At 42.3% G+C, this 118,367-nt stretch overlaps 3 protein-coding genes across 4 annotated transcripts in view; 1 reads left to right on the top strand and 2 right to left on the bottom strand.

The window, feature by feature from the left end:
* BTBD1 (BTB domain containing 1) overlaps window positions 1-2,922 on the bottom strand; it is a 16,812-nt gene extending 13,890 nt beyond the window's left edge. Inside the window, exon 1 of the mRNA XM_070762374.1 lies at window positions 2,325-2,922. Coding sequence (XP_070618475.1) covers window positions 2,325-2,728 — 404 coding nt within the window. The 5' untranslated portion in view covers window positions 2,729-2,922. The remainder of the gene's footprint in view (window positions 1-2,324) is intronic.
* Window positions 2,923-8,095: 5,173 nt separating this feature from the next.
* TM6SF1 (transmembrane 6 superfamily member 1) lies at window positions 8,096-53,207 on the top strand. Of its 2 annotated transcripts, none has more exons than XM_070761984.1 (10): window positions 8,096-8,505; window positions 20,045-20,148; window positions 23,498-23,595; window positions 29,777-29,880; window positions 31,866-31,948; window positions 34,639-34,760; window positions 39,177-39,281; window positions 40,136-40,228; window positions 42,075-42,194; window positions 48,028-48,307. In XM_070761984.1, the coding sequence occupies exons 1-10, from the start codon at window positions 8,414-8,416 to the stop codon at window positions 48,217-48,219; spliced, it is 1,113 nt and encodes a 370-aa protein (XP_070618085.1). In that variant the 5' UTR covers window positions 8,096-8,413; the 3' UTR covers window positions 48,220-48,307. The 2 variants fall into 2 exon arrangements, with proteins under 2 accessions (XP_070618085.1, XP_070618086.1); XM_070761985.1 differs by lacking the exon at window positions 48,028-48,307 and adding an exon at window positions 53,080-53,207 and having other exon boundaries at window positions 8,330-8,505.
* HDGFL3 (HDGF like 3) lies at window positions 51,522-99,712 on the bottom strand. Its single transcript, XM_070761986.1, has 6 exons — window positions 99,185-99,712; window positions 72,575-72,651; window positions 60,398-60,536; window positions 58,302-58,460; window positions 55,874-56,020; window positions 51,522-53,314 (listed from the first exon to the last, which is right to left on the bottom strand). The coding sequence occupies exons 1-6, from the start codon at window positions 99,266-99,268 to the stop codon at window positions 53,309-53,311; spliced, it is 612 nt and encodes a 203-aa protein (XP_070618087.1). The 5' UTR covers window positions 99,269-99,712; the 3' UTR covers window positions 51,522-53,308.
* Window positions 99,713-118,367: the final 18,655 nt, after the last annotated feature.

The raw sequence follows: 118,367 nt of genomic DNA on the forward strand, positions 1-118,367 counted from the left end.
CACAAAGCCAAAACCCTTGAAAATTTTACCCTTAGTCTATCCACTGTTGACTTCTCCCCATTCCTAAGAGGTCAGTTGTGCACCAGAGTGCCTACCGTCCCCTGTCCTAATGTTTCCCTCATATTAGTACCCATCTTAAGTATATAAACAGCATTATATCTATGTATACTACCAATACGTACTTGACAGAATAAAATTAATAATAAAATAAATAAATTAAATCTCATGTTAAGTCCACTCACTCAAATCTCTCCTTCCTGCCATTGCTTCCCCTGACCACCCCTCAAAAACAGAACTGGGGTGGGTTATCAGGTTGACTCAGCTTTCCATCCTTCCGAGGTGGAAAAAATGAGGACCCAGATTGTTGGGGGCAATATATGTTGATTCTGTAAACCGCTTAGAGAGGGCTGTAAAGCACTGTAAAGTGGTATATAAGACTAAGAGCTATTCCTTCCTTCCTTCTTTCCATGTAGTTAGAATGCAGCATTTCAGGCTAACTCTGCCCACTGCCAGTGGTTCAATTCTCACCAGCCTTCCATCCAACTGAGGAGGGTAAAATGAGGACCCAGATTGTTGGGGTCAATAAGCTGACTCTGTAAACTGCTAAGAGGGGGCTATAAAGCACTGTGAAGCGGTATATAAGTCTAAGTGTTATTCCTTCCTTCCCTCTCCCTCCCCCTTTTCCTTCTAGTTAGAACTGGGGTGGGTTATCAGGTTGACTCAGCTTTCCATCCTTCCAAGGTGGAAAAAATGAGGACCCAGATTGTCAGGGGCAATATATGTTGATTCTGTAAACCGCTTAGAGAGGGCTGTAAAGCACTGTATATAAGAATAAGGGCTATTCCTTCCTTCTTTCTTAAAATGCAGTTAAAATGCAGCAATGCAGGCTAACTTTGCCCGTTGCCAGTGGTTCAATTCTCACCAGGCTGAAGACTAACCCATCCTTCTGAGGAGGGTAAAATGAGGACCCAAATTGTTGGGGTCAATAAGCTGACACTGTAAACCGCTAAGAGAGGGCTATAAAGCACTGTGAAGCAGTATATAAGTCTAAATGCTCTTCCTTCCTTCCCTCCCTCTCTCTTCCCCACTCCCTTCCTTCTAGTTAGAATGCAGGCATTGCAGATAAATCTGCCCACTGCCAGCGGTTCAATTCTCACCAGGCTCAAGACTGACTCAGCCTTCCATCCTTCCGAGGTGGGTAAAACGAGGACCCAGATTGTTGGGGCCAAATATACTGCTCAAAATAAATAAAAATAAAGGGAACACTTAAAAAAACAGAATATAACTTCAAGTAAATCAAACCTCTGTGTAATCAAACTGTCCACTTACGAAGCAACACTGATTGACAGTCAATTTCACATGCTGTTGTGCAAATGGAATAGTTGTGTCAAATGAAATATTCAATGAGAATATTGCATTCATTCAGATCTAGGATGTGTTCTTTGAGTATTCCCTTTATTTTGGTGAATATACTGCCTGAGAAAAAGTGATAAAATAGTCCCTTTCTAGTTTTGTCGCCCCGAGTTTGCGGAGAGGGGCAGCATATAAATCCAATAAATCTAATCTAATCTAATCTTTTTGTACTGTTTTGTTGTTGTGAGCCGCTCCGAGTCTTCGGAGAGGGGCGGCCTACAAATCTAATAAATAATAATAATAATAATAATAATAATAATAATAATAATAATAATTTTTAAAAATAGGAGCGTTAATTTTTTCTGTACTGCTCAAAAAATAAAGGGAACAGTTAAACAACACAATATAACTCCAAGTAAATCAAACTTCTGTGAAATCCAATTGTCCACTTAGGAAGCAACACTGATTGACCATCAATTTCACATGTTGTCAGAACATTCAACTTTGTACAGAACAAAGTATTTTTTGGAGCAGTATACGTTGACTCTGTACTTAGAGAGGGCTGTAAAGCACTGTGAAGCGGCATATAAAATAAAGTAAAATAAAATAAAAAGGAATCTAAATATTGCTATTGCTATCCTCACCAGCCGCGCCAAAGTGGCTCCTGGACCACCACCACCACCCACCACCCAAAAAACCTTCAGGAATTGCTCCTCTATCCCAGTGTTTCCCAACCTTGGCAACTTGAAGATATTTGGATTTCAACTCTGGGAGTTGAAGTCCAAATATCTTCAAGTTGCCACGGTTGGGAAACACTGCTCTATCCCCTTCAACTGGTGCCTTAAGGACACCCCCTCTTCAGGTTAATAACACCCCTCCCTTCCCCAGTTTAAATCCCCCACCACCATCCCCGTCGTGTGGAAGGGCAGGCAAGGGCCCGTCCTCCCCTCACTCATCCCTCCGCCTCGGACCTGAGCAGAGCTAGGAAGGCGGCGGGCTCCACGTCGGGCAGCTCGATCTCGGCCGAGGTGGTGGCCATGCCGCCGTTGAACATGGCGTCGAAGACGGCGCTGCCGGCCGCCAGGACGAAGCGGTGAGCCGGGATGCGCTGCTGGCCCGGCCCGGCCCCCCCTCCGCCGGCCCGCGCGCCGCCTTTGCCCACCACGAAGCGCACGTCGCTCAGCAGCTCGTTGGCGAAGAGGAAGGCGAAGCGCTCCCGCAGCGACCGCTTCGTGGCCTGCCAGTTGTAGGCCGGCTCGCGCTGCACCATTACCGTCGGCGCGGGCGCCGGCACCCCCGCCAAGCTGGCCGGGACTTCGTTGCCCGCGGCGGCGGCTGCTGCCAAAGCCGCCTCAACGCCGCCCGCGGCCGCCATTTGCCAGCCCTCCTACTCCTCCGGCCCGCGCAGGCGCTCTCTCGCGCTCTCCTCACAATCCGGCCGGCGGCTCCTCCCCGGAGAAGGCGTCTGCGCAGGCGCGACGTCGCAGGGAACGCCTGCGTGCGCGGCCGGAGAGGGCTCGGTTCTCCCCAGTCCGCGCCGGCGGCGGCTTGCGCGCGCATCTTCCTCCCGCCAGAGAGATACTAATGAGAAGAGGAGACCGCCGCGGTCAAAATAGTCTTCTGAGCTCGCGTGGGTGTCATTGTCCAGATTTTAGATTTTAGTTTTTTGGATTTTAGATTTTAGATTGATTTTTAGACCGTCCTTCTCCAAGAAGACTCAGGGTGATGTACAACAATAAAAGTACAGTATGATTTGAAGGCGATGTAAGTGTCAGAGCTTTAACAAATGTTGATTTCCAACCCTGGGTCTTTAACTGAACTGCTTTACTCATCAATTTGAGGAGCAAGGTTTCCAGGTGGGGAATGTTTGTGAATTCCAAAGGGATGATACAATGATGCCAGACAGTGATACAATAACAATATAATATTTCCAAGTCTATTAAGTCTTTCATTAACAAATGAAACAAGGAAACATTAATGTTTATCTTCCTTCTTTGGACATACAGTTACTTCACTGCAGCAGTTAAAATATGGCAGGGTTTTTTTTAAATTCATTTGTCCAATACACAAATACATAGGAAGAAAAATAGACGTGGTAATATATATGAGGGTAAAAGTGAACTTAGAGGAGAGGATATATGAAAGGAAGAGAATATATATGATAAGTGAGAGAAAGGAAAGACAATTGGACAGGGGACGAAAGGCACACCAGTGCACTTATGTACGCCCCTTACTGACCTCTTAGGAACCTGGAGAGGTCAATCGTGGAGAGTCTAAGGGAGAAATGTTGTGGGTTAGGGGTTGACACAGTTGAGTCCGGCAATGAGTTCCATGCTTCGATAACTCGATTGTTGAAATCATATTTTTTACAGTCAAGTTTGGAGCGGTTCGTATTAAGTTTGAATCTGTTGCGTGCTCTTGTGTTGTTGCGGTTGAAGCTGAAGTAGTCATTGACCGGTAGGATGTTGCAGAATATGATCTTGTGGGCAATACTCAAATCGTGTTTTAGGCGCCGTAGTTCTAGACTTTCTAGGCCCAGGATTGTTAGTCTATGTTAAATGAAGGCAGAAGAGGCACTTGCAGGCCCTTTGCAGATGCATATAATCAAAAACATAAATGAAAATGTGTATTGCTAGTCCTAACTCCCATGAGTAAGCAGATAACACCTTTATTTCTTACTTCAGATGCATTTTCCTTCTTCAGGGTTTCATTATTCAATGTAATGAAAGAAAATGATGTTAATTCAGTTCTTCGTGTGTGTATTGTGTCATAGCCAAGGTATATGGATGAATGTCTACTCTTTCCTTACATAAATGTCCTTCAAAGGGTTTGCAGCTTTGTTTGCTTTCTGTACTTCAATTAAATCCCAAGGGAAGACTGGAGGTCTAGGGGGCGGGGAAGGTTGTCAGGGGTTTGTAATCAGAATAATCTTTGGGGAGGTAGTTTTAAAAAGTCAAAATGGCAGTCGTGGGTGCACAGGTCTACAAAAAATTTTTTTTGTAATCATCGCAGTTGATCTTGTACTTTTCTGAATCATTTTTTGTTCTGATTTCAAAAATGTATATAGTTTTTCTGTAGCAGGCATAGTTTCCAATGGAGCAGCATCATTATTATCAGGTATAGGAAATATATTGGCGACATTAAGAAAACAGTAACACAAGTGTACAAAAAACATTTTTTTTAATCATCGCAGTTGACCTTGTAATTTTCTGAATCATTTTTTTTGTTCTGATTTCAAAAATATATATAGTTTTTCTGTAGCAGGTGTATTCCAAGTACCATTGGGACCACTTTCACTGGCTTATGCCAGAGTCGTTGCAGCTCGATTTTTAGATCTTCGTATTTCACTAATTTCTCTAGCTGCTTCTCCTCAATTCTGCTGTCCCTTGGGATAGCGATGTCAATGATCCATACTTTCTTTTTCTCCACAATCAAGATGTCTGGTGTGTTATGCTTCAGAATTCGGTCAGTCTGAAGTCAGAAGTCGCACAGTAGTTTTACTTGCTCATTTTTGACCACTTTTTCGGGCTTATGATCCCACCAGTTCTTTGCCACTGGGAAATGGTAGTTCCGGCACAAGTTCCAGTGGATCATCTGTGCCACAGCATCATGTCTATGCTTGTAGTCAGTCTGTGCAATCTTTTTGCAGCAGCTGAGTATGTGATCGATTGTTTCATCTGTTTCTTTACAGAGTCTGCACATTATTATGATTATTATTATTATTATTATTATTATCATCATCATCATCATCATCAGTTCCTGGATTCTCGGTCTCGGCTCAGCTCTCCTTTTTCCCCTGCTGCTGCTGCTGCTGCGTCTGGGCTCCCTTGCTTTTTTCCTCCTTCCTCCTTCCTGGCCTTGGACAAACTTCTCTCTCTCTCCTGCCTGGCAACCCTTCAACCTCGCGCGGCCACCTCCCGCCTGACATGCAAGCAGAAGGCGTGAGTGGAAGCAGCACTGGCAGCATTTATGCTTCTGGCAGCACCCATTCGCCTAGCTACCCAGCCTGAGGTGGTGATGGGGCAACCCAGGAAGGAGAGCGTGGGAAATGCGAAGCAAATTGTCACCCCAGCGAGCGACACTGGGAAGGTTGTAAGTAGAGGACAGTTCATTTGAACGATGATGATCGTTCAATCCACTCCCACCAGGTCACACGGCCGGCAAGCCACTCCTACCCAATCACATGACCATTAAGCCACACCCACAAAATAAGCCACACCCATAGCGTGGCAGTAAAAATTTTGGCTGCCCAGTACTGCATATATTTATTTTTATTTATTTATTTATTAGATTTGTATGCCGCCCCTCTCCGTAGACTCGGGGCGGCTCACAACAATAACAAGAACAATGTAAAAAACGAATCTAATAATTTAAAAAACACATATGTGTCATAGCAGCAGGCGACTCTATGCAAGCACATTGGAGAATCTTTGTGTGTTGGATTTGCACATAGAAAACTATGCTGTAAAAACAGCTGGGCCTAGCTTGGTTTAGCTCTCTGATCCAAGCAATGATTTCATCTACGTAAAAATACTTCCCGCACACATTTTTAAACTAAGCTTGACCTCAGCCTGACCCAAACAATACAAATTCCATGCCTTACATATCATCTATTGCAAACAACCAAAGAAAGGGATTTTTAGCACCATGACAACACCACAGCATTGTGGCATGTCCGTGTTTACTGAGAAAGTAATCACAGGATGTTAAACCGAGGAGCGTCAAATCTTTGCCTGCTGTCTCTGGGGCAGAAGGCTGGAGGGGGCGGGGGGGGCGGGAAGCACCAGGTCTGGAATCCATGTGCTGGAATTAAGATTTCAGGCCCATCCACTCGGCAGATTGCCCATTGGTCTGAAGAAAGAAGTCCACACAAGTTGCATGGCAAAACCTACAGTGATGTTGGGCCATGTCATGATGAGTCTGTAGTTGGCACAACACTGTCGTATGGTCCATAAAATCATTTGCTACAACATCCTTCCTGTCAATGACTACTTCAGCTTCAACTACAACAACACACGAACATACAATAGATACAGCTCATCTGTCTGGAACCCACACCGCATTTCGGACATAAACACTTTAGAAAATGTCCAGAGATACTTTACTAGAAATACTTTACTAGAAGAGTCCTGCACTCCTCTACCCACAACAGTATAGCTGTCTTTGGAGAGGGGTGGCATACAAATCTAATAAATTATTATTATTAATTATTATTATACCTTATGCAACTAGACTTACAATCCTAGGTTTAGAAAGCTTAGAACTATGTTGCCTTAAATAGGGCTTAGCATAGCCCATAAAATCACCTGCTACAATGTCCTTCCTGTCAACGACTACTTCAGCTTCAACCACAACAACACATGAACAACACAGATACAAACGTAAACTGCTCTAAACTCGACTGCAGGAAATATAACTTTAGTAAGCGAGTAGTTGATGCATGGAACTCACTATCAGACTCTGTATTATCTTCACCTAACCCCCAAAACTATACCCTTAGGCTATCCACTCTTGACCTCTTCTGATTCCTAAGAGGTCAGTAAAGGGCGTGCATAAGTGCACCAGCGTGCCTTCCGTCCCCTGTCCTAATGTTTCTCTCTTACTAGTATCATGTATATAAATATTGTTGTATCTTTGTATACCACCAATACGGACTTGAATGAATGAATGAATAGAGTTTAATGCAATGGATGAGGGTTTTTCCAAGGTGAAATTACAATAAAACTGTAACAAACTTTTACATGAAGTGTAAGGTTCCGATCTTAATCTCGTAAAGTTGATGCCTAAATTGGTTTTTGAAAAAGAGAAGATTGGATGAACATGTAATCACCATAAATAATCTCTGTCCTGTCTCTGTTGCCACTGTTCTCAGCTACCGTCTCCCTACAAAATGAATAAAAACTCCATTTGTAGGCTAACCTTGGATGGCGTCAAAATATACTGCTCAAAAAAAATAAAGTGAACACTCAAATAACACATCCTAGATTTGAATGTATGAAATATTCTCACTGAATACTTTGTTCTGTACAAAATTGAATGTGCACTACAGCCTGTGAAATTGATTGTCAATCCGTGTTGCTTCCTAAGTGGACAGTTTGATTTCACAGCAAAACAATTTACTATCAAACTATTTACTAAGTCTGCACTACTATTACTCCAATTTTTTTCCTCATCATTCCTATCACCCTTTTCCTCCAACGTATGACTGCATGACTGTAACTTGTTGCTTGTATCCTTAAGATTTTTATTAATATTGACTGTTTCCTCAATGCTTATTTGACCGCTATGACAATCATTAAGTGTTGTATCCCATGATTTTTGACAAATCTATCTTTTCTTTTATGTACCCTGAGAGCATAAGCACCAAGACAAATTCCTTGTGTGTCCAATCACACTTGGCCAATAACATTCTTATTCTTGTGTGTCTAATCACACTTGGCCAATAAAATTATATTCCCTCCCCACCCTTATATTTTTGTCTCTGTGTTACCCCCCATCTCGCATCTAGGAGCTCTTGTCTGAATCCTGGACAGCCCTATGCAAAGCTGGGCGCGCAATGCCTGAGTCAGCACCCCAATGTCTTAGGTTGCCTCACCGGTTGCCTATAGGTGGGTATTCCTGCCCAGAGACGGGCTGGGGGTGGGGGGAAGAGGAGGAGGGACCCCAGCAAACCCGCCCGCTTTTTCCTGATCTGATCGGGCGGCGGCGTTTCTCTGACCATGGGAGCTTTTGGGCACCCGCTCCGTTCCAAGAGGAGCGCACCGGGAGCGCATAAGGGCGCATCAGCTTGGCGAGAGCTCTGGAGAACCAGGCGGGGAGCCCTTCCCCACGCGTCCGTCGGTCGGCCGGGCTCCGAGCCGCAACGCCCGGAAGCCTAAACCGAAACGCATGGAGCAATTGGCCAGGCAAGCTCTGAAGCCCAGCGCCGGAGCCGGGAGCCGAATGCCGGCGGTGTAGCTTCTCCGAGTCCGGACAAGGAGGAGGAGAGGAAGAAGAGGAAGGAGGAAGAGGAAGAAGAGGAGGAGGAAGAAGACGAAGAAGAAGCTGGCCAATTGCTGGGATGAGCGCTTCGGCCGCCACCGGGGTCTTCGTCTTATCCCTCTGCGCCATCCCCGTCACCTACCTCTTCAACGCTTCGGCTGCCACCGGCAGGTGAGCCAAGGGTGGGCAGGTGCGCGGACGATTCCTCAACGCGCGCGCTGCCAAGCAGGGCTGGCCTCAGGTGGGAAAAAGGGGGTTCCCACCGAAGAAGAGGAAAGGGGGGCGCAGAAGTGGGCAAGAGCCTTTGGAGAGGCGCGCGTAAAAAGCGGAGCTGCGTCCCAGGTTTGGGAAAGCATTCAGGGTAAACTGGAGGCAGCGCCCCGTTTCTTTAGCCACAGCCAGGATGTGCACCCCAAAGACCGGGGGGGGGGGAGGAGGCGTTTTGCAAGATTGGGGAGAATTCGGGAGAGGGGGGAGATTTGCAGGAAGGTGCATTTGCGCCCGCGGGGGCATTGCTTCAGAGTCAAACCCTGATCCAGCTATGTGGCTGAGAGAATAAAGCAGTGTTTCCCAACCTTGTCCACTTGAAGATATTTGGACTTCAACTCCCAGAATTCCACAGCCAGTGAATGCTGGCTGGGGAATTCTGGGAGTTGAAGTCCAAATATCTTCAAGTGGACAAGGTTGGGAAACACTGGAATAAAGTACCATGGATTCGACTACTTAAGAATAAAGTACCATGGATTCGACTACTTCTGCTAAGGGAGGAGTAGAGGTGTTTGGGGTGGTTTTTTTGGCTGAAGTATGTATTGGGTTTTGGGGAAGGGGAGGGTAAGGGGTTGGAATAAATTAAACAGCATCAAGGACCCTGGCTTTTCTTCCCTACCTTCAACCGTTTGCCTTGGACAACTTTCCCCAAATGCTACAAGGGAGAATATTAAATCCCACTGGGTCTTTAAAAAAAACATTGGTATATAAACTTTAAAAAAATACAAAAAAGAAAATATGAACAAAATAGACATTATACAAAACAAAATTAAAAATCCACAAACAAAACATCTCCCCCCTTCTCTCTATCTCTTTATATTTCTTTCTTTCTTTCTATCTATCTATCTATCTATCTATCTATCTATCTATCTATCTATCTATCTATCTATCTATCTACCTACCTACCTACCTACCTACCTTTCTATCTATCTATCTATCTATCTATCTATCTATCTATCTATCTATCTATCTTTCTATCTATCTTTCTATCTATCTATCTATCTATCTATCTATCTATCTATCTATCTATCTATCTATCTATCTTTCTTTCTTTCTTTCTATCTTTCTATCTATCTATCTATCTATCTATCTATCTATCTATCTATCTATCTATCTATCTATCTATCTAGTATATATACGTACATTAACACCTTTAAGGTTATTTTATAGTACTGTACATATATTGACTCTTATTTTACACTTATTTACTATTCTATATATTTCTACTATCATTATGATTTCTATACACCTATGACTAGTATACAGTGTGTGTGTGTGTTTGTGTGTGTGTGTGTGTAACATAGTTTTGCTGATAATGAAAAGGAAGGGAGACTACTCTAGATCTCTCATATTATTATTACCTATAAAGCCCTACATGGCTCAGGGCCAGACTATTTACAGGACCGCTTCTCGCCACATACCTCCCAGAGACCAAGAAGAGCACACAGAGTTGGCCTCCTCCGGGTCCGGTCGACTAAGCAATGCAGGTTGGAGGGACTGCAAGGGAGGGCCTTCTTTGTGGCTGCTCCCGCTCTATGGAATCAACTCCCACCTCCCAATGTCTTACTGCTCCCACCCTACTGGCCTTCTGTAAGGCCATGAAGACCTGGCTTTGCCAACAGGACTGTGGGGGCCATAAATTAACAAGGAGTCGGGGTGGCGCAGCAGGTAGAGGGCTGTACTGCAGGCCACTGAAGCTGTCTGTAGGTCTGTAGGTCAGCGGTTCAAATCTCATCACCGGCTCAAGGTTGACTCAGCCTTCCATCCTTCCGAGGTGGGTAAAATGAGGACCCAGATTGTGGGGGGCAATATGCTGGCTCTGTTTTTAAAAAGTGCTATTGCTAATATGTTGTAAGCCGCCCTGAGTCTAAGGAGAAGGGTGGCATAAAAATCAAATAAATCAAATAAATAAAAAATAAACTGACATGGCCAAACAATATGAATGCTATGTATGCATGTAACTATGACTGTTTTAATTAATGGGTTCTTTGTATTGCGGGTTTTATAGTTTTAGATATTATATTCGACTTCTTTTTATTGTTTCTGTATTGATTTGTATTTATATTATTATTGTAAGCCACCCTGAGTCTTTTGGGGTTGGGTGGCATAGAAATCAATCAATCAATCAATCAATCAAATAAATAAATAGAGAGAGAGAGAGAGAGAGAGAGATATTTCTAAGTACTGATATAATACTATGTTATGTTCATTTGTCCTTACAATCCTAATCCTAATATTAATCCTAATGATTAATATATTATTTTATTTTCTTCTGGGTCTTTCAAATTGCATTTAAGTTCTTTTTTATTTTTCATTCATCATATTCAATAAACCACACTGGGCCAGACCATTTGTGTTCCCATCATGCTGAATTCAAATCCAACCCCCCACTTTTTAGAACAAAGGATAGAAAACTGCAGCCTAATTTGGGAACGAGACCAATTTATGTGCTCTCACGCAGAAGCACTTGAGCATAAGCCCAAAATAGCCCAACTTCGCACATAACTGTCACACATAACCAGGTGTGTACAAAGCACAGTTGCAAGGTGTTGCTTGCATCTCATGCCCTGCCACACCCCATCAAATTGCCTGGGAAAGGGAGGTTTGCTCAGGGCTAACTAACCCTTCATTAAAAGAATCAGATCTCTGCATTTGCAAAACGAAAAAGCACCACTTAAGTCATGAATAGACAGCACTGACAAGATTGACAGGGCCATAGACCCAGCCGGAGGGGTCAGAGGAAGGCATGGGGGTCATTCTATAGCATTCCCTGCTAAATTGGGGAGCATTCAGCCAGCCCACCAGGACTAAAAGACAGGATATGTTGCTGGGATGTACATCTGATGGGATCGCAAAAAGGACCTTCTCAGTGGTAGCCCCTTTCTTTGTGGAGCATCCTCTCCTCAATGTATGATTAGCCCCCAGCTTGTTACTTTTCCAAAAGGCCCTAAAAGTGTACAGTGGTACCTCTGCTTACGAACTTAATTCGTTCCGTGACCAGGTTCTTAAGTAGAAAAGTTTGTAAGAAGAAGCAATTTTTCCCACAGGAATCAATGTAAAAGCAAATAATGCGTGCAATTGGGGAAACCACAGAGAGGGTGGAGGTCCTGTTTCCTCCCAGGAGATTCCTAGAGAGGCCCCATGGAGGCTTCTCCCTGCCTTTTCCAGTTGTAGTTTTGGAGGCTCGGGTTTGTAAGTGGAAAATGGTTCTTGAGAAGAGGCAAAAAAATCTTGAACACCCGGTTCTTATCTAGAGAAGTTTGTAAGCAGAGGCGTTTGTAGGGTAAAGTTTTTGGGGCTAGATGATGATACTACAGAGTCTGCTAGTGAGTGCCATGCATCAACTACTTGGTTACTAAAGTCGCATTTCCTGCAATCAAGTTTAGAGCGGTTTACTTTAAGTTTGTATCTGTTTGTGTGCTCGTGTGTTGTTGTGGTTAAAGTTGAAGTAATCATTGACAGGAAGGACATTGTAGCAGGTGATTTTATGGGCTATGCTTAGATCGTGTTGAAGATGACGTAATCCTAAACTTTCAAAACCTAGGATCCTCTTATCCTTCCCTGAGTACCTCTAATCCATTTCATAATTAACACACAAGCAATTCAAGACCCTAACTTCACACCAATATCAGTGCTATTCTTAAACTTATATCTTTTCCCTTATCTGTATGTGTGTGTGTGTGTGTGTGTATCTACTGTTATTCTAATGCTGCCTTTTTATCTTGTACTTTTGTTAACTTTAATTTTTAATTTTCTTCCAAATCAATCGCTATCTCTTATCTTCCAGGCATATTCCTTATCTCTTGTACCTCTTAATTTTAGGCCTTACTCCTCCCTTACCTCAATTTATATCTTTACTCATCTTTACTCATCATTTTATTGTGAACCAGGGGTTAATTTGATTGTGTTGCTTGCTGCCATTGGGTGGAGCAGATGTTGTTATCAGATCAATCTGATTTGATATCCTTGACCACAGCCAAGTGCTGTCCTGTAATTTGCAAAGCAGTATTAACTCTAACCCCTGTTAGATATTTTAGAATAGCAATAGCATTTAGACTTATCTACCGCTTCACAGGGTGTTACAGCCTTCTCTAAGCAGTTTGCAGAGTGGAAGGATGCAAGGCTGAATTGAACTCCAGACTGTGGACAGAATCAGCTTGCACATAACAGATTTAAACTTTTATTTTATTTATTTATTTATTATTTAGATTTGTATGCCACCCCTCTCCGCAGACTCGGGGCGGCTAAACTTAATATTAACCGCTGTAAACTTGACTGTAAAAAATACGACTTCAGTAACCGAGTTGTCAAAGCGTGGAACTCATTACCGGACTCCATAGTGTCATTCCCGAATCCCCAACACTTTACCCTTAGATTATCCATGGTTGACCTATCGAGATTCCTAAGAGGTCAGTAAGGGGCGAGTACAAGTGCACTAGAGTGCCTTCCGTCCCCTGTCCTATTGCTCTCCTATATCTCCTATACCTTTCTTCTATTCCTATATCTCTTCTTCCATTCTTTCACTGATATGTTTTATTCCTATATCTTCTATTCTTTCTTAGATATATTTTACTATGAGTATATCCTCTATAACCTTCATTATGTATTTAACTATGTGTATACCCACTAAAAACCTCATTGTGTATTGGACAAAATCAATCAATCAATAAAAAAATAAAATAAATAAATATTGCATTCTTAACTCCTGCACCACCACGGCTCATATATAAGGGTCGCCCAGAAAGTAATGCACCACATTGGTTTTCTCAGCCTACAGTAATGGTACGAATGCAAAACTTTAAATATACGTTATTTGAATTGTCAGGAGTGCGTGTGTGTGTCAATTTTGCGTTTCTTCAGACAGCGTAGCTGCAGCAGTGTTTCAAAATGGCGTTTGTAAGTGACGTACGTTACAAGCCGCGTGTCGTTCTTCAATTTCTCACTGCAGAGAAAAAAACTGTTGGGAACATTTACAAATGTTTGTGTACAGTTTATGGAGAATCTGCAGTCGACAGAAGTACGGTTAGTCACTGGGCACAGAGGGCAAGGCCATTAGAAGATCGTTCAGCAGAGCTCTAAGATTTGCAGCGTTTAGGGCAGCCAGCCACGGCTGTCACACCTGAAAAGACGCAGCTGATGTTTGGGCCATTAAAGGATGCCATTCACGGAAGATATTTTTGAGAATGACGAAGAGGTGATTCACACAGTGCAGAAATGGCTTTGTGACCAGAACAAGGAGTGTTACTGACAGGGCATACACGCCCTTGTGTGTTGCTGGAGGAAGGCCATACAACAGGTTTACATGGAAAAATAGGGAGTGTAGAGTTGTTGTTGTTATTATTATTATTATTATTATTATTTATTAGATTTGTATGTATTATTATTATTATTTATTAGATTTGTATTATTATTTATTAGATTTGTATGAGTGTAGAAGAAACATCATTCTTGTGTGTAAGTTTCATTGTGTTCAATAAATAATTGTTGAAGACAAAATTGTGTAGCTTTGCTTTCTGGGCAACCCTCGTATATATGTATATGTGTGTATGTGTAACTACATTTATTCTTTTTATCTCAATGAATTGTGATTCCTATTTTTTATTTGATAACCTATGACCAAATAAAAAATTGAGTGGAAGTCCAGATATCTTCAAGTTGCCAAGGTTGGAAAATACTGCATTAAAATGCTGATTTTAATTGTAAGTCCCTCTTTGCTGTTGGCACCACGGGGAGAGGTTTTTATATTGTAGGTTTTTAATGTTGTAAGCCTCTCCAAGTGGCTTAGAGCCGGGGTGGTGCAGCAGGTAGAGTGCTGTACTGCAAGCCACTGAAGTTGACTGTAGATCTGTACGTCAGCGGTTCAAATCTCATCACTGGGCTACCAAACTTTTTACTACCACACCGGTTTCGTTGAGGATCGCAGCGGAGTCTCTTGGCAGGGCTCTGCCTCGAGACCCCTCCAACCCTCCCAGAGGTCGCCCCAGCGCGATCGGATCGAGTCCGGATGGCTCGATCCTAGAAAAGGGGATTCCCCTCTGCCCGGGGAGCCATCGCCGAGGCTCCGGGACAGAGGGTTCATCCTGCAGCTCTGGTGCAGGGAGCACCGGTCCTCCTCCAAGAGGACACGGCCATTGCGATCCCACCTAACCAGTGGGAAGCAAGAAACATCAAGAGAGTAAAAAGCAGAGAAACTGAACAACTCTAATTGAAAAAGGAATATTGCCAAAGAAGCTACAATTAAGGTAAAAAAAATTTTCTATGTTCCATGCTAAACAAGAAGTTTGAAAAACAAGAAAATTGAATCGGAGTTTAAACGAAGGCGAAAGAGAAAGTTGTTAAAACAACATTGTATCCAGGCGCGAATTAACAGCCGGAACTTATTCTAAGTTGACTGTAGATCTGTACGTCAGCGGTTCAAATCTCATCACCGGCTCAAGGTTGACTCAGCCTTCCATCCTTCCGAGGTGAGTAAAATGAGGACCTGGATTGTTGGGGGCAATAGGCTGGCTCTGTTAAAAAAAGTGCTATTGCTAACATGTTGTAAGCCGCCCCGAGTCTAAGGAGAAGGGCAGCATAAAAATTGAATAAATAAATAAAATAAAAGTGACCTGTATCTGAGTTGGGTGACCATCAGTGAAGGGCTACCAAACTTTTTACTACCACACCGTGGGCGTGGCTTATGCAGGACACCCTGCATTTTCTTTCAACATCTTTCAGTGCAAATTGGGTGCTTTGGGCTGGAGCTCCATTTTTGCCCGTCCCCCCCCGGTCCGGGCAGTAGCCCACCCCTGGTGACCATCTACGTTTATTTCATAATAATAATAATAATAAAACTTGCACAGAAAACCCTCCCCCACCCCACCCTCTTACAGTCATGGCCTTCCCCAGTCTGGCAGTCAGAAAGGCACTAATTTGGGGGAGGTATCTCTGCCATTCTCCCAGCTTATTTTGTTCACTTGTTTGGCTGTCTTCCGTCTGGGTGTCCTTTGCCCCTGGAACAATACCTGGCATTTGCACAGATTGTGTTTCAAGTTATATAAAGGTGGAGAGGGGGGGGACATGTTGAACAGGGTGTTGTTGATGTACAGTGATCCCTCGAGTTTCGCGATCTCGATCTTCGCGAAACGCTATATCGCGATTTTTCCACCGATGACGTCACTCTCCTCCTTCCTTTCTCATCTTTCTTTCTCTCTCTCTTTCTCTCTCTTGCTTCTTCCTCTCTCACACTCTCTTCCTCCCTCTCTCATCTCTTTCTTTCCTTCTCTCTCTTTCTCTATCTCTCCCCCTCTTGCTGGCGGGCGGCAGGCGGCAGGTGGGCGAGCGGGGGCATCAGCGAGGAGCCGGGGTTTCCCCTTTGCGTGGGCGGCTGGGAAACCCCGATCTTCGTCTGCTCGCTGCTGCTGCGCCGAGCAGATCAGCTGCTGGGCGGCCGAAGGAACCTTCCCTGGGTCTTCCCCCTCTTGCTGGCGGGCGGGCTAGCGGCGGGCATCAGCGAGGAGCCGGGGTTTCCCCTTTGCGTGGGCGGCCGGGAAGACCCAGGGAAGGTTCCTTCGGCCGCCCTGCAGCTGATCTGCTCGGTAGCGCAGCAGCAGCGAGGAGCCGAATCGGGTTTCCCCTTTGCGTGGGCGGCGGGGAACGCAAACTCCACCATCTACGCATGCGCGGCCATAGAAAAAAAGGGCGCGCACGCGCAGATGGTGTTTTTACTTCCGCAACCCTACATCCCGAAAAATCGATTATCGCGAGGGGTCTTGGAACGGAATCCTCGCGATAATAGAGGGATCACTGTAATGGCTTAGAAGGTACCCTGGAGTACCAACTCAAAGGGAAGTTTGGAGGAAAATTACAGACTGTGCAGAAATGAATAGATTGACTTTGAAACGGAAAGATAAACAGGACTCTGATTATTATAAAATTTGGGGGAAATTTTATGAGTGGATGGAAAATTAAAAGCTAAATAAATATTAGTACTTAGTTCTTCTGGGGAAAGATGAGATATGATCTTTATTTTATGTTTGGCATGTATGTGTTGTATGGTTTTAATTGTTGGGGTTTTATATACTTTTCTTATATATCTAATATTAAATTTGTTTACTGTTATATTGTTTTCATTATTGTTGTGAGCCGCCCCGAGTCTTCGGAGAGGGGCGGCATACAAATCTAATAAATTGAATTGAATTGAATTGAATTAAATATTGTTAGCCAGATGGCAGGATAAGACTTGGTGGTAGCACTATATAATGATACGACACAAATTCATTTATTAATAAGAATTTAAACATATAGAATTATCTAATAGAGTTCCTAATATATATGATATAGAATAGAATAGAATAGAATTTTATTGGCCAAGTGTGATTGGACATACAAGGAATTTGTCTTGGTGCATATGCTCTCAGCGTATATAAAAGAAAAAGATACATTTGTCAAGAATCATTAATATATAATATATATTTCTAATATAAATATATGATAAGAAGTACTTTTGTTCTGTTTTAGATATACATAGAACCTCTAGTAATTATTGGATGAGTTGATATTGAATTAATTAATCTAATGTAGAAATGAAAGTTTGAATTAATATGGGTACAAGATAGTTTGATATTGTTTATACTGATGTACAGTGATCCCCCGGTTATTGCGTTCCCGACCATTGCGAACAGGCTAATTTGCGATTTTTGAACCCGGAAGTCAAAACACCATCTGCGCATGCGTGCCCTTTTTTTCTATGGGCACGCATGCGTAGATGGCGCCGGGCAGATCAGCTGCTGGGCGGCTTCCCTAGGTCTTCCCCCTCTTGGCGGGCATCAGCGAGGAGTTTCCCCACCGCCCACGCAAACTCCTCGCTGCTGCCGCTTCGCTTGGGCCGCTTCCCAGCTGAGTACTCAGCTGGGAAGCGGCCCGAGCGAACGGCTTGTCCGCAGCCTGCCCACGCCGTTCGCTCCCCCTCTTGCTGGCGGGAGGGCGAGAAGCCCTCCCCAGCACCCGCTCGCCCGCCCTTCGCTGCTCGCCCGCCCTTCGCCCGGCCACCCGCCGTTCGCTTGCTGCTCACCCGGGTTCGGGGGGGGTGCTGGCAAGCCGCCCATGCCGGCGGCGACATTTTAAAACAGCCGCGCGGCTTTCCAATGAGTCCCGAAGACAAACGCGGAAGTTTGACGTTTGTCTTCGGGACTCATTGGAAAGCCGCGCGTCGCCGCCGGCATGGGCGGCTTCCTAGCAGCCCCCCAAACCCGGGTTGGGGGTCCGGGGGGGTGCTGGCAAGCCGCCCATGCCGGCGGCGACGTTTTAAAACAGGAACCCCAATCTTCGGCTCCTCGCTAGCGCTGCGGGAGTAAAAACACCATCTGCGCATGTTTTTACTTCCGCAGCGCTACTTCGCGAAAACCCAATCATTGCTAGGGGTCCTGGAACGGAACCCTCGCAATGATCGGGGGATCACCGGGGGATCACTGTAATGTAATTTTTCAATGTAAGGTGGGAAAAAGATTGCTGTTTTTTGAGGTTTTCGTTAATTTGATAATATTACATATAGAATGTTTTATATAATTGAAGAAAATAAGCCTCCCCTGATGAAAGAAAAAGAAACATTTTATATATGTTTTACTTTAAGCATGGTTTTAAATGTTTGTACTTATGTATTGTTTTTTATTCTATGTTGGGGGGAAATAAAATTTCTATTTGAAAAATAAAAAAAGAAGAACAAGGTACCTTGGGGAGGGCCAAGCCGGGCCAGGAACAAGAACAGGAAGGCGTTTTGGTCAACTTGCATAAGCTGGGCTGGTATTTTTAGAAGGTGCCCTCGGCGGCCTGCGTTGACGTGTTTTGGAAAGGGGCACAACAATAGCCAGCAGCTGCTTTCTCCAGAAGGAATGCCAGGGGTTTGTTTGTTAAGAGAGAAGCGGCAGGCTTGGCCTGAGCGAAAATGCTTCCTCCCCGGAGCCCAGGTTGCCCCCCAGTTCAGCAAAGAGAGACTTGCCGTCAAAATCAGCATCCTTTGTCCATAGTTCCTTAGTGCAGTGTTTCCCAACCTTGGCAACTTGAAGATATCTGGACTTCAACTCCCAGAATTCCCCAGCCATCATGGGGAATTCTGGGAGTTGAAGTCCAAATATATTCAAGTTGCCAAGGTTGGGAAACACTGCCTTAGTGCACTTCTTTGCCTTGCTGTAAATGCAGTGATGGGCTCCTACGGGTACGGTCAGATACGCAGAACCGGTAGAGAAATTTTGATTTTTAGATGCAAAATAAAAATATTCAGTTGGATTATTTAGGTCCATTAAACACGTTATCCTTTTAATCATCTTTACGGCATTTTTTTCTATGTATGTCTGTATAATTGTTTAAGTGTTTATATGTTGTGTTTTTAAACTATATATTTCAATAAAAATTATTTTTTAAAAAAGAAAGAAAGAAAATTTTTGATTTTTTTTACTTTTTTTCCCTTCTGGGCACTGTGATGCTCTGATGCTTCCTCCCAGGAGATTCCTAGAGAGGCCCCACAGAGACTTCTCCCCACCTTTTCTGCCCTTGTTTCCTCCCAGGAGATTCCTAGAGAGGCCCCACAGAGACTTCTCCCCACCTTTTCTGGCCTTGTTTCCTCCCAGGAGATTCCTAGAGAGGCCCCACGGAGACTTCTCCCCACCTTTTCTGGCCTTGTTTCCTCCCAGGAGATTCCGAGAGAGGCCCCACGGAGACTTCTCCCCACCTTTTCTGGCCCTGTTTCCTCCCAGGAGATTCCTAGAGAGGCCCCACGGAGACTTCTCCCCAGCTTTTCTGGCCTTGTTTCCTCCCAGGAGATTCCTAGAGAGGCCCCACGGAGGCTTCTCCCTGCCTTTTCTGGTTACAGTTTCAGAGGCTCGGATTTGTAAATGGAAAATGATTCTTGAGAAGAGGCAAAAAAAATCTTGAACACCCGGTTCTTATCTAAAAAGGTTCGTAAGTGGAGGCGTTCGTAGGTAGAGGTACCACTGCATGACAAAAATCCAACAGTACCGTTTTTGTGGCTCGTGGTTTCGGAAGAAGGAAAAGGAAGTGATTTGCATGTTTCTCACCAAAGTTTCACAGTTTCTTTAACCACTGACTCCCAGAAGGCATTTGTCAAAGAAAAAGACAGTTGTCATTATTTGTTTTGGGTCTCATTAGAAACATCTGAGGCTGCTTACAGTCCAATTTCGCAAAGCCAAAGATATGCAAAAAAATGATCCCACAGGGAAAATTATTCACCAGTCCAGATTTTCCATCACGGAACTATCAATAATGATTCGCCGTGCGCTTTGGGATGCTCGGAGCTACATAATTTGGAAGGGAAGAAAAGCACTGAGTGAAAATAGCATTTCTAAAAAACATTTCCGTTTTTATTTGAGGAAGTGAAAGGAAAAAAATAGGTTAAAGGTGACTTTCCCCCCCTTTTTTGGTTTCTCACTTTTGTTTTTATTTCCTGCAGCTCTTGGGTCATTGTAATCGCTGGGTTGTTGATTCTGGTCTTGGTGGGCTTGGCAGCTCGGTTTCTAGTGAAAAGGAGACCACCAAGCGATCCACTTTTCTATGGTACGTATCGGGTGCGTTGTAAACTGGAGTGGCAATTTTATTTTATTATTTTATTTTATTTTATTTTATTTTATTTTATTTTATTTTATTTTATTTTATTTTATTTTATTTTATTTTATTTTATTTTATTTTATTTTATTTTATTTTATTTTATTTTATTTTATTTTATTTTATTTTATTTTATTTTATTTTATTTTATTTTATTTTATTTTATTTTATTTTATTTATTATTTTATTTTATTTTATATTTTTATTTTTATTTTTATTTTTATTTTTATTTTTTATTTATATTTTTATTTATTTATTTACTTACTTACTTACTTACTTACTTACTTACTTACTTACTTACTTACTTACTTACTTACTTACTTATTTATTCCAATACACAATGAGGGTTTTAGTGGGTATATATCTATATGCACATAGTAAAATACATGATGAAGGTTATAGAGGAGATACTCATAGTAAAATATATCTAAGAAAGAATAGAAAAGAAGATATAGTGATAGAACATATCAATGAAAGAATAGAAGAAGAGATATAGGAATAGAAGAAAGGTATAGGAGATATAGGAGAGCAATAGGACAGGGGACGGAAGGCACTCTAGTGCACTTGTACTCGCCCCTAGAATCTAGAATTCAAACCCCATGGTAGTAAACCCTAATTTAAATACAGCCGCAATTGGCCCAATGTGCATGAATGATGATTCTCTATGTGGGGCTACCTTGGAAGAGTGTTCGGAAACTTCAAATCGTCGAAAATGCAGCCCCACGACCGGTTATGGGCCTTCCAAGGCATACCCTTATTCAGTAATGGGCAGCCAAAATGTTTACTGCCACACTGGGGGTGTGGCTTATTTTGTGGGTGTGGCTCGAAGGTCATGTGACTGAGCAGGAGTGGCTTGCCAGCCATGTGATCTGGTGGGAGTGGCTTGAACGATCACCATCGTTCAAGTGAACTGTCATTGCCGCACGATGCCTTTTCATCTCAGCTGTGGGCCGAGTGAGGGTTTCGTGAGGGGAAAAAGACCGCAGCCCAGACTGCTTCGGCGCGGTGCGGCTCTCCTGGCCTTGGGAGGTGACCGCGTGAGGCTGGAGAGGAGCCGGGCAGGAGAGAGGGAAGCTCTTCCAAGGCCAGGAAGGAGGAAAGAGGAAAAAAGCAAGGAGCGCAGACACAGCAGCAGCAGCAGGGGAAAAAAGTAGAGCCGAGCTGAGACCGGTAATCCCGGAAGTTACTGCTGCCGGTCAGCTGGAGATGTGCATGCAGCTTCATTTCCACCTGTGGAACTGCACTCCACCCCGTCCTGTCTGCTGCCCACCCCTTCCCTTATTTCTCCATCACTCCACGGACTGCATTGGCTTCATGCGTGGGAAGCAAAATCTCATGAGCGGGACACACACGCACGTGACTTTGGTAATTTTTTTGCTTCTGCGCATGCACAGAGGCAAAAAAATTCATCAAAATCTCACACACACGCGCATGTCTTCGCACAGGATTTTGCTTCCTGCGCATGCACAGAAGCAAATTCTCGCTGGGACACACCCACGCACCCACAGCAGAAGCAAAGCTTTGTGTGCAGCCTACCAGTAGTGGCGGAATCGGGAATGCGACCCTGATCTGAACATGTAAAGTCTGTGAAAAATAAAAAAAGCAGCAATAGAAAGCGCTCAGGCAGTAATAGTTTTGGGTTGTTAAGATGCGACAAAATGGACAATGCAAAATTGGTATAGGTACATGGTGGACCATATTCAATTTGAAATTATGGATAAAAGGATGAATTCGGATAATGAAACTGAGTTGGGACAACTGATGGGACGGTGGGACAAGGTAAGACGATATATGACGAGCAGAATCCGAGACCAAGCTACAAGAAATAAATTGGAATCACTCTATAATATGTAAACAGATATATTGCTCTTGGGTCAAGTGGACTATACAAGAAACACCCCCGATTTGGTGGTGGGGAATGTGTGTGTGTCTGGGTGGTGGGCACATTTCACTATGCACTGTTTTATGTTGTGTGTAATATAAATTTGTTAAAAATTAATTAAAATAATAATAATAATAACATCTAAAGTCTGTGAACGTTTCCAGATGGTTGCAGAAAAACAACGAAGCGGCGGAAGTGATGTGCCGGTGCCTGGAGGCTGTTGGGGCCTGGATGGGTGTCAACAGACTCAAGCTCAACCCGGATAAGACGGAGTGGCTGTGGGTTTTGCCTCCCAAGGACAATTCCATCTGTCCGTCCATTACCCTGGGGGGGGAATTATTGACCCCCTCAGAGAGGGTCCGCAACTTGGGCGTCCTCCTCGATCCACAGCTCACATTAGAAAAACATCTCTCAGCTGTGGCGAGGGGGGCGTTTGCCCAGGTTCGCCTGGTGCACCAGTTGCGGCCCTATCTGGACCGGGACTCACTGCTCACAGTCACTCATGCCCTCATCACCTCGAGGTTCGACTACTGTAATGCTCTCTACATGGGGCTACCTTTGAAAAGTGTTCGGAAACTTCAGATCGTGCAGAATGCAGCTGCGAGAGCAGTCATGGGCTTACCTAGGTATGCCCATGTTTCTCCATCACTCCGCAGTCTGCATTGGCTGCCGATCAATTTCCGGTCACAATTCAAAGTGTTGGTTATGACCTTTAAAGCCCTTCATGGCACTGGACCAGAATATCTCCGAGACCGCCTACTGCCGCACGAATCCCAGCGACCGATTAGGTCCCACAGAGTGGGCCTTCTCCGGGTCCCGTCAACTAAACAATGTCGGTTGGCGGGCCCCAGGGGAAGAGCCTTCTCTGTGGCGGCACCGGCCCTATGGAACCAACTCCCCCTGGAGATTAGGATTGCCCCTACTCTTCCTGCCTTCCGTAAACTCCTTAAAACCCACCTTTGTCGTCAGGCATGGGGGAATTGAAACATCTCCCCCTGGGCATGTTTAATTTATATATGGTATGCGTGTGTATATGTCCGTTAGTATATGGGGTCTTTTAAATCTTTAAACATTTTAAAAACTGTTGGATTATTTATGATTTGTTGTTACATGTTGTGAGCCGCCCCGAGTCTTCGGAGAGGGGCGGCATACAAATCGAATAAATAATAATAATAATAATAATAATAACTTGTGCAGAGATAAATTTGAAAGTATTATTATTATTATTATTATTATTATTATTATTAGTAGTAGTAGTAATAATAATAATATTATTAATTAGATTTGTATGCTGCCCCTCTCCGAGGACTCGGAGTCTTGAAGTGTTAAAATGTTTTGAAAAGGCCTGTGGTTTCATTTGTAATTTTTTAAAAAATGCTTTCTCCTCCCACCCCTTGTCTTCCCCTGGTTTTGCTGTAGTTTACGCCGTGTTTGCTTTCACCAGCATCGTGAATCTAATCATTGGGATGGAACACGATGGGATAATTGACGGATTCATGACTTATTACTTGAAAGAGGTAAATAATTATGGATCATTAGCGGTGGAGAAAGTGAGTAGACAGCTGGGAGCCACGGTGGCGCAGCGGGTAGAATGCAGTATTGCATTGTATTGGATAAGAGGTCTTGAAAAAAGAGGATGGGTAAGAGCTAGAGAAATATTTTAATGTAATAATAATAATAATAGAACTATCCACTTAGGGAAGGATTTAGAGGTTGGATGGGAAGTAGAAAGGAAGGAGAGAAAGGTTAGAGATTGGACAAAGATTAGAGAGAAGGAGGAAGGAGAAGGGAAGGGTAGTAGTAGATGGAGGGAGAAGGAGTAAGAAAGTAGGTAGTAGAGACAGAATAGCCTCCTGAGATAGGAGGGAAGTAATAATAATAATAATAATAATAATAATAATAATAATAACAACAACAACAACAACAGAGTTGGAAGGGACCTTGGAGGTCTTCTAGTCCAACCCTAGAGGTTACGTAGTGAAGTTGTATGTGTGTTAATGAATAACAACAACAACAACAACAACAACAACAGAGTTGGAAGTGACCTTGGAGGTTTTCTAGTCCAACCACCTGCTTGGGCAGAAGACCCTTCAGACAGACGGTTATCTAACGTCTGAAAAACTTCCAGTGTTGGAGCATTCACAACTTCTGGAGGCAAGCTGTTCCACGGATGAATTGTTCTAACTGTCAAAGACATTTCTCCTTAGTTCTAAGTTGCTTCTCTCCTTGTTTAGTTTCCACCCATTGCTTCTTGTTCTACCCTCAGGTGCTTTGGAGAATAGCTTGATTCCCTCTTCTTTGTGGCAACCCCTGAGATATTGGAAGACTGCTATCATGTCTCCCCTAGCTTTCATTAAACTAGCCAAGTGGAGAGAAGAACGTTGGATACAGATGAAATAATATAAAGCTAACCTGGAATGTGATCTACTTTATTGTATTTGGATAGATAGATAGATAGATAGATAGATAGATAGATAGATAGATAGATAGATAGATAGATAGATGATAGATAGATAGATAGATAGATAGATGATAGATAGATAGATAGATAGATAGATGATAGATAGATAGATAGATAGATAGATGATAGATAGATAGATAGATAGATAGATAGATGATAGATAGATAGATGATAAATAGATAGATAGATAATAAGATGGATTGAAGGTATATAAAGTTGTATAGATGAGAGAGAGATAGATAGATAGATAGATAGATAGATAGATAGATAGATAGATAGATGATAGATAGATAGATAATAAGATGTATTGAAGGTATATAAAGTTGTATAGATGATAGATAGATAGATAGATGATAGATAGATAGATAGATAGATAGATAGATAGATAATAAGATGTATTGAAGGTATATAAAGTTGTATAGATGATAGATAGATAGATGATAGATAGATAGATAGATGATAGATAGACAGATGATAGATAGATAGATAGATAGATAATAAGATGTATTGAAGGTATATAAAGTTGTATAGATGATAGATAGATAGATAGATAGATAGATAGATAGATAGATAGATAGATAGATAGATAGATAGATAGATAGATAATAAGATGTATTGAAGGTATATAAGGTTGTATATGCAATGTGGGGAGAAAAATAATTTTAAAAATTGGGAGGGAAATAGAATGCAGTCTCGCAGGCTGACTCTGCCCACTGCCAGGTGTTCGATCTGGATGAAGCCCAGAGCTGATTCAGCCTTCCACCCTTCCGAGGTACTGGTCAAATGAGGTACCCAGATTGTTGGGGGCAAGATGCTGATTCTTCACCCGCTTAGAGAGGGATGTAAAGCACCGTGAAAGGGTATATCAGCCTAAGTGCCATTGTCTATTTTCTCCTGGAATACTCGAATGGAAAGTGTCGAGGTTTGCAAGAACTGTGCAAAAGATCATTCCTTTCTACATCCTCCAATGCTGGTGTGTTGGAGTCTTGCCAACGGACGCTGAGAATTTTACGATGGGGAAGCAAACCGCAATCACCACCAGCTGCAGATCCTCAGAAGTGCAGGCTTAGGATTTATTTATTTATTTTTTTATTTATTCTTTGTCCAATGTACAATACATTTTGAAGAGAATAGGCATTAAGTAATATATATAACGATAGAAAGTAAAAAGAAGAGAAGTAGATGGGAGGGAGAGAATATATATGATATAAGAGATAAGGAAAGAATACTGTATATATGATATATATATATATATATATATATATATTATATATATGTATATATAGAGAGATAAGGAGAGAATATATATGATAAATGAGATAAGGAAAGACAATTGCACAGGAGACGATAGGCACATCAGTGCACTTATATACGCCCCTTACTGGCCTCTTAGGAACCTGGAGAGGTCAATCGTGGAGAGTCTAAGGGAGAAGTGTTGGGGGTTGGGAGTTGACACTATTGAGTCCGGTAATGAGTTCCACGCTTCGACAACTCGATTGTTAAAGTCATATTTTTTACAGTCAAGTTTGGAGCGGTTAATATTAAGTTTGAATCTGTTGTGTGCTCTTGTGTTGTTGCGGTTGACGCTGAAGTAGTCGTTGACTGGAAGGACGTTGCAGCATATGATCTTGTGGGCAATACTTAAATCGTGTTCTAAGGATAGATAGTCTATTTTCGTAGGGTATTCTGATTCGAGTGGAGGAGTGAAGGGCTCTTCTGGTGAAATATCTTTGGACGTTTTCGATAGTGTTGATGTCTGAGATGTGGTGTGGGTTCCAGACAGATGAGCTGTATTCGAGAATGGGTCTGGCATAGGTTTTGTAGGCTTTAGTCAGTAGTGTGAGATTGCCAGAGCAGAAGCTACGTAGGATCAGGTTAACAACTCTTATTGGGGAAGATTGCAGGAAAGAACAATGGACTTCTATAACTTAATCTTACATTTGAAGGGACCAGAAAGTGCACAACTCATATTTTTTGGGTGGGTGGGGTGGGTTGTGATCCTAAATCCCTTAAACCGGCGATTGGATCACGTGCGGTTTGCATGTTCTGATTTTACGATCTCCTTCCTGCTTACAAGTTTGAGGCTTTCAAGCTGGCCGTACGTGATGCTAATGACTCACAAAAAAGGTCAAAACTACATCAAGAGCACAAATATTTCCTCCCTTTGCACAGACTTTGTCCAAAGGTGACAGTCCACGAATTGAACAACAGCGTTCTCCTGTTTCACTCAGAGCAATACACAGCTTCAAGATAGAAACATAGAAGACTGACGGCAGAAAAAGACCTCATGGTCCATCTAGTCTGCCCTTATACTATTCCCTGTATTTTATTTTACAATGGATATGTGTTTATCCCAGGCATGTTTAAATTCAGTTACTGTGGATTTACCAACCCCGCCTGCTGGAAGTTTGTTCCAAGGATCTACTACTCTTTCAGTGAGATAATATTTTCTCACGTTGCTTTTGATCTTTCCCCCGACTAACTTCAGATTGTGTCCCCTTGTTCTTCTGTTCACTTTCCTATTAAAAACACTTCCCTCCTGAACCTTATTTAACCCTTTAACATATTTAAATGTTTCGATCATGTCCCCCCTTTTCCTTCTGTCCTCCAGACTATACAGATTGAGTTCATGAAGTCTTTCCTGATACGTTTTATGCTTAAGACCTTCCACCATTCTTGTAGCCCGTCTTTGGACCCATTCAATTTTGTCAATATCTTTTTGTAGGTGAGGTCTTCAGAACTGAACACAGTACTCCAAATGTGGTCTCACCAGCGCTCTATATAAGGGGATCACAATCTCCCTCTTCCTGCTTGTTATACCTCTAGCTATGCAGCCAAGCATCCTATTTGTTTTTCCTACTGCCCAACCACACTGCTCACCCATTTTGAGTCAGAAATCACTACCCCTAAATCTTTCTCTTCTGAAGTTTTTGCTAACACAGAACTGCCAATGCAATACTCAGATTGAGGATTCCTTTTCCCCAAGTCAGTGTTCCCTCTAATTTTTTTTTTTGGGGGGGGGGGGGCGGAAAAGTATAGTGTCTGAGCGGCATTCCCTTCGGGACTGGGCGGCACAGAAATATTAAATAAATAAGTAAGTAAGTAAGTAAGTAAGTAAGTAAGTAAATAAAAAACAAACAAACAAACAAACAAACAAACAAATAAAAAACCCACCCTGTTTTGCCTCAGAGAATTTCAAAATAAAATACTGTACTGTGTGTCTATAACAGTGAGCTCATAATAGGGCAACTCTATCAATATCAAAATGCCACTTAAATAATTGAGCTAGTTTCAAACTAGATTTTGATTTTCTTTCTCTCTTCCGTACTCCCATTCTTTTTCTTTCTCTTTTCCTTCCTCTCTTTTTTCTATCTGTTTCTCTCTCTTCCTCTCTCTCTCCTTCCCTCTCACTCTTTCCCTCTCGGTTTCTGGGCAGGTTTGGAAAACTCTGAGTTGAAGATGATTTTTAAGTGAGCAATTGCTCACTGCTCAGCTTAGAGGGAACTATGCCCCAAGTGCATTATTTTACATTTGGAAACATTAAACTGCAGTTTCCATTGCTTTGACCATTTATCTAGATACAATTTCTCGAGGGCTAGCAACACCCCTCGTTTCATTTGCATTCGTTTCTATTCTTAACCTCTTTTCCACCAAGTTGCTCCGAACGACTCTTCCGTTTACAAAGCACAGAAGACTTTTTCTCCTTACCATCAGCAGGAAATTAGATTCAACAATGAGAAAGTAGCCGGATTCGTAGGATAAACAGTGAACTAGTTTATGCCTCGGAGCATTGTATGAGTCCAATGTTTACCATGGAGCCTGTTGGCAACCCTGATTTATTGGGTTGTTAATCACAGTTGAGCATGGTGGATAGCATATTTATTAGGCCCTGGTGGCTTTGAACAAGCTTTGCATGGAAATTTAAAATTGGAATTAGTTTTTTTTTTTAAATCTGTATCACACATGACACATTGAATGCAAAACTTGCCAAATGACTTTTCAGTCTACCAGATTAAACCAAGCTGGATTTGCCTAATGTGTTTCCCCCGCCAAAAATAAGACCTCCTCCAAAATAAGCCCCCCCCTGAAAATATTTAACCCCACGTGCAGCCACCCCCTCAACCCTTCTACCTTCTCCTCTGGTTAGGGTTAGGGAGACACAGCTGGAAATCAGGTAAGATAGAAACATAGAAGATTAACGACAGAATAAGACCTCATGGTCCATCTAGTCTGCCCTTATACTATTTCTTGCATTTTACCTTAGGATGGATCTATGTTTATCCCAGTGTTGGTTATGACCTATAAAGCCCTTCATGGCACCGGACCAGATTATCTCAGCGACCGCCTTCTGCCGCACGAATCCCAGCGACCAGTTAGGTCCCACAAAGTGGGTCTTCTCCGGGTCCCGTCAACTAAACAATGCCGCTTGGCGGGACCCAGGGGAACAGCCTTCTCTGTGGCGGCCCCGGCCCTCTGGAACCAACTCCCCCCAGAGATTAGAATTGCCCCCACCCTCCTTGCCTTTCGCAAGCTACTTAAAACCCACCTCTGCCACCAGGCATGGGGGAATTAAGATTCCTTCTCCCCCTAGGCCTTTACAATTGTATGTATGGTATGCTTGTATGTATGTATGGTATTTTATATTAAGGGGTTTTTTAATTTGCTTTTAGTATTGGATTATTACTGTATATTGTTTATGATTGCTGTTAGCCGCCCCGAGTTTTCGGAGAGGGGCGGCATATACATCCAATAAAACTAAACTAAACGAACCAGGCACGTTTAAATTCAGTGACTGTGTGGATTTACCAACCACGCCTGCTGGAAGTTTGTTCCAAGCATCTACTACTCTTTCAGTCAAATAATATTTTCTCTCGTTGCTTCTGATCTTTTCTCCAACTGCCAAGCTCCGAGAACACCAAGGACCCCCATGCTTCAACCCCGAGCTGCAAATATTCTCCTAAGATAAAATACAGAAAATTGTATAAGGGCAGACTAGATGGACCATGAGGTCTTTTTCTGCCATCAGTCTTCTATGTTTCTAGTTGAAGAAAGATCTGTCAACCTCTGTTGGGAGAATTAAATTCATTGTAAAGACAATCTCATTATGCCACATTCTATCTCCAGGGGGGTTAAATTCAGGCAGGGTGGGGTTTTTTTGGTCTGTTTGTTTCAGCGGAAACCGTAATGTAGCCTTATCTTGCTTGTCGTTCTATTACTCTTAACGCTTCTTTCCGTAGGGCGAGCCTTATCTGAACACGGCTTATGGGCACATGATTTGCTACTGGGATGGTTCCGTTCATTATCTGATGTATCTTCTGATGGTGGCAGCCATTGCCTGGGAGTACGTAAGCATGACCTTTGGGGAGCTAAGAGTGACATTTGCATGCGGGTGTAGGTGGGTGAGGAAGCTAAGCATGATATGAGCCCTGGTGGCGCAGTGGTTAGAATGCAGTACTGCAGGCTGTTCCTGCTGATTGCTGGCTGCCAGCAATTTGGCAGTTCGATTATCACCAACTCAAAGTTGATACCGCCTCCCATCCTTCCGAGGTTAGTAAAACGAGGAGCCAGATTGGGTTCTTAAAATATACAGCCTTTTTTTTTCCGTCCAATGTGATTTTCACAAAAACATCCCTATAAGAGCCGGGGTGGCGCAGCAGGTAGAGTGCTGTACTGCAGGCCACTGAAGCTGACTGTAGATCTGAAGGTCAGCGGTTCAAATCTCATCACCAACTCAAGGTTGACTCAGCCTTCAAACCTTCCAAAGTGGATAAAATGAGGACCCGGATTGTAGGGGCAATAGCCTAGCTCTGTTAAAAAGTGCTATTGCTAACATGTTGTAAGCCGCCCTAAGGAGAAGGGCGGCATAAAAATTGAATGAATAAACAAACAAACAAACAAACAAACAAACAAATAATGCAGTTGGGGCAGAGATATCTTTCAACAATGTGGCTGAAGATAAATCTAAACCAGTAACGGGTTCTAATCCCCTTTACTACCAGTTCACAGCACACTTGCGCACTTGGGTGATGCTTCTAAGCATGCGAAGAAGCATCCCAGGTGGGTGGGCATAGCCGCCGTCCACCGGTGCTACCAGTTGTTAGAATTGGGCTGAACTGGGAGCAAACCACCGCTGATTTCTGAACCCAAGTGTTCTTGGTCATGCTCCACCACTTTAACCCAACAAACTACAGTGGTACCTCTACTTACGAACTTAATTCGTTCCGTGACCAGGTTCTTAAGTAGAAAAGTTTGTAAGAAGAAGCAATTTTCCCCATAGGAATCAATGTAAAAGCAAATAATGTGTGTGATTGGGGAAACCACAGGGAGGGTGGAGGCCCTGTTTCCTTCCAGGAAATTCCTAGAGAGGCCCCATGGAGGCTTCTCCCTGCCTTTTCCGGCCCCGTTTCCTCCCAGGAGATTCCTAGAGAGGCCTCACAGAGGCTCCTCCCTGCCCTTTCCGGACCTGTTTCCTCCCAGGAGATTCCTAGAGAAGTCCCACGGAGGCTTCTCCCTGCCTTTTCTGGCCCTGTTTCCTCCCAGGAGATTCCTAGAGAGGCCTCACAGAGGCTCCTCCCTGCCCTTTCTGGACCTGTTTCCTCCCAGGAGATTCCTAGAGAAGTCCCATGGAGGCTTCTCCCTGTCTTTTCTGGCCCTGTTTCCTCCCAGGAGATTCCTAGAGAGACCTCACAGAGGCTTCTCCCTGCCCTTTCCGGCCCTGTTTCATCCGAGGAGATTCCTAGAGAAGTCCCACGGAAGCTTCTCCCTGCCTTTTCTGGCCCTGTTTCCTCCCAGGAGATTCCTAAAGAGGCCTCACAGAGGCTTCTCCCTGCCTTTTCCGGTCCTGTTTCCTCCCAGGAGATTCCTAAAGAGGCCCCACGGAGGCTTCTCCCTGACTTTTCCAGTTACAGTTTCGGAGGCTCGGGTTTGTAAGTTGAAAATGGTTCTTGAGAAGAGGCAAAAAAAATCGTGAACACCTGGTTCTTATCTAGAAAAGTTCATAAGAAGAGGTTTTTGTAGGAAGAAGTACCACTGTACATTGATATTGTTCGGATGTCAGCCACCATGATGCTATTCTCATTTAGATGGGACGTTTTCTTTTCTTCACTTTGCAAATGCTTCTTACTTTTTGCCCCCTCCAACCTATAGGACCGAATATTTTTAAAACAGTCCCATTTATGTTTTAAATGAGCGCAATGATTTAGTGCAAGTAATACATTTTGTGACTATAAGTATATAGGCACATATAGATCCACTGTACGTTCAGTAAGGGGACATACATCCCAAATTGGAATATCTGAAAGCAAAGTTTCCCATTTTCTCTGGCAGGGAAAATTATCGGATGATTGGCTTGTACTGGCTGGGATCCATCACAATGAGCATCATTGTCTTTATCCCCGGAAATATTGTGGGTAAGGAAATACATTTTGCTTTGGGGTTTTAATAATTGGCCTCTTTTCCAAAGTCTTGAATCATTGGATCAGTGGTTACCAATGAAATGCATTTTTTTCCAGCCCAAAGTCTTTGCATTCCTACTCCCTCTGAAAAAGTTTTTTTCCAGCCCTAAGTCTTTGCAGGCTTGTTTTCATTCCTACTCCCTCCGAAAAAGTTTTTTTTCCAGCCCTAAGTCTTTGCAGGCTTGTTTTCATTCCTACTCCCTCCAAAAAGGTTTTTTTTCCAGCCCTAAGTTTTTGCAGGTTTGTTTTCATTCCTACTCCCTCCGAAAAAGTTTTTTTCCAGCCCTAAGTCTTTGCAGGCTTGTTTTCATTCCTACTCCCTCCGAAAAGGTTTTTTTTCCAGCCCTAAGTCTTTGTAGGCTTGTTTTCATTCCTACTCCCTCCGAAAAAGTTTTTTTCCCAGCCCTAAGTCTTTGCAGGCTTGTTTTCATTCCTACTCCCTCCGAAAAGGTTTTTTTTCCAGCCCTAAGTCTTTGCAGGCTTGTTTTCATTCCTACTCCCTCCGAAAAAGTTTTTTTCCAGCCCTAAGTCTTTGCAGGCTTGTTTTCATTCCTACTCCCTCCGAAAAAGTTTTTTTTCCAGCCCTAAGTCTTTGCAGGCTTGTTTTCATTCCTACTCCCTCCGAAAAAGTTTTTTTTCCAGCCCTAAGTCTTTGCAGGCTTGTTTTCATTCCTACTCCCTCCGAAAAGGTTTTTTTTCCAGCCCTAAGTCTTTGCAGGCTTGTTTTCATTCCTACTCCCTCCGAAAAAGTTTTTTTCCAGCCCTAAGTCTTTGCAGGCTTGTTTTCATTCCTACTCCCTCCGAAAAGGGTTTTTTTCCAGCCGTAAGTCTTTGTAGGCTTGTTTTCATTCCTACTCCCTCCGAAAAAGTTTTTTTCCAGCCCTAAGTCTTTGCAGGCTTGTTTTCATTCCTACTCCCTCCGAAAAGGTTTTTTTTCCAGCCCTAAGTCTTTGCAGGCTTGTTTTCATTCCTACTCCCTCCGAAAAAGTTTTTTTCCAGTCCTAAGTCTTTGCAGGCTTGTTTTCATTCCTACTCCCTCCGAAAAGGTTTTTTTTCCAGCCCTAAGTCTTTGCAGGCTTGTTTTCATTCCTACTTCCTCCGAAAAGGTTTTTTTTCCAGCCCTAAGTCTTTGCAGGCTTGTTTTCATTCCTACTCCCTCCGAAAAGGTTTTTTCCCCAGCCCTAAGTCTTTGCAGGCTTGTTTTCATTCCTACTCCCTCCGAAAAGTTTTTTTTCCCAGCCCTAAGTCTTTGCAGGCTTGTTTTCATTCCTACTCCCTCCGAAAAGGTTTTTTTTCCAGCCCTAAGTCTTTGCAGGCTTGTTTTCATTCCTACTCCCTCCAAAAAGGTTTTTTTTCCATCCCTAAGTCTTTGCAGGCTTGTTTTCATTCCTACTCCCTCCGAAGAAGGTTTTCTTTCAGCCCTAAGTCTTTGCAGGCTTGTTTTCATTCCTACTCCCTCCGAAAAGGTTTTTTTTCCAGCCCTAAGTCTTTGCAGGCTTGTTTTCATTCCTACTTCCCAAAAAGTTTTTTTCCAGCCCTACGTCTTTGCAGGGTTGTTTTCATTCCTACTTCCCAAAAAGTTTTTTTCCAGCCCTAAGTCTTTGCAGGCTTGTTTTCATTCCTACTCCCTCCGAAGAAGGTTTTTTTCAGCCCTAAGTCTCTGCAGGCTTGTTTTCATTCCTACTCCCTCCGAAAAGGGTTTTTTTCAGCCCTAAGTCTCTGCAGGCTTGTTTTCATTCCTACTCCCTCCGAAGAAGGTTTTTTTCAGCCCTAAGTCTTTGCAGGCTTGTTTTCATTCCTACTCCCTCCGAAAAGGGTTTTTTTCAGCCCTAAGTCTTTGCAGGCTTGTTTTCATTCCTACTCCCTCCGAAGAAGGTTTTTTTCAGCCCTAAGTCTTTGCAGGCTTGTTTTCATTCCTACTCCCTCCGAAGAAGGTTTTTTTCAGCCCTAAGTCTCTGCAGGCTTGTTTTCATTCCTACTCCCTCCGAAAAGTTTTTTTCCAGCCCTAAGTCTTTGCAGGCTTGTTTTCATTCCTACTCCCTCCAAAAAATTTTTTTTTCCAGCCCTAAGTCTTTGCAGGCTTGTTTTCATTCCTACTCCCTTTGAAAATATTTTTTCCCAGCCCTAAGTTTTTGCAGGCTTGTTTTCATTCCTACTCCCTCCGAAGAAGGTTTGTTTCAGCCCTAACCAGTGGATAAAATAATGTGCTGAAGCTGACCAGAATAAGGACGCTAGCCAGATGAATACGTGGTAGTAGATTTTTCCCCTATTTTCCTCCACCAAAACTAAGGTGTATCTTATACTCTGAAAAATATGATAGTTCCCTCCAGATGTGCTTGAATATAACTGCAGTTCTCGGACAGGATATCTGGAGATTAGGCACATTTACATGATACTGGCTGTGTCTTCATAATAAGAGAATATTATTGTCTTGTATATATCTTGTTTTAATGCATTGTGTGAAACTTTGAAAGTCGGATAACTGAATAAACCAGGATTCAAATAACTCCAGCTAAACTTGTCGTGCAAACAAGAATAGTAAACTGCAGTGGGTTCCTTGTGATTTTCATCTGAATGCAAAAGATTAAGCTCTTCAACCTGTCGTTAACGGTTCTTAATTCATGTTTTCCCTGTTTGCCTAATAGGAAAATATGGAACAAGAGTGTGTCCTGTATCTTTGTTAAGTGTGCCGTATATTTGTCTCCCAATATGGGCTGGTTTCAAAATCTATAACCAACCACCAGCGGCTGCCAAGTTCCAAGCAAAGGTATTCTTCCTGTTACGATTGTCATTCTGAATAGGAGGAGGGAGAAGGCTTGCATTTGCATACAATAGAATAGATTATCCCATTTTCTGATATATATTTTTTCTGAACATGTCGTGCCTTGCCAGGATCCTCCTTAGTTTCCGGTCACAATTCAAAGTGTTGGTAATGACCTATAAAGCCCTACATGGCCTTGGACCAGAATACCTTCGGAACGGTCTTCTGCCGCACGAATCCCAGCGACCGATAAGGTCCCACAGAGTTGGCCTTCTCTGGGTCCCGTCGACTAAACAATGTCATCTGGAGGGCCCCAGGGGAAGAGCCTTCTCTGGGGTGGCCCCGGCCCTGTGGAATCAATTCCCCCTGGAGATCAGAACCACCCCCAACCTCCTTGCCTTCCGTAAGCTACTGAAGACCCACCTGTGTCATCAGGCATGAGGAAATTGAGATTTATTTATTTATTTATTGGATTTGCATGCCGCCCCTCTCCGTAGACTCGGGGCGGCTAACAACAATGATAAAAACAGCATGTAACAATCCAATTAATAAAACAACTAAAAAGCCTTATTATAAAACCAAACATACACACAAACATACCATGCATAACTTGTAATGGCCTAGGGGGAAGGAATATCTTAACTCCCCCATGCCTGGTGGCATAAGTGAGTCTTGAGTAGTTTACGAAAGACAGGGAGGGTGGGGGCAGTTCTAATCTCTGGGGGGAGTTGGTTCCAGAGCGCAGGGGCCACCACAGAGAAGGCTCTTCCCCTGGGGCCCGCCAAACGACATTGTTTAGTCGACGGGACCCGGAGAAGGCCAACTCTGTGGGACCTTATCAGTCGCTGGGATTCGTGCAGTAGCAGGCGGTTCCAGAGGTAATCTGGTCCAATGCCATGTAGGGCTTTAAATACCCTTGGACTTATATTGTTTATGTATGGTATGATTGTGTTGCATGGTTTTAATTATGGATTTTTATATGTCTTTTAAATATATTTGATTTGTCACATTGTTGTTATTGTTGTGAGCTGCTCCGAGTCTCCGGAGAGGGGCGGCATACAAATCTAATATATTATTATTATTATTATTATTATTATTATTATTATTATTATTATTAATAATAATAATAATAATAATCTGGGGCAGCCAGTTTGCAAGATGACGAATAAATCACAGTGCTACATGTCATTTTATCCTAGGTCAATGATGGTGAACCTTTTTTCCTATGGGTGCCAAAAGTATTCACATGTGCCCTATCGCACATGCGGGAGTGCCCACGCCCATAATTCAATGCCTGCAGAGGTGAAAATGGCCTCCCCCTCCCCCTGGAGGCCAGAAATGGCCTGTTTTCCAACTTCTGGTGGGCCCTGTAGGACCATTTTTCACCCTCCCCAGGTTCTAGAGCAATGATGGCACAACTATGGCATGGGTGCCGCAGGCGGCACGCGGAGCCATATCTGTTGGCACGTGAGCCATAGCCCTAGCTCAGCTCCAACGTGCATGTATCTGCTGGCCAGTTGATTTTTGGCTCACACAGAGGCTCTGGGAGGGAGTTTTTGATTTCGAGAGCCTCTTGTTTGGAAAGGAAGTGAAAGTGACAAATGTCATCTATGATTCAACATCATTGGGTTTCCAACTGAAGGAGGGATTCTTCAAACAACTTCGCGCATCTTTTCAACAGAAGAAGATCCCTGTTTCCACTTGTGGTTTTCTTTCTGCTTTGTTGTCGTGTCTTGTAATTGTTAAGAGCTGCAGTCAATGGCAATGCAATTACTTGAATTGGCTTGGCTCCAAACAGTTTGTATTCAGGACGCAGCCGGGAAATGGTTTTCTGTTTCTTGAGAAACATTTTCTTCTAGGATTTTAGAATTAGAATAAAAGAATAAGAATAAGGTAGGGTAGAGTAAGATAGGTTAGGATGGCACAAGACAGGACAGGGGAAATAAATGATAATTAGGTTGATATGAATTGCCGTAAGAGAACTTTAAGGGCTATATTGTATTAATGTTAATATGTTCTTTAATATTTGTGTATTGATGTTTTTCTTTTTTGATTTTTTTTTAACATGTCATTTTTTATTTTTATGTGCGTGTATTGTATATATTGTATGTATTTTTTTGAATTGTTTTTAATGTATATAACTTACTGTAATGTTCTCTACATGGGCCTACCTTTGAAAAGTGTTCGGAAACTTCAGATCGTGCAGAATGCAGCTGCGAGAGCAATCATGGGCGTCCCTAAATATGCCCATGTTACACCAACACTCCGCAGTCTGCATTGGTTGCCAATCAGTTTCCGGTCACAATTCAAAGTGTTGGTTATGACTTATAAAGCCCTTCATGACACCGGACCAGATTATCTAAGGGACCACCTTCTGCTGAATGAATCCCAGCGACCAGTTAGGTCCCACAGTGTGGGTCTTCTCCGGGTCCTGTCAACTAAACAATGTCGCTTGGTGGGACCCAGGGGAAGAGCCTTCTCTGTGGTGGCCCCGGCCCTCTGGAACCAACTGCCCCCAGAGATTAGAATTGCCCCCACCCACCTTGCCTTTCGCAAGCTTCTTAAAACCCACTTCTGCCGCCAGGCATGGGGGGACTGAGATACTCTTTCCCCCTAGGCCTTTACAATTTTATGCATGGGATGTCTGTATGTATGTTTGGTGTTATAATAAGGGTTTTTAACTGTTTTAATATTGGATTGTTATATGCTGTTTTTATTACTGTTGTTAGCAGCCCCGAGTCTACGGAGAGGGGCGGCATACAAATCCAATAAATAAATAAATAAATACAATAAATAAACTTAATAAAAAACTATTTAAAAAAAGGATAGGATAGGGAAGGGTAGGGTAGAGTAGAAGAGGAGAAAGAATAGAACAGCATGGAATATGATAGAACAAAATAGAATAGAATAGAATAGAAATAGAATAGGATAGGGTTAGGATAGGGGTAGGAAAGGATGGGATTGAATAGGTTAGAGATAGAGATAGAGATAATAATAGAATAGGATAGGATAGGATAGGATAGAAGAGTGGGAAGGGACCTTGGAGGTCTTCTAGTCTAACCCCCTGCTCAGGCAGAAGCCCTCCACCATTTCAGACAAATGGACGTCCAGTCTCTTCTTTAAAAACTTCTAGTGTTGGAGCAGTGTTTGTTTTGTCTTGTCTTGTTGGGAGGAGGAGAGAAAGACTTTCGGAGGTCATGCTCTCTAACGTGGTAAGCCGTGGCTTGTTTCACTTTGAATTATGGAATTAGGTATAATTGGATAAGTGCGCCCAATTGTTAAATTATAACAGTCACATTTGGCTGGGTTGGTAAGCTGTAAATCATGGATTGGAAAGCAAAGGGCCGAGGCCTCTTAGGACAAACTCAACTGACCACATGATTTTGGCAGGCGGCATGAATGGAGCCTGTGCATTGTTTCCCAAACTGTTTTGACACTTTGGGCCTGCTTGAAAAGTTCCTGCTGAATTGCAGAGGCCAGGCCCCTCCTAAGAAGACATCTGGCACAAGGCTAGCTGATGAGGCCAAAATAAGGCCGAAATAGATCTATCCTAGTCTCCCTTAATTTTCAATTCAGCAAAAAAACATGTGACATATATATATCCTACACGGGAAGAAACCGTTATAGAGGAGATACTCATAGTAAAATATATCTATGAAAGAATAGAAAAGAAGATATAGTAATAGAACATATCAATGAAAGAATAGAAGAAGAGATATAGGAATAGAAGAAAGGTATAGGAGATATAGGAGAGCAATAGGACAGGGGACGGAAGGCACTCTAGGGCACTTGTACTCGCCCCTTACTGACCTCTTAGGAATCTGGATAGGTGAACCGTAGATGATCTAAGGGTAAATTGTTGGGGGTTTGGGGATGACACTATGGAGTCCGGCAATGAGTTCCACGCTTCAACAACTCGCTTACTGAAGTCATATTTTTTACAGTCAAGTTTGGAGCGGTTAATATTAGGTTTAAATCTGTTGTGTGCTCTTGTGTTGTTGTGGTTGAAACAGAGGTAGTCGCCGACAGGCAGGACGTTGCAGCATATGATCTTGTGGGCAATACTTAGATCTTGTTTAAGGCGTCTTAGTTCTAAACTTTCTAGGCCCAGGATTGAAAGTCTAGTCTCGTAGGGTATTCTATTTCGAGTGGAGGAGTGAAGGGCTCTTCTGGTGAAGTATCTTTGAACATTTTCAAGGGTGTTAATGACTGAGATGCGATATGGGTTCCAAACAGATGAGCTGTATTCGAGGATGGGTCTGGCAAAAGTTTTGTAAGCTCTGGTAAGCAGTGTGAGATTGCCAGAGCAGAAGCTATGTAGGATTAGGTTTAAAACTCTTGAAGCCTTCTTGGCTATGTTTTTTGGCAGGTCTTTGCTGCTTTCGGCACAAACTTTTAACAGGGCTTCCATCCCTGTTGCAGGTCATTAAAGAAGTTCAGAAGCGAAATCTTCTGAGAAGACCCGCTGACTTTCTCTTGGCTTCGTATTTCGTTCTTGCAACAGGATTTTGCCTTTTCCGGGGCATGGTAAGTTGCCTTTTTGAAGAATAGAGACAGGAATCTTACGATGTGAGGTCTGCACCATTTGAATTTTAATACATTTACATTTGCTGCTTTGTTTATCATTCAGCATAGAGCAGGAAAGGGGAATAGACATCCATGGGGGTGGGGGCAGGTGTGATAAGGTTTATGTGGCATTGTCCAACCAGGTGGAGTGTATCATGTATGTCATAATGCATGTTTTGTAACTTGGCACACTGTGAAGGCTATGCCTGAGGGAGGGGTCAAATGCATCATAAGTTATGAATCCCTGCACATATACACACACCCAAAATATCTAAGTCCATCTATCCATCTATCCTTCCTTCCTTCCTTCCTCCTTCCTCCTTCCTCCCTCCCTCCTCCCTCCTTCCTTCCTCCTCCCTCCCTCCCTCCTTCCTTCCTCCTTCCTTACTTCCTTCCTCCTTCCTTCCTTCCATCCATCCATCCATCCACCCACTGTAGAAGATGACCCCAAACACATTATAAACTGCAAGTCCCTGAGCATCCACAAGAGATCTAAGCCCACCTTGAATGCCTTCCTTATCTCCCGCACATTTCCTTTAACTGTCAGTGGGCCAGATTCTTGTAGCAATAAATCTTTACACTCATTTGAAGTGCCTGAATCTCCCAATCTCCCCGGCGCTTGACATACCGCTTTGTCATCACATCAGCATGGTTAAGAACAGACACTCGCTGTTCCAATTGTTTTTCTCTTCCTCCCTTACGCACCTATGGAGATAGTAGTTGGGACAAGATCTACACCAGGGATTTCCTAACCTGTAGTTTACTTGCAGTGAAATTATGCTGCAAACGTTATGATCCATTTTTTCCACCTTTAGATTGTTTTGGACTGTCCAGGTGAACTGTGCCGACTTTACAGCCAACTTCATGAGCCATACCTCAAGGATCCTGCTGCCTACCCAAAGCTTCAGGTGAGACGCTTACATTGTGATTCACACACAACATTTGGTACAGTAGTGGGTTCTAAAACCCCTTGCTACTGGTTCGCGTACTCACACATGTGCAAAAGTATCCAGGTGGGCGGAGCATCCCAGGTGGGCGGAGCATCCCAGGTGGGCGGAGCATCCCCGGTGGGTGGGTGGAGCATCCCCAGTGGGTGGGTGGAGCATCCCCAGTGGGTGGGTGGAGCATCTCTGGTGGGTGGGCGGAGCATCCCAGGTGGGTGGGTGGAGCATCCTTGTTGGGTGGGCAGAGCATCCCTGGTGGGTGGGCGGAGCATCCCAGGTGGGTGGGCGGAGCATCCTTGTTGGGTGGGTGGAGCATCCCTGTTGGGTGGGCGGAGCATCCCTGTTGGGTGGGTGGAGTATCTCCGGTGTGTGGGCGGCGCATCCCCGGTGGGTGGGTGGAGCATCCCCGGTCTGTGGGCGGAGCATCCCAGATGGGTGGGCAGAGCATCCTGTCACCAGCATTACCAGTTTACAGAACCAGGCCAATCCGGGAGCAACCCCACCGTTGATTTGGTAGCTATGCTTACACATTTCAAGAAGGCCGAATGATCACTTTAATTCATGAGGCTAAGCCAAAATTCAATGGATATGGTTATGGTTTAGTTCCCCAACGTTTCTGGCTTTGTGGATCAGCGGGGTGGGTGAAGCCAAGCGCTACATAAGCTTCATTATATTTCCTCGTCTTAGCTTTCGGGAGATTTACATTTGTCTCATTATCTCCATCTCTCTCCTCCTTTCTTTTCATCCCTGTTAAATATTTTTCCGTGGGATCTCTTAAGGGTTTGTTATCTGCACTTCATATCTCCTGCTCTGTACTGTGGGCTATTGTTCGGTGCAAAAAACCCCTATTCCCCTGCAGCAAAAAAACTCACGTTCCCCGGGGTCATGCACCCCCGCCTGCATCGCTATGCAGTCCCCCAGGGTGGCCTGACCCACTATTTGAGAAACGCTGGTTTAGCCCTTAATGGCACCGGACCAGATTATCTCAGGGACCGCCTTCTGCTGCACGAATCCCAGCGACCAGTTAGGTCCCACAGAGTGGGTCTTCTCCAGGTCCCGTCAACTAAACAATGCCGCTTGGCGGGACCCAGGGGAAGAGCCTTCTCTGTGGCCGCCCCGGCCCTCTGGAACCAACTCCCCCCAGAGATTAGAATTGCCCCCACCCTCCTTGCCTTTTGTAAGCTTCTTAAAACCCACCTCTGCCCCCAGCCATGGAACTGAGATACCCTTTCCCCCTAGGCCTTTACAATTTTATGCATGGTATATCTGTATGTATGTTTGGTTTTACAATAAGGGTTTTTAACTGTTTTAATATTGGATTGTTATATGCTGTTTTTATTACTGTTGTTAGCCGCCCTGAGTCTACGGAGAGGGGCGGCATACAAATCCAATAAATGAATGAATGAATGAATGAATGAATGCATGCATGCATGAATGAATGAATGAATGATTGAATGAATGATTGAATGATTGAATGAATGAATGAATGAATGAATGAATGAATGAATGAATGAATGAATGAATGAATGAATGAATGAATGACTGGACAAATCATGCTAATTATCAACTGTTGTTGGCTTTGTACAATAACCAGGTCATAGTTTTTAAGCCTTAATAGAGTAGCAAGGTTCATATTTCGCATGGATTTTTTAAAAAATCAACTATGGCTTGACAAAACTATTCTGGTTCATAAACCATGTTCTATGGCTTAGATTAACATCATTTACAAAATTGTACAGGGTGACTTCACACATAAACGAAGCTGTTTTGAAGGCGCGAAGACTAATTCTCTTCCCTTCTAACATTGCAGATGTTGGTCTACATGTTTTACTCAGTGCCATACTACATCATTTCACTCTACGGTCTGCTTGTACCTGGGTGCACCTGGATGCCCGATTTAACTCTTATTCATGCTGGAGGACTAGCTCAGGTAAGACCAGGACCTTTGTAATGACCTCGTATGGAAAGCAGAGTCTTCCCCTGTCCCACTTCCGCATTCAAAAGGGGACAAGCAGCTATGAACCAGAACATGGATGGTCTACGGCAGTGATGGTGAAGCTTTTCCCCCCCAGGTGCTGAAAGAGCATGGGTGTGCACTATTGTGCATGCGTGAGTGCCCACACCCAGGCCTGGGGAGGGTGAAAACAGCTTCCCCCACTCTCTGGAGGCCCCTGGAGGCTGTAAATGGCCTGTTTCCCAACTTCTGGTGGGCCCAGTAGGCTTGTGTTTCGCCCTCCTCAGGCTCCAAAGTTTTCTCTGGGTAAAAACACCCCCCATCCCTCGGAGGCTCTCTGGAAGCCAAAAACGCCCTCCCAGAGCCTCTGCGTGAGCCAAAAATCAGCTGGCTGACATACACATGCATGTTGGAGCTGAGCTAGGGCAGCTAGGGCAACAATGAGCCAGAGTGGCGCAGCAGGTAGAGTGCCGTACTGCAGGCCACTGAAGCTGACTGTAGATCTGTAGGTCAGCGGTTCAAATCTCATCACCGGCTCAAGGTTGACTCAGCCTTCCATCCTTCCAAGGTGGGTAAAATGAGGACCCGGATTGTGGGGGCAATAGGCTGGCTCTGTTAAAAAGTGCTATTGCTAACATGTTGTAAGCTGCCCTGAGTTTAAGGAGAAGGGCAGTATAAAAATTGAATAAATAAATATGGCTTCGTGTGCCACCTGTGGCACCTGTGCCATAGGTTCACCATTATTGGTCTACAGACTACAGTATAACAGAGGTGGAAGGGACCTTGGAGGACGTCTAGTCCAACCTCCATGCACACACGCCCTTTTGGCACATGAACCAAAGAAAGAATCGCTATCATTGCCTTAGGCCGTTTCAGACGTGGCTGTCCAGTCTTTTTCTTTAAAAAACTTCCAGTTGGTCCTCACTATCAGGAAATTTCTCCTTAGTTCTAAGTTGCTTCTCTCCTTGATTAGTTTCCACCCATTGCTTCTTGTCCTACCTTCAGGTGCTTCATAACTGTTCATCCTGAGCTATACGAACCCAATGCTCCCCAAATGGTGGGAAAACAGCCCAAAAATGGCCCTGAAAACAGTCTGAAAATGTTCCCTAAACGGCAGGAAAACAACCCCGAAAACAGCCTGAAAATGCCCATCAAATGACAGGAAAACAGCCCCGAAAACAGCCTGAAAATGTTCCCTAAATCAGTGGTTTTCAACCTTTTTTGAGCCACGGCACATTTTTTACATTTACAAAACCATGGGGCACATTGAGGGGAGGGGGGGTGGCTAAAAAAAGTTTGGACAAAAAAATTCTCTCTTCCTTTCGCTCTATTTCTCTCTCCCTCTTTCTCTCCCTCTTTTTTTCTCTCTCCATCCCTTTCTTTCTCTCTCCCTTCTTTCCTCTTTTTTGCTTTCTCTCTCCCTCCCTCCCCCTCTATGTCTTTCTCTCTCCCACCTTCCCTCCCTCTCTCTCTTTCTCTCTCTCTCTTGCTTGCTTTCTCTCTTGTTTTCTTTCTCTCTCTCTTGCTCTTTCTTTCTTTCTCTTGTTTTCTTTCTCTCTCTCTTGCTCTTTCTTTCTTTCTCTTGTTTTCTTTCTCTCTCTCTTGCTCTTTCTTTCTTTCTCTTGTTTTCTTTCTCTCTCTCTTGCTCTTTCTTTCTTTCTCTTGTTTTCTTTCTCTCTCACTTGCTCTTTCTTTCTTTCTCTTGTTTTCTTTCTCTCTCTCTTGCTCTTTCTTTCTTTCTCTTGTTTTCTTTCTCTCTCTCTTGCTCTTTCTTTCTTTCTCTTGTTTTCTTTCTCTCTCTGAGCTTCGCGGCACACCTGACCATGTCTCGTGGCACACTAGTGTGCCACGGCACACTGGTTGAAAAACACTGCCCTAAATGACAGGAAAATAGCCCCGAAAACAGCCTGAAAATGCCCCCCATATGGCAGGAGAACAGCCCAGAAAATGGCCCTGAAAACAGCCCACAAAATGACCTGATAATGCCCCACAAATGGCCCCCAAAACAGCCTGAAAATGCCCCCCAGATGGCAGGAAAATAACCCAGAAAACAACCTGAACAACAGCCTGGTTTTTGGGCTGTTTTTTCTAGCTGTTTTCCAATGCTCCAGTGCCCATGAATATCAGCTGGTCAGCATGAACGTCCGCACTGGAAACCAGAAGAGCAACTGGGGATGGTGCGAGTGCCCACAAAGAGGGCTCAGATGCCATAGGTTCACCGTCATGGGTCCAGCGCATGACCTGATCAGCCCTTCCTCTGCAGACCCGAGTCAAGGAGGCCAAATTCAGGTCAATCGTCAACATTGCTAATACACAAATGAAACCCTGTTTGAAACAGAGGATAACAGATGAAAGACAAAGGACAAAACACAACCCTAAACTGTCCTAGCTGCTTCTAGCGTTACGTGTTTGTTTATGCTAAAAATATTCTTTGGCTTGGCATGACCTCGGCTCTTGCACATAACCTTAGATGTAAGTTTATGGTAGGTTCCCAAAATTCCAGTTGGTAGCCCCTTCTCCAAAGATGAAATGAATTGAAACTAAATGAAAAGTCTTGCACTTAGCAAAGGAAACGGCGAATTGCTCTGGTTTTTTTTTTAAATTAACTTTTTATCGAGTAGCAGATCAGGTCCCGAATGCTTGGGAAAGGCTACATGCCATTGTGTCAAAGTTCGAAGCAGGAAAACTAGTGGATGTCCCAGTTCTATGCCAAGAGAGAATTGGATCCTCTCCAGAACATTCTGGTTTCTCAAAGCAGAACAACAGGATACACAATCACTGTGCCAACTTTGATTGATGCTGTGCTTAAAATAACATGCAAGTTAATGGAAAGGGGATGCCTATTGAATTAGCCATAATAATGGGTTGCTTCCCTTTGGTTTAGGTCTGGTGGTTAAGGCCAATCAGCTTTACATAGAAACATAGAAGACTGACGGCAGAAAAAGACCTCATGGTCCATCTAGTCTGCCCTTATATTATTTCCTGTATTTTATCTTACAATGGATATATGTTTATCCCAGGCATGTTTAAATTCAGTTACTGTGGATTTACCAACCACATCTGCTGGAAGTTTGTTCCAAGGATCTACTACTCTTTCAGTAAAATAATATTTTCTCATGTTGCTTTTGATCTTTCCCCCAACTAACTTCAGATTGTGTCCCCTTGTTCTTGTGTTCACTTTCCTATTAAAAACACTTCCCTCCTGAACCTTATTTAACCCTTTAACATATTGAAATGTTTCGATCATGTCCCCCCTTTTCCTTCTGTCCTCCAGACTATACAGATTGAGTTCATTAAGTCTTTCCTGATACGTTTTATGCTTAAGACCTTCCACCATTCTTGTAGCCCGTCTTTGAACCCGTTCAATTTTGTCAATATCTTTTTGTAGGTGAGGTCTCCAGAACTGAACACAGTACTCCAAATGTGGTCTCACCAACGCTCTATATAAGGGGATCACAATCCCCTCTTCCTGCTTGTTATACCTCTAGCTATGCAGCCAAGCATCCTACTTGCTTTTCCTACCACCCGACCACACTGCTCACCCATTTTGAGACGGTCAGAAATCACTACCCCTAAATCCTTCTCTTCTGAAGTTTTGCTAACACTGAACTGCCAATGCAATACTCAGATTGAGGATTCCTTTTCCCCAAGTGCATTATTTTACATTTGGAAACATTAAACTGCAGTTTCCATTGCTTTGACCATTTATCTAGTAAAGCTAAATCATTTACCATATTACAGACCCCTCCAGGAATATCAACCCTATTGCACACTTTAGAGTCATCGGCAAATAGGCAAACCTTCCCTACCAAACCTTCCCCTATGTCACTCACAAACATATTAAAAAGAATAGGACCCAGAACAGACCCTTGTGGCACACCGCTTGTAACCTGTCTCTGCTCAGAATACTCGCCATTAACAATAACTCTCTGATGTCTATACTTCAGCCAGCTTTGGTTGAAACTAGCTGGTTGCCTTATGCCTGGAGTCTCCCACCTTGGCAATTTTAAGTTTCGGGGAGTTGACATCCACAAGTCTTAAAGTTGCCAAGGTTGGAGACTCCTGGACTAAGCCATTGCTGGTTATCTTCAGTCTTCCCACTCAATCAAATCATTGCTTTTCCAATGGAGATTTTACCGATTTCCAAGTGGTCACAAATGAAGCAACAAAAAATATATCTGTAATCTAAATACATGTTTATAGTTTATTTTTGATTATTATTATTTATTAGACTTGTATGCCACCCCTCTCCGAGGACCCGGAGTGGCTAATTTTTAATTTTATATTTCATGTTTTTTTTATCTCTTGCATTTTTTTTTCTATTGAAATGTGGTGTGAAGGTGCCACATGATCAATAAATGTCTTACCAGCTGGGTTTGCCCAAGATGCAAAGCTACAAGTCACTGAAGGGGACTGTATCTTGGGAAATGGCACACAATCATGATTTTGAGATAAGGGGGTGCATTTGAATTTGGGAGGGTTTGTTGGAAGGTTGCCACAGATCCCAGTTGCCCCCAAATTCAAGGGTCCAGTCCCAACTCTCAACATAATCAAGAGGAGATTGGACTGCCATCTGACTGGGGTGGTGCAGGGTTTCCTGCTTCAGAAGAGGATTGGACTTGATGACCTGCAGGATCCCTTTCAACTCAGATAGATAGACAGATAGATAGATAGATAGATAGATAGATAGATAGATAGATAGATAGATAGATAGATAGATAGGTAGGTAGGTAGATAATAGATAGATATAGATGATAGATAGATAGATAGATAGATAGATAGATAGATAGATATAGATAATAGATAGAGATAGATGATAGTTAGATAGATAGATAGATAGATATATAGAGAGAGAGATAGATAGATAGATAGAGATAGATAGATAGAGATAATAGATAGATGGATGGATAGATAGATAGATAGATAAGAGATAGATAGATAATAGATAGAGATAAATAGATAATAGATAGATAGATAGATAGATAGATAGATAGATAGATAGATGAGATAGATACATAGATACATACATGGAAGATAGATAGATGAGATAGATAGATAGAGATAGATAGATGAGATAGATGATAGATAGATAGATAGATAGATAGATAGATAGAGATAGATAATAGATAGATAGAGATAATAGATAGATAGAGATAGATGATAGATAGATAGATAGATAGATAGTTAGATAGAGATAGGTGATAGATAGATAGATAGATAGATAGATAGATAGAGATAGATAATAGATAGATAGAGATAATAGATAGATAGATAGAGATAGATGATAGATAGATAGATAGATAGAGATAGGTGATAGATAGATAGATAGATAGATAGATAGATAGATAGATAGATGAGATAGATACATAGATCCATACATGGATGATAGATAGATGAGATAGATAGAGATAGATAATAGATAGATAGAGATAATAGATAGATAGATAGATAGATAGATAGATAGATAGAGATAGATAATAGATAGATAGAGATAATAGATAGATAGATAGATAGAGATAGATAATAGATAGATAGAGATAATAGATAGATAGATAGATAGAGATAGATGATAGATAGATAGAGATAGATGATAGATAGATAGATAGATAGATAGATAGATAGATAGATAGATAGGTAGATAGATAGATAGAAGTGGTGGTGGAATCTCATTTTAAAAACTCGTGAAAAACCCATAGCGCATGGACTCTCATTAAAGGAAACATCTCAATGCACCCTTTGATTGTGGGGACTGATAACACCGATTCCTAAACAAACTGACAACTCGAAATCCATTCCTTCTGCTTCCTAGGCTCAGTTCTCACACATTGGGGCTTCCATCCATGCCAGAACGCCCTACATCTACCGGGTTCCCAACGAAGGGAAGATGTGGTTTTTCATTTTCAACGTGATCCATGGAATCCTCCCACAGCTGTTTGTGGTGCGTTGTATCCGCAACCCTGAGTTCTTCATGAAAGCCCAGCTGGAAGAGAAGGTGGACTAAAGAATGTGGCTTTAAAACTGTGGGCAGTTGCAAAGAAGAGGTCCCCAGTGGGAGCCAAATTACTGAAAATAAAAGACTTCTGACTGTCGTAGTATTTCTCGAGAGCTTGCTTCTAGATTCTGCAGGAATGTCTTTCCTCCAAATAGCATCGGTTTAGGGACTCACCCAAAGAGTTTTTCTGGGGTGGTGATAGGGGTGATATTTAAACCATTCAAGAAAGCAGATCTTTCACTTCCTCCAGCCAACTAAGATTTCTTGTGTTGTCCAATCTCTTGTTAATAAACTCCTTCATCCATTCTCTCTAATTATTATTACAGTGTTCCCTCGATTTTCGCGGGTTCAAACTTCGCGGAAAGTCTATACCACGGGTTTTCAAAAATATTAATTAAAAAATACTTCGCGGGTTTTTTCCCTATACCACGGTTTTTCCCATCCGATGACGTCATATGTCATCGCCAAACTTCCGTCTGCCTTTAATAAATATTTTTTAAAATAAACTTTAATAAATAAACATGGTGAGTAATAATCTGAATGGTTGCTAAGGGAATGGAAAATTGCATTTTAGGGGTTTAAAGTGTTAAGGGAAAGCTTGTGATACTGTTCATAGCCAAAAATAGTGTATTTACTTCCGCATCTCTACTTCGCGGAAATTCGACTTTCGTGGGCGGTCTTGGAACGCATCCCCGCGAAAAGCGAGGGAACACTGTATTATTATTTATTGGATTTGTATGCCGCCCCTCTCCGTAGACTCGGGGCGGCTAACAACAATGATAAAAAACAACATGTAACAATCCGATTTAATAAAACAACTAAAAACCCTTATTATAAAAACCAAACATACACACAAACATACCATGCATAACTTGTAATGGCCTAGGGGAAGGAATATCCTAACTCCCCCATGCCTGGCGACAAAGGTGGGTCTTGAGTAATTTGCGAAAGACAAGGAGGGTGGGGGCCGTTCTAATCTCTGGGGGGAGTTGATTCTCCCTCTGTACCAATTTCATTTTGAACCACACAGAATGTATTAAATTGTTTCAGGAACGAATGGCGAATGGGACATTTTTCCTTAAGTAGGTGTCAGTCTTGACTGAACCAATGGATTTTACATAGCAACATAGAAGATTGACGGCAGAAAAAGACCTCATGGTCCATCTAGTCTGCCCTTATACTATTTCCTATATTTTATCTTAGGATGGATCTATGCTTATCCCAGACAAGTTTAAATTCAGACTGTGGATTTGCCAACCACGTCTGCTGGAAGTTTGTTCCAAGCATCTACTACTCTTTCAGTAAAATAATATTTTCTGATCTTCTCCCCAACTAACCTCAGATTGTGCCCCCTTCTTCTTGTGTTCACTTTCCTATTAAAAAACACATTTGCTTTTTCCTTTAGGATTTTGTTTCTTATCTTATTTCCTAGACGTCTCTCCATCTAAATATTAACCATGCCCAACCCTGCTTAGCTAAAGTTGGCCAAGTACCACCTAGTGGGCAGTGGTTAAGGAGCCTTATGGATGCCAGTGTGATGTGATGGTTTAGCGTAGTAATAGCGCTTATATATTTCACGGTCCTATAAGTGGTTTACATATTGTCCCCGTTTAATTCCAAGATTTCATCAAGCCAACTTTCTTATTTTCCCTAGTAGGCTTTTGATCTTGTCACATTCCCACCATAAGTGGTAGTACATACCGTATTCTTTCTTGCATTTCCAACAATTAGAAGACTGTTTTTTTTTGTCTATCTTGGCTAATTTGGCAGGAGTCATGTGCCACCTATAAAACATTTTTATTCAATTCTCTTTGTAGGTTGTGGCTAGCGTAAATTTATAATTCCTGTCCAGGATTAATTGCCATTCCTCTGGTTCTATATCTTGTCTAAAATTCTGGTTCCATTTTTCTTTATTCACTTTTATTTTTGCCTTTTCTAATTTTGGGGCTGGTAAGTAACAATAAAATTTCTTAATTAATTTTTCATGTGTCCCTAATAATATTTTATCCAATATCTTTTCTTTTTCAATTCCCGGATCTTTCTCTTCTTTGACATATCTTGTTTTAATCTGGAGATATTCCCACCATTCTAATTTTATACCTTCATTTTCTAATTCTATTCTCATTTTAAAATTCCCATGTTCTTTTATCATATTTTTGTATCTTTATTATTTTACCCATTTCCCCTAAATTTGGGTGAACAAAGGCTTCTACTGGTGCAAACCAAATTGGAATCCCCCTGTAAGTCTGTTTTCTAATATAAGTTTTTTTTGCTGAATTTGAAAATTAAGGTATAGATCTATTCCGGCCTTATTTGGGCCTCATCAGCTAGCCATACCCACTGGGACTTGAACCTGCAACCTTTGCCTTGTAAAGCAGAGAATTATCCTCTAGGCTACAGTATCCAATCCCTTCAGCTCTGCAACTCTGCATATATATATAGGAAAACAGTTATCTATCTATCTATCTATCTATCTATCTATCTATCTATCTATCTATCTATCTATCTATTAATTAGATTTGTATGCCGCCCCTCTCCGAAGACTTGGGGTGACTAACAACAATAATAAGACAATATAAACAAATCTAATATTTAAGTTAATTTAAAAACCCTAATTTAAGAAACCAATCATACATACAGACATACCATGCATAAATTTTATAAGCCTAGGGGGAAGGGAAAGTCTCAATTCCCCCATGCCTGGCGACACAGGTGGGTTTTAAGGAGCTTACGAAAGGCAAGGAGGGTGGGGGCAACTCTGATATCTGGGGGGAGTTGATTCCAGAGGGTCGGGGCCGCCACAGAGAAGGCTCTTCCCCTGGGTCCTGCCAAACGACATTGTTTAGTCGACGGGACCCGGAGAAGACCAACTCTGTGAGACCTAACCGGTCGCTGGGATTCGTGCGGCAGAAGGCGGTCCCGGAGGTATTCTGGCCCGATGCCATGTAGGGCTTTATAGGTCATAACCAACACTTTGAATTGTGACCGGAAACCGATCGGCAACCAATACAGACTGCGGAGTGTTGGTGTAACATGGGCATATTTAGGAAAGCCCATGATAGCTCTCGCGGTTGCATTGTTAGCCAAACATTTAGGAGTGAGTTTCTAATCAAATGGTTTGTGAAATACTTGGGTCCTCGTTTTTACCGATCTCGGAAGGATGGAAGGTCGAGTCAACTTTCAGCCCTCTCAGGATTGGTCTGGTTCTTGAAAGGTCCGATTCAGCACAACAGCCACAAATCAAAGCCATGGGAGATACACGAGAAAGCTTTTCCCCTGCATTGGCGTTCTAGTATAACCCAACTCAAGCGTTTAACAGAATGCGTTTCTTTAATACTCGAGTTACATGAATACCTCACATTACACGTTATGAAGCCAAATATGACGCTAACTCAGCTGCTTACAACCTCAAAACCTTACTCCCGGTTACACATTCCAATAAATTTATTCTGTAAAAACAATAGGTTTTTTTGGTTTTTTTGATTTTTTTTCCTTTTTTTTCTTTTTTTTTTTGTACAGTGAACTTTTCAACTACAAACCTTGAGTACGCAGAAAGATGGTCCAAGGACAAGCATAACAAGGGTTGGTAAAACCGGACTAAACCCATATGTCTTCACAATAAAAGCTGGCCTTAAAAAATAAATAAAATTCTCTATTCTCACAATAGCAACAATAATGTACACAGAATAATGGATTCTGGAATGCTTACCTACTAGTCTAGATCTAGTTTTGAGAGTAGGAACCAAAAATAAAAACAAAACAAAAACAGAAAAATGACAGGGTTTATTCCCCCCCTCTTTTTTTAATTTTTTTTTTTTAAGCTTTTCAGTATAACTGTTATTTTCATATTTTATTTGGATGTTTTGGCTTTGCTTCCCATTGGCCTTTTAGTATCACAATTAAGCTTAAAAATGGAAGGTGTCCCCAAAACACAATAAGCTCCGATTTGTATTCGGCCCTCCGAAAAAGTTCCTTGTTATTCATCTAGAGAAACACAAAAGACTTTTTTTTTCTTACTAACTCGACATATAGGAACTAACTTAGAGAAACTTACGTTACAGTCATGATCTTGAAAAGGATTAAGAGCATAGCTAAGCTAGAGTGTTCTAATAAGGAAAGGTACGTTCTTACAATTATTGACTTTTTTAAAACAAAATGGTAATAAATCAAAGTACATTTCGTGAGGTTTTTAAAAACAGAGATGGCCAACTTCTGTACTCCCGGTGGGTGGGAAACGATTGAATTTCCAGACAGAAGTTAAAAAGTGGACCGCAGGAATATTTTCGCTGCGGTGGAATTCCATGATCTATAAATGTGATGGAATTCTTGATTCGGGGGTTCAAAATTTGGAGTTTCACGTTGCTTTACATACAAAATATGTACATTTACATAATGTGTACAAAACCCATGGAGAAATGGCAGATCTTTTTCTTACAAGCTGAAAATACGTGATTTTTTTTTCCTTTCCCTTTTCCCCAAAAATAAAAAATAAAAATGCGAGCAAATCTGCTAAAAACACAGCTGGATGTCAGTGAGAAGAAAATTACTCAAACACAACCAGCATTTCTAACTTGCGAGTTGGCCATGTTTGTTTTTAAACCCCCTTTTTTTTTAAAAAAAAATGCAGAACAACAAACGGACAAAGGGTTAATTTAAAACTGTGATCTGTTAAGCGGAATAGAGATCCTTGTGACTTCTTAGGACAGGGCGTTTATTTCTAAGCGTTTAATTTGTACTCTCTAAAAGGCGGTTTTTAAAATTTAGAGGCGTCGCCCTTCTTTTTTCTGTAAAAAAAAAGTTATCTAAAAATGGGCCTTCTCGGTGGTGGGTCTTGCTTGGAAAAAAAGCTTTTTTTTTTTTTTTTTGCAGTTAAATCAAAAGACATTTAGAAAAGGACCTGGAGGGGTGTCGATGGGGGAAAAGATGCTGGAGTTGCTGCGGAGAACAGAATGGGTAGGAATGTGACTAAATGTGCATACAAACATATATGCTGCTGATGGAGAGATGTGCTGACTTCAATCAAATTCCAAGAATATTAAACAACCAAATATGTCACTTTCTTGTGTCTTCCCTTAATGTGCAGCAGTCAATATGTTGGTTAAGTCTAGGGAGAGATAAGAAGACAAAAGAAGGGTCATCTTTTCAGACTGAAAATGATTCCGTCAACACTGGAAGGCATTTATACTAAAGAAAACTCAACTTGTTGAACGAGTTAGGAACAAGAGTTTGGAACAAGCAATTCCCAAAGTGCTTTCCCCCCCCCCCCCCGAAGAGGTAACTGGATTTTCTTGGGTTTTCCTTGAAGACATTTCGCTTGTCATCCAAAGAAGCTTAAGAACATAAGAAGAACTCTGTTGAATCAGTCCAAAGCCCATCGAGTCCAGCATTCTGTGTCACACAGTGGCCCACCCATTGTCCATGGGGATCTTGAGCAGAAGGAGAAGGCAAAACCTTCCCTTTCCCTTGATCCGGAATAAATGCTACCCAAGGGAACCCTGCCTGCTTCAACCAACATAGAGGCGGCACTTGGACATCCGTTTCAAAAACCACCGATACACTTGGCATCCATGAATCTGTCTAATCCTGCCTTGAAGCTATCCAGGCAGACAGTTGTCACGACCTCTTCTGGAAGTGAATTCCATAAACCAACGACCCTCTGGGTGAAGAAATATTCCCCTTGATTTGTCCTCACTTGCTTACCTATGAGCTTTAGGGAGGGCCCCCTCGTGCTAGTATTGTGTGACAGAGAAAATAATTTTTCTCTCTCCACCTTTTGTATCCCATGCATGATTTTATACCCTTTGATCAAGTCACCCCTTAAACGTCGTCTTTCAAGGCTGAAGAGACCAAGGCGTTGCAACCTGGTTTCATAAGGGAGGGGCTCCATTTCCTTGATCCTTCTTGTTGCCCTTTTTTCCACCTTTTTTTTTTGCCCTCTTTATGAGAATCCTTGAGGTCACGTAGAGGTTTAACTGTGACCCTCAAGGTCCTCTAAATAGTGCAAATGGGTGTGGAACCGTCTTGGAACTGCTGAAAGGACTGTGTTGTAAACAGAAGATGTCCTATATCCCTCCCCCTCTGTTGAGCGAGGGACGTTCAACTTTAACGTTAGAACTGAAGAAGCTTCTTTGGAGGAGAAATGAAATGTCTTCAAGGGAAAACAAAGTCCAGTTGTCTCTTGAAAAAGCCCCTTTGGGAGAACCATGATCTGGGTGACTTGAAGAATCTCTATAGACATTTTAGGAACAAGCCAGAACCCGTGCTGTGGACAGAAAACTAACTATGGCTAGTCTGATTCAAATGCAGGTTTTCCTTCTGAAAGCACCTAGCAGAGATGGGGAGAGTACAAAATAATTCAGTCTAAGACTCTTCAAATATAAAAAGCCATGGTTAATGCAAGCCATGATTTGTAAACAACAACAGCTAGCCAGGTTTAAGTGGATTAATTAAAGTGAACAACTAAGAAAATGCAGGATTAGACAGATTCATGGATGCCAAGTGTATCAGTGGTTATTGAAACGGATGTCCAAGTGCTGCCTCTATGTTGGTTGAGGCAGGCAGGGTTCCCTTGGGTACCATTTGTTGGGGGTCAAGGGAAAGGGAGATTTTTGCCTTCTCCTTCTGCTCAAGATCCTCATGGACAATTAGTGGGCCACTGTGTGGCACAGAATGCTGGACTCGATGGGCTTTGGCCTGATTCAGCAGGGCTCTTCTTATGTTCTTATGTAAAAACACCAAGCGCAACAGGGAAATATCAAGAATTCAATTTGTAAGAAGTAGAGAGAAGCTACTGAGAGAGGATTCTCCAGCTGTCCATGTGCAGAGTTTCAAGAACAGCCAACGCAGCTGTGTTCAATGGCATGTTCAGAAGCTACTCTAGATCCCTGAACATTCCTCTTAATGGGTTAAAAAACAGGACCTCTTGACCAGTTCACCCAAAGATCATGTCTGAGAGCCTGAAGGTGTTTTTCAGCCTGGGAGATGGCTTCTGGAAGACTATTTATGGCTTTTGGAAGACTATCCAATAAAGGGAAATTTCTGAAACGTAATCCATTTTAATAAATCTAGTTAAAGAAAGCTATGGGGAAAATCTTGCTTTTGGACATACCACTCTCAAACTAGATGCCACCCCGCTGGGCCCCTGAGACCAGAACCCTCCCTGCCTTCCTATCCTCCCTATCTCAGGCTTTTCTAAGATGTGTTGAGGTTGCCCTTTGAGATGGCCCAAGTGACATGTCCAACGGGACAAAACAGGCTGAAAAACAGCTTCCATCTCAGAGCAGTCACTATATTGAATTCTACTGCATAGTGCAATATTAATGCAATATTTCGCTGGAGTATTGTTTTTATTATTGTAGTGAGCCGCCCCGAGTCTTCGGAGAGGGGCGGCATACAAATCTAATAAATTGAATTGAATATCAGGGGTTTTCAATTCAATTGTATAGAATGTTTTATTTTTTTTAATCTATAGTGCACACTAAAGATGGCCTTTAATTTTGTTGCACGAGGTGCAATGACAATAAACTTAAACAGTCGGTGGTGAAATTTAGGGACCACAGCTTGGGGTCATTTGTACTGGGTTGAAAAAAAAGACAGGTGTATCCTGCCCCCGGTGTCTCTGTTTAAAAATCACACAGCTTCTGGAGGAATCCTAAGGCCTTACCCCTTCACTAGTTTTCTGCAAGTCTGAAGAAGTGTTTCGTGTGTCGTTGCCTGCTTCGCCGGCATCAGAGCTACTCTTATTTTCTTCCTCTTTGCAATCCTTATCATCTTCGTCTTCGGGGGATTTCCTTGATTGCTTGGAAGATTTCTAGGGGGCGTCCATCAAGAAAGCAAAAGCAAAACAGAAATAAAATGTGAAACCAAAACTATTTCCCCAAGCTTAGAGTTTATACATTCTTAAGTTCTGGTGAAAGGTATCAAGATGACTATTTGTGGGTTTAATTACCAATGCACGGGTTTGTTTCTTGCGGTAGGAAAGGAGTTTTATTCTTAATCGTTCCATCCTTTCCCTTCCCAAATAGCAATAGCACGTAGACTTATATATCAATTCACAGTGCTTTACAGCCCTCTTCTAAGCAGTTTACAGAGTCAGCCTCTTGCCTCCATTAATCTGGGTTCTCATTTTACCCACCTCGGAAGGATGAAAGGCTGAGTCAGCCTTGAGCCAGCTGAGAATTGAACCCATGGCTGTAGGCAGAGTTAGTCTGCAATATGGCATTCTAACCATTGCCCTACCATGGCTTCCTTCTTCTTGTTTCGCTTGCTTCCTTCTCGTCTTCCTTCCTTCCTTCCTTCCCTCCTTCCTTCTCATCTTCCTTCCTTCCCTCCCTCCTTCCTTCTCATCTTCCTTCCTTCCTTCGTTTCCTCCCTCCCTCCTTCCTTCCTTCTCATCTTCCTTCCTTCCTTCATTTCTTCCCTCCTTCCTTCCTTCCTTCCCATCTTCCCATCTTCCTTCCTTTCCTCCCTCCTTCCTTCTCATCTTCCTTCCTTCCTTCCTTTCCTCCCTCCCTTCTTCTCATCTTCCTTCCTTCCTTTCCTCCCTCCTTCCCTCCTTCCTTCCTTCTCATCTTCCTTCCTTCCTCCCTCCTTCCTTCCTTCCCATCTTCCTTCCTTCCTTCCTTTCCTCCCTCCTTCCTTCCTTCCCATCTTCCCATCTTCCTTCCTCCCTCGTTCCTTCTCATCTTCCTTCCTTCTCATCTTCCTTCCTTCCTTCGTTTCCTCCCTCCCTCCTTCCTTCCTTCCCATCTTCCTTCCTTCCTTCCCTCCCTCCCTCCTTCCTTCTCATCTTCCTTCCTTCTCATCTTCCTTCCTTCCTTCCTTTGTTTCCTCCCTCCCTCCGAATAGCATTTAGATTTATATATCGCTTCACAGGGCTTTATAGCCCCTCTTGCACCCAACAATCTGAGTCCTCATTTTACCAACCTCGGAAAGATGGAAGGCTGAGTCAACCTTGAGCCTGGTGAGCATTGAACTGTCAAACTGCAGTCAGCCGGCAGTCAGCCAAAGGTAGCCTGCAGTACTGCACTGTAACCATTATGCCACCATGCAAATGCCTTCCCTCCACTTCAATTTACAGAGCTGGGCGTGCCTTTTCAAATACCATGGCATGTTTAGATATCCTTGCCCGTACTCTTTCCTAAATTTAAGAAAATGCGAATCTGTGTGTTGCAGAGGGAGGAAGGTGAGGATTAGGATGAATTAGGATTGGGGAGTGGTCAACCTTCACTTCGATCGTGTTTTTCTTTCTTTATTTTTTTCTATAATCACGGAGAAAAATTACAAAGTTCGGCAAGTTAAATATGAACTGTTATGGAACTGTTAAATATTTGTTATTGTGTTGTGAGCCGCCCCGAGTCTACGGAGAGGGGCGGCATACAAATCTAATAAATAAATAAGTAAGTAAGTAAGTAAGTAAGTAAGTAAATAAATAAATAGTAAATAAATAGTAAATAAGTAGTAAATAAATAATAAACAAACAAACAAAAATAAATGGGTAGATAGGTAGATAGATAGATAGAAAGATAGATAGATAGATAGATAAATAAATAAAAATAAATTAATAAATAAATAAAAATAAAAAACAATAAATAAATAAATAAATAGTAAATAAATAGTAAATAAATAATAAACAAACAAACAAACAAAAATAAATAAATAGATAGAAGGATAAATAAATAAACAACAAATAAACAAACAAATAATAAATAAATAATAAATAATAAATAAATAGTAAATAAATAGTAAATAAATAATAAACAAACAAACAAACAAAAATAGATCGATCGATCGATCGATCGATAGATAGATAGATAGATAGATAGATAGATAGATAGATAGATAGATAGATAGATAGATAAATTCCGGAAAGCAGATTTTAAAAAACTCATCTCTGACTTAAAGGCAGTTGGGAAACATTCTATAGATCAGGAGTCTCCAATCTTTTAAGATTTATAGACTTCAAATCCCAGCGTGGCTGGCTGAGGAATTCTGGGAGTTGAAGTCTGCTAAGTCGTAAAGTTGCCGGGGGTCGAGATTCATGCTATAAATCAAAACACCTCCAGGTTGTGAGTGAGAGCTTGGTGAATTACCTTTGAAGTGTAAGATTTTTTCCGTTTTGAGCCCGCTTTTTCATTCTTCCTTTTGCCTTTTCCATCTTCTTCTACCCGATCCCCTTCTTCCTCGCTGCTGGCATCTGCCGTGTTGCCTCCTTCGCCTTCAGTTTCTGAGGAGCTCTGTTGCTGAATAGCCTTGGGAATAAAACCAACGATTAGACCTCGACTAGGCTGTAAGCTGGCCTGGCGGAGGCCATTTTGAGACTTCAGTGCTGACACATTGGAGCAGATGGATAGGGAGGGTGGGAATAGAGATAGTTAGAGCTTGTAGTCAAAACAAAATGCTTTCTCTTGAGAACCAAGGACATTCCTGCAGGTGCTCAGAAGGAGGGGACTGGAGTCACCTAGCAACTGCACAGTATCCTGATTGGCACATGGGACTGGTTGTTTTAAGAAAGTGAAAAATGTTTACTTTTAATTAGGTGAAAACCAACGGAACACAGAGACAGTTTTCACCACCCTGTAACTCTCCGACATATCCCATAAACTTATTCTTTGAGGAATTTACCTGCCTCGGAGTTTTGTTTGCTACGGGTATGTTGCTTGGAACCCTGATGGTTGATCACATGAGCCTGGGGCAATGCAACAGCCCTACGTCACGTGACCACGGGAAAGTTGCAATAGTCTTAAATGTGAACATAAGTCACTATTTTCACTAAGCAAATGGTTGTGAGTTCAGGACTGCCTATATACCAAGGATGCAACCTGAAGAAGGTGCAAACTTTCCCTTTGATCACAACTTAGTAAGGCAGTGGTTCTCAACCTTTCTAATGCTGTGACACCTTAATACAGTTCTTCATGTTGTGGTGACCCCCAACCATAAGTCTAGCGACCACTCTCCTAATAGAGCTTTAAGCTGATTGGCAGAAAGGTCAAAGGGACACCGCCCACTGTAAATGATTGGTCGGATTGTAAAAATATGTTCCAAGGCGCCAGAATAGAAGCTTTAGTTCATAACACCGTGGGAAATTTGTTTTCCCATAGCTTCAGGCGACCCCTGTGAAATGGCCGTTTGATCCCCGAAGGGGTCCTGACCCCCAGGTTGAGAACCAACAGAGGAAAGTTTCTTATACACTGGGTGGTGTTGTGTTTGGGCCTGGACCAGCCGTTGCTCCCAAAGATGGGAGAGATGCGGCACAAAGTGAGTGTGAAAGCCTGGCTGACAGCCAGGAAGACGTGGCAGACAGCCAGGAGGATGAGGCCACTGGTTTGCAGGATTCAGCAGACAGCCCAGGGGATTTGGCATGCAATCCCTCAGACAGTCTTTCATCCTTGGGTTCTTCTGCAGATCAATATATTGATCTGCGTAGCCAAAGAGCTATGCAAAGGAGGGATCGATTGAAAGAATATTACAAGTCATCAGAGTAGCACCTGGGCTGGGTGTGGTTCTTATACTGTGGGCTGGGTGTGGTCCTTATACTGAGGGCTGGGTGTGGTTCCCTTAATGAGGGCTAAAGGTATAAAAGGGAACAAAGGCACAAGGCAAACTGTGGCTGTTTATCTGTGTTATTTTGTGGTTCCTGCTCTGAAGTTTCTGTTCCGTGCCTTTGGAGTTTTCAACCCAGCTTTTTCAGACACGTGGGAGGTGAAACCTCTGGGACTTGCTGTTTGCTCCAAAGATTCAAAAGGACTCCTGAAACGTCTTTGCTCATTCCAGGTTGTCTTTGTTTGTTTTTTCCTGTGTTTTTGTATGCGGCTGAAGTAAGCCTTGCACTATCATTGTTTTTGGAAACTAAGAACTGTTTTGAGTAACCCTTTTTTGTTTATTTAATACAAGTTTGCTGATTAGCAGAGCACGTGTGTGTTTGATTTCTTTTCCTTGGACTGTTACGCATTGCCTGAACCCAGTCAGGCAGAACAGGTGGTAGACAGTATCATTCCTGATAAGTGCCTTTCTCCAGTTGTAAAAATCCTATTTTTTGCTTAGGCAAAAATGTCACAAGAGACGGGCTCAAAAACCAAAGGCTCTAGCTGCACAGGTTTTGCCTTCAGTCCTCGCCATCACATATTGGCAAAAAGGAAGGAGTGGGAGATTGGGTGGTAGAAGATAGAAAAGGGAGTTTTTTATTTACCTGGTATCCACTAAACTTGACCCCTGGGTTGTTTTCAATTTCCCACAGGCCTTCATTAAACCCTTTTCGTTTATTTGATTTTCCAAACTTGTCTTTATATTCTTTGTAAGGGAAGAGGTCTTTGGGCCCCAAAAATGCCCTGCAGTTGTAAGAAAGGGAAGGAACAAATGATAGATCACATTATAATATTGGTCAACATATTGTAGGATGCTTGGCTGCATAGCTAGAGGTATAACAAGCAGGAAGAGGGAGATTATGATCCCGCTATATAGAGCGCTGGTGAGACCACATATGGAATAATACTGTGTTCAGTTCTGGAGACCTCACCTACAAAAAGATATTGACAAAATTGAACGGGTCCAAAGACGGGCTACAAGAATGGTGGAAGGTCTTAAGCATAAAACGTATCAGGAAAGACTTCATGAACTCAATCTTTATAGTCTGGAGGACAGAAGGAAAAGGGGGGACATGACTGAAACATTTAAATATGTTAAAGGGTTAAATAAGGTTCTGGAGGGAAGTGTTTTTAATAGGAAAGTGAACACAAGAACAAGGGGACACAATCTGAAGTTAGTTGGGGGAAAGATCAAAAGCAACAGGAGAAAATATTATTTTACTGAAAGAGTAGTAGATCCTTGGAACAAACTTCCAGCAGAGGTGGTTGTTAAATCCACAGTAACTGAATTTAAACATGCCTGGGATAAACATATATCCACCCTAAGATAAAATACAGAAAATAGTATAAGGGCAGACTAGATGGACCATGAGGTCTTTTTCTGCCGTCAGACTTCTATGTTTCTATGTTTCTAACACACACAAAAAATCATCAATATGTCTGTTTTATGAAATTTGATGTGCGGATTCCAAAAGTATGCTTAGTTTTGCTTTATAACATAAAGTTTCTGATATAGAAGCATTTTTTGTTATTACATTATTTCTACATTTTCAATAACTGTTTTCTTAATGTCACCAGTATATTTCCTATACCTTATAATAATGATTCTGCTCCCTGGAAACTATACCTGCTACAGAAAAACTATATACATTTTTGAAATCAGAACAAAAAAAATGATTCAGAAAAGAACAAAATCAACCACGATGATTACAAAAAATATTTTTTGGTAGACCTGTGTAATCTGTATTCTTTACAAGCATGTTATTCAAAAACTAGAGGAAAATGACATACAAATTCCCATTTGTTGGATAAACCAATGGTGGCTCGGTCATATACCACATCAAACCTATGGTGTGTGAATGCCACCTCATCACTTAATCCGTGGTTAGACCTTTGAAAGATGAGCCACTTGGTGGCCTTCAGAGGAAAAACATAACATCCACACTGATTTTTTTTCTTTCAGAAATCATAGCTAACCAGCTTTTTCTTGTGAGCCGCCCCAAGTTTTCGGAGAAGAGCGGCATACAAATGTAAATGTAAATGTAAATGTAAATGATAATAATAATAATAATAATAATAATAATAATAATAATTCAGCGTTGATGGAGGTCAACAATAGGAAGCTTCTCAAGGTGAAGCAAACTAAGGACCAGTACTGTAACTCAATGTTGTATGGACAGTTGGCGGAACAAAGCATTGCATGGCCAGTTCTTGGAGAAGATTGAAGGCAAAGTGGATAAAGAAAAGACCTGGTCATGGCTTACAAGTGGAACACTCAAAAAGGAGACAGAAGGTCTAATACTGGCGGCACAAGAACAGGCCATTAGAACAAATGATGTCAAAGCCAGAATTGAAAAATCAACAGACGATCCAAAGTGCAGACTCTGTAAAGAAACAGATGAAACAATCGATCACATACTCAGCTGCTGCAAAAAGATCGCACAGACTGACTACAAGCATAGACATGATGCTGTGGCACAGATGATCCACTGGAACTTGTGCCGGAACTACCATTTACCAGTGGCAAAGAACTGGTGGGATCATAAGCCCGAAAAAGTGGTAGAAAGTGAGCAAGCAAAACTACTGTGGGACTTCCAACTTCAGACTGACTGAATTCTGAGGCATAACACACCAGACATTGTGATCGTGGAGAAAAAGAAAGTATGGATCATCGACATCGCAATCCCAGGAGACAGCAGAATTGAGGAGAAGCAACTACAGAAATTAGTGAAATACGAAGATCTAAAAATCGAGCTGCAACGACTCTGGCATAAGCCAGTGAAAGTGATCCCAGTGGTACTTGGCACGCTGGGCGCAGTGCCAAAGGATCTCAGCGGACATTTGAAAACCATTGGAATTGACAAAATCTCCATCTGTCAATTGCAAAAGGCCACTTTACTGGGATCGGCAAACATAATTCGCCGCTATATCACGCAGTCCTAGGTGCTTGGGAAGCGCCCGACTGGTGATGAAATATGAAATCCAGCATAGTGATCTCGTTTGCTGTGTTGTATTGACATAATAATAATAATAATAATAATAATAATAATAATAATAATAATAATAATAATAATATAGTAATAATAATATAGTAATAATAATAATAATAATAATAATAATAATAATAATAATAATAATATTTCCCCCCACTTCGTATACTCTAAACATATAGAGAACTAGCATTAAATAAACTTGTACTCATTTGAACAGCCTTCATTCCTGATTTCTTAAAGCTGAGAGTTGTGTTGCCAAGACATTTTCGGAAGGGCATTTGTTTATCCCCAAATTTCGTGCATCCTGTTTTGCGGGACACAAATTGATTCTACATCTTGGGTTATTGCACCATTTGGTATATTTGCTCCCTTGGCGTCATTCAGCTGCACTCTTCTCTGTGGTTAATTTATATCTCTGCTGCCGCCAGGCAAGGTAAGTGAACAGCTGACATCTTCGCTATTAGTCTGGAGTGCTCCAAAGGATGAACAAACACTGTATTTTTCTGAGTATAAGACACACCTTAGTTTTGGGGGAGGAAAATAGGGAAAAGAATCTGCTCACCAGGTATTCATCCGGCTAGCATCCTTAGTCTGGTTAGCTTCAGCACATTATTTTATCCCTGGTTAGGGCTTAAAAAACTTTATTTGGAGAGAGTAACAATGAAAGAGCTTGCAAGCCAGTAAGAGCAGGGAACATCAATAGCACCTGGAAAGAAACATTCGGAGCAAGTAGAGCAATGGAAAAAACCCTGCAAAGCCTTAGGGTTTGGAAATCCTTCTTAGCAGAGAGTAACAATGAAAGAGCTTGCAAGCCAGTAAGAGCAGGGAACATCAATAGCACCTGGAAAGAAACATTCGGAGCAAGTAGAGCAATGGAAAAAACCCTGCAAAGCCTTAGGGTTTGGAAATCCTTCTTAGCAGAGAGTAACAATGAAAGAGCTTGCAAGCCAGTAAGAGCTGGGAACGTCAATAGCACCTGGAAAGAAACATTTGGAGCAAGTAGAACAATGGGAAAAACCCTGCAAAGCCTTAGGGCTTGGAAAACCTTCTTAGCAGAGAGTAACAATGAAAGAGCTTGCAAGCTGGTAAGATCTGGGAACATTGTTAGCACCTGATTAGGGCTGGAAAGAAACATTTGGAGCAAGTTAGACCAATTAAAAAAAAAACCCTGCAAAGACTTAGGGCTTGGAAAACATTCTTCGTAGAGAGGAACAATGAAGGAGCCTGCAAGGTAAGAGCTGGGAAGATCGTTAGCAACTAGTTAGGGCTGGAAAAAAAACTACATTCAAAGTACAAGACTTTACCCAAATTATCAGCCTCTTGTAGGGAGGAAAAAGGTGCGTCATATACTCAAAAAAATACGGTACTGTACTCTTAATTGTCAAATTGTGTTCTCATCAAATTGTGCTTCTCTCTTAACATAGAGAAATGGGAAAGGAATTATGTGTTTCTTTTCCTGTAAACAACTGCAGAACCCTTATGGTTAAAGGTTTAGGAGGATCTGCCCTCCTGTGGTGAAAAGGCATAAAAAGCACTCGCCAACTGATTGCAACGCAATGGTCCATCACATGGCATTGCGTTCACGTCACCACTTTGGCTAGGAAAACACTGATGATTGCTTTGATCTCCCTGCCCTTCTCCTGCGGTTATTCACCAATGAAGAGAACACCAACTGTCTATATTCAGAAACCTCCTTCATTTTTTAGAAGACAGAAAAAGGGGAAGTGACCACCCTCTTCAATGAAGAATGATGGGCTTGGTTGCAAATATATAGAACTCAACAATAATAATAATAACAGCAACAACACCAATAACAGAGTTGGAAGGGACCTTGGAGGTCTTCTAGTCCAGCCCCCTGCTTAGGCAGGAAACCCTACACTACTTCGGACACATGGTTGTCCAACATCTGCTTAAAAACTTCCAGTGTTGGAGCATTCACAACCTCTGGAGGCAAGCTGTTCCACTGATCAACCGTTCTGACTGTCAAGAAATTTCTCCTTAATTCTAAGTTACTTCTCTCCTTGTTTAGTTTCCACCCATTGCTTCTTGTTCTACCCTCAGGTGCTTTGGAGAATAGCTTCACTCCTTCTTCTTGGTGGTAACCCCTGAGATAGTGGAAGACTGCTATCATGTCTCCCCTGGGCCTTCTTTTCATTAAACCAGCCGTGTTCAGTTCCTGCAACCATTCTTCATATGTTTTAGCCTCCAGTCCCCTAATCATCTTTGTTGCTCTTCTCTGCACTTTTTCCTAGAGTCTCAACATCCTTTTTGCATTGTGGCAACCAAAACTGAATGTGGTATTCCAAGTGTGGCCTTACCGAGGCCTTATAAAGTGGTATTAACACTTCACGCGATCTTGATTCTATCCCTCTGTTTCCAGCTTCTGGCATGCAATCCAGATGGTTTTCTCATCATCCAAAGGAAACTCGGATCTGACCTCTTGATTTACGATAGCTGTTTAGTTTCACACGAAGTTGAGGAGGGGCGGGAACTGCAGAGAAGAAACATCTGGACAGATCTCAGTTCTACACTCTTGTTTAACTGCTGTTGCTGCTTCCTCCTCCGACTTAGGATCCTTCGCTAAAATTTATGCTCGGCTTCCTACGAATTGTTTGAGATTTCTCTCTCTCTCTCTCTCTCTCTCTCTCTCTCTCTCTCTCTCTCTCTTGTATTCAATCATGTCCAATTCACAGGGGCGGCTTGGAGAAGTTCCTGACCTTTGACAAGGTTTTTCCACAACCGTGTTTGCTATTGCCTCTCCTCCTCCTTCACAGGGCTGAGAGAAACTGACCGGTCCAAGGTGACCCAGCTGGCTTCGTGCCTCAGGCAGGACTAGAACTCAGAGTCTCCCGGTTTATTTTTTTTATTTATTGCATTTATATGCCGCTCACTCCAAATGGACTTTGAGCGGCTAATGATAGGATTAAATACAACAAACATAAAAACAGTTAGGATCTAATAATAAAAGTCAGTAATAACATAAAAAACATGCATACTTGCAATCATAGAAACATAGAAGTCTGACGGCAGAAAAAGACCTCATGGTCCATCTAGTCTGCCCTTATACTATTTCCTGTATTTTATCTTAGGGTGGTTATACGTTTATCCCAGGCATGTTTAAATTCAGTTACTGTGGATTTACCAACCACGTCTGCTGGAAGTTTATTCCAAGGATCTACTACTCTTTCAGTAAAATAATATTTTCTGATCTTTCCCCCAAATAACTTCAGATTGTGTCCCCTTGTTCTTGTGTTCACTTTCCTATTAAAAACACTTCCCTCCTGGACCTTATTTAACCCTTTAACAAATTATCTAACATATTATTTAACAATCAGATTTATTTATTTATTTATTTACTGATTGATTGATTGATTGATTGATTGATTTGACTTGTATGTCGCACCCTCTCTGTGGACTCAAGGCAGCTCCCAACATATCAGTGACCAAAGCAGGGTACAATAACATAGCTAAATCCAATTAATATAAGCAGTTAATTAAAACAGTGTAAAAAAGCTAAACATTAAAAATAATTCATACAATTACAACCACAAGCATACTAAACACTCAATGGCCAAAGTCTCGGGTCTAATGCCCGTGTGCCTGATGGCATAAATACGTTTTCAGGTTCTTACAAAAGGCAAGGAGGGTTTTATTTTTATTTCCAGGCCTGCCGGAAAAACGGCTTTCCAGAAGACCAGTAGGGTGGAGATTTCTGGAGGTAGTTGGTTCCAAAGGGTCGGAGCCACCACAGAGAAGGCTCTTCCACAAGGTCCCGCCAACTGACATTGTTTGGTGGACGGGACCTGGAGAACGCCGACTCTGTGGGCCCTTACTGGCCGCAACGAGGTATATGAGGGAGGAGGCGGTCCAATAAATAGTCTGGCCCTGAGCCATTTAGGGCTTTAAAGGTGATAATCAACACCTTGAATTGTGTTCGGAGACCGACTAGCAATCAATGCAGCTTATGTAGAGATGGAGTAACTGGTTTCTAGCCTGATGCCTTCAGGCTTCTGGCAGGTTGTTTGAAACCATACATTCTGCTATGTCTCTTCAGCAGCAGATCAAAGATTGGAGTGATTGGAGTGTAATGTGTTTAAGCGATTCCTTAATTTATTTGGCTTCATGCTGTCCGCTGCCAACATTTTTAGACACAGTAAACATAGCGGTCTTTCCTCGTCTCCCACCATAGTCACGGTGAAGCCAAGCGCTACATACGCTTCGTCATTATTTCCTTGCCTTAGCTTTCGGGAGACTTACGTTTGTCTCATTATCTCCGTCTCTCTCCTCCTTTCTTTTCATCCCTGTTCAATATTTTTCCATGGTGTCTCTTAAAGGTTTGTTATCTGCACTTCATATCTCCTGCTCTGTGCTGTGTGCTATTTTTCGGTGTAAAAAACCCTACTCCCTGCGGCAAAAAAAGAATGTTTCCGAGGTCATGCGCCCCCGGAGAGGGGCAGCATACAAATCCAATAAATAAATAAATAAATAATAATAATAATAATAATAATAATAATAATAATAATAATAATAATAATAATAATATTTGAGAAACAGTGGGCTAAGGAAGCCTACGGGCGGCAGCTCGATTCAAATTACAATATTGAATCTGGACAGTATTGTGATTTGCGAGCAGTGTTTATCCGGTGACTCATGAGTCCACTCTCGCCAATCAAGTCCTCTATGACAGCGTCTCCTAAACCACTGCCAAGGAAACAGTCGTGACTCCAGAGGGAGAGAAACGCAGCAAAGCCATCGATGATGCTGCAGAAAGCAGAAAATATCAGAGCTGCATTTGCAGAACTTAGCCAGTTTGCCCAAGCAGCAAACCAGACCAGTCAGCCCACCAACCCAACCAGCCAGCCACAGACCAGTAGAAATGGAGTTGAAGTCTTAATGAAACACAGGAGCAGTAGGAAGTTGTGGAAAAAAAATATTTACTTCTTTATACTACTATTACTATCTATACTTTACATACAATAAACTATCTTACTAGTATCTTGCTACAACTATCTTAGTTCAATAACTCACAGGAACCAACTTATACAGCATTACAGCTTTTTTAGAGCACACTTCTCATAAACAGCACACAGCTAACAGCGAACAGACAGAGAGAAAGAGCAGGGAGCTCTTGCCTAGTTAAATACTTTTCACATAATAGCTAGATTGCTGCATGCTCAACTGCCTCTGAATGAGTCATCATTCTTAACTGAGACCTACTTTCTGCATTATGACATTACCTAGGGATTTTTAATTCCTGACCAAAAACTGTGGTGGATCCTCTGCTCGGGGACTATTCTGTCTCTGACCTTTTTCCTTTAGCTGGGAGGTGTTCTGTCGAGTTCTCTGGCAGAATCCTCCCAAAAATTCAGATACAAATTTCAGACACCCACACGTTTGAAAATTCAAAACAATGTTCTTTATAACGAAAATTCACTTAAACTAAGCCCTCTTTTTGTATAGCAAAGAGCACTCGTCTCCAAACAAACTGGTAATTGGTACAAGTCCCTTATCAGTTCTGAGATACTTAGCTTGCAGCTGTGAGGCAATTCACAGTCCTTCTTCAACAAAACATACAAAATGAAAAATACAAAAAAAATAACATGATTAAAAACAGGAGAGAAATACCCATTCTCTCTTAGCTATCTTGTTCTTACTTATATCTTTCTATATTTTGTGCAGTTTTTCATTATTGTTTAGCATTATTACATTCTTATTTTTGGCGTAGTATGGTTCTAACTCTTTAATAATAAGTTATTGCTATTAAATAATATATGCTACAATTAAATACATTAATGCCTTCCACCTTTATGTGCTAAATTTTATTGCTTATACCAGTGATGGCAAACCTATGGCACGGGTGCCACAGGTAGCACGTGGAGCCATATCTGCTGGCACACAAGCTGTTGCCCCAGCTCAGCTCCAGTGTGCATGTGTATGCTGGCCAGCTGATTTTTGGCTCACACAGAGGCTCTGGGAGGGCGTTTTTGGCTTCCAGAGAACCTCTAGGGGGATGGAGGAGGGCACTTTTACCCTCCCCTGGCTCCAGGGAAGCCTTTGCAGCTTGGGGAGGGCGAAACATGTATTTTATCTTAGGATGGATATACAGTATGTTTACCCCAGGCATGTATCAATTCAGTTACTGTGGATTTACCAACCACGTCTGCTGGAAGTTTGTTCCAAGCATCTACGACTCTTTCAGTCAAATAATATTTTCTCACGTTGCTTCTGATCTTTCCCCCAACTAACACTCCGTGGCTTGCATTGGCTGCCGATCAGTTTCCGGTCACAATTCAAAGTGTTGGTCATGACCTTTAAAGCCCTACATGGCTTTGGACCAGACTACCTCCGGAACCTCCTGCTACCGCACGAATCCCAGCGACCGATAAGGTCCCACAGAGTTGGCCTTCTCCGGGTCCCGTCGACTAAACAATGTCGTTTGGCGGGCCCCAGGGGAAGAGCCTTCTCTGTGGCGGCCCTGGCCCTCTGGAACCAACTCCCCCGGGAGATTAGAATTGCCCCCACCCTCCCTGTCTTTCGTAAACTACTCAAGACTCATTTATACCACCAGGCATGGGGGAGTTGAGATATTCCTCCCCTCTAGGCCATTACAAGTTATGCATGGTATGTCTATGTGTATGTTTGGTTTTATAATAAGGGTTTTTAGTTGTTGTATTATTGGATTGTCACATGCTGTTTTTATCATTGTTGTTAGCCGCCCCGAGTCTACGGAGAGGGACGGCATACAAACCCAATAAATAATAATAATAATAATAATAATAATAATAATAATAATAATAATAATAATAATTATTATTATTATTATTATTATTATTATTATTATTAACCTCAGATTGTGCCCCCTTGTTCTTGTGTTCACTTAAAAACACTTCCCTCCTGAACTGTATTTAACCCTTTAACATATTTAAATGTTTCGATCATGTTCCCCTTTTAAATTTTTTTTTTTTTGCTTTTCGTATGTTGTCATGAGAAATAGAACTGCAAACTAGAACATACTGTAGTTGCAGGAAACAGGTCGTTAAAAACGCTCCCCCTTTTGGGAAGAGAAGTGCCCCGATCACAATTAAGAAAAGGTTATTCAGGGGGGCAATTAGGCCGCTACTAATCAGAACTCTTCCTCCCATCCTTTAAAAAGCAGCAAAAAAAAAGCATGAAAATCTTGATGCAGCTGCGATTCAGACTGAAATCACAGCCAAAAAAAGAAAGGAAAGAAAACAAACTTCCGTTAAGCATGCAAATAATTTTTGAATGCAAAATATTTCAAGTGGATTTGCGTCCAAAGCAGCTCTGATGGTTTTTCAACAAGACTGGAAGATTTCTGAGTGGACCCTTGGATGGCTCCTGAGACCAGATGACCAGGGAACATTTCCAGTAATCCTCAAAGAGCTCCTTTCAGGCTGTGCAAAATGTACAAGGACTTTTTGGCTTATGACTGTCCATTATGGTCATAAATCATGACAATTGTAGCACGGGTTATCCATGTGACCTGATTCTATAATCATTTCTGCAGGGGTTGCTAAGCAAAGGCCATGATAGTTAAGCAAAACCAATTATCCAATTGCTTGCCAGGAGCTGGATTTGCTGAAAACCAGAAATAAATAGAAATAGCAGTTAAAACATATATACTGCTTTACAATGCTTTTTCAGCCCTCTCTTTACAAAGCCAGCCTATTGCCCCCAACAATGGGGATCCTCATTTTACCAACCTTGGAAGGATGGAAGGCTGAGTCAACCTTGTGCCTAGTGAGATTTGAACTGCCAAATTGCAGGCAGCCGGCAAAAGTAGCCTGCAGTACAGCACTCTAACCACTGAACAACTATGGCTCATAAATGCAAAACATCAATTAAGTAGGATGCAACAAATGGTCAGAATTACAACTCAACTTTGGAACTTAGTGGTAGGTATCACTAAGGGGGTTCTTCATAACTTTGAATGGTCTGTAAGCAGCCCGTTATAAACCGAGGACTAGTTGTATTCAAAATGTGTCCCACATACCTTTTATTCATATGACCTGTCCCAAAATTAAGAAACTATGGAATACTATTCACAATTGGCAAATGGAAATTACAAAAGAAGATACTGATTTCACTCCAGAAGGAATGCTATTAGGCATTTGGAAAAAGAAATACAGTAAACAGACACTTCATCTAATGACACACATCACATCAGCAGTCAAAATATCAATAGCTCAAATGTGGAAAAAAGACACAATCCCAACAGACTAATATCATAGAAAAAATCTACAGATGTGTAGAAATTGTTAGAAACATAGAAGACTGACGGCAGAAAAAGACCTCCTGGTCCATCCAGTCTGCCCTTATACTATTTCCTGTATTTTATCTTACAATGGATATATGTTTATCCCAGGCATGTTTAAATTCAGTTACTGTGGATTTACCAACCACGTCTGCTGGAAGTTTGTTCCAAGGATCTACTACTCTTTCAGTGAAATAATATTTTCTCACGTTGCCTTTGATCTTTCCCCCAACTAACTTCAGATTGTGTCCCCTTGTTCTTGTGTTCACTTTCCTATTAAAAACACTTCCCTCCTGAACCTTATTTAACCCTTTAACATATTGAAATGTTTCGATCATGTCCCCCCTTTTCCTTCTGTCCTCCAGACTATACAGATGGAGTTCATTAAGTCTTTCCTGATACGTTTTATGCTTAAGACCTTCCACCATTCTTGTAGCCCGTCTTTGGACCCGTTCAATTTTGTCAATATCTTTTTGTAGGTGAGGTCTCCAGAACTGAACACAGTATTCCAAATGTGGTCTCACCAGCGCTCTATATAAGGGGATCATTATCTCCCTCTTCCTGCTTGTTATACCTCTAGCTATGCAGCCAAGCATCCTACTTGCTTTTCCTACTGCCCGACCACACTGCTCACCCATTTTGAGACTGTCAGAAATCACTACCCCTAAATCCTTCTCTTCTGAAGTTTTTGCTAACACAGAACTGCCAATGCAATACTCAGATTGAGGATTCCTTTTCCCCAAGTGCATTATTTTACATTTGGAAACATTAAACTGCAGTTTCCATTTCTTTGACCATTTATCTAGTAAAGCTAAATCATTTACCATATTACAGACCCCTCCAGGAATATCAACCCTATTGCACACTTTAGAGTCATCGGCAAATAGGCAAACCTTCCCTACCAAACCTTCCCCTATGTCACTCACAAACATATGTCACTCACAAACATATGATGAGATGACAAGGGAGATTAAGGGAACAAAAAATGAAGAAATGGAAAAATCGTGGAATCGTGGTATGAATGGATCAAAAACAAATAGAAAAGATAAAAGATAAAATATGAGTGTATACAAAAATAATGAACACACAATATCAGTATGACAGTAAAAGAGGACGAAGGGAGCTATTATAAAAAAGGTGAACTCTTTACAGTAATATGATACTTAAACTTTCTCCTTTTTCTATCTCTTCGATATATAGTAATATGAATACATACGAACGAGAAGATATATTATCTTGAAAATACTGTAAAAAGATATATAAGTATAAAATGTAATGACACAGGTGATGATTTGTGGAAATGTACAAGATCCATGGGGGGGGGGGTTTGGTTTTCTTTTTTAATGTTTTTCTTTTCTGAAAATTAATAAATAAATTTTGGGGGGAAAGTTTTTGCCCATCCTATTATACTTTGAAATGAGGTGCGTGGCAAATAAATCTAATAAAGACATACGGAGATGCTTAAAACACCCAGAGCGTCTTAAAAAGTCTGCTGCAGATTTTTTTTCACTTACGTTTCATGAGTCCCGAAAAAGAAGATGGGATATTTATTTGCTGGAGGCTTCACAGCTCCCTCGGGGAGTTCATCAATCTGTCAGTCAAAGAGAAAGAATGATCTGTCAATAAGTGTCCAATAAAAGGAATCACATCACTGAAAGACTATAGAATAGAATGGAATAGAATTTTATTGGCCAAGTGTGATTGGACACACAAGGAATTTGTCATTGGTGCACATGCTATCAGTGTACATAAAAAAAAAAGATACATTTGTCAAGAATCATGAGATAGAATACTTGACGGTTGTCATAGGGGTCAAATAAGCAATGAAGAAACAATCAATATTAATAAAAATCTTAGGATACAAGCAACAAGTTACAGTCATACAGTCCTAAGTGGGAGGAAAAGGATAGAGAATAGAATAGAATAGAATTTTTATTGGCCAAGTGTGATTGGACACACAAGGAATTTGTCTTGGTGCATATGCTCTCAGCGTACATAAAATAAAATATACATTTGTCAAGAATCATGTGGTACAACACTTAATGATTGTCATAGGGGTCAAATAAGCAATGAAGAAGCAATATTAATAAAAATCTTAGGATATAAGCAACAAGTTACAGTCATACAGTCCTAAGTGGGAGGAAAAGGAGGATAGGAATGATGAGAAAAAACTAGTAGAAATAGAAGTGCAGACTTAGTAAAAAGTCTGACAGTTATTTGTTTAGCAGAGTGATGGCGTTCGGGGAAAAACTGTTCTTGTGTCTAGTTGTCTTGGTGTGCAGTGCTCTGTAGCGACATTTTGAGGGTAGGAGTTGAAACAGTTTGGGTCCAGGATGCGAGGGGTCACTAAATATTTTCCCCGCCCTCTTTTTGACTCCTGCAGTATACAGGTCCTCAATGGAAGGCAGGTTGGCAGCAATTGAGTGGTGCTCATCTCCATTTCTAAGCAGGAGGGACAGCACTGTCCGAAGATGTCTCTGTGGTCATGTGGCCAGCATGACTAAATGCCGACAGCGCATGGAGCGCTGTTACCTTCCCACCAAAGGTGGTTCCTATTTTTCTACTCTTAAAAAAACAACAACCCAGCACAGAGCAACTAAAATGCCTTTTGCAAAATTGGAATTTATATTCCATTTTTATAGTGGCAAGCTCCCCCCCCCCCCCCAATTTGGGAGATTCAGTTAAGAAGGTTCCACATCTCGGACATCAACACCCTTGAAAATGTCCAAAGATATTTCACCAGAAGAGCCCTTCACTCCTCCACTCGAAAAAGAATATCCTACGAAAATAGACTAACAATCCTGGGCCTAGATAGCCTAGAACTGCAGCGCCTAAAATACGACTTGAGTATTGCCCACAAGATCATATGCTGCAACGTCCTACCGGTCAATGACTACTTCAGCTTCAACTGCAACAACACAAGAGCACGCGACAGATTCAAACTTAATACGAACCGCTCCAAACTTGATTGTAAAAAATATGATTTTGACAATCGAGTTATCGAAGCATGGAACTCATTACCGGACTCAATCGTCTCAACCCCTAACCCCCAACATTTCTCCCTTAGACTCTCCACGATTGACCTCTCCAGGTTCCTAAGAGGCCAGTAAGGGGCGTACATAAGTGCACTGGTGTGCCTTTCGTCCCCTGTCCAATTGTCTTTCCTTTCTCTCACTTACCATATATATTTTCTTTCTTCCATATATCCTCTCCTCTAAGTTCACTTTCACCCTTATATATATTACTACATGTCTATTTTTCTTCCTATGTATTTATGTATTGGACAAATGAATGAATAAATAAAAATAAAATAAAAATAATGTTTTTAATAAGCAGATCCACCCTTACACAATTGGCTCATTGTTTGTTTAATTTAAAATATCTGTATGGGCCAGAGTGGCTCATAAGCACAAAACAATAAAGACCGTAAAAAGCATAAAAATCCCCCCAAAAATTCCCCAAGTGAACTAAAAAAGCAAATAAGTAAATAAACCCTGCCTGGTTCCCAAACACAACATATCTCCACATACCCAACCAATTGCACAGCATCAACAGCAATGAGTATTTGTAGCTCAGATTAGATTAGATTAGATTAGATTTATTGGATTTATATGCCGCCCCTCTCCGCAAACTCGGGGCGGCTCACAACAATAATAAAAAGCAGTACATAATAACAAATCCAATGCCCACCAATCTAATTACAATTTAAAATTAATAAATTCATAAAACAGTCCTAATACAGTGGAACCCCGACATAAGAGCTGCTCTACTTAAGAGCAACTCGAGATAAGAGCTGGGAGGGGAGAGATATTTTTGTTCTACTTACAAGCCCAAATTCGAGATACAAGCGCCAAGGAGCTGTCTCCTGAAGCCAAACGCTAACTTCCGCGTTCGGCTTCAGGAGACAGCTGCGAAGCGGCGCGCGTGTTTTAAAAGGTTGCAGCCGGCCTGGGGGGCTCGGGGGGGGGTTGCTTGCAGCTTTCTTTCTTGCTCTTTTTCTTTCTCTCTTTTACCTTCCCTTCCTCTATTTCTTCTTTTCTTTCTCCTTCCCACCTTCTTCCCTCCCTCCCTCCCTTCACTCATTCCTCTCTTACTCTCCCCTTTCATAAGTTTCCTTGCTTCCTTCCTCTGTTCCTGTCCCTTCCCCCTTTCTTTCTTTCTTTCTTGCTTTCTTTCTTGCTTTCTTTCTTGCTCTTTTTCTTTCTCTCTTTTACCTTCCCTTCCTCTATTTCTTCTTTTCTTTCTCCTTCCCACCTTCTTCCCTCCCTCCCTTCACTCATTCCTCTCTTACTCTCCCCTTTCATAAGTTTCCTTGCTTCCTTCCTCTGTTCCTGTCCCTTCCCTCTTTCCTTCCTTCCTTCCCACCCTCCGTCCATTCATTCACCCATTCCTCTCTTGATCGCTTAAAGCCGGTCCCTGGTGCAAAAAGGGTTGGGGACCTCTGTCCTACAGGATTGGGTGGCAGAGAAGTTGAACATATGTAAATTTAAAAGTTTAAGAAAGTTTACAAGTTAAGTGAAAGAAACTTCATTATTCATTTATATGTACATGTACATTTCTTCATTAAAAACATGTCTTTCTGCATAATTTAGACTAACTTTGTGAGTTTTTTGAGGGCTGGAACCAATTAAAATTATTTACATTAATTCCTATGGGGAAAAGTCGTTCGAGATAAGAGCTGCTCGACTTAAGAGCCCAGGTCCGGAACGAATTAAACTCGTATCTCGAGGTACCACTGTATATATAAAAAACAGGCACACAGTCAATCAGTCAAATGGCAAAACAACATGGGCAAGGGGGAGATGTTTTAGTTCCCCCATGCCTGACGGCAGAGGTGGGTCTTAAGGAGTTTACGAAAGGCAGGGAGTGTGGGGCCAATCTTAATCTCAGGGGGGAGCTGGCTCCAGAGGGTCGGGGCCCCCACAGAGAAGGCTCTTCCCCTGGGTCCCGCCAGATGGCATTGTTTAGTCGACGGGACCTGAAGAAGGCCGACTCTGTGGGACCTAACTGGTCGCTGGGATTCGTGCGGCAGAAGGCGGTCCTGAAGGTATTCTGGTCCGGTGCCATGAAGGGCTTTATAGGTCATAACCAACACTTTGAATTGTGACCGGAAACTGATCGGCAACCAATGCAGACTGCGGAGTGTTGGAGTAATATGGGCATACTTAGAGAAGCCCATGATTGCTCTCGCAGCTGCATTCTGCACGATCTGAAGTTTCCGAAAACTTTTCAAAGGTAGCCCCAGTGTTGAAGCAAAGGTCCTCGGAGCCATCCGAGCATGGCAGGTTCCCTGCAGGCATTTCATTATCCAACTAGGTAGCATCATCAGTGCTAGAAGGAGATATGTTTTGCTCTTTGCTTATAAAGATGAACCGTAAGCCTAACCAAGACAAATTCTTTGTGTCTCCAATCACACTTGGTCAATAAAATTATATTCTATTTTCTATTTTTAATTTCTATTTTCTATTTTCTATTTTCCAATCTATTCTATTTTCTATTCTATTCCATTCTATTTTCTAAAATGGTCACCAAGACCTAAAATGGTCACCCAACATCAAAAACGTCATCAAAAAACCATACAAAGAATGTTCTTTCTGCGCCAACTCAGGAAGCTCAAACTGCCCAAGAAGCTGCTGATACAGTTCTACAGAGGAATCATTGAGTCTGTCATTTGCACCTCTATAACTGTCTGGTTTTGTGCTGCAACCCAACAAGACCGACACAGACTTCAGAGGAGAATCAGAACTGCAGAAAAAACAACTGTTGCCAACCTGCCTTCCATTGAGGACCTGTATACTGCACAAGTCAAAAAGAGGGCTAAGAAAATATTTACTGACTCCTCACATCCTGGACACAAACTGTTTCAACTCCTACCCTCAAAACAACGCTACAGAGCACTGCACACCAAGATAACTGGACACCAGAACGCCCAAACGCCATCACTCTGCTAAACAAATAATTCCCTCAACACTGTCAAACTATTTACTAAGTCTGCACTACTACCCTATTACTACTAATTTTTTCTCAACATTCCAATCACCCATTTCCTCCCACTTATGACTATATGACTGTAAATTGTTGCTTGTATCCTCAAGATTTTTATTAATATTGTTTCCTTGTTGCTTATTTGACCTCTATGACAATCAATAAGTGCTGTACCTCATGATTCTTGACAAATGTATCTTTTATTTTATGTACACTGAGAGCATCTGCACCAAAGACAAATTCCTTGTGTGTCCAATCACACTTGGCCAATAAAGATTTTTTTCTATTTTCTATTATTTTCTTTATTCTATTCTATTCTATTCTATTTCCACGGTTGACTTCTCCAGATTCCTTAGAGGTCAGTAAGGGGCGAGCATAAGTGCACTAGTGTGCCTTCTGTCCCCTGTCCAATTGTCTGTCTTATATTTTATATATCTTTTCTCCCATCCATATGTCCTTCCTCTACTCTTCATTGATGTATTCTATTCTCATATCTCTTCTTCTATCCCTTCCCTGATATTTACTACTACACGTTTTTATTCTCCTTAACTTTCAATTTGTATTGGACAAAATAAATAAATAAAATAAAATTCTATTCTATTCCATTCTATTCTATATGTTACCTTTTTGGATAATGATACATTTGCAAGAAAGCAACCAAGTTTTAGAGAGCACCAAGAGCTCTGCAAACTACAGAGCTTCCAGTCTTATACTAACGCCATCACTCTACTAAACAAATAATTCCCTCAACACTGTCAGACTTTCTACTAAATCTGCACTTCTATTCTACTAGTTTTTCTCATCATTCCTTTCACCCATTTCCTCCCATGTTGACTGTATGACTGTAACTTGTTGCTTATATCCTAAGATTTTTATTAATATTGCTTCTTCGTTGCTTATTTGACCCCTATGACAATCATTAAGTGTTGTATCACATGATTCTTGACAAATGTATATTTTATTTTATGTACGTTGAGAGCATATGCACCAAGACAAATTCCTTGTGTGTCCAATCACACTTGGCCAATAAAAATTCTATCCTATTCTATTCTATTTATAGGAAAAACTAGGTGTTTTTAGCGTTGCAAAGGGCAATAACGACCCTGAAGGATGAAGCACCCGCTGCCTTTCAATGATGTTGTCCCTGACAATTAGAAAAAGGAGCACGGCCCCCGCCATATTGTACAACCGAAGACAAGACAGCATCATGGGTGTGTGTCAATGCCATTAGGCAAAAAAACACATAATTTGTGTCTTTGTGAAGCTCTCGCATTTCCAGGCTCAGGATTTCCCAGCTCAATGTTATCTGGGAATTCCTGCCGCTCCTTGGAAAAATATGCTTCTCTCCATCCCTTCCCGTTGTGGTTAAATGGCGTGTTGCGCAGGAATAGGCAAAGACAGCTCACGTCCCTTTGTATCAGCGACACTGGAAACTGGAGGAGGGGAGGGAAGAGTGTGTGTGAGAGAGAGAGAGAGACGGAAGGCGGTGGACCTGCCCATCAGAGCAAAGCAATGCAAGACTCCTCCTCTTCTGGAATATGAATATATATATAAATTGGAGGAGGGACCTCTGCATTGTCACGATGGGATTGACATTCCGCCCCCCCTGCTCCCCGCCCAATCGTTGCAGGAAAAAACAACACAAGCCTTGCAAAATGTGGCCCTTTTATTCAAAGCTGGCACAAAGAGGAATTCCACTCTGGTATGAATTCCACTTGGAATCAGCTACGTGGCAGGGAATCAAAACAATTAGGGCACACGCAGCCTCCGACGGATTGGGTTGGCAAGCTTGGCACCCCCCCCTTCTACACAACACTCCATTTATTTCCCCTCCATCTCCCGTGGCCGATTGTTTTTGTGACCGATTGTTTCCCCCCACCGAGACTGTCTTGGCAATTGTTCTCTCTGGATGCAGGACCTGAAAGAGGGAGGGGGGAACTGCCCAGTCAGCCCCCCCCTTCTGGCACTGAGATGCTGGAACAAAGGAGGGACTGATGAGCAGCATCTGTGTTCACCCCTGCCACAACACGACAACCCCCACGCTGCTGGCTGCTTTGGGGACGAAAACAAACCAAAATGCCGGCTGTAACACAACGTCACCAGCAGGCTGGCGTGGAGGCCAAGCAGCAAGGTTCCCTTTGTGGGTTCTTATACATCACCCCCTCCCACTGTTTAGAAAGATAAATAGACTTTATTTGTCATTTATTTATTGGATTTGTATGCCGTCCCTCTCCGAGGACTCGGGGCAGCTCACAATGTCATAAAAATGATATACAATATCAAGTCTAAAATCCAATTAAATATACAAACATAGATGATTGACGGCAGAAAAATACCTCCTGGTCCATCTAGTCTGCCCTCAGACAATTATTAATATTGATTGTTTCTTCATTGCTTATTTGACCCCTATGACAATCATTAAGTGTTGGACCACATGGTTCTTGACAAATGTATCTTTTTCTTTTATGTACGTTGAGAGCATATGCACCGAGACAAATTCCTTGTGTGTCCAATCACATTTGGCCAATAAAATTCTATTCTATTCTCCGAGACCGCCTTCTGCCGCACAAATCCCAGCGGCCGGTTAGGTCCCACAGGGTTGGCCTTCTCCGGGTCCTGTCGACTAAACAATGTCATCTGGTGGGACCCAGGGGAAGAGCCTTCTCTATGGCGGCCCCGACCCTCTGGAACCAGTTCCTCCCAGAGATTAGGATTGCCCCCATTTTCCTTGTCTTTCACAAACTCCTTAAAACCCACCTCTGCCATCAGGCATGGGAGAATTGAGACATCTCCCCAGGCCTATATAGTTTTATGTATGGTATGCTTGTGTTGTATGTTTTTTAAATAATGGGTTTTTAGATATTTTTTAAATATTAGATTTGTTCTTTGTACATTGTTTTATTATTGTTGTGAGCCGCCCCAAGTCTGTGGAGAGGGGCAGCATACAAATCTAATAGATAGATAGATAGATAGATAGATAGATAGATAGATAGATAGATAGATAGATAGATAGATAGATAATAAACAAACAAACAAACAAACAAACAAACAAATAACTTCTATTCTATTCTATTCTATACTATACTATTTCCTGTATTTTATCTTAGGATGGATATATGTTTATCCCAGGCATGTTTAAATTCAGTGACTGTGGATTTACCAACCACGTCCGCTGAAAGTTTGTTCCAGGCATCTATTACTCTTTCAGTCAAATAATATTTTATCACGTTGCTTCTGATCTTTCCCCCAAGTGACCTCAGATTGTGCCTCCTTGTTCTTGTGTTCACTTTCCTATTAAAAACAGTCCCCTCCTGAACCTTATTTAACCCTTTCACATATTCAAATGTTTCGATCATGTCCCCCCTTTGATTAATTAATTAATTATTTTTAATTAATTATTAATATAATTATCTACTCTATAAACACTGGAACATTAAAAACCATTCATTCGCTTTCAACAACAAGCATACTTAGCAATCGTCGGCCAGAAGCTAGGGTTTAGTGACCCCAAGCCTGGCGGCATAAATGGGTTTTCAAGTTCTTACGGAAGGCGAGGAGGGAGGGGGCAGCACAAATCTCCAGGGGGAGCTGATTCCAGAAGGGCCGGGGCCCCCACAGAGAAGGCTCTTCCCCTAGACCCTGCCAAATGACATTGTCTGGTTGATGGGACCTGGAGAAGGCCATCTTTTCTCCTTTTCTGAATATTTCATACCGATGACCTCTTTTCCCGTGATGTTGTTTACAAAGACACAAAAGATTCCAGTTTTATAACTATAAAGGACAGAAGTGGAATTACAGCTGTGGTTGTCCTTGTGGGCCTCTGTTTTGGGATTTCTCCTAGTAAGGCCACTTACTGTTTATTATTGCTGCAATTATTCATAGTGGTGATCAAGTAACAGTTATTAACACTGCAGGACTTGGGTGGCCAATAAATTTAATGATTATTATTAATAATAATAATTTATGTGTAACAGATGTTTTCTCTTCTCTAAAATTCTACAGGAAAGTTTAAGTGTCCCTTGCTTTTGATTCATTGTCCTTAATTTTGAAATAGAAAGAAATATACATTTTAAAAAATCAATCACTAAATATATAAGATTGCGAATTCCCACAATCCTTACTCTCACTTATTTCTTAAATGGCCTCCGATTTATTGATGTCACTGTCTTTATCATATACTCACACAATTTCCTGTTATATTTCTCTATGAAAGGAAACATTAGGTCTGCTAGATTAATCAGCTAAAGTACTGTGATTAGCTAGAACCAATTAATCAGTGAGGCCGAATCATTAAAAACAGGGTAGAGAATATGCATTCTGCTGTTATTGCCACTTTGGAGTAACACAATATATTCTTCTGACAACAAACAGCCTGTTTTGCTTGACTACAGCACAAGATGCATTTCCTCAGTGTAGCTGGGGAGCAATACAGCTACTTATCTGGATCGAACAGAACAATTAATTAGCTGGTTTAAAAGAGCGACCAATAGAAACATAGAAGATTGACGGCAGAAAAAGACCTCATGGTCCATCTAGTCTGCCCTTATACTATTTCCTGTATTTTATCTTAGGATGGATCTATGTTTATCCCAGGCATATTTATATTCAGTTACTGTGGATTTACCAACCACGTCTGCTGGAAGTTTGTTCCAAACATCTACTACTCTTTCAGTCAAATATTTTCTCCTGTTGCTTCAGATCTTTCCCCAACTAACCTCAGATGGTGTCCCCTTGTTCTTGTGTTCCTATTAAAAACACTTCTCTCCTGAACCTTATCTAATCCTTTAACATATTTAAATGTTTCAATCATTTCCCTCCTTTCCCTTCTGTCCTCCAGACTATACAGATTGAGTTCATTCAGTCTTTCCTGAAAAGTTTGATGCTTAAGACCTTCCACCATTTTTGTAGCCCGTCTTTGGACCCGTTTAGTTTTATCCATATATTTTTGAAGGTGAGGTCTCCAGAACTGAACACAGTATTCCAAATGGGGTCTCACCAGCGCTCTTTACAGCGGGATCACAATCTCCCTCTTCCTGCTTGTTATACCTCTAGCTATGCAGCCAAGCATTCTACTAATAGAATAGAGTAGCTAATCACAGTACATATTCTGCTTCAGGTGTGGGCCGGAAAGCTTCAGACTAATCCTGAGAGAACAACAGTAAAGGCCAATAGTACCCTGGAGTTGACTCAAGTAAATTTATATTCTGTCCTCTTCCTTAATGAGGTGGTTCTCTTAGCTCTATGGAAGGAACTGTGGTGACACAGCAAATAGAATGCGGTATTGCAAGTCGACTCTGCCCACAGTTTGGAGTTCAATCCCAATGGGGGTTCAAGATTGACTCAGCCTTCCATCCTTCTGAGGTGGGTAAAATGAGGATCCAGATTGTTGGGGGAAGTATGCAGCTGTGAGAGCAATCATGGGCTTTCCCAAATATCCCCATGTTACTCCAACACTCCGCAGTCTGCATTGGTTGCCGATCAGTTTCCGGTCACAATTCAAAGTGTTGGTTATGACCTATAAAGCCCTTCATGGCACCAGACCAGATTATCTCAGGGACCGCCTTCTGCTGCACGAATCCCAGCGACCAGTTAGGTCCCACAGAGTGGGTCTTCTCTGGGTCCCGTCAACTAAACAATGTCGCTTGGCGGGACCCAGAGGAAGAGCCTTCTCTGTGGCGGCCCCGACCCTCTGGAACCAACTCCCCCCAGAGATTAGAATTTCCCCCACCCTCCTCGCCTTTCGTAAGCTGCTTAAAACCCACCTGTCGCCAGGCATGGGGGAACTGAGATACACTTTTCCCCTAGGCCTTTACAATTGTATGCATAGTATGTTTGTATGTATGTTTGGTTTTTATATAATGGGTTTTTAACTGTTTTTAGTATTGGATTTTGCTATATACTGTTTTACTGCTGTTGTTAGCCGCCCCGAGTCTGCGGAGAGGGGCGGCATACAAATCCAATAAATAAAATAAAATAAATAAATAAATATGCTGACATTGTAAACTACTCAGAGAGTGATATAAAGCACTCTGGAGCGGCATACAAATCTAAGGGCTATGGCTATTTTCTCTAATATTGATTTCAAACTTTTTACGCCATTACTCTGCTAAACAAATAATCCCCTCAACACTGTCAAACTATTTACCAAGTCTTCACTTCTATTTCTATTAGTTTTTTCTCATCATTCCTATCACCCCTTTCCTCCCACTTAGGACTGTATGACTGTAACTTGTTGCTTGTATCCTACGATTTTTATTAATATGACAGTCATTAAGTGTTGTACCACATGATTATTGACAAATCTATATTTTCTTTTATGTACACTGAGAGCATCTAGAAAAGTTCGTAAGTAGAGGCGTTCTTAGGTAGAGGTGAGAGTCATCAGGCTCCTTTAAAAGTACCTCTAAGGTCAGGAAAGAACTTTTGCCCAGGTTCGCCTGGTGCACCAGTTGCGGCCCTATCTGGACCAGGACTCACTGCTCACAGCCACTCATGCCCTCATCACCTCGAGGTTCGACTACTGTAATGCTCTCTACATGGGGCTACCTTTGAAAAGTGTTCAGAAACTTCAGATTGTGCAGAATGCAGCTGCGAGAGCAATCATGGGCTTCCCAAGGTATGCCCATGTTACACCAACACTCCGCAGTCTGCATTGGTTGCCGATCAATTTCCGGTCACAATTCAAAGTGTTGGTTATGACCTATAAAGCCCTTCATGGCATCGGACCAGAATACCTCCGGGACCGCCTTCTGCCGCACGAATCCCAGCGACCGGTTAGGTCCCACAGAGTTGGCCTTCTCCGGGTCCCGTCGACTAAACAATGTCGTTTGGCGGGTCCCAGGAGAAGAGCCTTCTCTGTGGCGGCCCCGACCCTCTGGAACCAGCTCCCCCCGGAGATCAGAACTGCCCCCACCCTCCTTGCCTTTTGTAAAGTTCTTAAGACCCATCTCTGCCCTCAGGCATGGGGGAACTGAGACATCTCCCCCGGGCCTATACAATTTATACATGGCATGTTTGTGTGTATGCTTGCTTTTAATAATGGGGTATTTAGTGTTTTTTAAATTATTACATTCATTCTTACATTGTCTTTGTTATTGTTGTGAGCCGCCCTGGGTCTATGGAGAGGGGTGGCATACAAATCTAATAAATAAATAAATAAATAAATAAATTTCCAAGATTTCTAACCAGTTGTTTTCTGGGCTTTGGTCTAGGAAAAGACTTTTCAAGATTGCTATTCCGTTTGTGTGTTTAAGCAGTTGTTCTGAACTTCTGCCCTACAAATTGGAGCAAAATTAAATAACTGCTTTACTTTAGAAAAGAGAAGAAGGCATATTCCTACTGTTAACATTCTAAGAAACCATTAATCATCATACCTAAGCTGTTACAGCTGGGCTCCGAACAAAGGCCTCAAATGTTTGGTTTGCCCTTTGGTTAATGCACGGCTTTCTGAATCAACTACAATTTATGGACTATCATGGCTGACCTCTTGTGATATTGCTAAGGCAAAGGAACAAAGTTGTGGTTTAGGGCAGAAGTCGGCAATCTTAAACTCTCAAAAAGCCATTTGGACCATTTTCCACACAAAAGAAAACACCAGGAGTCACAAAACCCTTCCTGTCCTGGCTATGTTTTTTGAGCGGCCACAGAACTAGTGTATGTAGTTGAATTAAACGTTCTGTTTTCTTCTGAAACCTTTTCATGTATTTATCCATAGCTGACCTCCTGGGCGTCGAAAAGCTCAATAAATTGTGTGACAGCAGGTATCACACATTGGCGGTTGTGACTCATATTTTGAGTGAGAGGGAACAGAGGGATGAAAGAGTCACATGTGGCTCCAGAGCCTTGGGTTGGTGATCAGATAGTGAGAAGTTTTGCCGGGATATGAAATTATTATTATTATTATTATTATTATTATTATTATTATTATTATTATTATTATTATTATTTATTAGATTTGTATGCCGCCGCTCTCCATAGACTCGGGGCGGCTCACAAAAATAACAAAGACAATGTAAGAACAAATCTAATAATTTAAAAAACACTAAAAACCCCATTATTAAAAGCAAGCATACACACAAGGATAGCATGTATAAACTGTATAGACCTAGGGGAGATGTCTCAGTTCCCCCATGCCTGACGGCAGAGATGGGTCTTAAGAACTTTACGAAAGGCAAGGAGGGTGGGGGCAGTTCTGATCTCCGGGGGGAGCTGGTTCCAGAGTTGGGGCCACCACAGAGAAGGCTCTTCCCCTGGGACCCGCCAGACAACATTGTTTAGTCGACGGGACCTGGAGAAGGCCAACTCTGTGGGATCTAATTGGACGCTGGGATTCGTGCGGCAGAAGGCGGTCCCGGAGATATTCTGGTCCGATGCCATGAAGGGCTTTATAGGTCATAACCAACACTTTGAATTGTGACCAGAAACTGATCGGCAACCAATGCAGACTGCGGAGTGTTGGTGTAACATGGGCATACCTAGGGAAGTCCATGATTGCTCTCGCAGCTGCATTCTGCACGATCTGAAGTTTCCGAACACTTTTCAAAGGTAGCCCCATGTAGAGAGCATTCCAGTAGTCGAACCTCGAGGTGATGAGGGCATGAGTGACTGTGAGCAGTGAGTCCCGGTCCAGATAGGGCTGCAACTGGTACACCAGGCGAACCTGGGCAAACGCTCCCCTCGCCACAGCTGAAAGATGTTTCTCTAATGTGAGCTGTGGATCGAGGAGGACGCTCAAGTTGCGGACCCTCCCTGAGGGGGTCAATAATTCCCCCCCCCAGGGTTATGGACGGACAGATGGAATTGTCCCTGGGAGGCAGAACCCACAGCCACTCCATCTTATGCAGATGAATCCTGGCAAAACTGCCCATAGGTACGAACATTACCAAATGCTCAAAGACAGGAATTGGTGCACACTTCCTGGCTGGAGGTTATGCTTTCAATGCAGAAAATCCCATGTTTTATCACCGGCATTTTCAGGCAAAAGACTCAAGACCCTGGGAAAACATTCTATGCAATTGAAGTAAATAAGATTTCCCAAAGTAATTATTGGTTGAAAATTAAAGGATGGATAAAAGATATACTGCAATTCGATTTAGTATATTCTCTAAGTATGCCCATATTACTCCAACACTCCGCAGTCTGCATTGGTTGCCGATCAGTTTCCGGTCACAATTCATAGTGTTGGATATGACCTATAAAGCCCTTCATGGCACCGGACCAGAATATCTCCGGGACCGCCTTCTGCCGCACGAATCCCAGCGACCGGTTAAGTCCCACAGAGTCGGCCTTCTTCAGGTCCCATCGACTAAACAATGTCGTCTGGCGGGACCCAGGGGAAGAGCCTTCTCTGTGGTGGCTCCGACCCTCTGGAACCAGCTCCCCCCTGAGATTAGGATTGCCCCCACCCTCCTTGCCTTTCGTAAACTCCTTAAAATCCACCTCTGCCGTCAGGCATGGGGGAACTGAAATATCTCCCCCTTGCCCATGTTGTTTTGGTGTTTGATTGATTGTGTGCTTGTTCTTTATATATATTGGGGTTGTTTTATGAATTTCTTAACTTAAAAGTGTAATTGGATTGGTGGGTATTGGATTTGTCACTATGTACTGTTTTTGCCATTGTTGTGAGCCGCCCTGAGTCTGCGGAGATGGGCGGCATATAAATCCGATAAATCTAATCTAATCTAATCTAAAACCAGAGAACTCTCTCCTAGGGCTTGTTAGAGGGCAATACGTAAAATCAAAATACTACCTGATCATCCATATAATAACTGCAGCGAGATTAGCCTATGCACAAATGTGGAAAGATAATAACCTCCCAACAGATAATATGATTATAAAGAAACTTATGGATTGCGCTGAAATGTCCCGGCTCACTTTTGAACTACAAAATAAACAAGAGAAAGACTTTTAAACCATTTGGGAAAATCTATATGAATGGCTTGAAACCAGAAGAAATGACTAATAAACAAGTGAATAATATATGGATATAATTGATAACTACAAATAACACAATAAAACGTAAACAATTGATATATGGATTAGATAAAGCAACAAGGAGATATATAGTTTGCTTTTTGATTCATCAGGAATGCTAACACAATGGAAATGATGTACAATGTAACCATTTTCCTTTCTTTTTCTATTTTCTTTTTATTCTATCTTCTTTTCTCTCTTTTTTTCTCTCTGTCCATCTTTACATGTTTGCAATAGTCGTTTACTATTCTTTTTGAATTGTATTGTTTTTCTATTTGTGAATAAAAACTTATTTAAAAAAAAAAGATTTTCCCACCTCTAACAGTGATGTTTCGCCACTGAAGGCAGCTTCAGAAGGCGTTAATAGTCTGTTTAATGTGCTTCCAATGGCCATCCATGCACCTTTCTGTAAAATACATGGGTGCTGTGGATTCATGACGACATACCAAGACAATGAAAGGTGAAACCAATGGCTTGTTCATTGCAAATATTCCAATGGTAGCAAAAACAGGTAGTATTTTCTGTGAGGTCAAAGTTACTAGTTGAGTTCTGAAAGTCTGGAGGGAAAGGACAGGAAAAATAACCAGAAACATACACCTTATCCTGAGTCTCTTTTCCAATTTGTCACTCCAGACAATCCAGCAAAGAGTCACAAGTCCATTCTCCAGTTGTGGCCCTAACAACCTGCCTCTCTTGGAAGATACAATTAACTCTGAAGAGTTCTAAGGCACACCAAACATAACAATTTCCTTTCCTACTCACCTACCTTCAGAAAAGACCATAGGACTGAAAATAAACTAGGAGTGACCAAAGAAAATCAATATGTTTAACCCTAAAAAAATAAGACTCTTGTGATCGTAGGCTTCATGACATGACATGGAAGAAGATACAGCTTGTTCTCCATCATTCCTGATGGCAGGACTCAAGACTACAATCCTATGCTTCAGAAAATCAGTCTAAAATATCCCCGTCACACCCTTAACAATAAATATTTTTATTTAATGTGACTTTTGGTGGGCCCCAGGGGAAGAGCCTTCTCTGTGGCAGCCCCGGCCCTCTGGAATCAACTTCCCCCGGAGATTAGAACTGCCCCCACCCTCTTTGTCTTTCGTAAATTACTCAAGACCCATCTATACCGCCAGGCGTGGGGGAGTTGAGACACCTTTCCCCCAGGCTTTTTTATATTTATGTTTGGATATGTATGTGTTGTTTGCTTTTTAAATATGATAGGGTTTTTATGTGCTTTTCAATATTAGATTTGTTTTCGCTAGAATATTGTTTTTATTGTTGTTGTGAGCCGCCCCGAGTCTTCGGAGAGGGGCGGCATACAAATCTAATAAATTGAATTGAATTGACTTCTGTGCCACCCAATCCTAAAGGACTCAGGGTATACTTTTCAATAATGGTTGGTATTATTGCATATATGTTTATATGTACGTGATTATAACGACTATGATGATGTTTATATTTTAACACTTTGGACGCCTAGGAAACACACTGTTCAATATGGAATTTGTGATATAAAACAATAAAAAAATATTTATACAGTAATAAATATCTTAGGGAAAAGGGCCTGATACAGCCACACATGCGGAGAGCGATGCATAGGCAACAACAACTGAGATATTATTATCAAAGAAAATGAGGCCACCTGTGGTTGGGTGGGGATGTGGTAATTAGTGAGGCTGCTATAAAGAGCAGCCTGTGGGTTTGGCAATTGTGGAGGATTATCTGATCGTTGTGTTTCGTGACTGCTTTACTGACTTTGACCTTTTGTGTGCTGATTTTTCCCCGCTTTGAAACTAAACCAGAGCAAAGTGTGTTTCACTTTGTGAAAGAAGGACTGTGAATTGCCTCACAGCTGCAAGCTAAGTATCACAGAACTGATAAGGGACTTGTACAAATTACCAGTTTGTGTGGAGACGAGTGCTCTTTGCTACACCAAAAGAGGGCTTAGGTTAAGTGAATTTTCATTATAAAGAACATTGTTTTGAATTTTCAAACGTGTGTGTGTCTGAAATTGTATCTGCGCATTTTTGGGAGGAGTCTACCAGAGAGCCCGACAGAACACCATACGACTGAAGTGCATCAGAATCCCACAATTATTGCCACCAAAAAAACCCCAAACCCCACCTCAAAAAGCAATTTTCACACTTGAAACTCAGCGAAAGGAGGACATTTTAGTTGCTGGAGGTTTGTTTAAAAGGTTTGGACAGGAAAAACACAGGCAAAACCCCAAAACAAAAGCTGTTATTACAGACGATCATTTGGCTTGAGAGATAAGTTGGTTTGGAATATCAAAGTAGCTTTGCCCATTCAGCTGCATTTTAAAAAGAAAAATAAGTATCAAAACTCTTCCATCTGTGACGACACATTAGTTTTGTCCCACCACTGCCAGCAGAATTATGATCAAGCTTATAGATCAAAGTCCACTCAACTGCAGAACTGGACTGAATTATAGTCAATAGTTGAAAGGGATATAATTATACGTAACAGCCATTAGCGGGACAAAAATGGACTTTCTACTCTCGATCCATCAGCTGTGGACTGTTTGTAACCTGATTTGTAACCTGGGAGATGATTTTCAGGGTTTCTTTTTTTTTTAAAAAAATTTTTTTTATTGTTTTTCGTTAGACAAACAAGACAGACAACATTTAATATTTAAAGGAGCTACCATTGCTCCGCTTGTCATAGAAGTCTGACTAGTACAAAACAGAAAAATCTAACTATAATCAGATCAATACAGAAATACTATTTTTAATATTCTATGTTCTTATTAAATTTACCTCTATATTTCCATCTTTATGTTATAATTCATATAACTCAAATAAATTCTCCTGTCTATAAAGTATCAGTTTGATAATATAATTAAAATAGTTAATGTCAATTAATTAATTAAACAGATAATAAAAAAACATTTAAAATTTATAATATTGCAAAAATACTCTATCATTATACTATTTTTAATCTATTACTTTATATCTATTATAACAATGTTATAAAATAATTAAAATCACTCATTCAATCTAAAAAGAAAACCTTATCCTTTTAATTTCTTAATACTCTATCAAATATATATTTTCAGGGTTTCATTGTCCCGCTACTACCTGGAGAAGCTGAGATTGAACTTAAGAGCCTTCCAGTAGAATATACAGTGATACCTCATCTTACAAACCCCTTGTCATACAAACTTTTAGAGATACAAACCTGGGGTTTAAGATTTTTTTGCCTCTTCTTCCAAACTATTTTCACGTTACAAACCCAAGCCGCCGCCACTGGGATGCTCCACCTCCAGACTTCTGTTGCCAGTGAAGTGCCTGTTTTTGCGCTGCTGGGATTCCCCTGAGGCTCCCCTCGCTGGGAAACCCCACCTCTGGACTTCCGTGTTTTTGCAATGCTGCAGGGGAATGCCAGCAGCGCAAAATCGGGCGCTTTTCTGGCAACGGAAGTCCGGAGGTGGGGTTTCCCAGCAGGGGGAGCCTCAGCGAAATCGCAGCATCACAAAAACACGGAAGTCCGGCGTTGGGGTTTAGAGGACATCCGTGTTTTTGCGATGCTGCAATTTCACTGAGGCTCCCCTTGCTGGAAACCCCACCTCCGGACTTCCATTGCCAGCGAAGCACCCGTTTTTGCACTGCTGGGATTTCCCTGCAACATCACTGTAAATCAAGGATGAACTTTAAAGAAGGCTTTGTCAATCTCTGCCCTCCAGATGGGCATGAAACCACCCACATTCTCAACCACAATGGGCAACAGGTTCAAAAGAAATTTATTTATTTATTTATTATTTAGATTTGTATGCCGCCCCTCTCCGGAGACTCGGGGCGGCTCACAGCAAGATACAACAAATCATGACAAATCCAAATAAATTTAAAATATTTAAAAAGATTTAAAAAGAACCCCATATACTAACAAACACACACACAAGCATACCATGCATAAATTGAACATGCCCGGGGGAGGTGTTTCAGTTCCCCCATGCCTGACGGCAAAGGTGGGTTTTAAGGAGTTTACGGAAGGCAGGGAGAGTAGGGGCAGTTCTAATCTCTGGGGGGAGTTGGTTCCAGAGAGTCGGGGCCGCCACAGAGAAGGCTCTTCCCCTGGGGCCCGCCAACCGACATTGTTTAGTTGACGGGACCTGGAGAAGGCCCGCTCTGTGGGACCTAATCGGTCGCTGGGATTCGTGCAGCAGAAGGCGGTCTCGGAGATATTCTGGTCCAGTGCCATGAAGGGTTTTATAGGTCATAACCAACACTTTGAATTGTGAGCGGAAATTGATCGGCAGCCAATGCAGACTGCGGAGTGATGGTGAAACATGGGCATACCTAGGTAAGCCCATGACTGCTCTCGCAGCTGCATTCTGCACGATCTGAAGTTTCCGAACACTTTTCAAAGGTAGCCCCATGTAGAGAGCATTACAGTAGTCGAACCTCGAGGTGATGAGGGCATGAGTGACTATGAGCAATCAATTGTCATAGATTTTTTTCTAATCATTCAAAGAACCAGCTTCAATCTTTGTAATAATCTTCTCTAGTTTGGACACAATGAATAGCATCAGTCAAGATTCTTCCCTCATATTGACAGCCAAAGGGGAGAGTAGATTTATATCACTTTTGTTCTCCAGGGGCACAAAGTGGCTTATAAAAGGATCTGTTTTCAATTTATTCCGGCTACCGTCCTTGGACCTGGTTATGGCTGAGGCTAGAAGGTCAAACTGGGTCTCTCTATTGTGGTTTGATACCTGGCAACCTTGGTTTGGATTGAAGTTCACCTCTGCTATGTTCTTTTTCTTCTAAATTGTTTCCTCCACATTCATCAGTATAACAACAATGTGACTGTTGGAACTGTTGCCAAATGCATGGTTTTTCTTTTCTCTTTCTCCCCCCCCCCCTTACAATTGTATCTTTTAGGCCAAAGGGATTTTTTTAAAAGCAGAATCTTAACTCAGTCTCTTTGGCAGCCACAAAAATAATTGAAAGAAATCCACGTATAAATTGGGAAGCCAATACTTAAAAGAGCTGAGCTCATCTAAAGTAAAAGAACAAATTTCCAGCTAAGCTGAGCTAGAGGTTTGAAATTTAACTTCATGGACTTTATCATACTGAGAACTTAAAGAAGAACCCAAAAAGGTTTGTTACAACATTTCGAGAGAGGTTACAAACAGGGATAAACAAAGGCAACAGCCCTCCTTAGCAACTAGAATACAGATGCAAAAGTTATCTTTAAAGCATATCAAACCATTTTACTCTGGCAGGACTACAGGATGCAGAGGGGTGTAAAAATCTATATAATCAAGTTTTATTTATTATTAAATTTGTAGGTTTGCCCAGCATCCAACAATTCTGGGTAGTTCACAAGTAAACAATGTTTTTAAAAGATGCATTCAAATCTTAAATCTCTCTGCATAAAATTGAAATACCACTCAGCCATCATCATGAAATCTCCAGAACTGTAAAGCCTACAAACTTGAAAGTTGGCACGTATATTTCTCTTGGCTTCTAGGTGATCACTAAGAAAGGGTTTTTCAAAATGACCATCAGATCATTAGTTATTTCTTATATTATTATTAACACGCTCTGATGCCAAGGACTTAGACGTTCTACTTCCCCTCCCCACCTGAACAGAACTCTGTTCCAACTGCCAGTGGGTGTGGCTAGCACGTGACTCATCCAGCCTGCAGGCTGGGAGTTTAGACATTCTACTCCTTGCTAAGTGTTCTGTCTGAGCAAATTTGCATACTGGCTGCTGATTGGATAACAGCAGCCATTTGAATGCCGGCTGCTAATTGGACAACAGCGGCCATTTGAATACCAGCCGCTGATTGGATAACAGCGGCTGCTGCCAGTTTTAAACGGCTGTCAAAGCCACATCTAGCCTGTTGAAATGTATATATAGAGTGTCATTATTTTAGGGTGTGTCTTTTGCTACCTAGCCTGTCAGCTATCACTTGCTACCATTCCAGTTAATTGTTAATAAAACCAATTTAACTACAACGTGTCCAGCCTGGTGTACTCGATCTAATACTAAGGAGTTCAGTTTCATAGCAAAGCCCGGGTATCTAGCTTCTAGTAAGGAATAAAGATAATAAGATGATAAAAAGTAGAGTAGAATGGGGAAAATAAAAGAATCCCAGAGGGCTTTGCTCACTCTTGTTAAAAGCCCAGGAGAAGGCATCATTCCAAGGCCTCGATAGACCTTGTTTAATTGAAGGAACCTCAAGTAGGCCAACGCTACCAGACCAAATCCAAGCCAGATGCTATGGGAGATAGCTAGTCCCTCAAATAACCGGACTCTATACAAGGCTCTCCAAACTTGATCACTTTATGACTTGTGGACTTCAAGTCCAAAAATTCCCTAGTCAACATGGCTGGCTGAGCAATTCTGGGAGTTGAAGTCCACAAGTCTTCAAGTTGCCTTGCTCTAAGCCACAAAGGTCTTTAGCTAATAGTATGCCTACAAAACTCAAAACCCTGCTCCCATTAAACATAATCTGCATGCTATCTTACTATCCCTTCCCTATTTCTGGATAGACTCAACACAGGAATCGAAAGGTTAAAATCATATGTACTATTATAGTCTTTAGTATGGAAGATAACGGTAGCAAGGTACTTTCTCCATGAGGATATTCAATGGCTAGAACTTTTGCTGACATCAGATATAGTAACCAGGTAACGCAGGAAAACAACAACAACCCAGATGTATAGGAGCTGTCTGGTTGTTGTTGGAAGTGCAAACCGAATGTCTGAAAGGGACCAAGCTGGGAAAAAATGGACCAGATACTTCTCCAAGGATGTCTGATGGATGTCAATTAATTAATTAATTAATTATTTGTTTGTTTGTTTGTTTATTTATTGGATTTGTGTGCCGCCGCTCTCCGCAGACTCGGGGCGGCTAACAACAGCAATAAAACAGCATATAATAATAATCCAATACTGAAACAGTTAAAAACCCTTATTATAAAACCAAACATACGTACAGACATACCATGCATAAAATTGTAAAGGCCTAGGGGGAAAGAGTATCTCAATTCCCCCATGCCTGGCGGCAGAGGTGGGTTTTAAGGAGCTTACAAAAGGCAAGGAGGGTGGGGGCAATTCTAATCTCTGGGGGGAGTTGGTTCCAGAGGGCCGGGGCCGCCACAGAGAAGGCTTTTCCCTTGGGTCCCGCCAAGCGACATTGTTTAGTTGAAGGGACCCGGAGAAGACCCACTCTGTGGGACCTAACTGGTCGCTGGGATTCGTGCAGCAGAAGGCTTGTATATTAAGGACAGTCCTAGAACTGTCATTTTTGAAGGAGGGACCCTTTTAAAGTCAAACCTGTGATAGCTCCAACTGATTCAAAAATATACTTTACTGGGTTCTGAGAAGCTGAACAAGGAGAAAAGCAACTTAGAACTAAGGAGAATTTTCCTGACAGTTAGAACAATTAATCCATGGAACAGCTTGCCTCCAGAATTTGTGAACACTGGAAGATTTTAAGAGGATGTTGGATAACCATCTGTCTGAATTAGTGTAGGGTTTCCTGCCTAAGCATGGGGTTGGATTAGAAGACCTCCAAGGTCCCCTTCCAACTCTGTTGTTATCATTATTATTAAGTCTTCCCAAACTATGAAGTACAGACTTGTGAAGTCAACTTCCTAATCTGTTCCCCCCCTCCCTTTTCTTTTAGAGGTGTGGAGATAAACAGTCAACCCTGGAGGGAATTTTAGTTGCTATTGCAAACATCCTTGGAAGCCTCAGGTTGGAGAAGGCAGTTATAAATAATTGCATTTGGAATTCCGTTCCACCAAAGATAACCAAAGGCTATATGTCTTCTGTTATGCTGAAGATGTTACAAGATCTGGTAGTGAACCCAACTTTGAACCATCCATCCCTAACTGCATACAGCTGAAAGTAACGAAGAGGATAGAATACAGGGCACAGTCTTATGTTAAGTCAAAATATTTTGACTATACAGTGGTACCTCTACTTACGAACTTAATTCGTTCTGTGACCAGGTTCTTAAGTAGAAAATTTGTAAGAAGAAGCAATTTTTCCCATAGGAATCAATGTATAGCAAATAATGCATGCGATGGGGGAAACCACAGGGAGGGTGGAGGCCCTGTTTCCTCCCAGGAGATTCCTAGAGAGGCCCCACGGAGGCTTCTCCCTGTCTTTTCCTGCCCTGTTTCCTCCCAGGAGATTCCTAGAGAGGCCCCATGGAGGCTTTTCCCCGCCTTTTCTGGTCCTGTTTCCTCCCAGGTGATTCCTAGAGAGGCCCCAAGGAGGCTTCTCCCTGCCTTTTCTGGCCCTCTTTCTTCCCAGGAGATTCCTAGAGAGGCCCCACGGAGGCTTCTCCCTGCCTTTTCCGGTTACAGTTTCGGAGGATTGGGTTTGTAAGTGCAAAATGGTTCTTGAGAAGAGGCAAAAAAATCTTGAACACTCAGTTTTTATCTAGGAAAGTTCTTAAGTAGAGGCATTCTTAGGTAGATGTACCACTGTATATCCAATCCCTTGACCATTTTTTAAAAAAACCCAACAACACGGGTTGTTAAGTGATTCACCGCAGTTTGAGTCAATCATGCAATCATTAAAACAAATCTGGCTCTCCTTATTGAGAGCCAGACTTCACTTAAACCTCACTTATCAAAACCTCACTGGGAAGTCCGTAAATAAATGGTCATCAAGTGACCCAAAGAGGTGACCACTCTTTTAAATAAATGTTGGTTGCCAAACACCCACATTTTAAACATTTCCCCTGGGGGGTAGGAATACCGTCACAGTTGTACTGTGTTTCCCTGAAAATAAGCCTTCCCTGAAAATAAGCCATCCCCAGAAAATAAGCCCTCCCTGAAAATGAACCCCCCCCCAAAATAAGCCCCCCTGAAAATTAGCCCCCCCCAAAATATTTAAACACCTGCGCAGCTGGTCCCCACAATTTCCAGAGCTGGAAATCAGGTAAGATGGCAAGAAGAGCCCCCAAAATTGCTCCACATCCCCCAAAGTAATATCTCCCCCAAATTAAGGCCAAGCGCTTAATTTGGGGCTCAAAAAATATAAGACAGGGCATTCTATCCCCCAGCTATGGCCCACAAAGAATGCAGCACATATACAAATTCTGTCCAAACATTTGTTTGCTAAATCAAAGGCTACCAATGAGCTTTCTTAGTAGTTGTCAAACACAAATACAACGTAAAGCAGTCCTTTGCTGAACACCGTTTATTAATACAACTTAGGGTCTTATTTTAGGGGAGGGAAGAGTCCTAAGTCCTTTTTTTTCTGGTGCTGTCATAGCGGACAGTGAATCAATGGTTGCAAGTTGAGGACTACCTATACTGACCACTGCAAATAACAGAAGCCCAATTGCACAGATTACAAACTCAGGGTCTGGGGGTCCCAATTACTTTCAAAAGTTTATGCATGTCAGAAGTAATAGCAGTAGCACAGATGTCAGGAGAGAGGGATATCCATGCCTATGTTTTGGGAGTGCAAAAATTGTGGAAAGGTGTGCAAGGCGAGATTAATAGGATGTTAAACATAAAATGGGCGATTGCAAAGGAGATGGCAGTATTAGTAATAAGGAGGGATATGGGTGAATTCAGAGAAATTAAAAAAGCAGCTATAGTAAGTGCCCAAGCGGTAATAGTTTTAGCTTGGAAGGATGCAACAAAATGGACAATACAAAATTGGTACCGGTACATGGTGGAACACATTCAGTTTGAAATTATGGATACAAAAATGGTAGCAGGCTAGGTTGTAAAACGGGGCAAAAACACCCTCAGTTAACAGCTTAGCGACATAAATCTGTGGTCGTAAGTCAAGGACTATCTCTATTGCTCTTTGTGAGCCCTGCTTCAGAAGCACAGTCTCAGTGACCCGTTAGCTCCCACAGAGCTGGCCTCCCTAAGGTCCTGTCAGCCAAGCAATGCCGACTGGCGGGACCATGTGGAAGGGCCTTCTCTGTGGCGGCCCTGGTCCTCTAGAATAAACTCCTCCCCCCCCCGAGATTCACACTGCCCCAACCCTCCTGGCCTTCCGAGAGGCTTTAAAAACATGGCTTTGCTGGCAGGCCTGCTCCAGCTAGTAGCAATGAATGATAGATGGATGAATGTTTCTTTTTTTAATACAGGGTTCCCTTGATTTTCGCGGATCTGAACTTCACAAATATTAATATTAATTAAAAAATACTTCACACGGTTTTTTTTTTCTATTCCATGTTTTTTCCCACCCGATGACATCATACGTCATCGCCAAACTAATATTTTTTGCAAATAAATAACCCAAAAAATAATTATTGTTAATAAATAATTGTTTATAAATATCAGGATCACTAAGTGTCTTATTCAATGGTGAGTACCAGTAATAATGTGAGTAAATGGTTGTTAAGGGAATGGGAAATGGTAATTTAGGCGTTTAAAGTGTTAAAGGATGGGTTGTGATACTGTTCATAGCCAAAAATGGTGTACAGTATTTACTTCCGTATCTCTACTTCGCGGAAATCTGACTTTCGCGGGCGGTCTCGGAACGCATCCCCCGCGAAAATCGAGGGAACACTGTACTGGGGTTTTCAATTTTGTAGTTTTGTTTTATTCTTGTACGCCGCCCTGAATCCTTCAGGAGACAAGCCTATAAATCGAAGTAAATAAAATAAAATAACTAAAATAATGCTGCCAACTGCCTTTCAGGTTTCCCAAAACCAAACCTCTTCTTTTTCTTCTTCTTCCTCAATAGACTGGAACCCAGGGCCCCATTTAACAAAATAAAATCCACCAACGCCTCACTTAGCAACGCAAACCTCCAGCTCCCACTGCGGCCGTTAACCCGAGGACCACCTGCGTAAGGGAACCACCGCTAAATTTAAGGCGTTGACTAGGCCTCAAAGCCTGGCCAAGCCCCCTCAAACCAGTTCGCGGTGCTTCTGTTCTGCCCATTTTGCAAGCAGGGCATCCATTTCCAAACCTCAAAACATCCAAGGTTTTAGGCCACGCCGGAGCTCAAGAACAGGAGACACCCCCCCTGAAAGACTTCTCTGCCCCCAGAGATTTATCTCTTGCCTCTCCATCTCTCTTAGCAAAAGGAGATCTAGACGGGGAGATCTCAGTGTGAAAAGGGAGCCTCTGAGCCGGGACCGGTCTTCCAGAAGAGGCTCAGAAATGTTGGCGTGAGGAAAGGGGGTGGGGGAATATGGGTTTGTCTTCCCGTCCTCCATCAATTCCCGTTTTCTCTCTCTCAGCAGCCAGGAAGGTGGCGAGAGGCGGGAGGGTGGCAGGGAATTTAAGGCGAGTGGGTTTTATTTGTGTGTGATGGTGGAAGGACAATAAACCAGGGCATCGTGACCAAAAAGGTGACCGGCAGCTGCCCCAACTTGCAAATTCTCTTCTGCAGCCTTTAAAAAAAAAACCTACTACCACTCCATCTCCCATCACCATCCATCTTCTCCTCTCCATCCCCTTTCTCCCTCCCGCCATTCCACTCCAAGCACCCAGGGCTGTTGTGGCTGCTTTGAAAAAAGAGACCCTGGGAACCCCATCCAGAGGAAGAAAGGGGTGTGTGTGTGTGCATGCGTGCGTGCGTGAACGGGGGAGGGGATCCCATCGGTGGAAAAAAGCCGGGAAACCCACCCACTCGCCCACCCCCTCCCTTTGGCTGAATGGTCCCATTTTAATGGTGGGGTGATCCTGTTTGTTAAATCCAGGGAGAAGAATGGAAGGATGGAGGCGGCCTTCTCTCTCTCTTCCTCTCTTCCTCTCTCTCCCTCCCTCTCTTTCTCTCTCCCTCCATCTTTCTCTCTCTCTCCCTCTCTCTTTCTCTCTCCCTCCATATCTCTATCTCTCTCTCCCTCCCTCTCTCTTTCTCTCTCCCTCTCTCTCTCTCTTCCTCTCTTTCTCTCTCTTCCTCCCTCTCTTTCTCTCTCCCTCCCTCTCTCTCTTTCTTTCTCTCTCTCACTCTCTCTTCCTTTTCTCTTTCTCGCCCTCCATCCCCGCGTTGCCAACACAAAGGCTCCATCCAGAGGCGAAGCGGCAGCCAACCCTTTGCGGCAACGGGGGAGGGGGTGGGGAAGGGATGGGCCTGGCTCGGTGGGGGAGGGGAAGGGGCCGCGTCCAGTTCTTCCCCTCCCCCCACTCTGCCCCCCTCCCCGGTACAAGCCCCCCCCCGGTCCCTCTCCTCCTTCCCTCGCTCGGTACTCACCCGGGCCGGCCAGTGCGGGTAGCCTTTCATTTTGGCGAAGACCAGATCCCCGGCTTTGTATTCACGGGGCCTGGGACGAGCCATCGGGTCCGAGTCCAGCTTTGCCCGCCCCGTCTCTGCGTCCGAGGCCACCCCCAGCACCGCTCCCAGGCCCTGCTGCCCCCCCACACCGGTCCACCGAGCTAAGGGGGGGGGAGAGGAAAGGGGGAGGAAAGAGAGAGAGAGAGAGAGGCCGGCTGGAAAGTGGGGAGGGGAGAGGATGGAAGATGCGAGCGCGCGCTGCCCCTCCCTCCCTCTTTCCCTCTCTTCTTCCCTCCCGCCACCGGGGGAGGAAGGCGAATCGGTTCCGGAGGGAAGCAAAGGCCTCGGGCGGAGTGGGGGCGGCAGGAGGAGGAGGAGGAAGAGGCGGCGGCGGTGATGGAGGAGGAGGAGGAGCTGAGGAAGAAAGAGAGATGGAGAGAGAAAGGTGGAAAGGAGGGGAGAGAAAGAGATGGAAAGAAGAGCGAGAGAGCCTACGTCCGTGTGTGTGTGTGTGCGAGCGAGGGCGCCTACGTCCGCGCGTGTGTCCGTGTGTGTGCGCGCGTGCAAAAGGAGGGAAGCGGAGGCCCCAGACCGGCCACTAGCAGTCTACGCGCCCCCCGCTCCAAGGATTGAAGCCGCTTTGCGGGGGATCCCGGGCAAGGCGAGGGCTGCGGAGTGGGAGGGGGGTGAAGTGGGGCGGGGGGGGACCCCTTTCCCAGGCGGGGATCCCTCCCTCCACAGTCCTTGGCTGGAGAACTGGGTTGGCCCGAAGGATGCGCTGCGCTCTCCTTCCTGCAACAAGGCTGGATCTCTCCGCAGCAGCAAAGTGGGGGTGCGCCGGGGGGGCAGGAAGGAACCCCTTCTTTTCCCGATGCTTTTCTCGGCCACTCCGCGGGGATATGGATGCTCCCTTTCCTCCCTCCCTTGGCTCTTTCCTTCCTTTCTCCTCCTTTTTTCCTTCCCTTCCTTTTTGGAGACGAAGGGGGACCCCGCCGCCTCCTTTCCCTTCCCGACCTTTGCCAGGGAAGCGGGACAGCGGGGTGGGGAGGGGGGAGTGGAAGGGACCCCTTCTCTTCCCGACGCTTTTCTCGGCCACTGCGCGGGGATCTGGATGCTCCCCTTTCTTCCCCACCCGGCTCTTTCCTTCCTTTCTCCCTTTCTCCTTCCTTTCCTTTTTGGAGACGAAGGGGGACCCCGCCGCCTCCTTTCCCTTCCCGCTCTTTCCCGGGGACGCGAGACAGCGGGGCGGGAGTGGGGGCAGCGTGGAGGGTTTCCACACTCACGCAAAGGCGCCCCCGCAAAAATAAACCCCCGCCGGCTGAGAAGGGCGCCCTTCACTCCGTTGCGCGGCGCAGGGATGGACAACCCCGGCGCGTCCCCGCAGAGCGCGGAAGACGGGAGGAAAGGCCTTTTCTTCGCCGGTGGGGATGGGAAGGGACAGGCCGAGCGGCGAGAGAAAAGGGGGAGAAGCCGTTGTTCCGACGCTGTTTCGGATTCGGTGCCTTTTCCCCCCCTGGGAGCCGAAACGTCCACCGACTTCTTCTTGGCTATGCCAAACAGAAGGGCCAGAAAACCAGCGCGCAATTGGACGGTGGGGGATTCCTTCTGCCGAGCTAGAGAAATTGGGGGGGCTGCTTGTGAGCTGAGTGTGCAAAGGGAAGGTGCAAAAATCCGGGGGGGGGGTGAGTACCCAAAACTCGCCCCCGCCGGTTAAGATTTTGTTGGGTTGATGAAAGCCGAATTGATCCAAAGCTAAAGCTAAGATTTTTTACTGCTGGGTCCAGAAAGGAGCCAAGTCTTGGATAGCGTTTTTTTCCACTGGGGTTGGAGGGGTGGGGAGTGAAGAACATAAAAGCCGTGTTTGTTAATTGGGTAGGGTTTTTTTAATTAATTAATTAATTTATTTTATTATTGTTGTTGTTGTTATTGTTATTATTATTATTATTATTATTATTATTATTATTATTTATTAGATTTGTATGCTGCCCCCATCCGTAGACTGGGGGCGGCTCACAACAACTCAGGGTGGCTCACAATTTATTTATTTATTATCATTATTTATTCTTATTCTTATTCTTATTTATTAGATTTGTATGCCGCCCCTCTCCATAGACTCGGGGCGGCTCACAACAACTCAGGGCAACTCACAATTTATTTATTTATTTTATTTATTATTTTATTTTATTTTATTCAATTTTATTTTATTTTATTAGATTTTTATTTTACTTTCCCCCCCCCCTTAGACTCAAGGAGGCTTACAACATGTTAGCAATAGCACTTTTTAAACAGCCAGCATATTGCCCCCACAATCCGAGGGTCCTCATTTGACCCACCTCGGAAGGATGGAAGGCTGAGTCAACTTTGAGCCGGGGATGAGATTTGAACCGCTGACCTGCAGATCTAGAGTCACAGCTTCAGTGGCCTGCAGTACAGCACTCTACCTGCTGCGCCACCCTGGCTCTTTATTGTTGGGTGTCTTTCTGTAGGGTTGGTAACTGGGGTCCACAGATCCGACATCAGGAATAAATAAATAAAAATGGCAATTTTCTGTCTTTGCAACTCGCTTTCTCTGTGTTATATGCAATGAAATGTATTAATACATAGAAACATAGAAACAAAGAAGACTGACGGCAGAAAAAGACCTCATGGTCCATCTAGTCTGCCCTTATACTATTTCCTGTATTTTATCTTAGGATGGATCTATGTTTATCCCAGGCATGTTTAAATTCAGTTACTGTGGATTTACCAACCACATCTGCTGGAAGTTTGTTCCAAGGATCTACTACTCTTTCAGTAAAATAATATTTTCTCATGTTGCTTTTGATTCCCCCCCCCCCCCAACTAACCTCAGATTGTGACCCCTTGTTCTTGTGTTCACTTTCCTATTAAAAACACTTCCCTCCTGGACCTTATTTAACCCTTTAACATATTTAAATGTTTCGATCATGTCCCCCCTTTTCCTTCTGTCCTCCAGTCCAGACTATAGGAAAAGGGGGGATATGATCGAAACATTTAAATATGTTAACGGGTTAAATAAGGTCCAGGAGGGAAGTGTTTTTAACAGAAAAGTGAACACAAGAACAAGGGGACACAATCTGAAGTTAGTTGGGGGAAAGATCAAAAGCAACATGAGAAAATATTATTTTACTGAAAGAGTAGTAGATCCTTGGAACAAACTTCCAACAGACGTGGTTGGCAAATCCACAGTAACTGAATTTAAACATGCCTGGGATAAATACAAGGTTTTTTTTAAAAAGCCTCAAATTGTGCTTCCTGACAACCTTGGAGAGACCAATTAGCTGGCTGGCACACACATGCACGTTGGAGCTGAGCTAGGGCAACGGCTCATGTGCCAGCAGATATGGCTCTGCGTGCCACCTGTGGCACCCGTGCCATAGGTTCGCCATCCCTGGATTAGAAGGTGTAACTAACTTTTCCCAATGTCGTCGTAACTTTGAAAGGTTACTAAATGAATGGCTGTAACTTGCCTTTAGGATTGCCTAAAGACATATAGCCTTTAGTGCTGGTCCTATCAACAGTCTTTGGGTAAGACACCTGTTTGTTTCACTTTCCAAAAATTATGTCTCCTGTCCCCCAACCCACCCCAAAAACGGGGAAAGGGAGCACAATTTACCATGGAGAGAGGCACAAGTAAGATTCTTCTCTTTGCAATAATAACTGAACTGTAAGACATGTGACCTACCCACTGTTCCAACACACCCAGAGGATTGTGTATACAATAAATGCAGGAAGCTGGAAAGAAGACAAAGAGTATTATCAAACATGGACTTTATGTTACCAGTGGTTGGGGAAAAAAGAAGTGGAGATTAACAATGTAATTTGTATGGTTAAGCAAATTAAATAACCCAGGCAACACAATGTTTATTAAGTTTATTACAAAATGTAAGCTAACAAATGTTGGAAATCTAAACAAAACAAAACAAAAACACCAGGCACATATCATCATATGTGGTGGACTTGTATTAAAGCAAAAAAAAAAAAAAAGAAGGCAAAAATACATGCCCGTATTTTTCAGACTATAAGATTCACTGGAGTAGAATAGAATAGAATTCTTTATTGGCCAAGTGTGATTGGACACACAAGGAATTTGTCTTTGGTTCAAATGCTCTCAGTGTACATAAAAGAAAAAAGATACATTTGTCAAGAATCATATGGAATTTTTAATATTATTATTATTATTATTATTATTATTATTATTATTAATTAAATTTGTATGCCCCCCCTCTCCGTAGACTCGGGGTGGCTCACAACAATAGTGGCAAAACAATATGTAATACAAATCTAATAATTTAAACTAAAAACCCATAATTTAAAAACATGCACACAACACACCATACATAAACAATATAGGCCTGGGGAAGTTATTTCAGTTCCCCCATGCCTGACGGCAGAGGTGGGTTTTAAGGAGTTTATGAATGCAAGGAGGGTGGGGGCAATTCTAATCTCAGGGGGGAGCTGGTTCCAGAGGGTCGGGGCCGCCACAGAGAAGGCTCTTCCCCTGGGACCTGCCAGACGAGCATTGTTTAGTTGACGGGACCCAGATCGGTCGCTGGGATTCGTGCGGCAGAAGGCGGTCCCTGAGATAATCTGGTCCGGTGCCATGAAGGGCTTTATAGGTCAAAACCAACACTTTGAATTGTGACCGGAAACTGATCGGCAACCAATGCAGACTGCGGAGTGTTGGTGTAACATGGGCATACTTTGGAAAGCCCATGATTGCTCTCGCAGCTGCATTCTGCACGATCTGAAGTTTCCGAACATTGCTCAACAGTAGTAATTGTGAGAGGGATCTTGGATTCCTAGTCGACAACCATTTAAATATGAGCCAGCCGTGTGCAGCAGCTGCCAAAACAGCCAATACAGTTCTAGGCTGCATTGACAGAGGGAGAGAATCAAGATCACGTGAAGTGTTAATAGCACTTTATAAGGCCTTGGAAGGCCACACTTGAAACACTGGATTCTGTTTTGGTCACCATGATGCAGAAAGGATGTTGAGACTCTAGAAAAAGTGCAGAGAAGAGTGACAAAGATGATTAGGGGACTGGAGGCTAAAACACATGAACTGTTGCAGGAAATTGGCATGGATAGTTTAATGAAAAGAAGAACCAGGGGAGACAAGATAGCAATGTTCCAATATCTCAGAGGTTGCCACAAAGAAGAAGGAATCAACCTATTCTCTGTTGTGGTTGGCTCTGGCCCAGCTCCTGCCCCAGGGAACGTGGAGGTGGATGCAGGGGAAACTTCAACATGTCACAGACCTGTGTTATTGCTGACAGAGTCAGTTCAGAGTTTAGTTTCCTCGGACAAAGAAGAAGGTGGGAGTGACTCGGCAGAGGAGGGCTTGGCACACAGCCCCGGCAGTCAATCTCCCTTATCTTCCATTGATTCAGATGAAGACGTTTTGGATCCACGCAAGCGCAGAATTATGCGTGGAAGAGACCAAGTAAGGACATATTACAGGAGATAAGAACGGCCACCTGTGTTTGGGTGGGGCTCCAGTAATTAGGGCTGCTGCTATAAATAGCAGCATGTGGGTTTGGCCTTTGTGGAAGAGTATCTGATCACAGTTCGTCAGGAATCCTGTGTTGCTGGTTTCTGGACTTTGTTGAGTTTTCACGCCTTTGAAAACAAAGCAGAGCAACGTGTGTGTGTGTGTGTGTGTGTGTGTGTCTCCGTTGGAAGAAGAAGGGGTGTGAAGTTTCTTCACAGCTGCCAGCTAAGTACTTAATGACTGCTTAAGGTTAATTGTACAGACTACCCGGTTGTTTGGGGACGAGTGCTCTTTGTAATACAAAAAGAGTGCTTAGTTTATTTTGAATTTTGTGATAAAGAACATTGTTTTGAATTTTCAAACGTGTTTGTGTGTGTGTGTGTGTGTCTGAAATTTGTACCCTTGAATTTTCCGGAGGCTCCTACCAGAGAGCCCAGCAGAACATTCTCCAAAGCCCCTGAGGATAGAACAAGCAGCAGTGGGTGGAAACTAAACAAGGAGAGAAGCAACTTAGAACTAAAGAGAAATTTCCTGACAGTCAGAACGGTTGAGCAGTGGAACAGCTTGCCTCCAGAATTTGTGAACGCCCCAACACAGGGAGTTTTTAAGCAGATGTTAAATAACCATCTGTCTGAAGTAGTGTAGGGTTTCCTGCCTACGCAGGAGGCTGGACTAGAAGACCTCCAAGGTCCCTTCCAACTCTGTTATTATTATTAATAACCTAGAAGCATCATCCTAATTTGCTTTTAAAAATTAATTGAGCCTACAGTTATATTTTGTTTTCAAGTAGTGGTGAATGGATTCCAGCAGAGGTCTCTCTTGACCATCGAGTATATTCCATTGAGCAGCTGGAAAAGTGAGACCTGCCTTCAATTCTTTATTGGCATGAAGATAATAATAATAATAATAATAATAATAATAATAATAATAATAATAATAATAATAATTATTATTATTATTATTATTTATTAGATTTGTATGCCGCCCCTCTCTGAAGACTCGAAGTTGGCTTAAGCAATGTCCCAGCAAGGAATGTAAACAGGACAAATTATCTGGGTCCTTTGCTGATGAATTGGAGGAGAGCAAAGGGTTTTAGAATAGAAAAAAGAAAGGAAAAAGCGGAATTGTTTGCAACATTTGCCTGCCCTGTAAAGGGACATAGTGGCTCAGTGGCTAAGACGTTGAGTTTGTCGATCCAAAGGTCGGGACTTCAGTAGTTCGAATTCCCACTTTGGTGGGAAAGTTCTGTGTGCCTTCGGCTTTCAGTCATACTGGCCACATGACCACGGAGAACTGGCAGCAACCCAGGCCTGCCACACACCCCGAGCTTGTTCTCCCGGTTGCGCCATAGGGACCACCATCTTGGTTTTAGCTTCTGCGCAATGCACATGCGTGCCCGCAGCGCATCTCTCAACAAGCTGGCAGCAAAGAAAACTGGAACCCATCCCTGGCGTGGAGTTTGGACATAGCTGGATATGTGAAACATGGAAGAAATGCTTAGGGATATTTAGGGTTTCCCTGGACAGACATGAGCTGTCCAAATAGATTTTTTTTTTTAGCATTCGTGTTTGCACTGCTAGCCAAAAAAAGGATGCAGATTAGAAAGTAGGTAGTCCATGGAAACATAGAAGATTGACGGCAGAAAAAGACCTCCTGGTCCATCTAGTCTGCCCTTATACTATTTCCTGTATTTTATCTTAGGATGGATCTATGTTTATCCCAGGCATGTTTAAATTCAGTTACTGTGGATTTACCAACCACGTCTGCTGGAACTTTGTTCCAAGCATCTACTACTCTTTGAGTCAAATAATATTTTCTCACCTTGCTTCTGATCTTTCTCCCAACTAACTTCAGATTGTGTCCCCTTGTTCTTCTGTCCTATTAAAATTACTTCCTTCCTGAACCTTACTTAACCCTTTAACATATTTAAATGTTTCGATCATGTCCCCCCCTTCCCTTCTGTCCTCCAGACTATACAGATTGAGTTCATTCAGTCTTTCCTGATAAGTTTTATCCACCATTTTTGTAGCCTGTCTTTGGACCCGTTCAATTTTATCCATATCTTTTTGTAGGTGAGGTCTCCAGAACTGAACACAGTATTCCAAATGGGGTCTTACCAATTCACTATATAGCGGGATCACAATCTCCCTTTTCCTGCTTGTTATACCTCTAGCTATGCAGCCAAGCATTCTCCTTGTTTTCCCTTAACTTACAATAGTTCATTTAGTAACTATTAAAGGAGAATATCTGTAGCTCAGGGTTGAAATGAGGGGTCCGTGTGTAAATCTGAGCTTGCTAGGGTTTCTTTGCAGATGTTTCATTGCTCAAATGAGATAACATCAGCATTGAGTGCTAGTAAGGTTTGCGGTGTGTTTATATTCTGGTATCTTGCCTGTCTGTCCACCTACATCCACAAAGACAGGCAATGATGTATAGGCCAAGCGCCCATGTTCAGTCCAGCTTCTCTTTGCATTCTGCAAAGACTATTTACAGGACGGCCTCTTGCCACATACCTCCCAGTGACCAATAAGAACACACAGAGTTGGCCTCCTCCAGATCCCATCAACTAAGCCCTGCAGGTTGGCAGGGCAGCGGGGCAGGGCCTTCTCTGTGGCTGCCCCAGCTCTATGGAATCAACTCCCCCCCCAAGGTCCGTACTGTTTCCACCCTAATGGTTTTCCGTAAGGCCACAAAGCCGGCACATCTGGAGGGCGGGGCATGAATTAACAACTATCGTGGCCAAATTGTATGAATACTACATATGTATGCTGAATATTTAGGTTTATCGTGGGTTTTAATCTGGGTTTTATTGTTAGATGGTATATTTGACTTCTTTTTAATTGTTTTATTTTTTGTATTTTATATTGTTGTAAGCCGCCCTGAGTCCTTTGAGATTGGGGGGCACAGAAGTCAAATTATTTAATTAATCAATCAATCAATCAATCAATTAAATTCAATCCTAACTTCATAGGCAGAAATATAAAATACAGTTTCTGCCTGCTGCCAAATCTGCTTCGGAATCTAAAAGAATCCAAACCTCATATATAAACTGAATAAATAAATTTTCACAGCCAACCCACACTCAGTAAAAGACTTGGAATACTAATACAGTATCAAATGACCTAAGTGCTAAAGCCCACTGCAACAATATTACCAAAAAGGCTTCTACAGTTGTTAACCTGATCCTATGTAGCTTCTGCTCCGGCAATCTCACACTACTCACAAGAGCCTACAAAACTTTTGCCAGACCCATCCTTGAATACAGCTCATCTGTCTGGAATCCATACCACATCTCGGACATCAACACCCTTGAAAACGTCCAAAGATATTTCACCAGAAGAGCCCTCCACTCCTCCACTCGAAACAGAATACCCTACGAAAATAGACTAACAATCCTGGGTCTAGAAAGCTTAGAACTACGGCGCCTAAAACACGATTTAAGTATTGCCCACAAGATCATATGCTGCAACGTCCTACCGGTCAACGACTACTTCAGCTTCAACCGCAACAACATAAGAGCACACAACAGATTCAAACTTAATATTAACCGCTCCAAACTTGACTGTAAAAAATATGACTTTAACAATCGAGTTGTCGAAGCGTGGAACTCATTACCGGACTCAATAGTGTCAACCCCTAACCCCCCAACATTTCTCCCTTAGACTCTCCACGATTAACCTCTCCAGGTTCCTAAGAGGTCAGTAAGGGGTGTACATAAGTGCACTAGTGTGCCTTCCGTCCCCTGTCGAATTGTCTTTTCTTTCTCTCACTTATCATATATATTTTCTTCCTTTCATATATCTTCTCCTCTATTTTTACATATTATCTTTATATATATTACTTCATGTCTATTCTCTTCCATATGAATTGTGTATTGGACAAATGAATAAATAAATAAAAATAAATAATTTCAGCTGTCGTTTCTATACTGCATGGTGCCCCCTCCATTTCTCATACCCTCCTCCTAAATTTTCGGCCAGCAACTGCCCCAAGGAAATGAAACTGACACGGATAAGGTGGAGCTGGGAAGCTGGAGAACACCCGGCATTCCTATTTAATCACGCAAGCTAACCTCAAGGATAAGCATGACAGCAGACTCATTTCTACAGGCCATTACTTGAGTAAAACAGTCACCGGGTGAATCTGGGTTGCAAACCTTCCCATGTAAATCCAAGCAACCAACACATGTTGCAATGAATTAGAAGTGCTTTCTTCCCTAAGCTAAAGAGGAATAGGACAAGGAAACCCCGCTGATGTTACCTAACCTGGTAACGAAACGTCCAGAAACTAAATTAAAACAAGCTTGGAGAGTAAACCATTGCCAAAATATAAAAGCCAATCTATATGTCTTCTCGACTATTTAAACAGATTAACCAATATCTTCTGTGTTTGATAACTAATTTATTTATTTTTATTTTATTTATTTTTGTCAATCAAGTATAGGATAGTAGTTTATATAGACAAAACATAGAAAGTAATGATTTTCAATGGGGTACGTCAAAAGTTTGGATAAGACTTGGGACAGGTGATGTTATAGTCACTGAAGGGCTGCAACCTTTTTTTACTACTGCACTGTGGGTGTGGCTTATTTTGTGGGTGTCGCTTGTCGGCCATGTGACTATGTGGGAGTGGCTTAAAGATCATGTGACTGGCTTAAAGGTGGCCAAATTGACGTCACTCACGTCAAGGGTTTGGGTTAGGGTGCCTGGCCTCTCCTCGACTCAAAGAGACGCAATTTCCCTCTCTATTTACTATTACTGAACATCCATCATATACTATTTAATTCAATACATATATGCCATATGCATATTACACACAGGCACACAAAAATATACATTATTATTTAAACTCTATGTGTATGTATACACACACATGCATGCACAGTTGTTCTGAAATTATACACATTCAACCTCATTTACTGCAACAGGAAAAACATACCCAGAGCCCAGAATGGAAAAAAAGAAAAAAAATCAAATTTTTTCTACCAGTTCTGAGGACCTAACTAAAAATTTTAGATCGGTTCTGCGTACCTGACCGTACCTGTAGGAGTCCAGCATTGGTTATATTACACCCTGGTCCCATTGTTTCATTGCCAAAGTAAATATTACTGACCCCTGAATTATAGGGTAGTTAGTTATCTCTTTTTGGCAGCACTTCACTGGGATAAATTTTTTGAGCTTTCCCCAACACAACAGTTTTATCTCTATGCCTTAGGATTTTTCCTTTGATCTGAAAACAGAAACACCAGGGCACCTGTTCCCATTATGAATCAGTTATGTTTTTCTCTGAGTTTGGGAGGAAACCACTGGATGGACTTTTTTTAATTACTAGGAAAAAACAGAGTTGTACAAATACAAAATGGGGCCATTGAGCAAATGATACATCATTTAGATCGGCCACAAAAAATATGAATGGTTTTTTTTTGAGTTTTAATTGTTCTTTTAGCTGTTTTTTAGCTAAGAATATAAGAAGAGCCATGCTGAATCAGGCCAATGCCCATCGAGTCCAGCATTCTGTGTCACACAGTGACCCACCAATTGTCCATGGGGATCTTGAGCAGTAAGAGAAGGCAAAACCCTCCCTTTCCCTTGACCGCCAGCAAATGGTACTCAAGGGAACCTTGCCTGCCTCAACCAACATAGAGGTGGCACTTGGACATCCGTTTCAATAACCACGGATACACTTGGCATCCATGAATCTGTCTAATCCTGCCTTGAAGCTATCCAGGATGACAGCTGTCACAACCTTTTCTGGAAGTGAATTCCATAAACCAAGGACCTTCTGGGTGAAGAAATATTTCCCATTTTTTGTCCTCACTTTCTTACCTATGAGCTTTAGGGAGTGACCCCTTGTCCTAATATTGTGTGATAGAGAAAATAATTTTTAGGTATCCACCTTTTCTATCCCTCTTCTTCCCTTCCCTTTTTCCTCTTCTACCTCTCTTACTGTTCTCTCTTTCTCAACTTTCATTATCCTTAACTCTTTCCCTTCTTTTTTCTTTTTTTCCTCTCTATTTGTTTTACCTGTGCTTGTATTTTACTATTTTGCTTATTTTTTGACTACATTGATTATTGTAACTATTTTGTTTGTTTGTTTTTTAATATGTAAATAACCAATAAAGATTTTTTTTAAAAAGCCATTCTGTTCTTTCTCTCACTATTCAAGATGCAGAAGAGAAAAGAGATGGTTATCTCCCAGCACGTGGGACCACTCTGCAAAGAACATTACATAGAAACATAGAAGACTGACGGCAGAAAAAGACCTCATGGTCCATCTAGTCTGCCCTTATACTATTTCCTGTATTTTATCCTACAATGGATATATGTTTATCCCAGGCATGTTTAAATTCAGTTACTGTGGATTTACCAACCACGTCTGCTGGAAGTTTGTTCCAAGGATCTACTACTCTTTCAGTGGAATAATATTTCCTCACGTTGCTTTTGATCTTTCCCCCAACTAACTTCAGATTGTGTCCCCTTGTTCTTGTGTTCACTTTCCTATTAAAAACACTTCCCTCCTGAACCTTATTTAACCCTTTAACATATTTAAATGTTTCGATCATGTCCCCCCTTTTCCTTCTGTCTTCCAGACTATACAGATTGAGTTCATTAAGTCTTTCCTGATACGTTTTATGCTTAAGACCTTCCACCACTCTTGTAGCCCGTCTTTGGACCCGTTCAATTTTGTCAATATCTTTTTGTAGGCGATGTCTCCAGAACTGAACACAGTATTCCAAATGAGGTCTCGCCAGCGCTCTATATAAGGGGATCACAATCTCCCTCTTTTATCCATGTCCCTCACCTCCACCTACAATGTGGCTCGAGTCTGGTTAGCATCAACTGAGAGACAGTGTTATACATTTTTATTAACACACATAAAAATTCTGGAGAAATACAAAACAGCATTACTTTGGCAGAATAGTAAGAAGACATAAGATGGGAGCAGTACAACTTTCACTGACAACACCCATTTCTTTCACTGCGTTAAAAAAAAATCTTAAAATTTAGTAAGCACGTTTACAACAACATCAACAACAAGGGGGGGGGAATTAAAAGGGGGAAGTTGAAATCAATGGGAAAAGATACGGTGGGCTTGAATTCTATGTCTAGCTACCATGACCTCAGTTGGATGGTCATTAGAAGTTGCAGCATGGGAGTTGAGGTCCCTATTGTCTTTAGAGTTAGTGGTTCAATGAGGCTGAAACAAAGGAGAAAGTTTTACTTTTAATCACAAAACGTGAGATTAGATTGTCCGAACTATCTTTCAGTTGAAAGCCATGTCCCCAAAAAAGGAATTCAACCTTGAAATGAATACCTATGTTTGCATACAACAAAACAAAATGTTTAATTGTTCAGATTTATCCTGTTTCTTTTTTCCCCCTCTGGGTTATTTCTTTGTGGTGGCCCCATTTGTTTAACCAACAATCTAGGAGAACAATGCAGCTTCTTTTCAGTGCTATGGACCCCCTCAAAACTATGCTGTGAGTATGTAGTTACACTCAACTTATGCCGTTTCCTTAGATCTGTTCTCTGGGACTGTTGTGTTGAGTATCTGCTAAAGCAACAATATGAATAGTATGAGTATGTAGTTACACTCAACTTACACTGTTTCCTTAGATCTGTTCCCTAGGGCTGTTGTGTTGAGTATCTGCTAAAGCAACAATGTGTATAGTATGAGTATGTAGTTACACTCAACGTACACTGTTTCCTTAGATTTATTCCCTAGAGCTATTGTGTTGAGTATCTGCTAAAGCAACAGTATGTAGTATGAGTATGTAGTTACACTCAACTTACACTGTTTCCTTAGATTTATTCCCTAGGGCTGTTGTGTCGAGTATCTGCTAAAGCAACAATATGAATAGTATGAGTATGTAGTTACACTCAACTTACTCTGTTTCCTTAGATTTATTCCCTAGGGCTGTTGTGTTGAGTATCTGCTAAAGCAACAATATGAATAGTATGAGTATGTAGTTACACTCAACTTACTCTGTTTCCTTAGATTTATTCCCTAGGGCTGTTGTGTTGAGTATCTGCTAAAGCAACAATATGAATAGTATGAGTATGTAGTTACACTCAACTTACTCTGTTTCCTTAGATTTATTCCCTAGGGTTGTTGTGTCGAGTATCTGTTAAAGCAACAATATGAATAGTATGAGTATGTAGTTACACTCAACTTACACTGTTTCTTTAGATTTATTCCCTAGGGCTGTTGTGTTGAGTATCTGCTAAAGCAACAATATGAATAGTATGAGTATGTAGTTACACTCAACTTACACTGTTTCTTTAGATTTATTCCCTAGGGCTGTTGTGTCGAGTATCTGCTAAAGCAACAATATGAATAGTATGAGTATGTAGTTACACTCAACTTACTCTGTTTCCTTAGATTTATTCCCTAGGGTTGTTGTGTCGAGTATCTGTTAAAGCAACAATATGAATAGTATGAGTATGTAGTTACACTCAACTTACACTGTTTCTTTAGATTTATTCCCTAGGGCTGTTGTGTTGAGTATCTGCTAAAGCAACAATATGAATAGTATGAGTATGTAGTTACACTCAACTTACACTGTTTCTTTAGATTTATTCCCTAGGGCTGTTGTGTCGAGTATCTGCTAAAGCAACAATATGAATAGTATGAGTACGTAGTTACACTCAACTTACACAGTTTCCTTAGATTTATTCCCTAGGGCAGTTGTGTTGAGTATCTGCTAAAGCAACAGTATGTAGTATGAGTATGTAGTTACACTCAACTTACACTGTTTCCTTAGATTTGTTCCTAGGGCTGTTGTGTCGAGTATCTGCTAAAGCAACAATGTGTATAGTATGAGTATGTAGTTACACTCAACTTAAAACTGTTTCCTTAGATCTGTTCCCTAGGGCAGTTGTGTTGAGTATCTGCTAAAGCAACAGTATGTAGTATGAGTTTGTAGTTACACTCAACTTACACTGTTTCCTTAGATTTATTCCCTAGGGCTGTTGTAAAGCAACAGTTGTAAAGCAACAGATCTCCACCAAAGAGTCACACCAATCTCCCTTTCACAGGTTGAAAAGTGCCAAAATGTGTGTGTGTGTGTGTGTGTGTGTGGTTTATCTTCCTCTTGACAATGAGCTTGGTTTCCCTGAGATTTTTTTTTTTTAGGTACGCCTGGTGCATGGCATAGCTACACCCTATTTGCAGCACAAGAGTTAACTGGTTTTGCTTTATTGAGTCTGCGAGCGCTGATGAAACATCTGGACATAGCTTGGCATATTTAAACATAGGAATGGCATCCACCTGGCCACTGCCCTTTCTGTTCAGACTGGTTTTACTGCATCTTCACACCACTTTTTGGCCAGGCTGTCAAAGTTTATGACGAGGATTCTCATCCGTTGAGCTTTCCTGAGTAACTTCTGAGACCTCTTTTTGTTCTCTGGCAGGAGGGAAGGTCGGAACTTCTAAAGAATCCACAGTATTTGGCTTCTGCTCTTTTTAAAAAGATGTTCTTATTTATAACAAAAACTGCAGGAATGGGGAACATAGAAACATGGAAACATAGAAGACTGACTGCAGAAAAAGACAGAAAAAGACAGTAGTTAGGCAGTAGGGAAAGCAAGTAGAATACCTGGCTGCATAGCTAGAGGTCTATGGTCCATCTAGTCTGCCCTTATACTATTTCCTGTATTTTATCTTAGGATGGATCTATGTTTATCCCAGGCATGTTTCAATTCAGTTACTGTGGATTTACCAACCACGTCTGCTGGAAGTTTGTTCCAAGGATCTACTACTCTTTCAGTAAAATAATATTTTCTCATGTTGCTTTTGATCCTTCCCCCAACTAACTTCAGATTGTGTCCCCTTGTTCTTGTGTTCACTTTCCTATTAAAAACACTTCCCTCCTGGACCTTATTTAACCCTTTAACATATTTAAATGTTTCGATCAAGGGAAGCGACTTGCCAACTTTATTCATCCTGTTGCAAGTCACAAGACCTTCCCCCCATTGTCTACTGCTAACCTGGATTACTCACTTATTCCGTTTCAACCTTCATACCAATATCAATGCTGCCACGACATTATGATCAACAAGTATTTGAATTTCCATCCAAAACACACAAAACAGTCTTTGGATTTAAGCAAATTGAGTCCACAAGATACAAGTAGCTGTGTCCAACCAAGGCCACCTTAAGTCTTATGGATTTCAACTCCCAGAATTCCCCAACCAGCCTGGGGAATTGCACAAGAATAGAATAGAATAGCATAGCATAGCATAGAATAGAAATTATGGAACAAAACAGAATGGAATAGTATAAAAAATATGGAATGAAATGTAGTAGAATTGAATAGAAAAAATAGAATAGAATAGAATAGCGTAGAATAGCATAGAATAAATAGAAAAGAATAGATTCTAAAGTCACCAAGGTTGGACATTCCTGCTCTAAACCATTGTTCTCTCTTATCCAGTCTTTGGTTTGAAGGAGTCAGTTTATAACTGATGTTTTCTTTGGAAATTGCTCAGCTGCTGATATAAATGGTCCCCTCCCTTATGAATCTGGAGCCCCCACCCAATCTCACTGTTGATTAGACTTTAAAAAAAGCTTAGATTCTAGCAACAATCAACTGGGTCTGCATCCTTTACACCTCAGAGCAACAATCATGCAACTGAGTGCAACTGAGTTTTATGGGATAGTATGCACTCTCTGGCTTAGAATAAATTAATCACTGAGTATCCAAGAGATATACCTTGCCCTGTTTATTTTATCTGCATTGTAAAAAAAAAAAAAACCTATTTTTGTTTAACTTAATATTATTCAGACATTACACAACAGCAACAACAACAAATAACAGACTTTCAAATGTAGCCAACTGGAAAAATCTGGGGAGGAGAGAGATCCCATGTCAAAAAACAAACAAACAAACAAACAAAAGAATTTGAATCATTTTGGTATCATATGCACCTAATGTGCCCTTGGCATCATGATTGCTGAATACAATGGATCAAGCCATAATATACAGTGATACCTCGTCTTACAAACGCCTCGTCATACAAACTTTTCGAGATACAAACCCGGGGTTTAAGATTTTTTTGTCTCTTCTTACAAACTATTTTCACCTTACAAACCCACCGCCGCCGCTGGGATGCCCCACCTCCGGACTTCTGTTGCCAGCAAAGCACCCGTTTTTGCGCTGCTGGGATTCCTCAGAGGCTCCCCTCCATGGGAAACCCCACCTCCAGACTTCCATGCTTTTGTGATGCTGCAGGGGAATCCCAGCAGGGGAATCCAGCAGTGCAAAAATGGGCGCTTCGCTGGCAACGGAAGTTTGGAGGTGGGGTTTCCCAGTGAGGAGAGCCTCAGTGAAATCGCAGCATCGCAAAAACACAGAGGTCCGGAGGTGGGGATTCGAGAACTTTGGTGTTTTTGCAATGCTGCGATTTCACTGATGCTCCCTTCGCTGGGAAACCCCACCTCCAGACTTCCGTTGCCAGCAAAGCGCTCATTTTTGCGATGCAGGGATTCCGCTGTTGGGATTCTCCTGCAGCATCGCAAAAACACAGAAGTCCAGAGGTGGGGTTTCCCATGGAGGGGAGCCTCAGGGGAATCCCAGCAGTGCAAAAACGGGTGCTTCGGCTGGCAAAAGGGGTGAATTTTTCGCTTGCACGCATTAATCACTTTTCCATTAATTCCTATGGGAAACATTGTTTCATCTTATAAACTTTTCACCTTAAGAACCTCGTCCCGGAACCAATTAAGTTTGTAAGACAAGGTATCACTGTATATCATTCAAAGATTTAGTGATCAAACTCTTTGAATTGCTTTTGCTACTCATGGTTATTTTGCCAAACCTATTTGTAGGTGGCATACACAAACACAGGAATGCTATCACCTAACTGAAAATTAAATAGAACAAAAAAATGTTCTTTCAATAAAATGTAAGACCAATTCCAATGTCATTAAGTACATAAGACATAAGACCATGCTGATATGCATAACGACCAGGGTGCAGAGTATTATTCATTTACGCTAAATAATGTGCTAATACAAAACAGGACATTGTCAAAATCAGTGGAGGATTCTTATTAAAGTCATAATAAAGTACAGATCTTCTTCCCAGCTCATCATTGTATGCGAGTTGGCCAGAAAGTAATGCACTACATTTTTTTTCTCAGCCTACGGTAATGGTACGAATGCGAAACTTTAGATATACATTATTTAAATTGTCAGGAGTGCATGTGTCAATTTTGCATTTCTTCAGACAGACAGCATAGCTGCAGCAGTGTTTTGAAATGGAGTCTGTAAGTGATGTGTGTTACAAGCAGCGTGTCATCACTGAATTTCTCACTGCGGAGAAAGAAACTGTTGGGAACATTCACAAACGTTTGTGTACAGTTTAGGGAGAATCTGCAGTCGACAGAAGTACGGTTAGTCGCTGGGCACAGAGGGTGAGGCCATTAGTGGTGATTCGCACAGTGCAGAAATGGCTTTGTGACAAAAACAAGGAGTGGTACCGACAGGGCATACTCGCCCTTGTGTCTCGCTGGAGGAAGTCCATAGAACAGGACAGAGATTACATGGAAAAATAGGGAGTGTAGAAGAAACATCATTCTTTCTTGTGTGCAAGTTTCACTGTGTTCAATAAATAATTGTTGAAGAAAAAAACGTAGTGCGTTACTTTCTGGGTGACCCTCGTACATCAATAGATAGGTATCTATTCATATTCATAGAGATGTTCCCTCTTTCACATCGCTGCCTCCCGAAATGTCGTATTCACCCCCCCCCCAAAGTTTAATTTTTCTCAATGTAGCAATAAAAAAGTGCAGTAAAATTATACATTGCATTTCAAAATGTCCTGCATGTGGTTCAAAATCTTTGAATGCATCTTAGGTTTCTCTGGTTCTGTAGATAATTCATGCTGATGCTCTCAAAAGTCAATGAAGAGTTTTTTTCCAAAATAATAAAATAAAATAGAACTTGCATTGTTTTCAGGGTTTGTTTCCTTGCAAAGAAAAATACAGGGTTGCTTAGAAGTAAGTTTCAAGAGACACCCAAGAACTGCTGAGTGGCGTTAGCATCGGGCAGTTCATAGGTCCATCTTGAAGCCAACTCTGTTCTTGCAGATAAGACAAGGAAACTTGTGGAATTGTCCTGTTTTCAAATGTGGTGAGAACAGTGTACAATGGAGCAGAAGAGAACGAGTCTTCAAACAGAATTCCTCCTGCCACCAAGGACTCAAGAATCAAATGTTGCCTTTCTGTTCCCAGGTATACAATAATAAATTATGGGGAAATCACCACATTAAATTTAATACTGTCAAGTCAGCTGGAGGGAGGAGCTATACATTAAAACCAAGACAGGACTGAAAATGTACAACTTTGGTGTTTACGCTGGACCTCCATGGCATTGGACCAGATTACCTCCCGAACCGCCTGCTACTGCACGAATCCCAGCGACCGATAAGGTCCCACAGAGTTGGCCTTCTCCGGGTCCCGTCGACTAAACAATGTGGCTTGGCGGGCCCCAGGGGAAGAGCCTTCTCTGTGGTGGCCCCGGCCCTCTGGAACCAACTCCCCCCGGAGATTAGCACTGCCCCCACCCTCCCTGTCTTTCATAAACTACTCAAGACTCATTTATACCGCCAGGCATGGGGGAGATGAGATAGCCCTTCGCCCTAGGCCATTA

The sequence above is a fragment of the Erythrolamprus reginae genome, chromosome 10 (assembly GCF_031021105.1).
Source record: "Erythrolamprus reginae isolate rEryReg1 chromosome 10, rEryReg1.hap1, whole genome shotgun sequence".
NCBI classification, from domain to species: Eukaryota; Metazoa; Chordata; class Lepidosauria; order Squamata; family Dipsadidae; genus Erythrolamprus; species Erythrolamprus reginae.

Bases quoted from the DNA above. Each gene is read 5' to 3' on its own strand.
- TM6SF1 (XM_070761984.1), top strand. From the start codon at position 8,414: ATGAGCGCTTCGGCCGCCACCGGGGTCTTCGTCTTATCCCTCTGCGCC. The intron at 40,229-42,074 runs GTGAGACGCTTA...CTAACATTGCAG, and splicing joins CTGCCTACCCAAAGCTTCAG to ATGTTGGTCTACATGTTTTA. The intron at 42,195-48,027 runs GTAAGACCAGGA...TCTGCTTCCTAG, and splicing joins ATGCTGGAGGACTAGCTCAG to GCTCAGTTCTCACACATTGG.
- HDGFL3 (XM_070761986.1), bottom strand. From the start codon at position 99,268: ATGGCTCGTCCCAGGCCCCGTGAATACAAAGCCGGGGATCTGGTCTTC. The intron at 60,537-72,574 runs GTAAGTGAAAAA...TTACAACTGCAG, and splicing joins TTTTTCGGGACTCATGAAAC to GGCATTTTTGGGGCCCAAAG. The intron at 58,461-60,397 runs GTAAATAAAAAA...TTTATTCCCAAG, and splicing joins TCAAGTTTAGTGGATACCAG to GCTATTCAGCAACAGAGCTC.